Here is a 142158-nt window from a genome sequence, read left to right as displayed (position 1 = left end):
CTCATTCTGGGGCTCTGGGGAGGGCCACATTTATACCTAGAGAGCTGCCCACCTGTCTGTGCTCCCCAGCGCATGGGGCCTCTTTGCTAGACTTCCAGACCTGCCTCAAGGTGCACGGAGAAGCAATTTCCTTCTTGGGGATTTGGAGGCTTCCAAAGCAAATAAAACCGAGTGCTTCCAGCCACAACTTAGGGTGTGGGCTCAACCATCAGTCTGGCCTGGTAGAGAAATTCCAAAGGCAAACCCTCCCCCCTCCCACCCCGCCCCTTCTCTGGCCCCCCTTGCTGATGTGGCAGCTGGGGATGCTGGGGCTGCTCATTAAAGAGACCTTCCCGCTGCCTCTCTGGAGGGGCTGTGAACGTGGCAGGCGATGCTGCGTGGATTCCCAGTGACATCACCTGCACGTTTTGTTCCAGCCTCGTACAGGGAGAAGCAGAATGGGAGGCAAGATTCTGGGTGGACTGCCATGATTGTGGGGGATTGCAGGGCAGAGTTCTGGTGGGTGCCAGCACGGACCAAGGCCTGCCCCATGCTCCTACTGACGTGTTCCAAGTCACTCACTGAGACCTTGCTGACTGAATAATGGACGGACAAAAGCCCAATCAGAGGGTTCTTCCTCGCCCAGCCCCAGTAGGTGCAGCAGATGGATGCCCATTTTGTAAACGGCATCCATGGGGGTGGGGTGGTTCTTGTCCCTGCTTTTTTCCAGATGCAAAAGCAGAAAGTTTGTTCTGGTCAGAAATATTTCTTTGATACATCCCCCTCTGGAGTCTGGCAGCCCGGCAAACTTGCTCTGTTCAGTAGTAGAATAAAAGGTCCCCATCAAAAAAGATAGATGAACTGGGAGGGGTCAAGTGCCAGCCTGGTGCCCAGACTGGACACCGGTTACTCCTCATGACTTAAGGGACGTCTGCCCTAGCAGAGATCTGGTGGGATGGGTGGACTCCAGCCTTTATAGGTGGTTGGCGAGGAGGGATCCAGAGCATGGGCACATGCCAGGCAAGCTTACTTAATTATTTTTACAATTACATGTGCAATTTTTAAACATTAGCTTTTATTTTTAATTTTGAGTTCCAAATTCTCTTCCTCCCTCTCTCCCCCTCCTTGAGAAGACAGATAATTTAATATAGGTTATACATGTATAATCATGAAAAACATTTCCATGTTAATCAAGTTGGGAAAAAAACCACAGATAGGGGGAAGCTAGGGGGCACAGTAGATAGAGCACCAGCCCTGAAGTCAGAAGGAAGTCTGATCTCAGACACTTAACACTTCCTAGTTGTGTGACCCTGGGCAAGTCACTTAACCTCAGCCTCAGGAAAAAAAAAAGAAAACACAGATAACCACCCCCCTTCCCCTCAAATAAAGAAAGTAAAAAAATATATATATATTATATATATATATATATATGCTTCCATCTGCATTCAGACATTTGTTTCTCTGGAGATCCTTGGGAATTGTCTCGGAGCTCTGTATCACTGAGAATAGCCAAGTCATTCAGAGTTCTTCATAGAACCATGTTGCTGTTACTGAGCACAATGTCCTCCTGCTTCTGCTCATTTCACCATGCATCAATTCGTGTAATTCTTTCCAGATTCTTCTAAAAGCACGCTGCCGGTTCACTTCATACAGCACAATAGTATTATGTTTCAATCATATGCCGAAAGAACTTGTTCAGCCGTTCCCCAATCTTTGGACACCCCCTTGATTTCCCAATCTTTGCCATGATATAAAGAGCTGCTTTTCTGTACCTTTTCTGTAAATAAGTCCTTTTCCTTTTCAAAACTCATTTTGTCTATCTGTACTACATTTTGTAGTAAGGGTATTGCTGGGCCAAAGAGTATGCACAGTTTTATGCCCCTTTGAGCCTAATTCCTAGTTGTTCTCGAGAATGGCTGGAATAGTCCATAACTCCTCCAGAAGTGTATTATTGCCCCAATTTTCCCAGTCCTCTCCAATATCCACAATTTTCCTTTTCTGTCATATTAGCCAATCTGATAGGTGTGAGGTGGTACCTCAGAGTTATTTTTAATGTGAATTTCTCTGATCAATAGTTATTTAAAACACTTTTTCATAAGAGTATAGCTTTGTTTTCTTCACCTGAAAACTGCCTGTACATAGCCTTTGACCATTTATCATTTGGGCAATGACTGATGTAAATCCCCTCTTCCCTTCTTCCCCTTTCTGCTTTCCTTCTAATTTTGATTGTGTTGGTTTTGTTTGTGAAAAACTTACAATTGATGTAATGAAATTTAATAACTGTAATGCCCTGTGTCTCTTGTTTGGTCATGCATTCTTCCTGCATCCATAGATGTGACAGATAAACTATTCCATACTCTTCTAATTTGCTTATGGTATCATTCTTTTTTTTTTTTTTTGATGGTCAAAGATGGAGTTTGTTTATTTCAAGTCCCCTCAGCCCCTAAATACTTTAGTACAATTACATTACCATAGCACACTCAGCATGTGCAAACTATAGTTACAGTATCATTCTTTATGGCTAAATCATACACCCGTTTTGACCTTATCTTGGAATATGATATGAGATAATGGTCTATGGCTAGTTTCTGACAAATTACTTTCTAGTTTTTCCAGTAGTTTTTGTCAAATAGTGAGTTCTCCAAAAAGCTTGGATCTTGGAGTTCGTCAAACATTACATTATTAGGCCCTTTATTACTGTACATTGTATTTAATTAATTCCAATGATCCACCCTTTGTTTCTTTGCCAGTACCAGATTGTTTTGATGAGTATCACTCTGTAACAGTTTGTGATATGGAGCAGATAGGACACCATCATAAATATATTTTTAAATTTATTTATTTTATATTTTGGCCTTTTGTTATTTCAGATGAGTTCTGTTATTATTTTTTCTAGTTCCAGAAAATACTTTTTGATAGCTCGACATGTTCCTGAATAAGTAAACTAATTTCAGTAGAATTGTCATTTTATTATATTGGCTTGGCCCATCGATGAACAATTAATATTTTTCCAATTGTTTAGATCTGACTTTATTTATATGAAAAAAGTTTTGTGATTGTATTCATATAGTTCCTGGGTTTATCTTGGTAGATAGACTATGAAATAGTTTTTATTATCTACAGTTATTTTACATGGACTTTCTCTTTCTATCTCTTGTTGCTGGACTTTGTTGGTAATATGTAGAAATGTTGATGATTTGTTAGTTTTTAATATAACATATTAACATGTTAATTTTAGTTTATTTAATTTAATTATGTTAATTTTAATCATTTCAATTTGTTTTTTAGTTGATTCTCTAGGATTTTCCAAGTATATCAGCACATTATCTGCTTCATTGCTGATTTCCTTCAATTTCTCTTTCTTCTCATTGCTATAATTAACATTTCTAGTACAATATGAAGCTGAATTTGTGATAAAAGGCTTCCTTGCTCTTGTGACATTATTGGGAAGTATTCTAGTTTATTCCTATTACAGATAATGCTTGTTGATGAGTTTGATAGAAATGCCTATGTTTTCTAGTGCTTTTAATTGGAACGAGTATTGTATTTTACCAAACTCTTTCCTGCATCTGTTGAAACAATCATATGAATTTTGTTGTTTTTGTTATTGATATTATTATCTTCAATTATTGATATTATTATCTTCAATTATCTTCAGAACTTTCCTAATATTGAACCAAATGCCTATTACTGGCATGAATCTCATTTGGTCATAGTATAGGATCTTTGTAATATATTACTGTAATCTTCTTGCTAATATTTTATTTTAAAATTTTGCGTTCCTGTTTTGGGCATCAGTACCGTATTTATGCTGTAAAATGAATTTGGCAGTATTTTTCTTTACTATTTTCCCAACTAGTGTATATAGGATTGGACTTGATATATAAATGTTGGTATAATTCACTTGTGAATCCATCTGGTTCTGGTGATTTTTTTCCCCTAGGGAGCTTATTGATGGCTTATTCTATTTCTTTTTTAAAGATAGAGTCACTTAAATACTACATTTCCTCCCATTTCAGAAAAAGAAAAAGAAATAGAACAAGCTATTAATCAACTCCCCAGGAAAAAATCCCCAGGACCAGATGGATTTACATGTGAATTCTACCAAACATTTAAAGAACAATTAGCCCAATGCTATATAAACTATTTGAAAAAATAGGGGATGAAGGAGTCCTACCAAACTCCTTTTATGACACAGACATGGTACTGATACCTAAACCAGGTCGATCGAAAACTGAGAAAGAAAATTATAGGCCAATTTCCTTAATGAATATTGATGCTAAAATCTTAAATAAGATATTAGCAAAAAGACTTCAGAAAATCATCCCGAGGATAATACACTATCAAGTAGGATTCATACCAGGAATGCAGGGCTGGTTTAATATTAGGAAAACTATTAGTATAATTGACCATATTAATAATCAAATGAATAAAAACCATATGATCATCTCAATAGATGCAGAAAAAGCATTTGACAAAATCCAACATCCATTCCTACTAAAAACTCTTGAGAGTATAGGAATAAATGGACTATTCCTTAGAATAATCAGGACCATATATTTACGACCGTCAGTAAGCATAATATGCAATAGAAATAAACTGCAAACTTTTCCAGTAAGATCAGGATTGAAACAAGGTTGCCCACTATCACCACTACTATTCAATATAGTACTAAAAACGCTAGCCTCGGCAATAAGAGCCAAGAAAGAGATTCAAGGAATTAGAGTAGGAAATGAGGAAATCAAACTATCACTCTTTGCAGATGACATGATGGTATACTTAGAGAACCCCAAAGACTCTGCTAAAAAGCTATTAGAAATAATTCAGAATTTTAGCAAAGTGGCAGGATACAAAATAAATCCACATAAATCCTCAGCATTCTTATATATCACCAACAAAATGCAACAGCAAGAGATACAAAGAGAAATTCCATTCCAAACAAATGTTGAGAGTATAAAGTATTTGGGAATCCATCTACCAAAGAAAAGTCAGGAATTATATGAGAAAAATTACAAAACACTTGCCACAAAAATAAAGTCAGATTTAAATAATTGGAAAGACATTCAGTGCTCTTGGATAGGCCGAGCGAATATAATAAAGATGACAATACTCCCCAAACTAATCTATTTATTTAGTGCTATACCAATCAGACTCCCAAGAAACTATTTTAATGACCTAGAAAAAATAACAACAAAATTCATATGGAAGAATAAAAGGTCGAGAATTGCAAGGGAACTAATGAAAAAAAGTCAGAGGAAGGTGGTCTAAATGTACCTAATCTAAAGCTATATTATATAGCAGCAGTCACCAAAACCATTTGGTATTGGCTAAGAAATAGACCGGTAGATCAGTGGAACAGATTAGATACAAAGGACAAAAAAGGGTACATCTATAGCAATCTAATCTTTGACAAACCCAAAGATACCAACATTAGGGACAAAAATTCATTATTTGGAAAAAACTGTTGGGAAAACTGGAAATTAGTATGGCAGAAATTAGATATGGATCCACACTTAACACCATATACCAAGATAAGATCAAAATGGGTCCATGACTTAGGCATAAAGAATGAGATAATAAATAGATTAGTGGAACAGAGGATAATCTACCTCTCAGACCTGTGGAGGAGGAAGGAATTTATGACCAGAGGAGAACTAGAGATCATTATTGATCACAAAATAGAAGATTTTGATTACATCAAACTAAAAAGTTTCTGTACAAACAATACTAATGCAAACAAGATTAGAAGGGAAGTAACAAATAGGGAAAATATTTTTAAAAGTAAAGGTTCTGACAAAGGTCTCATTTCCAAAATATATAAAGAACTGACCCTGATTTATAGGAAACCGAACCATTCTCCAATTGATAAATGGTCAAAGGATATGAACAGACAATTCTCAGATGATGAAATTGAAACTATATCCACTCATATGAAAGAGTGTTCCAAATCACTACTGATCAGAGAAATGCAAATTAAGACAACTCTGAGATACCACTACACACCTGTCAGATTGGCTAAGATGACAGGAACAAAGAATGATGAATGTTGGAGGGGATGTGGGAAAACTGGGACACTGATACATTGCTGGTGGAGTTGTGAAAGAATCCAGCCATTCTGGAGAGCAATCTGGAACTATGCCCAAAAAGTTATCAAACTGTGCATACCCTTTGACCCAGCATTGCTGTTATTAGGATTATATCCCAAAGAAATACTAAAGAAGGGAAAGGGACCTGTATGTGCCAAAATGTTTGTGGCAGCTCTTTTTGTTGTAGCTAGAAACTGGAAGTTGAATGGATGCCCATCAATTGGAGAATGGTTGGGTAAATTATGGTATATGAAGATTATGAAATACTATTGCTCTGTAAGAAATGACCAGCAGGAGGAATACAGAGAGGCTTGGAGAGACTTACATCAACTGATGCTGAGTGAAATGAATAGAACCAGAAGATCGCTGTACACTTCAATGCTGTATGAAGATATATTCTGATGGAAGTGGAAATCTTCAACATAAAGAAGATCCAACTCACTTCCAGTTGATCAATGATGGACAGAAATAACTACACCCAGAGAAGGAACACTGGGAAGTGAATGTAAATTGTTAGCACTACTGTCTATCTACCCAGGTTACTTATACCTTCGGAAGCTAATACTTAATGTGCAACAAGAAAATGGTATTTACACACATATATTGTATCTAGGTTTTATTGTAACACATGTAAAATGTATGGGATTGCCTGTCATCAGGGGGAGGGAATGGAGGGAAGGGGGGGATAATTTGGAAAAATGAATACAAGGGATAATATTATAAAAAAATTACTCATGCATATATACTGTGAAAAAAAATTCTAAATAAAAAATACTGCATTTCCTCTTTTGTCAATCTAGGCAATTTATATTTTTGTAAATATCATCCATTTCACTTAGGTTTTTAGATTTTTTGGCATATACTTGGGCAAAGAGCGACTAACAATTTCTTTAATTTCATCTTCATTGTGGTGAATTCATCTTTTTCATTTTTTGAATTTGGTTTTGGTCATTTATTTTTCTTCCTTCTTTTTAAAAGAATCAAGCTAAAACTCCATGGTTTATCTATTTTGTGGTTGTATTTATTAGTTCAATGGTTTTCTTGCTTTCAATTTTATTAATTTCTCCTTTGATTTTCAGGATATTTAATTTTGGATTTTAAATTTTTACTCTTTTTTTTTTTTTAGTTGCAAAAAGCTATGGCACATCTGGATAGCATACTAAAAAGCAGACACGTTATCTTGCTGTTAAAGGTCCATATAATCAAGGTTATGGTTTTTCCAGTAGCAATGTATGGCTGTGAGAGGGGAACTATAAGGAAAGCTGAGCACCTCAGAGTCACCGCTTTTGAAATATGGTTCTGGAGAAGAGTCTCTTGGACAGAAAGGAAGTTAAATAAGTCATTACTTAAAGAAAGTAATTCAGATTATTCATTGGAAGGTCAAATACTGAAGCTAAAGCTAAAATACTTTGGCCACAAAATAAGAAGGTGGGACTCATTGGAATAGACCCTGAACATGGGAAATAAGGCAATAGGAAAAGGGGGTGGCAGAAATTTGGAAATATACCTAAAGAATTATAAAATTGTACATACCCTTTGTCCAAAAAGACCATTACTATGGACATCTATAAAAGGGGGGAAAGACCTATTTGTATAAAAATATTTATGGGGCTCCTTGTGTGGTGACTAAAAATTGGAAATCAGAGGGATGCCCAGCAATTGGAGAATGGCCAAACAAGCTCTGGTATATTATTTTTTTTTTGCTTTTAATAGTATTTTTTTCAAAAGATATAGAAAGATAATTTTCAACATTCACTTTTGCAAAACCTTGTGTTCCAAATTTTTCTCCCTCTCCCTTCTCCCTTCTCTCCCCTTTCCAAGGCATCAAGCAATACAATATAGGTTAAACATATTCTACTAAACATATTTCCATATTTGCTATGCTGCACAAAAAAAAATCAGATCAAAGGGAAAAAAATAAGAGAAAGAAAAAAAAAAGCAATGAAGCAAACAAACAATAACAACAACAAAAGGTGAAAATGCCATGCTTTGATCTATATTGGTCATCATAGTTCTCTCTCTGGATATAGATGGCACTTTCCGTCCCAAGTCTATTGGAATTGCTTTGAATCATCTCATTGTTCAAAAGAGCAAAGTCGATCACAATTAATTATCCCATAATCTTGTTGTTAATGTGGACAATGTTCTCTTGATTCTGCTCACCTCACTTATGATCAGTTCATATCTTTCCAGATTTTTCTGAAATCAGACCATTCATCCTTTCTTATAGAACAATAATATTCCATAAAATTCACATACCATAATTTATTCAGCCATTCCCCAACTGATGGGCATCCATTCAGTTTCCAATTTCTCATCACTATATAAAGGGCTGCCACAAATATTTTGTATATGTGGGTCTCTTTCCCTCTTTTTTGATCTCTTTGGGATACAGGCCCAGTAGAGGCATTTCTGGATCAAAGGGTATGCACAGTTTTATAGCCCTTTAGGCATAGTTTGTGGTATATGATTTTAATGGAATATTATTATGCTATAAAGTATGACAAGCAGGATGATTGGGAATGTTGCACAGAATAACAGCAATGTTGTTTGATGATCAACTGTGAATGACTTAGCTATTCTTGGCAATTTAACAATCTAAGACAGTCCCCAAGGACTGATGATGAAGCATACGCTCTGCCCACAGAGTAAGAACTGTTGTTGGTTAAATACATATTGAATTTTTGAAATTTTCATTTTCATTTTCATTTTTGTTTTTCTTTTGTTTGAATCTTCTTGTACAAAATGACTAATATAGAAATATTTTACATAATTGCATATGTATAACCTATATCTGATTGCTTACCATCTCAGGGAGGAGGGATTGGAGGGAGGCATGGAAAGAATTTTCCATGTTTCCATAAAAATGTTTAAATAAAATGAGAGAAAGGGATGGCAAAGGATCATATGGTTAGATAATATCATGAAAACAACAAACATGAGCTTGGACAGACTTTGGGAGATAGTGGAATGCCTGGCATACTGTGGTTCCTAGGATCATAAAGGGTCAGACATGACTGAACAACCAAACAACAAATCAATTCCTTGATCTATATTCATCCCTGAACATTGAGAAGTAAAGCATCCTCAAAGAACTTCTTTGGCTGCATCCCCCACATTTGGTATATTTTCTCATTGTTGTCATTCTCTTTCATGAAATTGTTGATTGTTTCTATGATTTGTTCTTTCCCACTCATTCTTTAGGATTAGATTTAAATTTTTTAGAATTAGAAATTAAAATTTTAGAATTTAGAAATTAGAAATTTAGAATTAATTCGAATTTTTATCTCTGTTTTTGTGGTCCTTTACTTAATGTAATTTTATTGCATTATGATCTCAGAAGTATACGTTCAATATTTTGATTTTCTGCATTGTTTGTGAAGTTTTTAAACTCCTAATACATAATCAGTTTTTATGTAGGTGTCACGTACCATTGAGAAAATGGTATATTCCTTTTCATTCCCCTTCAGTTTTCTCTAGGAAAACTTTTCTAAAACTATATTCATCTCTTTAACTTTTTGTTTGTGTTTTGGTTAGATTTATTTAGTTCTGAAAGGGTAAAGTAGAGGTCTTCCATTAATATACTTTTACTGTCTGTTTTCTTATGTAATTTATTTAGTTTTTCCTTTAAAAATTTGGGTATCATACAATTTGGCGCATACGTGTTTAGTTTTGATATTACTTCATTGTATGTAGTTCCTTTTAGGAAAATGTAGTTTCCTTGCTTGTCTTCTTAAATTAGTTTATTTTTGCCTTTTTTGGGGGGAGTCTGGAAATATGATTGCTACTCTTGCTTTAAAAAAAAATTCAGTGGGTGCATAATTGATTCTCCTCTAGCCCTTTATCTTTAGTTTCTGTGTCTCTTTTTCACATGTTTCTTGTAAACAATATATTGGTTTTTAATCCACTCTGTTATCTGCTTCTGTTTTATACCCATTCACACTCATCGTTATGATTACTAATTGTGTATTTCCTTCCCTCCATCCTGCTTTCCCAACCTCACCTCCACCTCGTTTAATTAGTGTGTTCCCTTTCTGTTTCTCTCTGTCTCTTCTCAAAATCAAAAAGTGATTTGCTTCTGAACATCACTTTCCCCAATTCACTCTCCTTTTTAGTAGTTTCCTCTTTTCCCACATCTCTTTTGCTTTCTTTTAGGGTGAGATAGATATCTATAACTGAGTGTGTGTGTGTTATATGCTTATTTCACCAGACGAATTTAGCGAGGACACAGTAATAAGTAGCACTGGTGGGCCTGATGGGAAGGACCAGCAGGTCGATGGGAAGGGATCTGTCAGCAGAGATCAGCTGCCAAACCCATTCTGAGCAGTCTTGTGTTTATGTCAGAGTTAGTGGGAGCAAAATATTACAGTGTCTTAGGCTTAGAGCCTCTAGAGCAACCTTTAGCTCCTGAGCTTGCTGTCCTTCCACATTATCCTGGACAAGCCTCTGCTTGGATTACCTCTTCAAGGAGACCCAGTGCTGAACCAAGGGAAAGGAACCATAGAGAAATCAATACAGTAGCAAATATACATCCTTCAAATGTCTTAGCATCCAAACTCATAAAGGAAGCTTTAACTGAGCTACAAGAAGATACAGACTGTAAAATGATGATTATAAAAAAATGTCAATACCCCTTTCTCAGTTCTGGATATGTGAGGAATCCTAGTAAGGAATCCCAGTGAGTCTCGGGCATGCCTTTGTGTAAATTTTTTGGTGACAACATTGGAACCTGCTCTCAGTTATCTGATAGAATCACAGGAAGCACACAAGAAGGGCCAGCCATCCTTCTGATCCCTTGCTTAACGAGTATCCTTTATTGCTCCTGGAAACCTGGCCAGTTCCTGGAGTAAACATAATTCTCCTAAAGAAATGAACAAATATTCTCCTTGGTGGATCTCTTGTGATAGAATATCCTATACCTGAGGAAGATCCTAAGTAATGAATGGATCTAAGAATAAATCATAGAAACAATAATTATGTGAAAGAAAATGATAATTAGTAAACACCATAGGTAGAGTTTATTTTATCTTGGATACCAAGCCCTTATCAGAGAAATTTGATATAAAACATTTTTCCCTTCTTATCCTAAAGGCATTGATGTTATCTGTGCAGAAGTTTTTCAGTTTCCAGTATTCAGCTGTTCATTTGATGTTCTGTAATTCGATTAAGGACACCTCTCTTTGGGAGAGGTAGATAACCTGTTTATCTTCTCCCTTTTTAAATGGTGAGGTTGCATATCCATCTAGAATCAATATTTTATGGACTGTAGTGTAAGGTGTTAAGCTAAGCCTAATTTCTTTCAGACTGCTTTCCAGTTTCCCAGGGGATTTAATCAAATAAGGAGTTTTTTCCCTGACATTTTTCACTTTTCCAAACACTATTGAATTGCATTGTTTTTCATTTTCCCTCATTTAATTCAACTGTTCCTTTGGTGTCCGGGATGGGCTAGACACCCATGAAGTCCCTTCCACATCTCAACTGCTGAGACTGCGCTAGCTTTCTCCCTCTCCTCTGGGTGCCCAGAGCCCCTGCTTGGCAACTCTTCCTTTGTTGGATGGCTGCATGGAATGGATCCCTCACGCATCTGTCCTTCTGAGCTCTCCTTGGGCAAGGACTTGGACAGGGCTGGGCAGAGGTCTGAGCCTGGAGACCCAGGAAGCCCCCAAGAACTCCATTCTTGTAGATGACCTGGGATTTGGGTGGTAGCAGGCTTGTGAAGGAGGGGCCCCTGACCAGGGCGCCTTGGGCCTCTCTCTCCCAAGGGCGTCAGCATTCTCAGCTGGGCTTTTTTCTTGCTGCTTCTCTGGGGCAGTTTGTGGAGGAGGCAGAAAAGCAGAGGTAGACATTTTTTCCTTCTAGCTCATCAAACACTTATATAACCCAAGTGAAATCTGGTTCTGGTTAGAGTGGAATTGAGGCCTAAAAAAATTCAAGTTGTCTGTAGATTCTACCAAAGCCAGGCTGGAAAAGAAGCAGCTGGAAATAATTAAGACAGCTGGCAGCTGCCACAGTGGGCAGGGCAGGAGAGAGCTGGGATTTACTTCTTCCCGCCCTCTGCTGGCTTCCCTCCTCTTCCTTGATCTGCTCTTCCTCACCTTTCCCTTTCTCTCCCTCTCTTCTCTCCCTCCATCTCTCTCTCCTCTTCTCTCCCTCTCTTTCCTTCTTCTCTCTGTTTGTCTGTCTCTCTCCTTCCCTTCTCTCCTTTCCCTTCCTCTTTTTCTCTCTGTTCTGTTTCTTCCTCCCCTCTCCCTTTTCTTCTTATTCTTCCTCCTTACCCTCTCTTTCCCTTCCCCCTCTTTCCCTCTTGCCCTTGCCTGCTCTCCCTCTCCCGGGGAGCTGTTTGGCCATTGAAATTAGCTTCATTCCTTGTGGAGGGACGGATCTCCCCCCTCCCCCTGGGGCGGGGCGCCGATCCTCGCCCTCCCCAGACCCTCCTCCCCATGCTGCTGTTACTTCAAAGCTGTTACTTCAAAGTGAGGAGGGGCCCCTGGCTGTCTGATTTCCCCCGGCTCCGTGGCATCGCTGTTAAGCAGCATGTGTTCGGGGGCCGCATCCAGGCGGAGACGGGGAGCCCCTTTTCCCTTCTGGAGGCCTGTCTTTCTGCCCTCTGGTGATCTCCCTCCATTAGGTTCTCCAGCCCTGTCTATTTGTGCTCTGAGGGAAGGAGCTTCCAGGCCGAGAAAGCAGCTTTATTCGCAGCAGATTAAATGGAACCGGAGTAGACGTTTTGAGTCTCTGACAAAAAAAGGAATGGGTTGGCTAGAAGCTTCTGTGTCCCCTCAGGGTCAGTGGGGACCTGTCTACACTAATCTGTACCTGATTCTCCTCAATGCGGGGCGGTGTGCATCCCCCCCTACTCGAGAAACGCCAGTGGTCTCCTTTGCCTCTGGGATTAAATGGAAGCTCTTTGGTTTGGGGCTTGAAACGTGCTCTAAGCAATTTCTCTAGATTCATTGTACCTGGAAGGGGCAGGGAGGAAAGGCTGAAAGTGCACACGCACAGCATGGAGTGGCTAAGGCTTCTGGGATCACTCCCGGTTGCAGGGGTTGACTAGACGATGAGCTGCTCCGAGATGTTTCGCTCTTTTGCTCCCCAACCACTCATCGGCATGGGACCCAACCCAGGAGTCTGGGAGGCATCTCTGGGCTGGGAATCAGATGGAATGGGGAGTCTCTTCCTGGGGGTACCGGGGCTGTTCTAGAGCAGGGGAGACTGCACTCCTCCTGCCTCCTGCCTGGGGGGGATAATTCTTTCGCAGCAGCTCTGGGGAGTGAGAGAAGACAGAAGCTTCTGCCAAACCCAGGCTAAAGCCAGCACAGGGGGTGTATTGTGTGAGGGTTACAGGAAAAAAATCACTTACAGAGTAAAAGCAGATGGATGATACAGTATCAGTGGGTCCAGATCATTGTTTGGGGTGTGTTAAAAGCTAGTTTTGTTTTTTTTTAAATGTTGCCTTTTGTTTCTCTTCTCACCATTTTTTAAATCCTCTTCAGGATTTCTACATTTTAAATCTGTGATTTTCTTTCATTTTGGGGAGAGGCTCCCTATCACGAATCTGAAATTTGAGGCTTTATAATGTGTTATGAACTCAAATTATTGACCTATATTTTGACCTATTTGACTTATTTATTGTTCATTTCCTCCTTTATGAATTTCATTTTTCTTCTGAAATCAGATGTTGTTCCATAATTCCTGGGGAGTCCACAGGATTTTTTTCCCCTTCAGACCCTTTTAGCTTACTTTCCTTTTAAAATTTTTGATAAATGACATGTATTGTTTTTGGAAGGAAAGAAAGAAATATGCGCTTATTAAGTACCTACTATGTGCCAGATACTGTCTTAAGCTGTGTTCCACATTCATTCCCCCCCCCTTTTTTAGACTAAAATTGTTACCTTGACCCTACCAAAATGATACAAGTGTCTAAGGCTGCAAGTAATTAAGAGCTGTATTTAGGCTAAGATGGTGTAGGTCATCTCCAAGGCCACAGTCACTTTGCTTTAGAGCTGCTTGTACTGGGTTGGGTTTTGAGCTTTCTTTGGGTCACATTCTGGATCTCATTTGATCTCCAGTCCTGGCAGATGTGTGCCTCATCACCCCCATTGTACAGATAAGGAAAGTGGATTTGTAGCTATTTAGTGTCTGAGCTCTTCCTGAGTCCAGTCAAGGGCTCTGGGGCCCTGTGGCGCCTGCTCCCTAGTCACCATTTCCCCCCTTTCTTTTCAGGGTATCATCCATTTGTCCGCTTGTCCACTGGGCTTTGATTGGTTCCCCTTCCCCTTCATAGCTCTAGGGGCCCAGCCTCTTTCTGGGGCATGGGGCTCGTGGAAGACATTGGTCCCTTCACAGCTTGTGTAGACCCAGGCCCCAAATGATGCTCCGGCACAAGAAGCACGCAGGTCAGCTTAGTTTTTAAGGAAAGCTCTGGCATTCCAGATGCCCTGATTTTCAAAGGCTAGGCCTGGATATTCCTGTACTGAGTCGAAATCACAGCACTGGCCAGTGTCTGGTGCAGAATAGGTGCTTGACTCGTGCTGCTTGACTAACTGGCTGACTAAAGCAGAGCTCCGCTAGGAGATAATCGAGCCCTGGCCGCTTATGGGTGGACAAGGATTCACGTGAAATGATAGGAGCAAGAGGAACAAAAATTCCCTTGGGGCTCTAATGCCTTCAGTGGCCAGAAAGCAGATGGAAGGCCTGCTGGACAATTATGGCTGGAGACACAAGTCCTTTCTTCTGTGTTAGAGACGGAGGCAGTGAGTGCTGTGCCACAGACATAGAAAACGCCATCCTGCTTCTTGGGGTTGCTGAGAGTATTAACTTTGAGGAAACAGAGGTATCTGAAGAGGCACAAAGTGCCTTCAGATCCAGAGTTTTTTCTGGTGTCTGAGAGGTAGACTGGCCTCTTGGTGAACGCAGGGAGGACAATGAATTGTCCAGATGCAGAAATCCGGCTCAAGAATGCTCAGAATGGAGCTCACCACTGGAATGCAGAGCGCTAAGCTCTCAGTTTTCCAGACCTTGAAACCGAGGAAGTTTCCTGCTTGAGGAAGGATTGGTGCAAGCAACTTGGAAGGTTCGGAGTTAAGCCTGCACGTTCCCAGCCACGTTTCCTCTTCTTTTAGATGGAGGGCGTCTCTTCTCTCCATTTTTACCTCAAGTCCCTCCCATCCTCCCCCATTCTCTCCAGCCCAGGAGAGAAGAGAGAATCCTTCTCCATCTGTACTTCTGATCCTATCTCCTCTAGTCTCTTCTAGGATTTGCCTGCTCAGTTCTTCCCTCCTGTTCCCTCATTTTCAATCTATCCTTAGTCATTTGGCTCCTGTCCTATTACTTACGAATATACCCACGTATCTTAAGATCTCCTGTCTTTAAGAACCATTCACCTGACCTCTATAATACAGGATATAGAAAGACTAAAGATCTAGGTAGTTCCCCAAGGTCTCTTTCCCCTTCTTGGCCAAGCACCTAGACAGGATGGTCTATATGAGTTCCAACCCTCCATTCCTTCCCCGACCACTCACTTGTCAAGCACTTTGCTTCCTTTGCTTACTGTGAGACTTCCAACAATCTATTTGAAGATATAACGAGTGGTGTTTCCTGGATTCTTCTTTCTCTCACCTCCACAGCCTTTGAGCTTCTTCCTTAACTTTCATGACATTCCTTTCCCCTGATTTCTCCCTCCTAGCCTCATTACTCTTTCCCAAGTTCTTCTGGTGGACTTTTTTTCCTTTTTAGTAAATATATAGAGATTTTCTCACCCTCTCTTCCTCAGTCTTTAATGAGCTCAGGCTCATTCCCATTCCATTTTATCTTCTGTGATCTTCGCTGTTCTTTGATCAGAGCTTTTCTCCTTTCCCAATGTGTCTGAGATATGACTTTTTATATCTAGATCATTCACTCATTTGGAGCAGTTCTTGCCTCAGTCCTCTGAATTTAATTTCTTCCACACTGCTCTCTAATTTCCCCTAGCATTTTAAACCTAGTAGCTAATATCTCTATGTTTATGAAATAGTAGGGCATCAGATCCATTTGCTTCTGCATGTTATTGTCACTCAATAGATTGTAAGCACCTTAAGGGCAGACCCTGGCTTTCTTTATCATATTTGCATCCTGGTGTCTGGCTCATTGACTCTGTTATAGTCTTAAAGGATGTTTACTATTTCTGTTTTTCATTATTTATCACTTCTCTGTGGCTTTAGATAGAATGATATCAAGAAAAAAGTACATTGATAGAAGATCCGAGATGGAGGGGATCTGGTCATGATGTTCACTGGAAGGGCTGTCACAAGGAAGAGGGACTAGGCTTGTGCTGGTTGGACCCAGGGAGCAGAACCAGGATTGATGGGAAATTCTGAAAAGATGTTTTTAGGCTGGACATCTGGAAGATTGTCCTCCTCATAAGTCAACCCAGGAGTCAAAGAATAAGGGTTCATAGGGAGACATCAAACCAAAATGCATGCTGGAGGGGATTCTTGATCCCACTCGGGTCACACCAGGTAAGCCCTGATTAACTGAAGTCTCAAAGCCTTGGACAAAAACATAATTATTAGGAAATCCCAGAATTCCTTTTCATTGTGAGTTTGGCTATCAAAAGATCCTCATCTAAGAAAATTAGTGTTATTTAGGAAGAGGATATAGAGAAAGGATTTTAAGGCGATTTGGTAACTGATGAGAGAAAAGACACTTGGCTTAGAAGCTAGCAATACCAAAGGCTATGATGAAACCAAAAAAGGAGCAGTAACAGTCTGGGCCCTGAACACTTGACCTCTGGCTTCCATTCAGGGGAGATCAATCAGCCCTTAATCTGTCATACAGGACTGGATAGTAACCAGACTCAGGTCAAATGAAGTCAACTAGCAAGTGCCTACTAGGAACCAGACATTGTTTTAAGTACTAGGTATACAAAGAAAGGTTGTGTTTTTTTTAAAGGTCAGCTTCTGTCCTCAAGGAATTTATAATCTAATGGGAAAGACCCTAGGTACACAATGAAATAAACAAGATGTATATCAGGAAGATTATCCCCAAAGGGAAACAATAAAATTAAGGGGGACTGAAAAAGATTCCCTGTAGGATATGGTATTTTAGCTGATTTTGGAGATTCGAGGGAAGAAAAGGAGTTGATAATACTTGAAGTAGGGAAATGGGTCATCTTATTCCAGAAAAGGCAAGGAGACCACTCTGAATTGAAGAATATGAGGAAAGGAGTAAGATGGAGGAAGCCTGGAAAGGGCTAGGTGATGAAGAGCTTTAAAAACCAAACAGTTGTTTTTCTATTTGATCTTGGAGTCATTAGAGAAACATTGGAGTTTATTGACATGGCCAAACTTGTACTTTAAGACAAATTTGGCAGTTGAGCAGGGAGAGACTTGGTGTAGGCAGACCCCTTGGCAGGGTATTGTAATAACCATACCGGAGGTGATAAGGGTCTATACCACAGTGAAGACTGTGTCAGAGGGAGAAAAGGGGGTTTATTGAAGAGACATTATAAAGGTAAAACCTACAGAATGTGACCACAAATTGGATGTTAGGAGTGAGAAAGAACAATGAGTTAAATTTGCGTTGAAAGTCTAGGTAACTGGGAGGATTCTAGTGTCCTTAACAGTAACAGAAGAATTAGAAAGAAGTAGGTGTGTGTGTTTGTGTCTGTTAAAGAAATGACATACTATATAAACTATATGAACACAATAACCAAATACTTCTCACACAAATAAAACCAAATGTAAACAAATGGAAATATATCAGTTGCTTATACCTAGCCTGAGCCAATATAATAAACATGACAATTCTACCTGATTTTATTCAATGACATACCAATCAAACTACCTAAAAGTATTTTATGATGCCAGAAAAAATAATAACAAAATTTATCCTGAAGAACAAAAGCTCAAGAATATCAAGGGAATCATTAAAAAAAAGTGTAAAAGAAGGTAGTCTAGCCATACTAGATTTCAAACTGTATTATAAAGTGGTAATCATCAGAACAATCTGGTACTGGCTAAGAAATAGAATGGTGAATTAGTGGAATATATTAGGCACACAACATATTGCAGCAAATGGCCATGGTAATCTAGAATTTCATAAATCTAAAGATCTAAGCTTTTGAGACAAAACCTCATTATTTGAGAAAAGCTGCTGAGAAAGTTGGAAAACAGTATGGCAGAAACTAGGTATAGACCACCATTTCACATCATTTATTAAGATAAAGAGTATTAAATGTTTATATATTTTATAGTATTATAAGCAATGTATTATAGTATTATAAGCATGAAAGATTTTATCCATCAGATCTATGGATAAGGGAATAATTTTAGGACCAAATAATTTAGAGTTTTAAAGGATATAAAATGGATAATTTTTATTATATAAAATTTAAAAATTTTGCACAATGAAAACAATGCAACCAAAACTAAAAGGAAAGCAGGAAACTGGGGGAAATTTTATAACAATTATCTCTGATACAGGCTTAATTTCTCAAATATATAGAGAACTGAATCAAATTTATAAGAAGACCAGTCATTCCTCAAAACGGTCAAAGGATATGAATAAATGGTTTTCAGACAAAGAAATCTAAGCTATCTATAGTCATATGAAAGAATGTTTTAATTACTTTGATTAGAGAAATAAAAATTAAAATAACTGAGGTATCCTCTCACACCCATCAGATTGGCTAATATGATAGAAAATGCAAATGATTAGTTGGAAGGAATATAAGAAAAATGAAACACTAACGCCTTGTGGGTGGAGTTATGAATTGATCCAACCATTCTGGAGAGCAATTTGGAACTATACTCAAAGAGCTATCAAACTGTAAATACCCTTTGATCCATCAACACCTTTGCTAGGTCTGTCTCCCAAAGAGATTTATTTTTTTTTTTTTTAAGCGAGGAACACCTAGGTGACGCAGTAAATAATGCATTGGCCCTGGAGAGGGGAGGACCTGAATTCAAATCTTGTCTCAGACACTTGAGACTTACTAAGTGTGTGACCCTGGACAAGTTATTTAGCCCTAATTGCCTACCCCACCCCAAAAAGGAAAAAGAACCTATTAGTCCACAAATATTTACAGCAGCTCTTTGTGGTGGCCAGGAATTAGAACTCAAAGGGATTGCCAAAATGTTTGTGGCAGCTCTTTTTGTAGTGGCTAGAAACTGGAAAATGAATGGATGTCCATCCATTGGAGAATGGTTGGGTAAATTATGGTATATGAATGTTCTGTAAGAAATGACCAGCAGGGTGGATACAGAGAGGCTTGGAGAGACTTACACGAACTGATGCTGAGTGAAATGAGCAGAACCAGAAGATCACTATACACTTCAACAATGATACTGTATGAAGATATATTCTGATGGAAGTGGATATCTTCAACATAAAGAAGATATAATTCAGTTCAGTTGATCAATGATGGACAGAAACAACTACACTCAGAGAAGGAACACTGGGAAGTGAATGTAAACTGTTTGCACTACTGTCTTTCTACTCAGGTTACTTATACCTTTGGAATCTAATTCTTAGCGTGCAACAAGAAAATTTGGTTTTACACACATATATTGTATCTGGGTTAAACACATTTAATATGTATGGGATTGCCTGTCATTTAGGGGAGGGAGTAGAGGGATGGAGGGGAAATTTGTAAAAACGAATACAAGGGATAATGTTGTAAAAAAAAATTACTCATGCATATGTACTGTCAAAAAAATTATAATTATAAAATTAATTAAAAAAAAAAAAGAAATCAAAGGGATGCCTATCGGGGAATGACTGAACACATTGTGGTATATGATTACAATGGAATACTATTATGTTATAAGGAATGACAAGCAGGATAATTATAGAAAAACCTGGAAAGACATAAACAGATGCAAGTTGAAGTGAGCAGAACCAGGAGAATGGTGCCCACAGTAACAGCAATGTTGTATGATGAACTGTGAATGACTTACCTATTCTCAGCAATATAAGATCGAAGACAATCCCAAAGGACTCTTGATGAAACACACTACCCACCTCCAGAGGAAGAGGTGATATTGATTGAATAGAAGCCGAAGCATACTATTTTTCACCTTTTTTGGTTTGAATTTTCTTTCACAAAATGAACTCATATGAAAATGTTTTACATGATTGTCCCTGTGTAACCTCTGGGAGATTGCTCATGGAGGTCTCATGGAGGTGTGAGGTGGTAGAATTTGGAACTCAAAACTTCAAAAAGCCAACGAATCTTTAAAAATTGTTTTTACATATGCTGAGGGAAAATAAAATACTATCTTACAGAAGATAATGAGTTACATTTTGGACAATTTAAGTTTAAGATGTCTGTAAAATATCTAGTTGGGGGTCAGGAGTGACGATAAATAGATTTGAGAAGAATTTGTATAGAGATGAGAGTTGAACTTTTGAGAGCTGATCTTATCTTAAATAAGAGTATAAAAGCAAGAGAAGAGAGCCCAGGACGAGGCTCTGTGGGACACCATAGTGAGACCTGTAGGAAATTCCAGAAAAAGAGAAGGAAAGAAAGAGAAAAGAAAAGGCATTCATTAAGCACCCACTATGTGCTTGGTGCTGTGCTAAGCTCTTTTGCAAATATTTCAGTGAAAGCTGAGAGAAAGCCCCAATCCTGTGTTTTCTGGCCCAATGGAAGGGTTGCCACTCTGACTGTCCCATGCTCAGGGCTGCAGAAAATGAGGAGAGTCCATGGGAAACACCTTGAGCCTTTTCTCCTCATCACAAAGGTCGGAGCTCCCCAATCCTAGAATAATGCTGTCTCTGTCAGAGCACCTGGACCTGATCTTTCTGGCAAACAGATTTTTTGGCTGTCTGGTTCACACAGGTTTGGCAGGGCTGATTCCAGCCTGGGCTGCCTTATCCTTTCCTGCCATTTATAAATCTATCATCCATTTTCAGCCTCCCTAAGGCCATTTAAGAGTCTGAGTGATCCCTTTAATTATACCTCAGAGTAGAGGCCCTGGAATCTCAAGAAGGCAACAATTATCCAGAGTGTATTATTAGAGAGTGAATTATGGCAGTTTGTACACTCAGTGCAATTCCCAGTATAGTAACGGATGTGGAAAGCCTTGGGGTAGTCTTGGTCAAGCCTGCTTGCAACAGTGACAGTGGAAATGTCCCTGACTTGTATCTGAGCACGGAGGCCTGCAGGGCTCTCTTGGGGGAGACCTCCATTTTCAGGCACTAAAGTGCTTTGCAAAATTCATGTTGTTCCTCTCCCTTGGGCTTGGAGCTCCTGGAAAAGTTCTAAAAAACGACCTTCTGGGAATGACTGGAATATTAAAACCATCAACCAACATTTGACACAAGTTTCTGATCATTATTTGCAAGGAAACACTTAAAAGAGTCATGTAGCTTGCTTCCCAAAGCCACCATTCAGCGGGTGTTCAACTCTCCCTCCCCCCTTCTCCAGCCACCAGTGAGACCTCTGGTTCCAGTACATATTTGTGCTCCAAAGAACAAATGGGATGTCAGTAGCCAAAGACGAGAAAATTTTCACTGCATATCTGCTGTCTGCATCTCTCATTTTCTTTGTCTGTCTCTGTCTCTGCTGTCTCTCCCTTCCTCTGTCTCTGTGTCTGTCTCTATCTCCTTCCCTTTTCTCTCTCTCTTCCTCCCTTCCTCCTTCTCTCTCTTCTTCCCTCCCTCCCCCTCTATCTAATTCTAATTTTTTTTTTGTCTCCATGTGAGTATCTGTCTCTCTGTTTCTCTCTTCCTATCTCCTTCCTTCTTTCCCTCTCTCTAATTCTAATTCTTTGTTTGTCTCTATCTCTCTATTTCTATTCCTGTCTCTCTGTCTCTGTAACTGTTTCTCTCTGTCTCTGTCCATGTCTCTCTCTCACAATGTGATTTATCTTTCCTATTTCTTGCCTATCTCGGTGTTAACTAAGTACTGACTTTGGAGGAATAAAATATGCCTAATCTCCACCTCTTATTCTCCAATTTCCATCTTCCTCAACTCTCTTCCCCACCAAAAAACACTACAGTTCTTCCTGACCCTTCCTCTGTGTTCTTGGGAATACACATTTCATAATATTTAAATTCTTCCTAAAGTCGGGAAGAAAGATCTGAGTTCAAATTTGTCCTCAGACACTTATTAGCTGTGAGCATGGGAAAGTCACTTAACTTTTTTTGATCTCAGTTTTCTCAACTGTAAAATGGGGATGATTTTTACACCTGCCTCCCAAGGTTGTTGTAAAGATCAAATGATATAATTTTTGTAAAGGACTTAGCCCAGTGCCTGGCACATAGCAGGTGCTATATAAATGTTAGCTGTTGTTATCCAATAGCCCTAATTGAGATCTAATGTTCCCTTGGTGACACTACAAATTGATGTTATCCAATTTTAAGTGGGCACTTACTTCGGGAAGGCACTCTACCTATAAGCAAAGCCTCAAAGAGAAATTCAGATTAAATACAAACCTAGCAAGAATTCCTAAAAGTTTTAAAGAAAAATATTTTTACAAAAAAAAAACACATGAATTTGAATATCATGGAAAAGCAATAGAGAAAAAATGGGGAAAAAAAGTGAAGCACTTGGTAAAGCTTGGTGAAAGAAGTACAAAATCTTCCTGAAGAAGGTAATTCCTTAAAAATTAAAATTGAGGGATGATTCTGGGAAGATGGTGAAGTAGTTTGGTAAATTCCTGATTTCTCCCATAAATAGAACAAATTTGTACTTCAGAATGAACATAGATTGATGAAAAGCCAAGAAGATTTGGGGAAGAACAGGGATCAACAGATACAACTCAGCAAGATCTGAAGAAAGACCTTGGGTTGGGATTAACCAGTTTGAAGTGCAAACACTTCCAGGTTAGCTCTGCAGAAACTTCAAGTGGGGATCTCTAGGGCTAGCTGGTTGTGGCTGGAGCCTCAGCAGGAACCACAGACACTTTCACCTCCAGACCTGTTTGTCTGGAACTGTTTGTTGAGTTCTGGAAGACAGAGTGAACCTAGGCTGATTGGAAATGCCAGGCCCAGCTGTGCTGCTGAGACAGGGCCCTGGGTGAGAAGGAATCAGCACCTGGTGGGTACAGAAGCAGCAGAGAAGGGCCACTTTCTGGCTGTGGGCACTTTCAGGAGGGTGGAGCTCTTGCTTTGGAGTTCCTGGTTGGAGTGGAGAGCTTAAGGGAAGCTCCAGGCATCATCCCCCCCCATCACACAAAGTGCTTACACTAATACCTCTTATTTTAAAAAATGAATGGGCAAAGAAGAAAGAACCCTACCATTGAAACATATTATGGAAGCAGGGAAGAGTGGGATTTATCTTCAGAAAAGGAAGCATTAGTTAAAAAAAAAAAAAAAAGCTTTCCTCCCAAGGAGTAATGTGAAATAACTCCCTACCCAGAAAAAATTTATAGAACTCAAAAAAAATAAATAAATCAAAAATCAAATGAGAAACATTGAGGAAAAACTAAAGAAAAAAAATTAAAACCATCCGAGGAAAACAAGAAGATTACAAAAAGAAGTTAAGCAATTAGAAAAGGATGTACAGAATCTCAAAGATGAATTAGAGTCAGTCAAGGGGAAACCAGTGAAACTATTAGAGATCAAGAAATAACAAAAGAGAAGCACCCTTCTACTAATATATATGCTTTCTTAAATTGATATTTGTTGTCATATATTTTGAATCCTCCTTGAAGTTTGGCTGGGCACATGATAATGTTCTCTTTCATGAGAATTGTGTATAGGACTCTGTTCTGCTCCTGGCATTTGTCCTGGAGTTTTGGGGTGATAAACGTCATGTCAATCATTCTTCAGCCCTTTCTGAAGACACACTAGCTTTCAGGTAGATGCTTATTTTCCAGGTGAAGGATGACTCTATTAAGGAATATTGGCAAGACTCTTACTGGCAATGATCAGGAGAGAGATCCTCTTGTGTTTGGCATAGGACAATTTATTTCCTTTTCCTTTATAGAGATAGACATTGGAAGTATCCTTGAAGACCTTGGGATATAACCAAGGGAATTTCAGTCAGTGTTTCTATGAGCAATAAATTTGCTCTGCTCTCCTCTCTCTCTTTTAAATCTCAATTGGAATAGAATCAGCAGAAGGCTCTTTGCTACACAAAAAGTCTAATGGTATTCAAAGCACTTCTTCAAGTGGAAGTTTGATAAGAAAAGGAATAACTTCAACCTCAGGTATATCGTCAATGGCTTCTGTTTTGGTTGGTGAGGGCCTGTGGAGAACATGATGGATATATCAGTTTATCTCTCCAGGATCATATTTTTATCAGGTATTAATGTGGCTCCATCAGCATTGAGTAGTTGAGGTACACCATAGGTCTTGGGACCATAAGTAATCTTTAGGGGATCGTGATGTTTAAAAAGTTTGAAAGATAATTTTGGGGTAATGTAATCATTTTATTAATAATGCCAGTATGTTTATTATTAAAAGTATGGTCATTTGGCCAGTTCTCTCTTAGACCAAAGACAATCATGGTTGTGTGTTAGGATTACTAGGTGAGAACTCAGGTTGGCTGGACAGTGACAAGGTGAGAATTCAGGTTGTCTGGACAATTACAAGGTGAGAACTCAGGTTGACTTGACAGTTCTCTGGCTCAGACCTTTGGCTTGGGCCTTTAAAGGGAATTTACACCTTAGGAATTCTAAGAGGAGCAAGCTCATTGGTTGGAGTACTTCTTCCCAGAAGCCCTTGCATTATCCCACACCCATTCTCTGGGAGGATAAAAGAGGACACCACTCCAGAGATAGGAGAAGACTCTGCACTACATCAGGCTTGACGGGGCTCTCTTCAGGAAGGGAAGTCACTTCTCTGGACAAGAGTTAACGGCAACTGCCTGGAGACAACGGTCCTCTACAGGAAGAAGAATCTGTCCGAGAGAGGCAGCTTCTGGAGACAACAGCACGCTACAATTGGCGTCCAACGTGGGGCCAGGACTTTTCCTTATCCTGACAAGGACTTATTCTGAGCCCTTCAGAGGAGCTAGACTGGACCATAGCACTTTGGCGCCCGAACAGGATTCAGGAATAAGAAGAGGCTGGCTGGAGGCTCCAGAAGCCTCCCAAGAAACCTGCTCATAGAGGAAAAGATTATACAGAAAAGAAACCTCCTCCCAAAGAAGGATCACAACTGAGAGACGATCAGAACTTTACAGTTGTGGGCTCATGACTTACATGTCCAGGGGAAGAAAAATGTTCCTGAAGATGGAAATCGATTCTTATTGGCTAGCAACTAATGAGAGAATGAATATTATAAGGGGCTAAACCTATTGAAATGAACTTTGATTATGTCATTTACTTCTAAGTTACTCCCAGTCTTGAGCAATCTTTTCAAAGAATTTATCCCCACCTAAACCTGAATAGAGCAAAATCATTTCTCTGAGTTGAATCTGGATAGAGAAGAAGGTTAACTCAATCTTCAGAGACTGAGCTCTTGAAATGGGAATAAAAGAAAAAGGGGGAAATTTAAATCTCCCCAAATCATTGGTTATAGCAATCATTTCTCTCAGTCTCATAATAGTACTTTGTGTTGTTATTATAAGTATAAAATTGGATTTCAGGTGGCTTCTTGCTCAATCAATCATCTTGTATCTCTCTAAGCTTCACTAACACTTTGCTAAATTTGATGGAGGACAGAGTTCTGCTAGAGTTCTCATTCTTTTGGTAGCAGGTTCTGAATTTCCCCATCATTTTTGTCAAATCAATATAGATGTTTGTGAGGGTTCTGGCCCAGATGAGTAAATGCAGTGTTGTACACCAAATCTTAGAAAACTACTAACTCCTTTTCTACTCCACTTTGCCATCGGTATATTGGCTCAGCTTTTCCTCCAAGTTAACCAGAAACTGTTCACAAGTGAAGTGCTCTAATCTGTTGTCATTAAGTCTTCTGATGGTCATCTTGCCTTGGGACCACCATCTTTGTTAAATGTGAATCTTAATGTGATAATGTGTTAATGTTAAATGTTATATGTGAAATGTGATGATAATTGTTAATGTTAAATGTGAATATTGGAGGTGATAAGTCATCATTCAGAAAAATTTTAACACTCCTTTCCTAAACTCCAGGTAAGATCTTTTAAAAATGGCAGCTCAGATACCCAGGGAGCTGCCAAATCCCACTGTGTTTTAATCCAGTGAGAAGACACCCCTATGGGGTTGGCCACCTATATGCAGGATTGTGACTACAGCTCCCAGTGTATCCTCACTTGCTGCTTTCTCACTTGCCCATCACCACAGGATGTCAAGCTAGGGAAAAATTATAAAACAGTCTGGGTAATATCTTTTGACTTGTGTATAAATTGGATTTAAGTGAGGCAGAGTTGCTCAAAGTCATCTGCCACACACTGTTTTGCAGATTTAAAAAAGGCACAGGTGGCTATCATAATCTCAGACAAAACAAAAGCAAAACCACATCTAGTTAAAATAAATAAATAGGAAAATGATATTTTATTAAAAGATACCATAAACAATGAACTAATCTCAATATTGAACATATTTGAGACAGATGGCATAAGTTTCCAAATTCTTAAAGGGAAACTTAAATGAATCAGAGGAGGAAATAGTAAAACTGAAATAAAGGAGAATCTCAATTTACCTCTCTGAAGCCTACATAAGTCTTTTTTTTTTTAAATAAAAATATTTTATTTATTTAATTATTTTAAATTACATGTAAAAATGTTTAATAACAGGGAAAAAAAACCAAGTTTCAATTTGCTTCCTTTTTTCCAACCCTCCCTTTAGTTGAGAAGGCACACATTCTGAAATCAATTATGTATATATATGAAATCATGCAAAATACATTTCTAGATGTCATGTTACACAAGAAAACAGACAAAAATGAAATGAGAAAAGCAATGTAAAAATTATGCTTTAGTTTTCATTTAAAGTTCATTACATCTCTCTGCTTAGATAGATAGTATTTTTCTTTATGGCTCATTTGGAATTGTCTTGAATCATTGTCTTGATCGGAGTAACTGAGTCTTTCACAGTTGATCATCCTTACAATATTGCTATAACTCTTTATAATGTTCCCCTGGCTCTGCTCACTTCACTTTGCATCAGTTCATATAAGTCCTAATAAGACCTAAATAAATCTAACTATAAGATGAACAGGAAAGAACTTAAGGAGATGAATAAATTTTAGAAAAGCTAAAAGACCTCTATAGGTCTTTAGGAATAGAAAAGAGTGTAACTATTCCCTAACTGTATATAGAACTAACAGAAACATTGGCCATGTATATTTAAATATAAAAATCTCATAAAGCAATCTAGAAAAGCAAAAATATTAAATGCTTTTTTTCTGAGCATAATGAAATAACCATTACATTTGCTAAAGAGACTTTTCAAAAATGGATTAAAAAATAATTGGAGGGCAGCTAGGTGGCGCCGTGGAGAGAACACCAGCCTTGAATTCAGGAGGACGCGAGTTCAAATTTGATCTCAGACATTTAACACTTCCTAGCTGTGTGACCCTGGGCAAGTCACTTAACCCCAGCCTGGGGGGGGGGGGGGGAATTAATTGGAAATTAAGTAACTTAGTTCTAAAGAATGGCCTATTCCAAGAACAAATTATAAAAACAAGCCACAGTTTCATTAAGGTTAATAACAATAAGATGACATGCCAAATGAAATACAGACAAAGCAATGTGTAGGGGGAAATTTATATCCTTAAATGCTTAAATCAGTGAAAGAAAGAGTAGATCAATGATTTGGATATGCAACTGAACAAATTAGAAAATTAATGAATTAAGACATTCCCCCAATTAAATACCAAGATAAAAAGTCTAAAAATTTAAGGAGAGATGAACAAAATTGAAAGGTTAAAAAAATCCCATAGAGCTGAAAAAATCATGCTAAAAGTTGGTTTCTTGAAGAAAAACAAGCAAACAACATTGGTTAATTTGATTTTTTAAAAAAAGAAAATAGAAAATGAAATTATTGGTATCATAAATTAAAAAAAGATAAATTCACAACTAATAAAGATCACATAAAAGCAATTATTAAGTACAAGATACATTGCCAAGATACATGTCAATATAACTGACAATCTTAATTAAATAGATGAATATTTATTAAATTATAAATTGCCCACATGAACAGAACAGGAAATAAGATATTAAAAAAAAAAAAAACTTGGTCTCAGAAAAAGAAATTGAACAAGCCATCAGTTAACTATAAGAAAAAAGCTCCAGGAACAGATTAATTTACAATGGATTCTACTAAATATTTAAAGAACAATTCATTCTAATACTTCATAAACTTTTGGGAAAAATAGGTAAAGAAGGAATTATACCAACTATCTTCCATAATACAAAAATGGTCTTGATACCTAAACCAGTGAGAATTAAAACAGGAAAACAAAAGGATAAACAATTTCCCTAATGAATATTGATGCAAAAAAATTTAAATAAAATACTAGCAAGTAGATTGTAGCAATATATCATAAAGATAACACACTATGCCTATCTGGGATTTATACCAGGAATTCAAGGTCTGGTTCAATATTAGGAAGCCTGTCAGCATAATTGATGTCAATAACAAAAGTAACAAGAATTGTTTGATTATCTCAGTAGATGAAGAAAAATCTATTGACAAAATACAATTGTCATTTCTATTAAAAACACTAGAAAACATTAGAATAAATAGAGATTTTCTTAATAAAATAAGTAGTACCTGTCTAAAACCATGAGCAAGCACGAGGCAGCTAGGTGGCGCAGTGGATAGAGCATCAGGAGGACCCAAGTTCAAATCTGGTCTCAGACACTTAACACTTCCTAGCTGTGTGACCCTGGGCCAGTCACTTAACCCCAGCCTCAAAAACAAAACAAAAAAAAAAAAAAAAAAAAAAAAAACATGAGCAAGCAAGCATTAGTTTCCAAGAGATCAAGGAAAGAGAAACAGTATAAAAATATAGGATTACAAAATATTTTTAGCAGCTCTTTTTATGATTCTAAAGAATGGAAGGGATGTTCATCCATTTGGGGAATGACTAGACAAGTAATGGTCTATTGTAATGTTCTTCTCTAAAATATAATGTTCTCTGGGAGAAGGTTTCTTGGAGAGCTTCTGGAGGCAGCCTTAGTTTCAGTTCAAAGTGATAATCACCTCAAATGCAGCCAGGAGTTAAAGTCCAAATCCTTTATTGTTTCCGTCAAAATCTTATCTCCTTCACTTGGGGCTTGGCTAGTTTTCTGGATGCCTCTAGTCCTTTGACTCTGCCAGCTTTCTGTCTCTAGGGAGACAAATGTCTCCAAATCCAAAGTTTTGTACTTCAGTCTCCAGCCAGCAAAAAGGTGGAAAATAGAATGAATCTGTCTCTACCTCTGAGAGTGGCTTGTGGGTTTCTGTGTCTGGCTGTGAGAGCTTCTTGGTTATATGCTGTGCACTACCAATCATTACAGCACTAGGAAATCATTATTTGTTGTTGTTAACTTAATGCTAAACTAGATTTAATCACTATCTTCTCAATTCCATTCAGTACCTTGTTTCAAGTTCTGGCCCAAAACATCTCCTTGTAGGATCAGATCAATCATACTGAACCATGCTAAATCAGATAATTATCGTCTCTATCAATTCCACTGTCTTAGCACCTTGTAAGAATCCTAACAGTCTATAAATGTGATGATGGAGTAAGAGACAATGAAAGGCATGAGTTTGGAAAAACTTAAGAAGATTTGTACGAACTAATGTAAAGTGAAATGAACAGAACCAGCAGAACAATTTATACAATAACAGTAATAGTGTAAAGATAATAAACTTTGAAAGACTTTGTAACTATGATCAACACAATGACCCTTCGTAATTCCAAAGGGCTCATGATGAAACTTGCTGTCAACCTCCAGACAGAGAGCTGATGAACTCAGATGCAAGCTGAACTGGGTTTTCTTCCATTTCTGTGTTTTTCTTGCTTTTTGAATAGAGTTAATTTGGGAGGTTATTTTTTATTTCTACATATATTTGTACTTTTTTTTTGCCTTTTCAGTGGGCAAGAGGGGGAGATTGTAAAGGGAGGAAGAGAATTTGCAACTGAAAATAAAGTAAAAATTGAGGAGCTTTTTTTTTTTTTCTTTTTAAAGAAAATGACTGAGCAGAGTTATTGGCTCGTATCTCTGGTTCTAGACCCAAGGCCTCTTCTTCCAAAACACGCTGCCTCAGCTTGAAGTTAAAATGATAGACTTCTGGCCAAGAAGGGCAGACACCTAACAAAATTAGGTGGGCATATGAAAAGGCAGGGAAATAGACTGCTGGGCACACAGGCATGCCAAACAGATGGAGAGGCAGGCCAGTGGAATGTTCAGTAGGCATATTAGTCAAGAAGGAAGACAGAAATATGGACCCACAGGCAGATGAGAAGTTTCATGGGTATATTGGTCAAGAAGGCAGATGGATATATAGACAGACAGACAAGTGAAAGATGATATGATTGAGGGAAAAATGTTTGATCTTCTGAGCATAACAACTTTTTCCCCCCTATGGCAATTGGGGTTAAGTGACTTCCCAGGGTCGTACAACTAGGAAGTATTAAGTATCTGAGGCCAAATTTGAACTCGGGTCCTCCTGACTTCAGGGCTGGTCCTCTATCCATTGAGCCACCTAGCTACCTCTGCATATTCATTTTCAAGCACTGCTGCTAATTCTTAGCTTCGGCTTGGAACCTGAATAAAGGGAGAGATGGACTTTTATACATTAAAAACAATCATATAAGGCCAATAATTAAAAGGAAACCACAACATTAAGCAATCTCATTTCTAATTGGATGAAAGATTGGGGAGGGGATTCCCAAGTTGGGAGGGGAAGAACAAACAGGTGAAATTCAGATGAGGAGGGGAGGGGTCCCACTCCCCATGGAAACAATAGCTGCCTGACCAGTGTAGGGCCACTTTTTAGACAAGTCATATCGGCTGCTTGACATGTACAACTGTGAAGAAACTCCTTTTCTCACCCTAAGGATCTGGCTGAGTTTCGGGTCAGGTCCTTGATTAAGGATATCAAGATGGCCCAGCTCCCCAGCTCCGCAGGGATAGGTGCAAACAAATGCAGTAAGGTTTCCTCCCAGTCCCCACAAGTGAATAAAGTGTTCTCACAATACAGAAATTGGACTAGATCCATAATTGGATAGAAAGTAAGCTAGCTCCAGAATGGAGTCACACGGTGGAGTTTGAGTGGTTCACTCTCTTCCCACAATCAACCACTTGCTGTCGCCTCAAATCTCTCTAGAGATGGGCAGATGGAAAGTTTCATTGGGGATATGGTCAAGAAGGCAGACAGACCTATGGACAGAGAGACAGACAGAGAGAGGCAGGTGGGAACCCTATGAAATCAGGCATCCTCAGTTTACTGAGTAGCCAGGCCTGAAAGAGCTAAGGTCATCAACACAAAGTCCTATCACCAGCTGTAACTCACCCTCACTGAGGAGAGGAAGAACTGAATGGGAATTGGGGACCAATCTTATAATCTCTTTCCTTCTTCTTAACTTTCCTAGTCTTCTTAGTGTTTCCTTCCGTGTCTTCTTTCATAGCCTCTTCATCCCACATTTCGGAGTCCATGGAATCCTATAAACTGGCTATATATGGAAGCAGACTCTTTAAAAAATGACTGTTTTTAAAATAATGAGCATTAATATATTATAAAAGAAATACAATCTATCCATTTCTGCTTATCAAATAGAATATTACACTTTCTGGGTTTCGTGTTAAATATGGGCAATTTGGTATTTTTAGAGTTTGCAGAGGAATGGTAGAATCAGGAGCAAGAATGAAAGGGGAGAAGTAGAAGAGAAGAGGGGAAGAGGGAGAAGGGGAAGGGGGCAACAGGAGAAGCCAATGCAGAGAGGAGTGGGGAGAAAAGAAGAGAAGCAGGAGCAAGCTAGAGGAAAGGGAGAAGGGAGGGAGGAGGAGCAGCACAAGATGAGGAGGAGAAAGGGGAGGAGGAGGTGGGGGACAAGGGGGAGCAGGAGAGGAGGAGGAGGAATGAGTCACAGGAGGAAAAGGAGAAGAGAAAGAGAAGGAAGGGAGGAGGGGCAACTCAGGAACGAGGAGCTGGAGCAAGGAGAAAAGCAGAGGAGGAGCCCCTTCACCCCTCCATCCCCCTCACTGGCCCCATTTCCATGCTGGCGAAGGGAGGAGGGGAAATCCTGATTTTTCATTGTTTCCCTCTAACCTGAGCTGCTCTACATTCTCTCTCTCTGGGTTTGTGTGTCTCTCTCTTTGTCTCTCTGTCTGTCTGTCTGTCTCTCTTTCTCTGTCTCTCTATGTGTCTCTGTGTCTCTCTGTCTCTGTGTCTGTGTCTCTGTGTCTGTGTCTCTCTGTCTGTCTCTCTTTCTCTGTCTCTCTATGTGTCTCTGTGTCTCTGTGTCTGTGTCTCTCTGTCAGTCTCTCTGTCTCTGTCTCTCTCTGTCTCTGTCTCTCTTTCTCTCTCTGTCTCTCTCTGTCTCTCTCTCCCCCCCTCCCTTTCCCCACCCCCTCTCTTTTCCTTTCTCCCCTCCCAACACTCCAGCTAAGTGGGAATGATAACAGACTCGGGGACCCTATTTGGCAACTGCCCCAGGCAAGGCGATCTTCTGGCCACCTTGCCATTCCCCACTCCCAGGACCATCTTGCCTCTAGGGCCCCCACCCGGGGCGGGGCATGGGAGGGGGAGGCTGGCCCTTTAAGGCCACCCAAGCTTCCAGGCTCCCCGAGGCTGAACTCTGGCTGGAGAGGGAGTGAGTCAGCCTTTGGAATTTCCTGGGCCAGGACCCCTCCTCCCCACCCCCCTTGACTTAGGACCCCTCCGTCCTCCACCCCGGGACGGTCGGTGGGCAGAGGAGGACCTGAGACAGCTCCCTCCCGTGGTGCCTATCCGAGGAGCCATCTCGCTGTCAGTCATCGGGCGTCAGGGCCCGCCCACTGCGGAGAGGGAACGGGCGGGGGTGGGAGGCGGGAGGGAGGCTTCCCTTCGCAGGATCTCTTCTTCCCGGGCCTCCTCCACTGACCCCCCTCCGCCCCTTCTGGCTTTGGGAAGAAGGGCGAAGGCGAAAGGGGGAAACGCGGACAAAGGCCCCGGGTCGGCCGGAGGGAGGCTGTGGGGGAGGCCCTCAGCCAGTCAGGGACCCTCTCGGGGTCAGGGGAGGGGGCGGGGCCGGCTGGACGCCCCTGCCAGCTTCCCGCCGCACGGGGGAGCGCCGGGCCCTGCCGGGCGCGGCCTCCAAGTCCGGCTCTGGGCTCCAGCTAGCCCCTTCCCCTGCGTCGGTGACGGCTCCGAGTGGAGCTGCCCTCCCGCTCTGGGGTTGTTCCAGGCCCACCGTGTTCCCCAGGTCGGCCCCGATCCGCCGTGGCCGCGGCCCCCCCAGCCCCGCAGCCCCCGCCCGCGGCTCGCCCAGCCTTTGCCTCCCCAGCGGTTCCACCTTCTGCCCCCTTCTCTCCCTCCCGAGGCCTTCATGGCAGGCCCCTCCCCGCAGCCCCTGGGCCTGAAACCTCATTCTGCCCCCCTCCCCCCCCCTAGGATCCAGTAAAGCCCTCTTTCGGCTTCTAAAGCCCTTTCCAGGCCGGCCCTGGCCAGCGCGCCGTCTCACCCACTGGCGCGAGGCCTGCCCCGCCCCCCCGCCGCCCCTGCCCGCCGCGGTTCTCCCCCACCCTGGGATTGAATCCCTTTCCAGGTCTCCCCTGCTTCGTTCGAGGCCCAGACGCCCCCCTCCCCCCCGGCCCCTTCTGCACAGCCTTTCCCCAGCCCCGGAATTCGGCAGTCTCGGGGACGTCGCGGTTTCCAGCTTCCCGGCCTGGGGCTGCTCGGTACTCGGCTCCTCCCCCATTCGGCCGCGAATTTCTGGGTCCTGGGTGCTTAGCACAGACTTGATGGATGGCTGTTCTTTCTCACAACCACCCAACAATGCAGCAAGACCCGACTCCTGGGAACGCTGCACCCTCCGGCTTTCCGCAGGGCACAGGGCACATGCCCCAGCCCAGCCATCTCCCCGCCACCCCTGGGAGACTCCCACAAGCCTCCGCGCTTTGACGGGACCTCCCTGAGGCTTGGGAGCGCCCGCCATAGATCCCACTGTCCTCACTCTATCCTCACTAGCCACAGATCCCAAAGGGGATTTCCTTCTGTTCTCCTTGAGTCTGTCCACAGTGTGACCCTAAATGTAGCTCAGCTTTCCTGTGACAGTGCTTGACGAAGCACGTGTGTTCGGATTTTCAGGGCTTTAGCCTAGGACCTGGCTGAATCTGCCCTTTCCTAACTCTCCCTACTCTCTCCACTGGCCAGCGATCTCCTTTCCAGACTGCCCTATTCTTCCCAATATTCTACATATGTCCTTTGTAGTATTTTCTTTCTTTTTTTTCATTATAGCTTTTTATTTACCATATTTTTCACCATTGATCCTTGCAAAACTTTTTGTTCCAACTTTTCCCCTCCTTCCCCCCACCCCTTCCCCCAGATGGCAGGTTGACCAATACATGTTAAATATGTTAAAGTATAAGTTAAATACAATATATGTCTACATGTCCAAACAATTGTTTTGCTGTACAAAAAGAACCGGACTTTGAAATAGTGTACAATTAGCCTGTGAAGGAAATCAAAACTGCAGGCGGACAAAAATAGAGGGATCGGGAATTCTATGTAGTGGTTCAGAGTCATCTCCCAGAGTTCTCTCACTGGGTGTAGCTGGTTCAGTTCATTTCTGCTCTGTTGGAACTGATTTGGTTCATCTCCTTAGTAGTATTTTCACTGGAACTATTTGTGACAGGAAATCTTTCTTTCTTTTCCTTCCTTCCTTCCTTCCTTCCTTCTATCCTTCCTTCCTTCCTTCCTTCCTTCTATCCTTCCTTCCTTCCTTCCTTCCTTCCTTCCTTCCTTCCTTCCTTCCTTCTATCCTTCCTTCCTTCCTTCCTTCTATCCTTCCTTCCTTCCTTCCTTCCTTCTATCCTTCCTTCCTTCTATCCTTCCTTCCTTCCTTCCTTCTATCCTTCCTTCCTTCTATCCTTCCTTCCTTCCTTCCTTCTATCCTTCCTTCCTTCCTTCCTTCCTTCCTTCCTTCCTTCCTTCCTTCCTTCCTTCCTTCCTTCCTTCCTTCCTTCCTTCCTTCCTTCCTTCCTTCCTTCCTTCCTTCTATCCTTCCTTCCTTCCTTCCTTCCTTCCTTCCTTCCTTCCTTCCTTCCTTCCTTCCTTCCTTCCTTCCTTCCTTCCTTCCTTCTATCCTTCCTTCCTTCCTTCCTTCCTTCCTTCCTTCCTTCCTTCCTTCCTTCCTTCCTTCCTTCCTTCCTTCCTTCCTTCCTTCTATCCTTCCTTCCTTCTATCCTTCCTTCTTTCCTCTTTGTTTTATTTCACAAAATGAACTAATGTGGAAATGTTTTACATGATGACCCACATATAGACTAGACTTAGCCTGATGCCTGGCACACAGTAGATACTTATTAATTCTGACTCTTTGTTCTGCATATGTCCATTGGGTTGGAACTTATTACCACATTTTACCTAATTATCATGTAAATTGGAGTATATGAATTGGAGTATATGGAGTGTAAATTGGAGTATATGAAGCAAGTGAAAAGTCAAAAGAGGAAGCTCTCCACTTAGGGGAAGGCTTTCCTGGCCTACTTTGTGCTCTGCCTCTCTCCTCAAATGGTCTCAAAGCACCTCTCTCTTTCCACTCAGCATCTGGCCCCCTCTCCTACTCTTTCCCTGCCCCCCAAGGAGAATAGAAGTTCGTCAAGGGCAGGGCCTGTTCTTTTGTTCTGCCCAGAGTCCTGCCCAGTGCTTGCTACAGGGAAGATGCTTGTTAAATTGACCTGGAAAAGAGTAAACAGGATTTCTGCAGCTCTTCCTAGAACACATTTGCAACCTCGTCCTCACTTGCAAATGATCCTGCTCCAGCTGAGAACCTTGTTATGTTTGGGCAGCATCCCGGTAGGCTGCTAAGTGGGCATTGGTTCCCTTGGAAAGATGCCAGGCCCTGCTGTGTGGGAAGGAGGCCATTATGAAGGTGACTCCCCCTTTTGCTTTAGGACCTAAAATCGAGCCTCTTTTAGCAAGAATTGGGAACAGCAAGCAGAGAAAATGGCAGGATTCTTTTGCCATAAGTCAATCTAACACACAAAATTACCCAAAATGCACATACTCAATGGAGTTTCTCCCAACTCCACCTATTTCTCTGAGAAGTACTAGGGAAAATAACAACCAAGCACGAGTCTCCACGAATACCCTCGGCCGGTAGCGTCCTGTCCAAAGCCTCTCTTACTTCTGTGTCTCAGCAGCACGCACACTCTCTGAGGGCAGGGCCACGCTTGTATGTGAGAAGGAGAGTGGTCAACAAGGTCAACACGGGGGATGAAGAGGGAGCTGAGGTGGCTGGTGAGCCTGTGAGGCGGGGAGCAATGGAAAGTGCTGGCAGAGGTTACTGGAATAACCTCATCAGTCTTCTAGAGCTCAGCAGCTTTCGAACTCTATAGCATCTGTACCTCCTGCCTCTCTGACTGGAGAATGGGGCCATGACCTCCAAACCTCCATGTAGGGAGACTGCTCAGCTCAGACTCTCATTTCTCACTGCCCTGCTTAGAGACTTCTCTGACTTCTGGCTTCTTTGGCACATCTCCACACTGGGCACCTCCGGAGCTGGCTGCCCACCCCCCTTTCTGCATTTGTATGTTAGTTTGCATGTTCCTTGACAGGAGAAGCTGTCTTTTTCTCAGATTTGTATTTCCAGCATTTAGCACAGCATCTGCCACATAGTAGGTGTTTTAACTGATGTTTATTAACTCGCGCATAACTCTGCTAACTCCAAGAGCTGAGGATCCATCAGCTTTGTCCACGTTATCTGCGTGACCGGAGCCGGCAGCTCCATGGTCTTCCTCTATTGTCTCCTTGACCTGAGCAGTCCCCAGGTCCAGAGACCGGGCTTGGACTCGCCTCTCGCCCCCCTCCTCCCTGGAGCTGACGTGGCTGGAGCTGGATTCTGGCTTGAGGTTTTGCGACTCTGCCGCTTTGGAAGGAGTATGGCACTCCAGGCTTTCCTCCAGCCACATCCACGTCGACTACAACAAAAAAAAGTAGAAATCCAGACTCCTAGGGCCAGACACATTGGCTGCTAGTCAAGACCCAGCCCTTTATGGAAGGCAAGAGGTAGAGATTTTCTCCAAGGAAGCCAAGGCTATTTTTTTACATCTCCCTCTCTGTGTCTCTATCTGACACTCTCTCCCTCTTTGTGTCTCTCCCTTTCTCTGTCTCTGTCAGATTCTCTCCCTCTCTTTCTCCCCCCCCCCCATGAACTCCTAACACTCCTGCTGTCTCTGTCTCTGTCTCTTGTCTGTTTTTCTCTGTCTCTGTCTGGATCTCTCTGTTTTTCTCTTCTTTTTGCAGAGCACAGGGAACTCCATAATTGGGCTGGAGTAGAGGGTGAGGAGGAAACGAGAGGAAATTTTCTGTTCTTTGTCAAAAAATAGGATTTAAAGTCTCTTTACGTAACCATTAGCTCGGAGAGATAGCAGTCTTCCCCACAGGCTCAGCCGGCAATGGGCCAAGGAGGCTATGACTGAGGCCATGACCTGCACGCTTGGGCCTGGCCTTCAAGCAGCTTTCCATTGAGAAGGACATGAGAAGAAGCAGATGGCAGCCCCTCGGGGATGTTGGGATCTTCTCCCTGGGGCTGAACCTTGTCACCTGGGCTCCTCTGCCTTCTGCAAGGTTGCCATGAGGATCCGCACACTGGGAGCCTCCCTCTGGGCCTCAGGATGTTCCCAGCCAGGACTCCCCACACACGTGATGGGCTCCTTGGTTATGGATCTCATATTTTCCTGGTAACATCTTTGTACCTGGATTAGTCATTGCTTGAAATATGTGTCCTGCTCGAGTCGACCGCAGCCTTTTCCATTTCCCTTTGAGTGAGCCAGGGCCACAGGTCTTGGAGAATCGCCCCACTGCATGCCCCCCCCAGCTCTGTAGCATTGTCTGGACATTGGTCCTGATGGGGCCTTCAGAGGAGAAAAAGGACCGAGTTGGACTCTCAGGGTTAGGGTTAGGGTTAGGGTTAGCAGGACATGTAAGGGAGGTGACAGAGAAGTGAGAGACTTGTCAGTGCTCTGGGTGGATCATGAGGGGACTGATTGTGTATCTGGAACAAGGGGAGGCCGCTGCTCAGATGGAAGAAGAGTTGGGGAGGGTGGGAGACAAATGCATAAAGGGCCTGGAGCTTCATGCAAGAGTCTGAAAGGGGCTGGAATGTCCAGTAACTTTGAAGAGAGTGGGCGGCAGGGCACAGTGAAGGGGCGGACTTGAAGACTCGGAAGAAAATGAGAAAGTAAAAAGCAACTGAGTCTACCAATTTCCGTGGGAGAGTCCGTGGGTCAGGGTCTTCCTGTAAACTCAGCAAACGAATCCTGATGAAGTTGCTCTTGAACCCAGACTGCTGTCGCTTTCTATTCCTCCCCACCCCCTGCTCCTCAAGGTGGAAAATCGGCTGTCTAACATCTAGGGATGACATTTCTCTACACTTACTGAGGGCCTGGCACTGATTCCACGCCTCTGGGCCCTGAGATTCTACCCGGGTGGAAGGCAGCTTTCTTAGCCCACACACTATGTGCCTCCATCCTAAAACACTTCCAGTGGACCTTGTCAATAAGTCAAGGTCGTCCCCACGGGCTCCAAGGGGAACACGACAGAGCCTTGGCCCCTGCCTCCAAGGGTTTTCAGGCGAGGAGCATAGACGCTGCCCGGGCTGCAGAGAAGGGTCACCTGGACTGTGACTTTGAGGCTACTCCTCCAAACTCACAGGGATCCTACGGGGCCCTCCACCATGGGCGGCAGTTCTAGAGAACCTCAGAAGGGCCCTGTCAATGCTGTGGCCAGTCTGGTGGCCACCAGGATTCGGGCCCCTCACAAACGTCCCGAAGAAATGCATTCGTCCGTCTGCTCCGTCCCTGGTCATTTCTCCGGGGGCCTCAAGCTGCAGCCCCTGAGGTGGAACACGAAGCCCTTCCCAACTTCCGCGACGCTTCTTCCCCAAGCCTAGCTGGGGGTCTGGTCACTTTCCTTGGAGCCAGTTTTCACCGGCCTCTGGCTTTGTCTGCCCTCGCCATGTTGCTTTTGAGTATCCTAAGGGTCGAGAAAGCCGAGTATGTGTTGTGTGGGTGTGTGAGAGTGTGTATGTGTGTCAGTGTGTGTGAGTGTGAGTGTGAGCGTGAGTGCGAGTGCTCGAGCTTGCCAGAGCAAGAACAGGATGCCCACCCTTAACTCGGCTTTCTGGTGCCATCTTTAGAAGGCAAATGATCTTGGCTTGAGCAAGAGCGCCATCTGGTGGGTAGAGCTAGCTTTGCTGGCGGGGCGGCAGCAGCAGCGAGAGCTCAGACTTGTGCTCTGGAGCAGCCTGGCCAGCTTTCCTCTCTGGGAACCATTAATGGACACCGTCTGTGTACCCTGTGTGCTGCCCCTGCCTTCCAGACGTCATTTTCTGGGAGTCTGTGCCCACCCTTGGGAGGGGAGCGACCACTTTCTACCAGTGACAGGACAGGTCAGAGGGATTGTCCGAGAGCCCCGGGCGGGGAATGGTGGCTTGGGGTGCAGGAAGAGCTTCCCAGCCATCACCCCCTCAAACTGGGCCGTAAGGGGGGAAACAGGTTCAGAAAATCCAAAAAATCCAGTCGAGGCACGGAGATGGCCCAGGTGTCTGGGCAGAAAGTTGCCCAGAAGCCTAAGGAAGTCTTCAAGGTAAAGAGGAGTCCAAGTTATTGGAAAGTGTCCAGACATGGGGGGGGGGGGGGATAGCAACGGTTTTAAGACGGTTCTTCCTGCCAATGAAAGGGTGAGAATGGGCAGGAAGTTTAGGGCCCCGAGTCTGTGGGTCCTGCCAGTTTGAGAAAAGGGAGATTTGTGTGGATCCCGACCGAGGACCCCCACAAACCTCGGTGGTTGTCAGGGAATGTTAACTCATGCTGGGTACTCCGGGGCTCCCCGGGACTCGGGCAAACAGCCCTGCCAGGGGCTGCCAGTTATGCCGGCTCCACCTCACGCCAGCTGCGGTTCTAAATGGAGAATCCCCTCATCCTAGTTTGGATGCACAGTTCCCAGGAAGCTCGGGCTTCCTTTCAAGAAAGGGGAACTGTGCTGCCTCGGCCTTCCCAAGTCACTGTTCCCAAGTGGCTCTGGTTCTTCCTGTCACCCTTATTCCTCGGGGGGAGCACCCTCTGCCCCTAGCTTTGGGGGGACCCGCATTCTCCTCCCTGGCACTTCATCGGAGGGGGGGGGACAGCACAAAGCTCTCCAGTGCCACCTTGGGAGCTGACCCCCTCTTTCATTTTCTCCAAAACCGTGGGACTCGGGAGTGGAAGGGCACTCTGGGGCTGGCCCCTGATCTCCTGGAGGGGGAAGCTGAGGCCCAAAGAGACAAAGGGCCTGCTCAGCGTCCTGGGTACATCCCGAAGAGGCAGGGAGGGGCTCGTAGCTGGAGGCTGGCACCCGGCCTCCTAACCCGTGGGAGGCCCCTTCATCTTGCTAGTAACTGAACCCCATGAGCCAGAAGGAAGAGCGGGAAGAAAAGCCCAGCAAAGTGGAAAGAGCGCCCGAGGTAAGGTCAGAGGATGTGGCTTTGGAGCGGCCGTTACCGATGTCTGTGTGACTGGAGTGTCTGAGGCCGGGGCAGGACTGCTCCACGTGGGGGTCGTGGCCTCCAGGCAGTCTGCTGAAACCCCGCACCCTTTCTCAAAATCAGGCTGTTTTTAAGCCATGAGGGAAGGAAATTTGGAGGAGAGATGGGTGGAAGTCAAAGCCTTTATTTCCTGTCCAAGTTCTCGGAAACCCAAACTCTATCCAGTGTGGGGATCCCAAACCATCAAGCTTTTGCTCCCGAAGCCCCTTCCCAGCTCAAACCCCTCAGCCTTGGAGACACCCACTTCGGAGGAGGGGACGAGTCAGCCAACGAGCCCCGGGGTGGGGTGGGGGGCGCAGACAGGAGCAGAATCAAAGCTCCCATCTGCCACACCAGTCACACCTGGACCGTTCAGGACTGGGAGCTCTCAACTGGGCTGGGAGGAGGGGAGCATTTATCTAGCACCTCTGTATGCCGGGACCACGCCCAGCTCTTTACAAACATCGGCTTATTGGATCTTCACACCAACTTCACCATGCAGACATGTGTTATTACAACTGGGGAAACTGAGGCAGTTAGATTAAGTGTCTTGCTTGGGATTGCCCAATTAGAGTCAGAAGCTGGATTTGAAATTTGGTCTTTTCCCGTCCAGGCTGTGCCCTGTGCCCTGGTGCCCCCTTGCCCAGGGAAAGGGTGTGAGGCCTTTGGCAGAAGGGACAGAGACTGGGCTTCGAGAGAGACTCAGAGCAGGGGCTGGCGACAGCTTGACCCTTCAGGATGAAGGAAAGAGGGGAAAGCTGCAGCCCCAGCAGCAGGAAGAAGAGTATCTGTGATGCCTCCTCCCCCTTCATCAGATGGATGAGGCTCCAGCCAAGGAAGTCCCAGGCTCTGCGCCAGAAACGTCGCCGGCCTTGCTGTCACCATGTCCACCTTTCCTTCACTTCCTCCTTCAGATTCCCACATGGTCTAGAGGGAAACACCTGGAGCGCTCCAGCCTCGACTCCCTCAGGCCTTTCATCGTGCTATGCAGGAGTGGGGAGGCTCCCCGATCCTCCTGCCTGTAAAAACAGCAGAAGTGCCCCAGACTCCGGGCTCTTGTCCCCTTTCCTGGTCCTGCCGCCTCGGGCATCCTGGGCAGAACTTACAGGGGCTGGTGCATCACGGCCATGAGCTCTGGGTACAGGGGCTCTGGGAAGGACGGCACGGGCAGGTCTGGTCAGGGTCTGCAGCCTGGCTCGGGCCAGCCCGTTCCCTCCTCTTGCCTTCCTCCTTACCCTCGTCCGGATGCAGCAGTCCATGTCTGAACAGGAAATCCACCACCACCAGAGCACAGTTGGGCTTAAAGCTGCCAGAACTCACAGCTTCCTTGACCTGGGCAAGAGAAGGGAACGGATTGTAAGCCTTGAACGCCTCCTGTCAGAGGAGAGAAGGGTCCCTGCTGTGCGCCCCCCTCCCCCAGCCAAGGCCAGCCCCGCAGCCCTGACCTTGTCCAGGGGCCAGAGGTAGAACTCCTGCACTTCTCCATCTCCCACTTGGGGGGTGAAAACTTCAGGCATTTCCAGGTCAAAGACAAACAGGCATTCTCGAACCAGAGCCCCCTGTTCTTCCCCATCCATCTCCTCAAAGGTGTAGCTGAGGACGCGAGACGGGAGAGGGCCCTGTCAGGCAGAGGGTGGGGGCTGACCCAGCACCCTCGGCCCAGCAGAAGCTCGTGCTGCTTTTACCTGAGGCAGCCCACTGGCTGGGCTCGAGCTGCCAGCTCTGGGGGCACCCGGGCCTCCTCCCAGCTCTCTTTCACCATGGTCTCCTTGACGCCCAGTCCAGCACTTATGCCCCCGCCTGCCTAATGGGGAGAGAGTGACAGGCCGAGTCAGGGCGTCCCGGGAGGCCCCCCTCGCCCCACTTCCTCCCTACTTAGAGCCAATGTTCCTTTTCTGGTGGCTTCACGCCCCTTTGTGGCCAGTTCTGTTATTGCTCCCAGCCCCAGAAGAGGAAATCAAGTGAGATATCAAGTGAGCTAGTCTCAACCCATTCTGACTCCAAGTCTGGCGTAAGCCCCACTGGCCTATGGGACTCTGGCTGCCCTCAGGGCCTGAGCTGGAGAGCACCCAAAGATAGGGGGCTCCGAGGGAATCAGGGAGCCTGAGGGGCTATACCAAGTTGTCAAGCAGGCCCGGATAGGTGGCCTTGTGAGGGGACCTCCTTGCCAGCCACATGAGCATCTGCTGGGACCCGGTCCCATCATCTTGACAGCGCACAAAAGCATTGAGATGCGCCCCGAACTGGAGGACTCCCAGCAAGGCTGTGGAGAGAGGGAGTAAGGTGGGAGCCCCAGGGGTCCTAAGTCCCGACCCCAGGACCAGCTCCAAAAACCCCAGGTCAGCAGCCTGTCCTTCCCCCCTGACCCATGCCCACTTTCATTGTCCTGGTACTCACGGGCCGCTGCTCGCTCCACATTTAATAAGGCCGGGGCTCCGAAACTGGGTCGCACCTCATATGCCTGGAAGGATGAGGCATTAGGGCGAGAGAGGCCCGATGTGGCACCCCAAGTGCCCTCAACCTTGGAACACTCACCTCATCTCGCCACTGCGCCAACCTCACCAGGCGGCCCTCAGCTCGCAGCTGAGCCAGGACCTTGGCCACCGCCTCTGTGCGCTCTTTGGGGCAACGACCCCCTCGAAGCTCTAGGCTCCCTGCCACCTCCACAAACACGTCGGGAAACGCTTGCAGTTCCCGGGCAACGGCAGGTCCCACCAATCCCACCTGCTGGCCCTCTACCACCAGGGGCAGGCCCTGAAAACTGGAGAAGCCTGTGGATAGAGGAGGGGCCAGTGAGAAGAGGAAGAGGGAGAGGATGAAAGGGGAGAGGGGGAGGAAGACAGACAGAAGTAGGGAAAGAGGAGGAAGAGGAGAAAGAAGAGGAAGAAGAAAAGAAGGGAAAGAGGAGGAGGAGGAGAGAAGGAGGAGGAAGAGAAGGGGGAAGAGAAGGGGGAAGAGAAGGGGGAAGAGAAGGGGGAAGAGAAGAGGAAGAGGAGGAAGGAAAGAGGAGGAGGAGGAAGAAGGCAGAAGGCTGCTTAAGGGCAGCTAGGACCCGGGATCCCGAGCTCAGAGCGAGTCCGGAGCTCAGGAGCAGCAGCTAGGCTCGGGAACCAAAGGGCAACTCATGGGGTCCGGCCCCCACCGGCCTCAGCTCAGGTAGTCCTGGGTTCCCCCGGAGCCCCCAGCCCTGTCCGGCTCGGGCCCAGACCTGGCCTCTGGGCGGAGCTGAACTGCTGCAGCAGCCGCCGGATCGCCGCGGTCCAGCCCGAGCTTCGGCCCAGGCAGCCCGCCGTGCCAGCCGCCGCCATGCCGCCGCGGCCCGGCCCAGCTCAGGTTCTGGTTCAGGTTCTGGTTCAGGTTCTGGCAAGTGTGTTCGCTATAATTCCTACAGGCTCCTCCTTTTGAACTTGTGACCTGCGCGCTCGCTTTTCGAGTCCGCCGGCTCGGCCAATCAGAGCTTCCCGAGCAACATCTCTCCCTTCTTTAGGGCGGGAATTCGCTTCTATTATGACTAATAGGAGAGCGAGTTTGGGAGCTTCTAGGAGAGTCCGCCCCTCCACCGATTTCGATTTTAAGCAGGGGTGGGATTGGGTGGGTGGACGGCCGAAGCCCCGCCTCTATGTCGGAAAAGGACCAATAGACGGGCCGAAAAAAGTCTAGCCCTTCTCCGGGTAGAGTGAGGATCTGGGAGAGGTCACCTGGCTGGGCCTCGGGGTCATAGGGGTGCTCTGGAAATGCTCCGAGCTTAGGGTCAGCGGCTGAGCTGGGGAGCCTCAGGTCCATGGACCCTTCCCCACGCTGCATTTCTTCAGCAGAAACAGTAACAGCAAGAGCAGAAACAGTAACATTGTAGCAACAACAGTAACAGTAGCAGCAAGAGCAGAAACAGTAACATTGTAGCAACAACAGTAACAGTAGCAGCAAGAGCAGAAACAGTAACATTGTAGCAAGAACAGTAACAGTAGCAGCAAGAGCAGAAACTAACATAGTAGCAAGAACAGTAAAAGTAGCAGCAAGAGAAGAAACAGTAACATTGTAGCAAGAACAGTAACAGTAGCAGCTAGAGCAGAAACAATAGCAGTAGCAAGAGCAGAAACAGTAACAGTAGCAGCAAGAGCAGAAACTAACATAGTAGCAAGAACAGTAACAGTAGCAGCAAGAGCAGAAACTAACATAGTAGCAAAAGCAGTAACAGTAGCAGCTAGAGCAGAAACAGTAACATTGTAGCAAGAACAGTAACAGTAGCAGCAAGAGCAGAAACTAACATAGTAGCAAAAGCAGTAACAGTAGCAGCTAGAGCAGAAACAGTAACATTGTAGCAAGAACAGTAACAGTAGCAGCAAGAGCAGAAACAGTTACATTGTAGCAAAAGCAGTAACAGTAGCAGCTAGAGCAGAAACAGTAACATTGTAGCAAAAGCAGTAACAGTAGCAGCGAGAGCAGAAACAGTAACATTGTAGCAACAACAGTAACAGTAGCAGCAAGAGCAGAAACAGTAACATTGTAGCAAGAACAGTAACAGTAGCAGCAAGAGCAGAAACTAGCATAGTAGCAAGAACAGTAACAGTAGCAGCAAGAGCAGAAACAGTAACATAGTAGCAAAAGCAGTAACAGTAGCAGCAAGAGCAGAAACAGTAACATAGTGGCAAAAGCAGTAACAGTAGCAGCAAGAGCAGAAACAGTAACATTGTAGCAACAACAGTAACAGTAGCAGCAAGAGCAGAAACAATAGCAGTAGCAAGAGCAGAAACAGTAACAGTAGCAGCAAGAGCAGAAACTAACATAGTACCAAGAACAGTAACAGTAGCAGCAAGAGCAGAAACTAACATAGTAGCAAGAACAGTAACAGTAGCAGCAAGAGCAGAAACTAACATAGTAGCAAAAGCAGTAACAGTAGCAGCTAGAGCAGAAACAGTAACATTGTAGCAAGAACAGTAAGAGTAGCAGCAAGAGCAGAAACAGTAACATAGTAAGTAGCAAGAACAGTAACAGTAGCAGCAAGAGCAGAAACTAACAATAGCAAAAGCAGTAACAGTAGCAGCTAGAGCAGAAACAGTAACATTGTAGCAAGAACAGTAACAGTAGCAGCAAGAGCAGAAACTAACATAGTAGCAAAAGCAGTAACAGTAGCAGCAAGAGCAGAAACAGTTACATTGTAGCAACAACAGTAACAGTAGCAGCAAGAGCAGAAACAGTTACATTGTAGCAACAACAGTAACAGTAGCAGCAAGAGCAGAAACAGTAACATTGTAGCAAGAACAGTAACAGTAGCAGCAAGAGCAGAAACTAACATAGTAGCAAGAACAATAAAAGTAGCAGCAAGAGCAGAAACAGTAACATTGTAGCAAGAACAGTAACAGTAGCAGCTAGAGCAGAAACAATAGCAGTAGCAAGAGCAGAAACAGTAACAGTAGCAGCAAGAGCAGAAACTAACATAGTAGCAAGAACAGTAACAGTAGCAGCAAGAGCAGAAACTAACATAGTAGCAAAAGCAGTAACAGTAGCAGCTAGAGCAGAAACAGTAACATTGTAGCAAGAACAGTAACAGTAGCAGCAAGAGCAGAAACAGTTACATTGTAGCAAAAGCAGTAACAGTAGCAGCTAGAGCAGAAACAGTAACATTGTAGCAAAAGCAGTAACAGTAGCAGCGAGAGCAGAAACAGTAACATTGTAGCAACAACAGTAACAGTAGCAGCAAGAGCAGAAACAGTAACATTGTAGCAAGAACAGTAACAGTAGCAGCAAGAGCAGAAACTAACATAGTAGCAAGAACAGTAAAAGTAGCAGCAAGAGAAGAAACAGTAACATTGTAGCAAGAACAGTAACAGTAGCAGCAAGAGCAGAAACAAACATAGTAGCAAGAACAGCAACAGTAGCAGCTAGAGCAGAAACAATAGCAGTAGCAAGAGCAGAAACAGTAACAGTAGCAGCAAGAGCAGAAACTAACATAGTAGCAAGAGCAGAAACAGTAACAGTAGCAGCAAGAGCAGAAACTAACATAGTAGCAAGAACAGTAACAGTAGCAGCAAGAGCAGAAACTAACATAGTAGCAAAAGCAGTAACAGTAGCAGCTAGAGCAGAAACAGTAACATTGTAGCAAGAACAGTAACAGTAGCAGCAAGAGCAGAAACTAACATAGTAGCAAAAGCAGTAACAGTAGCAGCTAGAGCAGAAACAGTAACATTGTAGCAAGAACAGTAACAGTAGCAGCAAGAGCAGAAACAGTTACATTGTAGCAAAAGCAGTAACAGTAGCAGCAAGAGCAGAAACTAGCATAGTAGCAAGAACAGTAACAGTAGCAGCAAGAGCAGAAACAGTAACATAGTAGCAAAAGCAGTAACAGTAGCAGCAAGAGCAGAAACAGTAACATAGTGGCAAAAGCAGTAACAGTAGCAGCAAGAGCAGAAACAGTAACATTGTAGCAACAACAGTAACAGTAGCAGCAAGAGCAGAAACAATAGCAGTAGCAAGAGCAGAAACAGTAACAGTAGCAGCAAGAGCAGAAACTAACATAGTACCAAGAACAGTAACAGTAGCAGCAAGAGCAGAAACTAACATAGTAGCAAGAACAGTAACAGTAGCAGCAAGAGCAGAAACTAACATAGTAGCAAAAGCAGTAACAGTAGCAGCTAGAGCAGAAACAGTAACATTGTAGCAAGAACAGTAAGAGTAGCAGCAAGAGCAGAAACAGTAACATAGTAAGTAGCAAGAACAGTAACAGTAGCAGCAAGAGCAGAAACTAACAATAGCAAAAGCAGTAACAGTAGCAGCTAGAGCAGAAACAGTAACATTGTAGCAAGAACAGTAACAGTAGCAGCAAGAGCAGAAACTAACATAGTAGCAAAAGCAGTAACAGTAGCAGCAAGAGCAGAAACAGTTACATTGTAGCAACAACAGTAACAGTAGCAGCAAGAGCAGAAACAGTTACATTGTAGCAACAACAGTAACAGTAGCAGCAAGAGCAGAAACAGTAACATTGTAGCAAGAACAGTAACAGTAGCAGCAAGAGCAGAAACTAACATAGTAGCAAGAACAATAAAAGTAGCAGCAAGAGCAGAAACAGTAACATTGTAGCAAGAACAGTAACAGTAGCAGCTAGAGCAGAAACAATAGCAGTAGCAAGAGCAGAAACAGTAACAGTAGCAGCAAGAGCAGAAACTAACATAGTAGCAAGAACAGTAACAGTAGCAGCAAGAGCAGAAACTAACATAGTAGCAAAAGCAGTAACAGTAGCAGCTAGAGCAGAAACAGTAACATTGTAGCAAGAACAGTAACAGTAGCAGCAAGAGCAGAAACAGTTACATTGTAGCAAAAGCAGTAACAGTAGCAGCTAGAGCAGAAACAGTAACATTGTAGCAAAAGCAGTAACAGTAGCAGCGAGAGCAGAAACAGTAACATTGTAGCAACAACAGTAACAGTAGCAGCAAGAGCAGAAACAGTAACATTGTAGCAACAACAGTAACAGTAGCAGCAAGAGCAGAAACAGTAACATTGTAGCAAGAACAGTAACAGTAGCAGGAAGAGCAGAAACTAACATAGTAGCAAGAACAGTAACAGTAGCAGCTAGAGCAGAAACAATAGCAGTAGCAAGAGCAGAAACAGTAACAGTAGCAGCAAGAGCAGAAACTAACATAGTAGCAAGAACAGTAACAGTAGCAGCAAGAGCAGAAACTAACATAGTAGCAAAAGCAGTAACAGTAGCAGCTAGAGCAGAAACAGTAACATTGTAGCAAGAACAGTAACAGTAGCAGCAAGAGCAGAAACAGTAACATAGTAAGTAGCAAGAACAGTAACAGTAGCAGCAAGAGCAGAAACAGTAACATTGTAGCAACAACAGTAACAGTAGCAGCAAGAGCAGAAACTAACAGTAGCAAAAGCAGTAACAGTAGCAGCTAGAGCAGAAACAGTAACATTGTAGCAAGAACAGTAACAGTAGCAGCAAGAGCAGAAACTAACATAGTAGCAAAAGCAGTAACAGTAGCAGCAAGAGCAGAAACAGTTACATTGTAGCAACAACAGTAACAGTAGCAGCAAGAGCAGAAACAGTTACATTGTAGCAAGAACAGTAACAGTAGCAGCAAGAGCAGAAACTAACATAGTAGCAAGAACAATAAAAGTAGCAGCAAGAGCAGAAACAGTAACATTGTAGCAAGAACAGTAACAGTAGCAGCTAGAGCAGAAACAATAGCAGTAGCAAGAGCAGAAACAGTAACAGTAGCAGCAAGAGCAGAAACTAACATAGTAGCAAGAACAGTAACAGTAGCAGCAAGAGCAGAAACTAACATAGTAGCAAAAGCAGTAACAGTAGCAGCTAGAGCAGAAACAGTAACATTGTAGCAAGAACAGTAACAGTAGCAGCAAGAGCAGAAACAGTAACATAGTAAGTAGCAAGAACAGTAACAGTAGCAGCAAGAGCAGAAACAGTAACATTGTAGCAACAACAGTAACAGTAGCAGCAAGAGCAGAAACTAACAGTAGCAAAAGCAGTAACAGTAGCAGCTAGAGCAGAAACAGTAACATTGTAGCAAGAACAGTAACAGTAGCAGCAAGAGCAGAAACTAACATAGTAGCAAAAGCAGTAACAGTAGCAGCAAGAGCAGAAACAGTTACATTGTAGCAACAACAGTAACAGTAGCAGCAAGAGCAGAAACAGTTACATTGTAGCAAGAACAGTAACAGTAGCAGCAAGAGCAGAAACTAACATAGTAGCAAGAACAATAAAAGTAGCAGCAAGAGCAGAAACAGTAACATTGTAGCAAGAACAGTAACAGTAGCAGCTAGAGCAGAAACAATAGCAGTAGCAAGAGCAGAAACAGTAACAGTAGCAGCAAGAGCAGAAACTAACATAGTACCAAGAACAGTAACAGTAGCAGCAAGAGCAGAAACTAACATAGTAGCAAGAACAGTAAAAGTAGCAGCAAGAGCAGAAACTAACATAGTAGCAAAAGCAGTAACAGTAGCAGCTAGAGCAGAAACAGTAACATTGTAGCAAGAACAGTAACAGTAGCAGCAAGAGCAGAAACAGTAACATTGTAGCAACAACAGTAACAGTAGCAGCAAGAGCAGAAACTAGCATAGTAGCAAGAACAGTAACAGTAGCAGCAAGAGCAGAAACAGTAACATAGTAGCAAAAGCAGTAACAGTAGCAGCAAGAGCAGAAACAGTAACATAGTGGCAAAAGCAGTAACAGTAGCAGCAAGAGCAGAAACAGTAACATTGTAGCAACAACAGTAACAGTAGCAGCAAGAGCAGAAACTAACATAGTAGCAAGAACAGTAAAAGTAGCAGCAGGAGCAGAAACAGTAACATAGTAGCAAGAATAGTAACAGTAATGGCAGAAACTAGGCATGGACCCACATTTAACACCACATACTAAGATCAAAATGGGTCCAAGATTTAGGCATAAAGAACGAGGTCATAAATAAATTAGAGGAACATAGGATAGTTTACCTCTCAGACTTGTGGAGGAGGAAGTAATTTGTGTCCAAAGGAGAACTAGAGACCATTATTGATCACAAAATAGAAAATTTTGATTACACCAAATTAAAAAGTTTCTGCACAAACAAAACTAATGCAAACAAGATTAGAAGGGAAGTAACAAATTGGGAAAACATTTTTATAGTGAAAGGTTCTGATAAAGGCCTCATCTCCAAAATATACAGAGAATTGACTCTAATTTATAAGAAATCAAGCCATTCTCCAACTGATAAATGGTCAAAGGATATGAACAGACAATTTTCAGATGATGAAATCAAAACTATTTCCACTCATATGAAAGTGTTCCAAATCACTACTGATCAGAGAAATGCAAATTAAGACAACTCTGAGATACCACTACACACCTGTCAGATTGGCTAAGATGACAGGAACAAACAATGATGAATGTTGGAGGGGCTGTGGGAAAACTGGGACACTGATACATTGTTGGTGGAGTTGTGAAAGAATCCAACCATTCTGGAGAGCAATCTGAAATTATGCCCAAAAAGTTATCAAACTGTGCATACCCTTTGACCCAGCAGTGCTACTACTGGGCTTATATCCCAAGGAAATAGTAAAGAAGGGAAAGGGACCTGTATGTGCCAAAATGTTTGTGGCAGCCCTTTTTGTAGTGGCCAGAAACTGGAAGATGAACGGATGTCCATCAATTGGAGAATGGTTGGGTAAACTATGGTATGTGAATGTTATGGAATATTATTGTTCTGTAAGAAATGGCCAGCAGGATGAATACAGAGAGGCCTGGAGAGACTCACATGAACTGATGCTGAGTGAAATGAGCAGAACTAGGGGATCATTATACACTTCAACAATGATACTGTATGAGGATGTATTCTGATGGAAGTGGATATCTTCAACATGGAGAAGAGCTAATCCAATTCCAATTGATCAATGATGGACAGAATCAGCTACATCCAGAAAAGGAACACTGGGAAATGAGTGTAAACTGTGAGCATTTTTTTTTTGTTTTTCTTCCCAAATTATTTTTACCTTCCAAATACAATTCTTCCTATGCAACAACAACAACAAAATTTGGTTCTGCACATATATATTGTACCTAGGATATACTATAAGATATTTAATATGTATGGGAATGCCTGCCATCTAGGGGAGGGGGTGGAGGGAAGGAGGGGAAAATTCAGAACAGAAGGGAATACAAGGGATAATGTTGTAAAAAAAAATTTACCTATGCATATGTACTGTCAAAAATGTTATAATTATAAAAATTAATTTTAAAAATAAATAAAAGAAAAAGAAAAAATAGTAACAGTAGCAGCAAGAGCAGAAACAGTAGCAGTAGCAAGAGCAGAAACAATAACAGTAGCAAGAACAGTAATAGTAGCAGCAAGAGCAGAAACAGTACAAGTAGCAGCAGCAGGTTCAGAAACAATGTCTGATCCAATAAACATTTAGTAAGCGCTTTCTGTGGTAAGCTCAGGGAGTGTAAGTGATCAAAAGAAAAATTGCTTCTGCCCTGCAGCTACCACAATCCAGGGAGAGGGATTCAGCTCAGAGGCTGGGGGGACGAGATAAGAGTGAGCCAGGAAGGCCGGCAAACCTGCTCTGCCTCCCATCAAGGAGCCAATAAAAGATAGGGAGCTGATGACCAGGCAGAGCATTTGATGCAGTGGCCCTTCACCCCCAGTCATTGGGTGGCCCTCGCCTGGGCTCTTGAAAGACAAAGACAAATAAAAGAGAAGTGCAGCCCCTTGCCTCCAGGAAGCTCTTGTTCTCTCTGAGGAGAGAGAGAGAGAGAGAGAGAGAGAGAGAGAGAGAGAGAGAGAGAGAGAGAGAGAGAGAGAGACAGAGAGACAGAGAGAGACAGAGACAGAGAGAAGGACCTGGAAGTAGGATGATCAGAATTCAAACCCAGATTCAACTCCATCCTAGCTAACTGTGTCAGCCTCTGGCTTCCTCAGTTTCTTCAACTGTAAAAAGAGTAGGAGCACCTCCTTCCCTGGGTTGGTAGGGTCAAAGGAGATAATATTGTAAGAAACTTGGAAAATTTAAAAGCCCCTTATTGCTAGCTGATGTGGCTTTTGTTTCTACCCCCTTCCTGATCCTCCTCCAGTTTCTTCTGCCACTGTTACCACCAAGGAAACATAATGGGGCAGAGGAAGGAAGGAGGTCACTTGGTTTTTGTTTCCTTACTTCCCCTCCCCTTTGACCTTTGGATTGGAAGAAAAATTAACATAGGTAGGTAGAAACATCCCACATTTTGGAGAAAATCCAAAAAAGGAGCCCCAGATTCCCAATTGTGCGCAACAAGCATGATGGAGATAGTCTAGGAGGCAAGCCTGACTTCAGCTCTGGCCAGGACAGGGTGCACTGGGCCCAAGACCTGGAAATTGGTTCCAGGAGGGGGGCCCAGCATGCTTGAACAGCTCACTGTGCTCCAGCCTCAGTTGAGGCATCTGGACTAGACAATTTCTGGTATGTTCCCATCTCCAGTATCCTCTCAAATGAGGGAGAGCATGTGAATGTCTTTGCAAGCTGTCAGTAACTCCATCCCAGAGGGGTGACAGATGGTAGGGCTTCAAAGGACCCCAGAAGTCATCTGGCCAGAAAGAGGTCCCAGCAGGATATGTGACATGACCAGGGACACACAAAGACCATGTGCCTGAGGCAGGATTTGAATTCAGGACCTCTTGCTCCAGATATCATGCTCTTTCCACTTCAGTTCGCCATTCTCCTTGAGGATAATTGTGAGTGCCTCTGACATAATAAAAAGAGTGAACTTTACCCCGGAAAGGCAGGGGATAGTGTCTGTGGATCAGACAGCGGGGTTAGCAGCCGAGACTATACAGACCGGCCAGAGCACATGATGAGGTGGAGGTTTGGTCCCAGCATCCATGTTTTATGTGTTTGTGCAGTTTTTAACCTAATTTTCCTTGCTCCTAATTGTGCTCTCTATGGCCAGGGAGAAACATTCTGCCTTGTACCTTAGCTCTTGAACTTCCCTTGATTTATCTGAAGCTCGAGTCTTGTTTCCGCTTCCTGCTTCATTGAGTAAAATTGTGAGGAAAGTATTCTTCAACCTTAAAAGTGCTACAAGATATGATTCCCACTGAGACCTAGTGCGCTGGATCTCCTGGTGTGTGGGGATATGTGTGTGTGAATTTTGCTAATGACATCACCGTTCTCCCAACTTTGAAGCCACAAGTTTATTTCTGAGTCTCCTTTCTTTCTATTCTAATGCCAAATACTGTTGATTTTCCCTGCACAGTGCTCTCTCATCAGCAGGCAATATTTTCTGAACCAATTGTTTTCTCTTTAAAACAAACTTTTCTGAATCTCTTGTCTTTGGTGGAGAACAGTGATTAAAAACAATATACCCACAATTATGGGTTGTCAGTTGCTTATCAAGACTTTGTTTCTGGCAATGCTTTCTAGCTTCCTTCAGATATTATCCTATTCAGGGAACCCATTCTTCATGTTTGTGGAAATTTGAGACTGAACTGTATTCAGAGACTTCCAAAGGCAAACTTTATGTGAGGGCTTAATGAGACAAATTGAAAAAGATAACCATCATCTTACGATATCCTCCCCCCTCTCTCCCCCTTAGGAAAAGCTCCTTCTGGGAAGGTTCTTCTTGTGAGCCCCACCAAGTCCAAGCTAATGGCAGAGGAGAAGAGATGCCTTTCCCCCCTGTATGCTCCTTCCCATCTTTTTTTAAGGCTCTGTTGACTAGTGCCTAATTCCATTTAATCAGTTAAAATCAATTCATTTTCATAAATAGTATATTTCGTCATTTTAATGCAGGGGAGGGAAAAACGCAACCATTTCTGTCACCAACATACAACTTGTGGCATACTCTTGTCTCAGTCTCTACGTAGCATCGGCCCCACAAAAACTCCCATGATTGAACCAAGGACTGAGGCTACATGACCTCTGAGGACAGAAGGATCTTAAGCTCCCCATCCCCTTTTTACAACACAATCTCTCTCTCGACATTATGAATAAAGGACTCCAATTATGCAGAGAACAGCTGAGAAGGCCAGAGAAGCATAACAGAAGCAGCTTGAGGACTCTCTGGTCAGTCACAGAGTCTTCCATTCACCACAAGGTTATTAGACGGCAGTCCACAGACTCTCAAAAGTACTTTTATTCCATGACCTTAATACTATCCACTAATTACCTACTATGTGTCCCATTCTGTGCTAAGCACTTTATAAATATTATCTCCTTTGGTCTTCACAATTTCCCTGGGAGGTATTTTTATTATTATCCATTTTTTGAGGAGTTGAGAAAACTGAGGTGGAAAAAGTTCATCAGTCAGAGGCTGAGCCTTGAAATGAAGACTTTAAAAAGCGGGGGGGGGGGGAAGGGGGGGGACTTTAAGACTTCCCAAATCATTGGTTATTAAAAGCATTTCTCTCTGTGGCACATCCTCCAAGACTTTTGAATCATGAAGAAAGTTAAAGGCTGAGCTTGTGGAGGAAATTTTGGAATAGTTCTTCTGAGAATTACTCATTGGAGTATCATTAAGATAGGACAATAAATGAATAGCTGCTCTTTTTCTTTCTCTTCAAGAAAGAGAGAAACAGAGACAGAGACAGAGACACAAAGAGATAGAGAGACACAGTTATAAAGGCAGAGAACTCAAGTTATCTAGCTTTGAATAACTGAAGGTCCACACTACTGTGTTTGGGACCTGTTTCCTGAATTCTAAATATTCCTCCCCTTCTGGCTGGGTCTTCAGTAGTGTACTCCAAAAACAATATTATCTTGTCAATTTATTTTTGCTTCCTACGATGTTGGATTCATATGCTCACTACCATGTGTCAACTCTTTGGTTCCTGCATTTCCTCTGATAAAGATCTCTTGTTGTGTAATGTTTGTGAAAACTCAGTCATCCCTTTATTGATCTCTTGGGAATAATGTGTATCCCTCCAGAGCCATTGTCTAGTTATGGGTCTAATTTCACCAGGGCTCAGTGATACTTATCAGGTAAAATTTGTTCTTTTGCATTAAGATTTACAGTTGTCCTTACGTATTTAATTCAATGGAATTTGAAAACATTTATTACATGCTTATATAGAAACTGGAAATGGGAAGATAAAAATCAAAACAGTCCTTTCCTCCAAGGAGCTCATATCTTATAGTATGTATAAAATTAAATAAAATGGAATGACTTAAGGATGCAAAATGCCCTGGTGATTGGGGAGACCAGGGGTTCATCATTCTCCTTAACTAGATGGTGGAATCATTTGTGGCTCTCTGAGGGCAGGAATTTTACTGTTGCTTATCCTTTGTGATTTTGTGTTCTTTGAACTTCTGAGCACCTCAACTGCTATTCAATTCCCTTAGCTACTTGCTATGGTATTTAAATTGCTGGGGATATACGACCACTCTTCTTAGTCTCCTCCTTTTTTCATTTTAAAGCTATTTTCATTTAATATGCAGTACCATAATCAAAAAGGGTTAGGGTTAGGGTTAGGGTTAGGACTTTCTTACGAACACTGAAAGAGCCTTCTTTTCTGTATTTTAATACTTATCCAGAAATTCAAAGCCTGTTCTCTTATAGCACCTTCATAGTTCTTTGCCCACATTTACTTTTCTCTTTTGATGCTTTTACTTGCAGCAGGCAGTATGGCTGAGAACACCAGTGATATCCCTAATGTGTCCAAGTTTTTCCAGAAGACACCCCAATTCCTGTGGTGAGGATCAGGACAATCATTTGTGCCCTGGTGATATATGAGTCACAGTTGACAACTTTGATTCAAAGTTTTTGAGCTCTCATTTCCTAAAACCTATGCTGGAAAGAGAGCTGCTCTTTCTCTTTTCAATATCAGGAAAACAAAGTGCTGCCTCACCTCCCACTACTCATTTTTACTTGACATTTCCTGGATGGATGACTTCTATCAGCACCTCCTTTGGAGGACATCCTTGGAGGAGCTGCTTCCTTCCCCAGGATCCAATGCTACCCGCCACTTACCTCCTAAAGAAGACATGTAGCAATTGCTATATTTTCACTTTCCAGGCCAAGCCTGGCTACATATCCTGCTATTCCCACCCCCCTTTTTAGAATCTAGGACTAGGGTTAGGGTTCTAGCATCTTTCTTTGCTTCTATCAGTTTGAACCCTCATTCTTATGTCTTTTTGCCTCCCCCTACCCCATTGTTAGCCACGGTGACTAGTGTCCCAGTGCCATTGAACCGATTAATATTAATAACCTTTTATTTCATTCAAAGATATAGCGAGAACTGAAATGCCATTCCTTCCAGTACCTGAGGGGGGGCACCCAACACAAATCACTGGGAAAAGGCTGAATTTGCTGGACACCTGTTGACTTTTTATGGGGATGGAGAAATTTCTTCCCCCTCACTGCACGCTCTTTTTTTTATTTCACCAGACCACCTAAAGCTATCCCCCTCGGATCTGCTACTCTGGTGGTGTCAGAGAAGAAGAGACAGGTGAGAGGCAGGGAGCAATTGATGTGCAAGGATGTCAGGACCTTCAATAGTATAAGGGCAATTAGAATGAGAGAAAGAAAATGAACTCAGCTTTGGACATGTTGAGTTGAAGATATCATCGGGATGACCAATTCAATATTATCTAAAGGGAGAAGAGAGAAAGATGAGGAATGGAGGAGGAAATCTGAGTCATCTGCACAGGAACAGTGATCGAAACTAGGATGCCGACGAGATCACCAAGGAAATAGTCTTGAAAGAGCAGAAAACAGGGCTCAGGACAAAGCCTTGGTGCACTCCCCCTGTTAGCGATCAGAAGTAGGTGAAAATGTGGCAAAGGAGACAAAAAAGGAAGAGTCAGAGCGGTGAGAGAGGAACCATAAGACATCAGGGTCCCAAAAACACGCAGAGAATCAAGTGTCCGGGAGAAGAAGGTGATTGACAAGTATCAAAGGCTGTAGAGGGGTCAAGAAGAATGAGGGTTAATCAAAGGCTTGATTTGGTGATTGAGATCATCAGTGGGATTGGAGAGAGGAGTTTTGTTGGAATGAACTGCCGGGAATTAAAAAGAGGAAGCAGAGAGCACAGTATGGAGATTTTTATCAAGCTGAAGGACCTAGGAGATGTAGTGTGGATGGATAGACCAAAGGAGGGATTTCCAAAGATGAGGAAGACTTGGGCATGTAGACTTGGGTGGTAGAGATGAGCCAATGGGCGGGGAGAGATTCAAGATTCATGAGAGAATGGGGGTAATCTGTTGGGGAAGACAGGAGGACTTGTGCAGGAGGAGGAGCTAGCCTTGGTAAAGAGGACTGCATCTTCTGAGAGAGAAGCGAAGGAGGAGGTCATTGCCGAGAGCATCTGTGGGATCTGAGGTGAGAAAGAGGGAACATGAAGTCACTCTCAGAAAATGACTTTTTTTTCCAGTGAGGGGAAGGGAAAAGTGCGGGAGGTTTGAGAAGGATGAAAAGATTTGGAAAAGCAGTGGGATAAGTCGACTTTGATTGCCTTGCTGCAGGGGAACCCAGTTGAGATCAGATAACATAAATCCGTCATGGAGTCAGCAGAATTTCCTGATGGAAGTTTCGGGCCCGATTTGAATAGGACATTTACAGTAAAGGCAGTTGCCTAAAGCGTCCTAATGTTGAACTGAAATGGCGCACGTGAAAAAGCGGATCTTTTAATGAAATGTGTCAAAAATATTAGAGAACTTGATGGAGGCCCTGAAGTAGCAAGTTTTTTTTTAATAATTATAAAATTTTTTTGACAGAATATATGCATGAGTAATTTTTTTTTACAACATTATCCCTTGTATTCACTTTTCCAAATTTTCCCCTCCCTCCCCTAGATGACAGGTAATCCATACATTTTACATGTGTTACAGTATAACCTAGATACAATATATGTGTGTAAAACCCATTTTCTTGTTGCACATTAAGTATTGGATTCCGAAGGTATAACTAACCTGGGTAGATAGACAGCAGTGCTAACAATTTACATTCACTTCCCAGTGTTCCTTCTCTGGGTGTAGTTGTTTCTGACCATCATTGATCAACTGGAAGTGAGTTGGATCTTCTTCATGTTAAAGATATCTGAAGTAGCAAGTTCTTATGGGCCCCCTGAGCAATGGAAGTCCTGGCGTGGGGATGGCGATGCTCAAGAAAACGTCCCGCCTGCCCCCATTGGGCTGAACCCAAGAGCTCCTGGTGAACCAGGACATCCTTTATACCCTTTAAAATAGGAATAAAACCAAACCAAACCCAAACCAAGTCCCTAACGGAGCGCTGGGCACCTTCTCTGAACCTTGGAGTCACAGAGAGTTGCTCCGAATCCTGTCCAGGGTCACACAGCCAACCCTGCGTCAGACGTGCTACGACCTCAGATCCTGGCTGCTATGGTCTCTATTCATTTTGTTTGTTTGCTCTGAGAGGCAATTGGGGGTAAGTGACTTGGCCAAGGTCACAGCTTGTAAGCATGAAGTGTCTGAGGTTGGATTTGAACTCTGGTCCACCTGACTCCAGGGCTGGTGCTCTATCCACTGCACCATCCAGCTGCCCAAGCTCTCTATTCATGATGCCAGGAGGCAACACCTGTTCTGAGTCTGGAAGGGAGGGGGGACTTCAGTGAAAGATGTGAGGGGAGGTTTGCTCCAGGTTTCCAGGCTGGGGTGAGCCAGAGATAGGCAAGGGAAAGCTGACCAGGCAGGATAAGAAGTTTGTAGCTGGGGTAAGCAGTACGGTCATGTTAGGGGTTACAGGCCAGGGCCTGATGGATCTGGAGGCGGAGAACCCGGCTACCAGTCAGTCTCCTGCCGTGGTCCAGGCCAGAGGCAATGCTGGTCTCAGCCATGGGGCAGAAGCCTTGGGTCTTGGGCACTCTACTACTCTGCTGCGAGTCTGTTCCGTCCAAGTCAGTCAATGACCACGTATTCATTAATAACTCTCATTAGCTCCTATTATACACCAGGCAGTGTGCTAAGCACTCTTCTTGTCCCAAATCTCGAGTTTAAGGGCGAGGATGGAGGTATTGCTGCTCTCCCTTATTAGCTACACCTGGCCTGTGCTACTTGGGGCAAAAAGCTTCCCTTCCCTGAATCTCGGAGAGATTCACCTGGAAACAAAGGGCCCAGAATGGTTGGGCCCAGGATTTCTTCCTGCTCTGCATCCTGTGAAGTCCACGAACTTTATGGCCTAGCTGACCTTGGAAAGGGCTAAAAATGTTCCCTTTTGGAGTCTCAGTTTCCTCATCTGTCTGTTTTGTTTTGTTTTGTTGAAAATCTTAAGGCCTCCAGCTCCAGCTTAAATTTCTATGAATCATGGTAGTTTCCCAGGGGAAGTTCAGAATCAGCTGGAAGCTGGATTGACTAAAAGGGGGTAGAGAGCTTCTTCTTGGTTTATCTGACACTCTGGGGTTTCCCGGGCCCTGACACAGCCCCTGATGGGGCTGCCCCAAGAGACTAGGATAAGAGGAGAGGACCAATTGTCAAATCCCCAAGCCTCTGAGCCACTTGTGTCTGCTGCAGTAGCACCCCAGGGCCCCTGCCCTACAAGTCAGCATCCCAGAAGTACAGCCAGGGGAGAGCCTGGGAGTTCAGCTGGCTCCCTAGGGTTTGGGACCAGGAACTTTTAATGACTGCCATTCCCTTGTATGAAATCCCAGAGGCTTCTGGGGAGCAGACCAGGAGGAGACATAAGGACCTTGCCTGTCCAATGAGGCCAACAATGTCACTACCCCTGAGCCCTGGGCTACTGCTCCTACTTCTGTCCCTGCCCTCCACCAACGCCAGTCTCTTCATGAGCCATGGCTTTGGCAGAGGGGAGCCTGACTTCCAGAGATTGGGGGATCTTATCCTGGGAGGTGTCTTTGCTGTTTGTAGACATCCTCGCCAATTCCTGCCCCAAGGGATTCTGGGTGCCCAGTCAAAGCCAGAGAGGTAAGCCAAGAGCAAACTGGGAGGCGGGGGACAAAGTGAGAGGACAGGCTAAGTGCTGGTGGAGGGTGAAATTCTTGTAACTGGTGGCTTCATTTCGAGGTGTCTCTTGATTCAGTCAGAACTCTCTCCCTGTTGCGTTGGTAAGGATCATGGAGATCACTGAAATTCAAGAGAATTGTTTTAAAAAGGGCTCAGCTAAAGTCCAGGAAAGAGCAAAGAGCTGACTGAGGACACACAGAAACAGCAGTCAGGATTTGAACCCATGGCCAAATAACCCAAATGTCAGTCCTGGGCTATTGTGCAGTTATCCCTCTATTTTAAAATCCCAATTCCCCATTCCTGGAAGTGAGCCATTAACTCTCTTAGCCATGTGCTTGTACACGTGACCCCGTTTATTCATCCTCTGGTCAAATCCTAACACAGATCTCTATCTTCCTATGGCCAGTGAGATTGCTTCTAACGCCAACGGCATGAACCTAATTCTTATATATTTGTACTCCAAGCTGAACCCCCATTGTGTCCAGGGCTATTGCTAGGAATTTGGGAGCCTGGGGCTGGGGATCGTGTGAAATCGAGTCAGCAGACGTTCAGTCAAGAGGGAGGGAGGGAGAAAGGGTTGGGAGAACCAACGCCGGTCATGAAGGTGTTAATGTCCATCAGCGTCCTGCTCATGGCTTTAGACAAAGGAAAGCTGGCCCTGGCCACCCCGTAGCATCTCTGGGGAGTGAGCAAGGAGAATGAATAGTGAAAATGTCCTGTCTCTGCTCAAAATGGCATGTCCCTTTCTCCTGCACACTCGCTCCTGTCTCGTCCATACTTAGATGTCACCCCAACAGGTTTAAGTATCCATTTTCCCTGTCTTTGTTTGCTTTATGACTCAGTGGCACCGGGCTCGCCACATTGCACCACGCTTCCAATTTCCCATTGAGTCCCACTGTCTCGGTCTCGTCATCTGGGGGTGACCCGATATGAGGCTGCCCAAGGCCTTCAAGGTCCCGTGATCCTCAGCGAGCGGGCAGTCCTTTCCAGATAATATGAAAGAACTCCCTCCTCCCTCCCTCCAAGCCATCCTTGGGAAATCCTCCCTTGCCTTTCTATTCTCTCCTCTCAGTCCTTTTCGCAGCCAGATTCCTCCGAATCTGAGGAGGACGGAGTCCTTCCTTTTGCTCTCCTCCCGTTCCTAACTCCCTCCGTTTCCGGTACCTGACTGCGTCTCTCAGATGCACTTGCTCTCCCCAGAGCTGCTCACTTCATGACTAAAGCTCGTCTCAGCCGTTAGCCTGCTGGGCCTCCGCAGCATTTGTTCTGACCGTCTCCTTTTAGACTCTGTCTCTGGGATGATGTAACCCCAGCTCACTGTCCTTCTTTCATCTCTGCCTACTTTTTCTCAGTCTTATTTGCTGGACCATCATCGGTGACATGACCAAAATGGGGTGAGCCCCAAGGCTCTCTCCGGGGTCCTCTTTCCTTCTCTCTCTGCCCTTCCTCTGAGGGCTCTCTTTACTCCCATGGGTTCGATCATTATCTCTGTGAAGATGACTCTCGGATCTATTTCTGTCAGTGAATTGCTCCCCTGAGCTCCAGGCCTGCACTGCCAGTTGCCTTTGGGAAATCTCAAACTGGGTGTCTCATAGGCATCGCCAATTCAATTTGCTCAAAGCCACGCTTAACTTCTTTCTGCCAAACGCACCCCATCTTCTCTGAACTTGCCTCTTTCTGGGATGGCCCTGATATCCTTTCAGCTTGCCAGTTTTGGAGTCCTGTGAGACTCTTTCCTCTCTCCCGGCCATGTTCCAGGCAATCGTACAGGTCTTCAAGGGAAGACAGTATGGTACAGTTGGAAGGGCCCTGGTTCTAGTTCAAATCCCAATCAGAAACTTGGCATATTGCAAGCCTCCAGGGGCTCCATTTCCTTGTTGGAAAAATAAATGGCAGGGAAAGGGGTGGGAAGTGAGGGGTTTAAAGGTAGGTATATACTTCTAACCCTAAATTTATGACCCTGTGGTCTTCTAGATTCTATCCCCACAATACCACTGTGGAATATCTAGAACACTCCACATCACATCATCCTCCCTTCCCCCCATCCAAGCCCATACCCAATCTTATTTTTGGTCTTCACTAGTTCCTGCTGGCATTGTTTCAATGGCTTCTTAACTGCTCTTTCTGACTCTTCTCCTCCCCGGTCTAAAATGCCAAAGTGATTTTCCTCAAGCACAAGTGTGACCAGCCACTCCCTTGTTCTAAGGGCTTCCTGTTGTCTCTGGGAACAGACGCAGAGTCCTTGGCTAGCCCTCTGGCTCAAGCCCTTCCCCACCCTCCTTAGTTTTTCTGGGTCCAGCTCAACCACACTTAGTCCATGAGAGAGAGCCCTGCTGACTGTGTCTCTCAGCAGTCATTCTCTTGTGTTTACTTTGTATATTTTTGGTCTGCTTACAGTTGTCCTTGTTGTTTCATCAAATAGAATAAAAAGTGGTATAGGGATGGAAAGAACCATTTTATTTATCTCTGTATCCCCAGCATGTAACACAGAACCTGGCAAGTGGGAAGTACTTAATAAACGCATATGAATTGGTTGACCCCAAAGAGCAGAACTAGAACTTTAGAAGCAGAGTGAGCTAGCACATGGGCAAGTTTAGGCTTGGATGCAAGGACAAGTTTCTTAATTTTGAGAACTGTCCAACAGGCTGCCTCCACAGGAGGCAGTGGGCAGATGACCTGGGTCCAAGTGGCTTTCCCCACCTCCAACTGGGTTGGATGAGGTGCTTAATAAGGCCTTTTCCATTTGGGGGTTTATGTGATAATGGAGAGCTTACCTTGTACATGTGATTGGGCTCTGTCTAATCTAGGTTTTCCTCTGCTCATTATCGAATGGTCCAGAGTTTTGTCTTCACCATTGAGGAAATCAACAAGAACCCTCAGCTTCTTCCTAATTTTACTCTGGGCTTCACCATCTGGGACTCTGGGAGCTCCGAGTTGGGAGCTCTGTGGGGGACGATGGCCCTGTTGACAGGCCAGGGGTATCCTGTCCCTAACTATGGTTGTGCTCCCCCTGAGACCCCCCTGGCTGCAATCCTTGGAGAGGATCGGTCTGCACTGTCCATCCCCATGGCCACGTGGCTGGGCCTTTACAGGATTCCCCAGGTAAGTGTCCACCCCATGCCCTGACTGTCCAGCACCGAGTCCTTCCTCACATCTCCCCTTCTCTTAGGCATTCTCCTAGAAACATGAGACACATTTAGAAACGGATGATGCACATTTCTATAATTTCCAGCTTTTTTCAGAATTCACAGCTACTTCCTTTCTTTCCTCCCGTGAAGCCAAAAAAAGCTGCTGACAAATGAGGTATCTAAGACTCGGAGGTGTCTGGCCAAAGAATATCTAACCCAGTTTGCCCCAGACTCCCAACTGAGCAAGAAAGTCACCTCAGAGGAAGAGCTGAAGTGAACTAGCATCTGAAATGTCTAGACTTCAGTTGTTTTTATCTGATAAAATCTGTAAAACAACAACAAATGACCAGAAAAAACCCTTTAAACTCTTTCCAGCTTAATTAGATGATTTCTAGGGGTCCTTCCTGCTTGAACCCCTCTGAATCTCCACAAGGAAAGAAAGGGAACAGAATACCAGCCGAGATTCTAAGTGATCTTGACAGGCTGGAACCCCGGGCCGTATCTGATTTGGGGATGTTTACTCGTAGACGAGAATGTAAGGTGCCTGGCACAAATTGGACATTTAATCAGTGTGTGCTGACTGACTGATGTGGGTTAAAGGAAAACGATGTACTTTGCACATGCAAGAAGGTGGAAGGCTGGGCTTGAGAGGAGTCCATCAGAAAAACCATCCAAGTCACCCTTGAGGTTGTGATTGACTGAGAGGAAAGTAGGTCAGCAGGTGGATGTGGGAGCGGGAGAAGCTAGTGTGAAGGCTCCTGGGCTACTTGAGGAGAGGCAGAGCACATTATATGTGAGCTCCTGCAGGCCAAGGACTAGGATTTTGTCCTTTTCTGGATCCCTAGCAATTTGAGCACATAGCCTGGCACATAGTGCTTGTTAATAAGTGCTCGTTGCCTGATTGAACTGGAGGGTTGAAAGGGAGCACGGTGACCATCAGTTACAATCACACACAAAAATCATGCATGCCCCTGAGTGGTCCAACCTGTGCTCAGATACCACCAAGAAAGTGAAAACCTCATAGCGTCTCCTGAAAATGTTTTCAATAATATTGTTTTATTTCCCCAAATGCATGCAAAGAAACTTGAAAATAAGTTGCCTTCCCAAAACCTGGTGCTCCAATTTTTCTCCTCTCTACTTCCCCACCCCCAAGGCAGCAAAAATCTGATATAGGTTAAACATGTGCAATTCTTCTAAATATATTTCCATCCTGCTGGGCAAGAGAAATCAGATCAATGGGAAAACCCCCCCAAATCCCCCCCCACACAACAACAACAAACCAACCCCCCAAAACAAGCAAACAACAAACAAAAGGTGAAAATATTATGCTTTGATCCGTTCAGTCTCTATAGTTCTCTCTCAGGACCTGAAGGGGGATGTGAAGGGGGATCTCAGAGGGATCTGAAGGGAGATCTCAGAGGGACGGCTTCCTATTGAGTGGGCATGCTGTCCGATAACTTGGTGGTTAACATTCAGAGGCTGCCTTGAAAAACCCCACTGTTGAAAAGAGTCACGTGCATCACAGTGGACCGTCACGATCTTGTTGCCGTGACCAACATTCTCCTGGTGCTGCTCACATCCCTCGGCATCAGTTCATCTCGGTCTCTCCAGGCTTTTCTGAAACCAGCCCGCTCATCATTCCTTACAGGACAACGATATTCCAAAACATCCATATCCCATAACATATTCAGCCATTCCCCAGCTGAGGGACGCCCCCTCAATTTCCAGCTCATTGTCACCACAAAAAGGGCCGCCACAAACACTTCTGCACTGGCCTCCCCCATTTTTGATCACACCTCAGAAGCAGGGTTAGAAGTAAGGTGCTATTATGGGTCTTTGGGTTGATGCCTTAAGTTCCCAGCAGACTGTAAGTACCCCCAAAAAAGTCTCCCTTCAATTGTGCATCCACCGTAGTCCAGAACAGATAAAGGCAGCAAGTGTAGAATGGCCTCATGCAGGCTCGTTGGGATTGTTCAGTCTTTTCGGACTCTGTGACCCCATCTGGGATTTTCTTGGCAGAGATACCAGATTGGTGTGTCAGCTCATTTTTACAGATGAGGAAACTGAGGCAAAGAAGAGTTGAGTGATTTGCTCAGGGCTACGAAGCTAGTAAATGTCTGAGTTTTGAACTCAGAAAGATGAGTCTTCCTGACTCTGGCCCTGGACCACTTAGCTGCCCCTAAGAGGTGGGAAATAGAATGACCTCAGTGGACCCTTACCTCCAAGTAACGCTCAATTTTACATGGGGGAGGGGGTCCTGGAGAGGGGAGTCTTTAAATCATCCCCCCCAGGCAGCATCCAAGAACAGAGCCTAATGTCCTCTCTGGACTTGTGGAGGAGGTGTAGGGCCTAACGAAATGGGGAAGGCCCGGGCATCTGTATTCCATGGGGGAGGACGGATCGTGGATGAGTTTTTGATGTTTCTGGTCCTCAGTGTCCACATCTATTAAAAAAGGAAGAGGCTGGAGCTGGGGAGCCCGAGACCCTGGGCTCCCCTCGACCTCCCTTCAGTATCACTGAGCCGTCTTTTGGGAGACAGATTACTTGGAGGCCAGAGGGTGGCCCCGGGGTCCGGTCCGGGGTGCCGGCCTTGACCGGGGGCCTTTCTCTCGTTCCCAGGTGAGCTACGGCTCCACCGTCTCGCTCCTCAGCGACAAGCGGCGCTTCCCCTCCTTCCTCCGCACTCTGCCCCCGGACGAGGCCCGCGCCCGGGGGATGGCGCGCCTGGCGGCCCACTTGGCCTGGTATGCCGTGGGGCTCGTGGCCCAGGACGACGAGTACGGGCGGCGCGGGGCGCGGGCTCTGCGGCTCGAGCTGGAGGCGGCCGGCCTGTGCGTGCATGTGGCCGCCGAGCTGCCCCCCTCCCGGATGCCGGAGAAGCTGAGGCGGGCGGCGCGCACCCTGGCCGCGGCCCAGCCCCGCGTCCTCTTAGTCTTCGCCGCTGCCCGGGAGCTGCTTGTGCTGGCCGCGGAGCTGCGGCGTCAGGGCGCCGGCCCAGGCCGCCTGTGGATCAGCAGCGAGGTCTGGGAGCCGGAGCTGCCCGCCGCCCTGGCCCTGAGCGGGGCCCTGAGCGGGACGCTGTCCTTCTCAGGCCATCGAGGCCGCCTCCCCGGCTTCGCCGAGTTCCTAGGGCGGCTGCACCCGGGCGGCAGCCCGGAGGACAAGTTCCTGGAGCCCTTCTGGGAGGAGACCTTCCACTGCCAGTGGTCCCCCAACTCTTCGGCGGGAGGAGCCGCCGCACCCCGAGGCTGGCTGGGGGGAGAGGAAGGAGGAGGAGGGGGGCGAGGAGCGGAGGCTGCCGGGGGAGCCCGCAGATGCACCGGGGAAGAGACCCTTCGGGGCCAGGTGCTCCCCTTTTTGGACATGAGTGATCTGAGCGTGACCTACGCCGTGGCCAATGCCGTGGCCAGCGTGGCCCACGCGCTGCACGACATGGCCACCTGCGAGGCCGGAGCCGGGCCCTTTGAGGGCCGCAGCTGTGCGGACGTGCCCCATTTCCGGCCCTGGCAGGTAAGGGGCCGGCACTTTGGGCTCATCTTCCCCAGACCCCTTTGGCCACCGGCAGCCTTTTCTAGCTTCTTCCGGGCTCTTCTCCCTTTCCCTCCACCCTCTCCGGGCTCCTGTCACTGGGCGCCCCATTCTCAAAGTCTGAGTGGACAAAGAGCTCCAAGCGGGACTGCCATCGGCAGTTCGTAGGCCAAAGCGCCTGTGCGTTAGCCCAAGGGTTAGGATCAGGTCACCAGCACTGCCCCGCTGTGACATTATTTATGCCTTCTACGGGGCACTGTGGTCCGGCGGAGAGCCAGTCTGTAGAGTGGGGAAGCTGGGGTCCAGATGCAGCTTCCCCTTTGACGAGCACTAGCTGGCAGAAAGAGTCCCAGCTTCTCCACAGCTCAGGTCAATGGCGGTGTGGGGGACGAGCTGGCTAATTGGATGGTTTCCCAGATCTACCTGAGAGGGTAAAGTGGGAGGGATCTGAAGGGGGATCTGTGGGGGGGGGGACCTGAAGGGGGATGTGAAGGGGCATCTCAGAGGGATCTGAAGGGAGATCTCAGAGGGACGGCTTCCTCTTGAGTGGGCATGCTGTCTGATAACTTGGTGGTTAACATTCAGAGGCTGGCACTGGTACAAAGAGACTGGGCTCGGGAGGGCTGCCCCTCGCTGCATGACGTATAAACCATGAGAACTGCCTGCTCTGACCTTCCTTCTTTATTCTCTCCCTGTCACTTTTTCCTCTCCTCCTCCCTTTCCTCTTTTTTCCCCTTCTTTTCCCTACCCCACTTCTATTCTTGCCTCTGTCTATCTGTCGTCTCTCCCTCAAAGATGAATGCACCGGAGAAGGGAGCCGAGGGGAACCTGAGCCCACCCACTCTTTTAAGTTTCTGAGAGGGGACTTTCTCCCGGAGCTGCCTAGACATTGACAGGGTTTGGCAAAAGCCCCAGGTGCACTCCGTCCCTGGCTAGGAAGCTGCCCTCCTATATTTGAAGTTGTCAGCCTTACTCCCCAGCTTCAGAGCCAAGTCCCAGGCAACACATTTTAGTGGGTAGAGAGCCGGCCTCTGGGTCATTGAGACCTCAGGCCAGGTTCCAGCTCAGCCACATTCTGGCTTCACATGGGGACAGTTCCGTGGCTTTGCAGCTCCCCGAGTCCCCAAGTCCCAGAAAAAGCTGCCGACTTGTCTTGGTCATTGGCCTTTCCTCACAGTGTCCCTGACCAAGGACTTCCTCTCCTCCCTCCCCTTACAGAAAAAGAAATCCTATTCTGTAATGATTGTCTCTCTCCTGACTCCTTCCCCTTTTTATGAGCAGCAGGGAGAAAACCAAGACCCGAGCTTTGAGATTCCCCTAGATCTGGAGCAATGCCTTTGGTTTCCTGGGCTCCATGTATTCCTAGTTCTGATCCGCATGGACTGCTCACCAATCTGGAAAGTCCTTGGCCACTGTCTGGCTTGTGCCAGATGGAGCAACCCAGGAAGACAAAGTTCTCTGTAGTTGGGCCAACACCTGCCTCCCTTGGCAGTTTGTAGCAGAGAATCTCTAGCCTCGGCTGTGTTTGCTGTGAAAAGCTGGGCAAAAGTCGCTTGGCTCTGGGGAAAAGGCATAAACATCAGGCACTGGCGAAGGAGCAGGTGCGGGAAGCAAACCTTGGTCCAGGACAAGGCAGGCACCTTCTGAATTTAGAGCTAGAGGAGGCAGGTTGAAAAGCTGCCCCTGCTAACCTTCTGCTCCTCATTCCCTTTGGAACCTCTCCCAAGTTCTCACCCGGTCCCTCTACTTCTCCCTTGTAAAGGAGGGAGTTGGGCTCCCTCATAAATTCAGATGAACTCTAACCCTTCTCTTCACAGACCTGCCTTTGATGTTGCCCAAATATTACCAGGTCTTGGGATATGATACAGCCACCAAGGGGGTCCCTTGGAAATAAAGTATTTGGAGCTTCAGGATACCCCACTAACTAAGGCTCCTTTCCATCCTCACAACAACTCTGTGAGGTGGATAAGAAATACAGCCTGAGGAAGCTGACACTTGGGGAGGAGAAGGAGTGTGAATCCCTGGCCACCTCTTCGGTCTCCGCCCTCAGCTCAGACCTCTTCCCCCGCAGCTTTAACTGCCTCTTCCCTGGCCTCCTGAATGGATTGTGCATGTAGTGCATGGGGATGGGTGTTTCTCTCTGCGTCTCAGGGGAGTCCTAGAATATTCTGCAGCTGCAGAGAGTTGGGACTGTGCTCCTTATGTCATGACAACAGCACCACTTCCCCCCCCCATCTTTGCCCCCAGCTCCTTCATTACCTGAGGAGGGTGAGATTCCGAAATAGTTATGGGGAAGAGGTGCTCTTTGATGCTCACGGAGATCCTCCTGCTCTTTATGATGTCATGAGATGGCAGCCTGGCCCCGAGGGCTACCCTCCCTTCCAAGAAGTCGCCCGCTTTAATGGTACGGCAGCCCTGGAAAACCAGCTGCAGATGAATGCCAGTGGACTCACTTTGGAAGGGATGGAAAAGCAGGTAGAGAAACAAGTCACTTCTTAATTTGCTTACCCATCTAAGGCATTTAGGGAGCTTAGTCTCATTTCTATAAAGCCCTGTCTACTCCAAGGCTGAGAAATAAACTTGGCCCGCACGTCCCCGGAGTGCTGTGGCTGGACAGAGAGATTTAGGGGGCTTACTGGACGCCAGTCCCAAGATCAGTCTAACTATGGCCTAGAGTAAGAAGACCGTCGTGACATCAGGGAGGTGATGGCGTGACATGCAAGCGAATTGGCTTGAAGTGAGGGAGGGCTGGGCAAAGTCACCTGCCTCGCTTTCCCTCCGATGCCACCTGGGTCCAGATAGAGATCGGGACCACTGGAGATGGCCTTGGATGCCATGGGAGACCTTGGCCTTTTTAAGCTAAGGTCTTCAACAGCTCTTGGTTTGACTGAGGCTGCACCCATTCAGTAACTGAGACTAGGGAGCAATTAAGGCAAAGAATCTCCTCTTCAGCCTAGATCCCCAAAATCTAATAAATAAATGAACAGGAGCACTCCTGGATGAAGAGAAGAAAGTGGCTGGTCAAGGGCTTGGAGATCATGGAGTTTGGCTTGTGGCCACCAGGGGGCACTGCAATCTCCATCAGACCTTACTGCATAGTGAGATCCAGGTTTTGCCAATTCTCCCCTAACGGCTCTTCTCCCATTGCCAGAGGAGGCTCTGGGGGCTGTGAACCTTGCCCCTTTCTCTGTCACTGGGTTTCATTGGTTTTCAAACTGTATGTGTGACTTAACCAATCAGATTAAACAGCAGACCTAGTCCTTAAAGGACAGCAGAAAAGCCCTCTAACCCATTGTACAGATGAAGAAACCGAGCTCTTAAAGAGAAGGAATTGGCCACAGGTCCCACAGCCAGCAAGTAGCACAGCCAGGATTCTGAGAGCCCCAGACCCGGGGTGCAACATGTGACTTTCCATTCTTCACACACGGAATCACGGATGGGGACAGATCAGTGTTAGGAAGGTGCCGAGCACTATGGACAAAGGGGGCCAGAGGCTGCTCTGAGTGAGATGCTGTGGGAGGGGGTGGGGTGGAATGGAGGGCTGGAGTCCGGAGCCTCCTGCATTAATGATATTCCCATGCACACTCTCAGGGCCCCTCTCTCTGCCAGAAGACCTGCCCTCCTGGCACGTGGAGGACCTCCCAGATTGGCCAGGCAAGCTGCTGTTTTGCTTGTCTCCAGTGCCCCGTGGGACAGGTGTCTGAACACAAAGGTGAGGGTCTTTCCAAGCCAGAAGCCGCTCTTCCTGGGAGCGCTGTCATCAGGTCCTAGACTTAAAATGGGAAGGAGCTTGTCTGGCCGGATCCCTTCATCTTGCCTTGGGGCAGTGGGACTGGAGGGGTGAGAAGGAAGATGTACTCCTTTCTGTCCCTCCCTCCACAGCTCCCACGCAAGGTGTCCCTTGGTGCAGGGACCAGCAGTGACTCATTCTTTCTCTCCTAGCTGGCCCCTGTCTGTCCTCGGCTCATTTCTCGTGGTCCTGAAGGCAGAGCCTGCAGATCATTAGGAGTGCACAAGCCCCGGGTTTCTGAATGCCCTAGCTGGGGGACCAAAGCCTGGCCTCTGTGCTGGTTCTCATATCAGGAAAGCGGGACTCTTGGTCTGTTCACCGCAGGCTTGCTAGTGAACAAAGTGTGCTGTCAGTGGGAACAGAACGGAGACGCTAAGAGACGGTCCTCGTGACTGGCCAGCTGTAAAGTCATTTCTGTCCATGTATGAGTATGTGTGTGTGTGTGGGGGGGGTCTCTGGGGTCTTCTCACAAAGAACTGGACTTCTCTGTGGTTGGCTGGGCAGAGCTCTTGCTCCTGCCAACTTTGTCTCGGAGTCCACGCAATCCTAGGATCTCCTAGCTAGACCTCTGAGGCTCAGGAGAGCTTCATTGTATTTCCATGTCTGCACAAGATTTGAAGGAAGTTCTCCTGGCTCTTGTTGGCCAATCCCCTAGAGAAGTCACTATTGCCTTCTTTACTCTGGGGCAGCTTGGCCAGGAAGGGCCTGGGTACCTCCAAAGCGTCAGTGAGCTTTAGGAGCAACCCTGGCTTTCATGTCTGTCTGGGTGGGAACCCTGTGAAGGAGGGGAGCAAGGAAGAGGAGGAGTAGCAAGAGTCGGCTCTGAAACCAGAGAGCCTGGTTTCAAATACCAGCTCTCACTCCGTACGTGGTGTTGGGCACATCTCTGCCATCTCTAAGGGCTTTGGGTTCTTCAGCTGCGGTGGGCAAATGAGAGTAGATCTAGGCCATCCCTTATAAATAACATTGTTACAAATTCAAAATTAGATTAAAATTTATATTATATATTTATTTTCAATTAAAGATCCGATTTCTCTTCCTCCCCTCTCCTCTGCTACCATCATGAGAAGGCAAGGGGAAAAACAAATGTTTTTACAAAAATATGTAGTCTAATGAAACCTTGCCCGTGCCCTGTAGACTTTGAGTCATCTCTATGGGAGCTGGGCGGCACCTTTCAGCATGTGTCTTCTGGAATTGTGGTCGGTTAGCGTGTTGGCTCCCAAGTCCTTCAGAGGGTTTGCTTGTTGTCCCTATATTGCTATCCTATCCATAGTCCTCCTGATTTCGGGCCCTCTGCAAGATTTCCCACAAGCCTTCCTGGATTCCTAGAAACCACGCCCTCCACCTTGTAGCCCAATGGGATTTCGTCGCCGGCAGAGATCATGATGCATTTGGCAGGGTTTTAATTCCAAATTTCCAATTCTTTGCCACCAAACAAGCTTCTGCTACAAATAGGTTTGGACAAAGGGTCCTTTTGTTCTTTCTTTGATCTCTCTGGGAGTATTGACCCGAACCGGCTATCCATGGGTCAAAAGGCAAACACAATGTAAGAGCTTTCCAGACCTACTTCCCAATTGCTTTCTAGAACCACTGGCCTGAGTCACGGCCCCACCAAGAGCCCATTCATGCGCCACTTTTCCCACTGCCCCTTCAACATTTGTCACTTTTCATTCCTGCCCACCTCGCTGATCAATGGAATGAGGCAGAAGCTCGGTTTTTGAAAATCTGCATTTAGTGAATTCCAAATGATTTAGAATTACCCCTCCCTGTGCCCAACACGGCTACGGGAGGCACGGAATTCCTCTGCAAACTGCCTAGTCCCAGGCTCTGACTGTCAGTCAGGGATTGGCTCTTAATCATGTGATTGCAGTAAGTCCCCTCTAAATCTTAAAAAGGAAACATTAAAAGAAATGAAACCATTTAGCTGAGGAATTTGCCCCAGTCCCTTTTTCCTTTGGGACATCTTTCAATCTAATGTAACCTGGGTTTCGAGCCGGAGGCATTTGGGGAGCTTGGCTTGGATACTTTGAAGGAGAGAGACGTTATTCCGTCCGTCTTTGAGACTGTCCCCGTGTCTAGGGGACCCACTCTACACACATGGAGAGAGACAGCCTAGAAGGGCAGAAGGGAAGGGAAAACTGGCTTCCTGGATTACAGCTTGCTTCCCTAGAACCAAGAAACTTGCCCTTGTGCAAGGTTGGGGCCCCTCCTTTGTGCCTCTGGGGGGCCCTTCTGCTCTGTAGAAATGCTCTGATTTCTCTCAGATCTCGACGTAAGTAAGTAGGTTTACTGGCCATTGGCTTTTGCGGGGTGGGAGTAAGGCAGTGGGTGAAAGACTGGTCCGGTTAAGGGGCCGCTTCAGGGAGGCGGCTCGGGACAAGCAGTCCTGCCCCGACCTGGGCAAAGCAGGCAGAATGGGCGTGCGGGTCAGAGCTTCTGGGTCCCTTCTGCGGCTCTCCTCCAGACAGGGACCGGAGCCTCCTCGGGCAAGACGTGGGCCCCGTTCTAGGGCTCCATCCTCGCCTCCTGATGGACAGGTACAGAGAGCACACCCTCCCCACTCCGGCAGCCTCTGAAGCCTTTCTCCTGGGCGGCTGCCCCGACCATTACTCCAGGCGGAGTGGCCCCACCCTCCAACATGGCCCTTCCTTTCCATCAGATGCTCCAGCGTGCAAGGAGTGCCCTGATGACACCACGTGGCCCAGCCCATCCAGGGATCGCTGTGAGCTGCAGCCCGACGTCTTCCTGCGGTTTGGGGATCCCCTCGGAGCCGTCCTGGCCTCCTTGGGGGTCTGTGTGTCTCTGGCCACGGGACTGGTGCTGGGCGTCTTCGTTTACCACCGGCACACGCCCCTGGTGCGGGCCAGCAGCCCGGGGCTCAGCGCCCTCCTGCTCAGCTCTCTGCTCCTCTGCAGCCTCAGCTCCCTTCTCTTCCTTGGCCCCCGGGGGCCCTTCGATTGCCGGCTCCGCCAGGTGGCCCTCAGCCTCACGTTCACCACGGCGGTGTCCTGCGTGCTGGCCAGAACGGCTGCTGTCCTCGTGGCCTTCCGGGCAGTGCGGCCAGGCGGTCCCCTTCAGGTGTGTCTGGGGCCTGGCCTGCCCCGAGCCATGGTCGCAGGGCCCCTCGTGGCCCAGGTTTGTATCTGTATCGCGTGGCTGGGGATTGCCCCCAAAAGCCAGAGCAGAAGCCCATCGTTGGCCCCCAACACGGTATCCCCTGAGTGTCGGGAGGCCTTGCCTCCGGGCTTCTGGGGCCTCCTGGGCCTCCTGGCCTTGGCTGGCTTTGTGCTGGCCCTTTGGACGCGCCAGCTCCCCGGGGGCTTTTGTGAAGCCCACCTCCTCTCGCTCAGCATGGCGGTGTGCGTGAGCGTGTGGCTGGCCTCCCTGCCCGCCCAGCTGCACAGCCAGGGCCGGGCAGTGGCGGCGGCCGTCCAGACCTTCAGCATCCTGGCCTCCAATGCCGCTCTGCTGGGCTTCATCTTCCTGCCCAGATGTGTCATCATCCTGTTCCGGCCCCACAGGAACAATAGGGCGTGGCTCATGGGGAGGCTGCCTGCCAGAGGCCCCCCTCCCAACTCCCGCTGAGGGGTCTCTGCTGGGAATGGTTGTCTGCATGGCCGCTCGGGCCTTAGACTTTTTGGGGAGGTCCTTTTTCTTGCTGGTCCTCATCTGTGAAATGGGCTTGAGAACTCTTGCATAGGGTAGAGGTGGGCAGAGCATTCACCCCCTACTGAACTATGTTTAAGGTGGGTGATGAAGGGAGGGAGACACAAGATTGCGTCCTGGGTAGTAGCTGCCCTCCTAGGCCAGGACACCATGGTGCTGGTGGGGCCAGTGCCCAGCCTCCCTCACGGCTGTTTGGGAGCTGCCTGTAACTCTGTTTCCACTGCTTGGAGGAGCAATCTTTGTCTCTCCGCCCTGTGCCCGAGGTCCCTATGTTCTTACTCAGAATGGCAAAAGCCATAAGTACAAAATGCTGAGAGAAGCCTGGCCCCGGGACCCCTCAGCTCGGGGCGACCTCCCCTGGCCGGCGAGCGCAGGGACCCTGGGCCGTCCCAGGCCCAACTTAGCTAACCGACGCTTTTAGGCTGCTAAATCCCTTTGCTATGTAGCCTGCCAGCCAAGGGCACACGCCAACCTCCCGGACTGGTCCCTTCGTCCGGCTAACTGTGAGTTCTGAGAGGGAACTTGTCCTTTCCCTCGGGAACGGGCAAAAGCCCTTTCCTTGCTGGCTCTATTACCTTTTGCCAAAGACAGTGGCCATTGTCAATTCTTCATGAGGGAGATCAAATCAAGTTTTCTCAAAGAGTTTAGGAGATGGAGGAGGTCAGACTAGGCCTGAGTCACGTGATCCCTATTCCCAGAGCTCTGTGGATGATCTGGTCTAGGGCCCAGGTTACAGGAAGTCACATGATCTTTAGGCCTGGAGGTCTCTAAAGGTGAGACCCTAAGTCTGCTACAGGAAGCAGACAACGTTGGTGACCATTGGTCAATGATGGCTGCTTCCTTCGGGTCTATCCGATGAAAACGCTTGGGTCTTTTGCCATCTAACCAGCTGTCCTGTTCCTGGCATGTCAGGTCAGACATATGGGGGGAGCTGAGGGCGGGTGTGCTGGACCTTTCCCTGCAGGGACTGAATAAATGCTTTCTCTTTGCACCTGAAGATGTCTCTGGTTAGTTAATTTGGGGAGGAGGGTCTAACAGCCGTCCCACACATTCAAATGACCAAACCCCAACATGGATCTCATGGTTTGGCGCTGAACCCCAAACACGGCGCTTTTGGTGATTGAGTTGGTTCCGCACTCCCAATGGACGCTGTTCCAACCCTCTTTCCTTAACCCCCCCATATCCGAGTTTCATTCCAATTAAGGAAAAAGCTCAGCGTGGCCATCCCATCTCTCACCTGGCTTCCTTTCTTCGAGATCTGGTGGATTTACTTCTCCAGTAGGCGTCTGAATTGGGTACTTTCCCCCCACTTCCCTTTCTAGCTTCCTTTTGCATGTCATATTCCTTTGTTAGATAGTCGGTACCTTCAGGGTAGGGATTGTTTGTCCTTTTTCCCCTTTGCATCCCAGTCCCTTAGTCCAGAGTATGTGCTGGGAGTGATGAAAAAATAATGACTCTGTTCTGCTCTGCCCAACACTCCCAAAAGGAACAAAAGGATACCATTCATGTACATGCTTTAACCTAGAAGAGGAAGTTGTTTGTGGTCCTATCATTCTGCCCAGGGTCTCTCTCTCTTTATTTATTGGAGGCAATTTCAATCAGCTCTCCTTTCCCTACTGATTTTGTTTCCAACACCTCAAACTGGATAGCTAGTAGTTACGTCCGAAAATTCCCTCATTTTCTCCCACCTTCCCTATTCCTGTCGAGAGCAATAGCATGCTCCCAGGTTCACAACTTAGATGTCCTCCCCAACTCCTATTTCTCAGTTTCTCTCTCCCCCGCCCTTATCCAATCTGGGCAACATCTCCCAAACACACTCCTTTCTCTCTGTTATTCTACAGGCCCTCATCGCCTCACCTTTGTGTTATTGCAATCATCTCCTGGTGGGTTCTCTCCGCTCTGCTCCAATGCATCCCCCATTTGGCAAAGTGATTTCCCCAGGGTGCTGGTCTGCCCACGTCTCTTCTTTCCCCAATAAGTTCAAGTGTTCTCTATCACTTCCAGGATCAAATACAAAATCCCCAATTTGCCCTCAGAAACTTACCACTTCCTAGCTATGTGGCCCTGGACAATCCCCCTTCTTTCCAAACTCTTAGACATCACCTACATTTCCAGTCTTCTCATGTCTTCCTTTCTGCCCTCTCCCCATTGATCCCATGACATTCTTGCACATGTGGCTACTGCAGTAAAAAGCCTACTTAGGATAAAAAGATGCAACCATAATCCTATCCTTGCGCCTTCCTGCTTGCCTTCGGGAGTAGATTGGCTTCCAGATTGTTTCCAGTAATTCAGGCTCTCTCTAACAATGTTCACCTGGCTAGTAAGGATCCCCTCACTACCACTCCTGAGCCAGTGGCTCCCAAGACTTTCTCCCAGTTTGCTGAGGCTGGGGCTAAGCTGGAGTGGGGCTCCACCCTGACCCTGCTGTGACAGACCTTTCCTGTTGACCTTCTAAGTTGTCTTGGGCTGGAAAATTATTTGGCTTCTCCTCTTGCGAGTTCTGCTGCTCTACAGACTGTCTTGTGGCATTAAAGGTGCCGGGAGGAGTTTCAGTGAGGGTTCAGGTGAGTCGTTGTTTTTTCTTTCCCATCTTGGCTCCTCTCTGTTCAACTCTGCTTGACCCCATTTGGGTTTAATTGCCAAAGATACTGGCAGAGTTTGCCATTTCCTTCTCTGGCTCATTTTATAGATGAGGAAACTGAGGCAAACGGAGGGAAATGATTTGCCTGGAGCACTCAGCTAGTAAGCGCCTGAGGCCCGATTTAAACTCCTGGCTTCCTGACTCTAGACCCGATGTTTTATTCCCTGTCCGTCACCTGGCTGCCCCAGCAATGCTACATATTCTTTTACTTTGATCTTGGGGAGGGAATGTAATAGAATTCCAGCTGAGTTTTAAAATTCTAAAAGATGATATTGTTTAAGTGCTGCACTTACTGTGTCGGCAATTCAGAAAACCAGAGTGTGGCCCCTGGATTTGAAAAGATCAGTTTATGTCGCGATCGTAAAGAAGGGCAAACAACCAAAGAATGTTTGATTACTAACCCACAACCGATTTTACCTGCCGCCACGATCTGCTTAAGAGTCTACCAGTGTGACTGCAGCAATATGTGAACTGAGAATTACCAGAAGTGCAGGCTGATTTTGGAAGAGGAGAGCAACTGGAGATAAATTGACAAAATTCACTGGATTAGGAAGAAAGCAAAAGTAAAACCAAACCAAACATCAAAATCTTTGGCTATAATGTGTCAAGTCCTCAAAAAGATAGGGGTGTCAGCTCAGTACCTGTCTCCTAAGGAACCTGCATACAGGTCAAGAAGCAACAGTCAGAACCAAACACGGAACCAATAATAGGTTTAGGATTGAACAAAGAGTACATCAAGGCTCTGTATTGTGACCTTATTTGTTTAACTTGTGTTCAGAGTACATTCCACAAAGTGTCAGAATGGTAGCATCAAAAACCCAAAGGAAGGTTCCCAGAAGTATTTACAACCTTAGATATGGAGATGATACCAATCTAATGCCAGAAAATGAAGAGGAATTAAGAAGCCTCTTGATGAGGGTGAAAGAAAAAAGTATAAAAGCTGGCTTGAAGTTTTACATTTTAAAAAAACCCTAAAATTTAGGCAACTGGTCCCATCACTTCCTGGAAAGTAGATGGACAAAGCATGAAAGCAGTTTGAGGTTTTATATTCTTGGGCTCAAAGATCACTGCAGCAACTCTGAAATGACTTGATCCTTGGAAGGAAATGTGAGAGGTGATTCATTTGGACTCCTGCGCTATGCCAATCGGTATTAATCAATTTAATAGCATCATATCAAAGTTCTGTATATAAGCATATAAGATCTATGTGCTGCGAATTCTAAGTTCAGGTGCTTAATTACAGATAGTTAACTAAAGGCCCTCCACTTTCACTTTGCCTTGTCATGGTGACCAAGCCTGGCATGGCAGAGATGACAAGTACATGGAAAGTCCCCCCCAATAATATTGGATTTCCAGACCAATCCCTTATCCAATAGGAGCAGGCGACCATTTTATGACTGCTGAGGTCACTGCCTGTGATAGCTTGTTGTAGAGGGCCAGTACTGAATAAGTCCATGTACAAGAAGAGCCCAGTCCAAGTATTACTTGAGACCCGGTCTCTGCAAGGTTGAACAGTTCAAAGCATTGGCTCACCACCTCCCTTAAGAATAAATGAAAGACATACCTGAGATAAATTCAGGATAATCTTAATGGAGAACGAATGTGACAAAAACAAGGCATCACAACTATGCTATTTACAGCTGTTTTGACAAATACCTTGTTACTGATAGTTTCTGCTATTTACGACTGTTTTGACAAATACTTTGTTATTAATAGTTGCTGTTATTTATGACCCTGTTACGATAGACAGCCTGTTATTGCCAGTTAAGATGGAACTGAAATGTCCAAGTCTGGTCTATACATTAACCCTGGAATGGACATAGTGCCACCCGGAGGTAGCTGGTGTTAATGCAATACTAGCTTAAAGAGTATAGCAACTCTGGCACTTAAGATTCATAAAGGAAAAATTGCATATTTCTCCACCTGGTTTATGGAATATTCCGTATAGATTTACACTCTCAGGATTTACTGGAGCTGGACTCCAACAGCTTGTACCATTTCCTTGCGCAAACTAAGGAGAAGCCTGTCAATCTTGTGTGGAGATATTTCTTACTTTACTCAATTTGTGACCTTGTTGATACATTATTTCACTTATTTTAGCTTATGCATCACATATCAATCAATGGAAGCCTTCCAGAATGACTGGACATCTAGCCTTATAAAAATAGGGCCGTGGAAGGAGGAAGCATCTTAGATAACGAGGAAGATCTGAGGTCTGCTTCATCAAAGGGAATCGTGGACCCTTTAATAAAGTGCTATTGGCTCAGACCTCCATCTTGGTCTCTCTTATTGTAGGTGGGATAATTTGAATCCCCACAGAAATGGGATTCAAATGGACAATCCTGGACAGCACACTAAAAAACAGAGACATCAGCTTCCTGGCAAAAGTCCATGTAGTCAAAACTATAGTTTTTTCCAGTACCAATATATGTCTCTAAGAGTTGAATTGAAAGGAAAGTTGAGTATCACAGAATCGGTGCCTTTGAATTGTGATACTGGAGAAGATTTTTAAGATTGGACAGCAAGAAGATCAAATTAGTCAGTATTTTAAAATTTTAATTCAATTTAATTTACTACCATTTGGAAGGCCAAATACTGAAATATTGTGGCTACATAATGAGAAGACAGGATTCAAAATGAAAAGAGAAAAGCAGAGGATGAGATGGATAATGTCATAGAAACAATGAACATGTTCAGGGATAGACTTTGAGAGAGAGTGGAGGATAGAAGGTCCAGGAATGCTATGGGCCATGAGGTCATGAAAATTTGGATGGACTTGAACAACAACAAATATCTTATTAAACAAGCTTGACATTGGAGCTAATTTAGGGGAAAGCTCTTGCTAGTGCTATGTGTCTGAAAATTAAGGTAAGCTGAGAGACAAGGCTTTCAGTATGATCAATTTATTAGTTAGACTAGCAGTAACCAATGAATTGGGTCAGTGGCCTGTCTCAATGACCAAAAACTTCAAGGGAGGGCTTACTAGCCTTCACATTATTCCTATAGAACAAAGAACAGAGCTCAGTAGATGGGGAGAACAATGTGGTTGGTTATAAGGTAGACAGCATCATGAGGGTGGATACAATATGACTGCTTACATCAAGGAAAGTGGGCTAGCAGCCACTTGGGCCTAGCAACCATCCTTCTATGTCGTTAAAGAATACTTGATTAATTTATGGGACCCATCTCCCTCTTGAGGACATTGTTAGTGAACCAGAGATAGCAGACTCTTTGGCTCCCAGGAGCACTTTTTAGGGAAATAAGACTTTCATTGATTGCACAAAGACAGGCAAGAATGGACAAGATAGCCTGTTGAAATATACCAGATCTGTTATTCTTTAATGGATAACAAACCGATGTCCTGGAATTTTCCCAGAAGCCGGAAGTATGGCAGATGGCAGTTTTCCCGGAAATCTTCAACATAAAGAAGATCCAACTCACTTCCAGTTGATCAATGATGGACAGAGGTAGCTACACCCAGAGAAGAAACACTGGGAAGTGAATGTAAATTGTTAGCACTAATATCTGTCTGCCCAGGTTACATGTACCTTCGGAATCTAAAGTTTATTGTGCAACAAGAAAATGATATTCACACACATGTATTGTATCTAGACTATATTGTAACACAAGTAAAATGTATGGGATTGCCTGTCATCGGGGGGAGGGAATAGAGGGAGGGGGGGATAATTTGGAAAAATGAAAACAAGGGATAATATTATAAAATATATATATATATATAATAAAAAAATGTTCCAAATCAATATTGATTAGAGAAATGCAGATATAAACAACTCTGAGGTACTACCTCACATCTATCAAATTGGGCAAGATGATGGGAAAAGGTCATAATAAATATTGGAGATGTGGGAAAACTGGAACACTGATGCCTTGTTGGTGAAGTTGTGAACCAACCCTACCATTCTGGAGAGCAATCTGGAACTATGCTCTAAGGGCTATAAAACTATTCATACTCTTTGATCCAGCAATGTCACTACTGGGTCTGTATCCCATAGAGATCATAAAAGAGGGGGAAGGACCCACATATGCAAAAAAGTTTATAACAGCTCTTTTTGTAGTGACAAGGAACTGGAAACTGAGTAGATGCCCATCAGTTGGGACAATGGCTTAATCAACTCTAGTATATGAATGTAATGGAATATTGCTGTTCTGTAAGCAATGATGATCAAGCTGATTTTAGAGGGGCCTGGAAAGACATATTTAAGTTGATGCTGAGAGTGAAATGAGTAAAACTGAAATACTGTATACAGTAATAACAAGACTGAGTGATTATTCACACAACTGGCTCTTCTCAGAATTATGAGTGATTCCAGACAATTCCAGTAGATCTGGGATAGAAAATGCCATCTGTACCAGAGAGTGAAGATGAAGACTGAGTTTGGTCCGAAGCATACCATTTTCACCTTTTTTGTTTGTTTCCTTTTTTTCCGGTCCTGCCCTTGTGTTTGATTTTTCTTTCTGGGAAGGGAGAAGGTAAAGGAGGAAGAAAAATATTGTAACTGAAATCTTACAAAAATGAATGTTGAAGACTATCTTTAAATGTAATTGGAAAAACAAAATACAGGAAGGGAGGGAGGGAAGGAAGGAAGGAAGGAAGGAAGGAAGGAAGGAAGGAAGGAAGGAAGGAAGGAAGGAAGGAAGGAAGGAAGGAAGGAAGGAAGGAAGGAAGGAAGGAAGGAAGGAAGGAAGGAAGGAAGGAAGGAAGGAAGGAAGAAAGAAAGGAAGGAAGAAAGGAAGGAAGGAAGGAAGGAAGGAAAGAAGAGGAAAGAAGAGGGAGAGAGTGACTCTATGATCCTGGAACCTGTTCTTACCAACCAGTTTAACTTCAGTCTTGCCAACCAGCTTAAGCTGGATCTCCCCATCAAATACAATTATTTTTGGTGGCCAGACCACCTCCAATGGCATGGCACATGGTAAATGCTCCGGGTGACACAGGAGCACAAGAATCCAACTTCTCTTGGGAAGTTTGCTGACTTTATCAGGAAGGAATTTAGCTGCCCTGATATGGACTCTAAGGGACTGAAAGGACACAGAATATTTCTGCCTAAACCAAAAGAGGGGGTGGCTTCAGGCTGGAGGAGTTTGGGGGGGAGATTGTAAGAGCTGTTGAGTTGTTAGGATGGCCTGATCTGATTCCTGAAATCAGGGAATTTGTTAAGTGTCTCTGAAGAGAAGTTGTAACCCAGGACCTTCTTGTGAAGGGGTCATTGGGTGGGGAGTGTGGCCAGCAGGTCATTTAAGTAGGGAGCTAAAGCTTAATATGGGATGAGGGAGTTGGGCTTAATCAATGTTTATTGACTAAACCACCCAGTCATTCTCCTTCAGTCCTTTCAGTCCTGTTAGTCCCACTGGATGTTTTCTTGGCAGATACTCAAGGGATTTGCCATTTTTCAGATGAGGAAACTGAGGCAGACAGGGTGAACAGACTTTCCATGGTTACACAGCTAGGAAGTTTCTGAAGCCAGATTCCAGCTCAGGTAGATGAATCTTCCTGACTGCAGGCCAGGTACTTGTGGCATTCCCCCAGTTGCCCCCTCCTCCATTTATTTTAAGAGCTCCTCTGCTTTCAGATACCTTGATTTGGATGTCCAGCTGGGGTGCTCTGCCTCAATACTCCCCTCACTCCTCCATGTGGACAACAAAGTGATTTCCCCCAGGCGCTGGTCTGCCCCATCACTCCCCTACTCAGCACATTCCAGTGGTTCCCCAAATCCCTCCAGGATCAAATTCAAAATCTTCCTTTATTCAAAGCCCAGCATGGCTTAGACATGGCTACTTGTCCAGCCCTCTCCCTTCCTTCTTGCCCCCCACCCACGGATTTGAGGATGTAGGCAGTCACCTGTCAGCTCAGATCATGCTCTCTGGCTGTACCGGGGACTAGAATCCTCTCTTTTCTCGGTCCATGTCCCAGTCAAAAACCTCATCTGTTATAGGAAGCCTTTCCCAACCAATGCTGGGCAATTGGGGTGCCTCCCTACCTTTTACCATCTTAGTTATCCCACAGAGCTTGTTTACACATATTTGTTTGCTTGTTGTGTGGCTCTCTTCCCTCCCTCACCCATTTAGGCCAGGAGCTTCTTAAGGGCAGGAATTGTCCTCTGCCCCTTTCTACTAGCCTAAGTCCTATACCTAATATATAGTAGGCACTGAATAAAAGTTTACTGTTCCCACTTGATTCATCTCAAAAACAATTCCTGTTTCCTCCACTCTCATAAACTCCCTCTGTTGACAAGTTCGATTCCACTCCTGCCAGCTTCACATTTGGCACCTCAATCACTCCATTCCCTATCTCCACCCCCCTCAAGTTTCCCCACTTACAGGTTCCTTTGCAACTTCCTCCTTGAAGACACTTTATTGGACCCTAAATGTGCACTTTTGAGCTGCCACTCATTCTCAACAACATGGGATGATTGAGCTCTTCTCAGCCTGACAATGAACTAAGGCAATTTCGAAGGACTCATGGTGGAACATGTTATCTACCTGCAGGAAAAGAATTGAGAGGGGGCAGCTAGGTGGCGCAATGGATAGAGCACCAGCCTTGAAGTCAGGAGGACCTAAGTTCAAATCTGGTCTCAGACACTTAACACTTTTCCTGGCTGTGTGACCCTGGGCAAGTCACTTAACCCCAATTGCCTCAGCAAAAAAAAAAAAAAAAAAAAGAATTGAGGGACTCCAGAGCAAGCTATTTTCACTTTATTTTGTGTGTTTTTCCTTTGGTCTGCTTCTTCTTTCACAACATATATGGAAATGTTTCACATGATTGTATATATGTAGCCAAATCAAAATTTTGTTAAAAGTGAATATTAAAAATTGTCTCTACATATAATTGGAAAAAATAAAATACTATTTAAAAAAAGATTTCTATCACGTGTGAATCCCTTAAGGGGGAATAAGGGCTGGCTTTTTCCTGAAGCTTGGCTACATTGATTACATTCCCAAAGTTTCTCTGTAGTGTGGATTCTCTGGGACAAAGCCATTTTATATTGATTACATCCATAAGACTTCTCTCCTGTGGGGATTCTTCAATGTATAGGAAGACTGGGGCTGCATTTGAAAGTCTTTTCACATTGATTACATTCCTAATATTTCTTTCCAGTGTGAATTCTCTGGTGTACTCAAGACCAGCCCTCTGAGACACAGCCATTCTACACTGGTTACATTTATAAGATTTCTCTCCAGTGTGAATTCTCCAAAGTACAGGAAAATTGGAGGTGTATTTGAAAAAATTTCCACACTGATTATATTCTTAAATTTTCTCTCCAGTGTGGGTTCTCTAATGTTCATCAAGATTCTGTCTTTAGGAAAATTTTTCTATATGATTGTACTCTTAAGGTTTCTTGCCAGAGTGAATTCTCTGATGTACAGTAAGACCAGCCCTCTGGGTGAAAGTCTTTCTACATTGCTTGCATTCATAAGGTTTCTCTCCATTGTGGATTCTTTGATGTATAGGAAGACTGGAACGGCATCTAAAAGTCTTTCCACATTGATTACACTTATAAGGTTTCTCTCCAGTGTGGATTCTCTGATGTACAGTAAGACTGGAGCGGCAAGTGAAAGTCTTTCCACACTGATTGCATTCATAAGGTTTTTCTCCAGTGTGGATTCTCCGATGATGATCAAGACTGGCCCTCTGTGGATAAGCCTTTCCACACTGATTACATTTGTAAGGTTTTTCCCCAGTGTGGTTTCTCTGATGTACAGCAAGACCAGATCTGGTTCTGAATGTCTTCCCGCACTGATTACATGCAAAAGGTTTCTCTCCAGTGTGAGTTCTCTGATGTGCAATAAAACTGCTCCTCTCTGTAAAGGTTTTCCCACATTGGTTACATTCATAACGTTTTTCTCCAGTGTGGATTCTCTGGTGTACAATAAGACTAGAGCTATATCTGAAAATCTTTTCACATTGATTGCATTCATAAGGTTTCTCTCCAGTGTGGATTCTCTGATGATGATCAAGGCTGGCCCTTTGTGTGAAAGCCTTTCCACACTGATCACATTTATAAGGTTTCTCTTTAGTGTGGGTTCTCTGATGTACAGTAAAACTGCTCCTCTCTGTAAATGTCTTTCCACATTGATTACATTGATACGGTTTCTCTCCCGTGTGGATTCTCTGATGGACAGCAAGATTGGTGCTGGATCTGAAACCCTTGCCACAGTAATAACATTTATAAGGTTTCTCTCCTGTGTGAATTCTCTCATGTAAAGCAAGACTGGCTCTTTGTGAAAAAGCCTTTCCACATTGGTTACATTCATAAGGCTTCTCACCAGTGTGGATTCTCTGATGTAGAACTAGCCTAGTACTGCATCCAAAAGTCTTTCCGCATTGATTACATTCATAAGGTTTCTCTCCAGTGTGGACTCTGCCATGTAAAGTAAGACTGGCCCTTTTTATGAAAGCCTTTCCACACTGATTGCATTCATAAGGTTTCTCCCCAGTATGGATTCGCCAATGTTGAGTAAGGCTGGAGCTGGATCTGAAACCCTTTCCACATCGATTACATTCATAGGGTTTCTCCCCAGTGTGGACTCTCTGATGTACAGGAAGACTGGAGCTGTATCTGAAAGTCTTTCCACATTGATTGCATTTATAACGTTTCTCTCCAGTGTGGGTTCTCTGATGTACAGTGAGACCACCCTTCTGTGTAAACGCCTTTCCACATTGGTTACATTCATAAAGTTTCTCTCCAGTGTGAATTCTCTGATGTACAGGAAGACTGGAGCTACATCTGAAAGTCTTTCCACATTGATTGCACTCATAACGTTTCTCTCCAGTGTGGGTTCTCTGATGTAGAGTGAGACCACCCTTCTGTGTAAAAGTCTTTCCACATTGGTCACATTTGTAAGGTTTCTCTCCAGTGTGGATTCTCTGATGTACAGCAATATCATTCCTAAATCTGAAAGTCTTTCCACATTGATCACATTCATAAGATTTCTTTCCAGTGTGGCTTCTCTGGTGTATTATCAGGGATGAGTGTTCACTAAAAGCTTTGCCACATTCATGACATTCATGTGGCTTTTCTCCAGTATGAATTTTCTGATGATAAATGAGGCATGACTGTTGACTGAAGGTTTTAACATAATGATTACATTCATAAGGTTTCTCCCCAACATGGATATTCTGATCATAGATTTCTCTCCAAGTGAAGTCATAAGAACCATCACTAATGAATTTATGCTTGTGAGTTTCTTCCAGAGAAAGGCATAGTTCTGCAGTAGCTTCTTTCATTTCAAGTTTGATCTCTGTTTCTGAAAAAACAAAACAAAAAACATACATACACAGTCACATATACACACATATGTAAGTATATCCCTTTCCTTCCATTAGCAAAATGTAAACTGGTTTACCTTCTATTCCCCTGAACTAAGAGAATCTTTGAATTTTAATAAGCAAATCAATCATTTGAAAATTCAATTCACATCTAAAGGATGATTTTATTTACAAAGAGTTTCACCTGGGATCCTCCTAACACACCAGCATTTGTCATCACATTCACACAGAATGGCTGAGTGTCTTTGACCAAAATCCAATGGCTAAAACCAGAAATGAAACCCAGTGACTGGGCATGCTCTTTCCACAGTACAAGATAAATTGTATCCACTTTTTTTTTTTGACACTGGAAATATCTTCCTTTATTATAATATATCAAAAATATGAGCTTTAGTAAACAAGGTTATATACTTTCTAGTACAACTGTACAACACTACATTACATAGGATATTTTGCATGTAGGCAGATTCTCAAAAGGGAATCCTTAACCCCTTGTGGACAGTGCCGGATCGTATCTGCTTTCAATCTTGCTTCTTCATTTTCATAGTCTGTACCCACAATCCATTCTTCACAAACATTATGCCAGCTGATATACATATACTAAATATTCTTATTATTTTTTGTTCTATTATGGTTCTAAGCATAATGTAGTTTCTCTGGTGATTGCTTTCATTTGTTTTGCTATAGTATGAGATCACATGATGAATGCTGACACTCTTTTTTTTGTATTTACCTGAGGCAAAAAAGTCAATGCTTTTTTGAGATAGGCATTGCATTATTTCTTTTGAAAAAAAAAAATCTTTAAATGCCTCTGCAAACTAAAATAAAAAGACATTTTTTTTGTAATAAACTTAAAAATGCATTTTCCATGTTTGAAAATGTCTCATATGGGAATTTGAGTCCACTGTCCTCTACTAGGAAAGTGAACAGCAAGCTTTAGTTTTAGTCCTCTTGCAGCCCTTCCCATTTAGGGGTTCACAAAGGCCTTTGAGGTTCTAAACAGAGGACCAAGGGACTTGGCATTTTAAGCAGGAAATAATGGCCCAGTTTTGCCACAAAGATATTTTCCCCTGGGAAAATATTTCAACCATCATAGGCTTCTTTCTGCAGAGATTCTGAACTGTTGATCAGGAATTCACTGCTTTGGGGGATCAAGCAGTCACTATATCAAACTTTGGCTGCTTCATTTCCTCACCATGACATCAAATGGTTTCCAAACTTCCAGAAGGATTGAACATTCATGCAAAGACTCTCCCTGGCTGTGTGTCTCTAACCAGAGAAGCCCTCTGGGTCCTGGGTTACCTTCTGATTGCATCTCATTAAGACCATAACCATCAGGGAAGATCTAATTGGGTTTCCATTCTCAGAAGAGAGACGGAAGATTCTAGGACGCTGGAGATGTCCAGTAGAGGCCCCAATGCAACCCTCATGGACCTTCCTACCAAAACGGCTCTTAAAGTAGCATTCCTTGCAGTGCTAGGCATTTTCTGATTGGAGCCCATCCTCCACTATTGTTGCTATTGGTCTCCTCGGCAGCTTCTTAAAGGAATGGACTGGCAACACAGATTCATCAATCAGTAGAATGTAAAGTGACTTGCTTGAAATCTTGGACGTCAGGAAATGAACCTCCATGAAGGAATGTACCAAAGCCGTGGAACCAGCTCGTCGGCTGCTGACACTCATGACCATTACTTTGGGCCCAGTTTACCCGCGCTGAGCCGTGAATCCCCAGGGCAGACTTGAACTGCTTATCGTCAGTTTGCTCAAAGTGCATATCAGAAGTTCTGACACTCGTGGGGTGGAACCCAGGTGGCGAGAGCAGACACGGTGGCCCGAGCTCTTCCTGGCTTCCGTCAGAAATCAGCACTAGATCAAGCTCTAAACAGACTTTGGAGTGTGATCCTTTTCCAGCATAAGCTACCTTGCCAGGACTTCAGGAAAGGTCTGTCCCCAGTGGCCAAGGGAGGTTAGGGTCCAGGGCAGAGAGGCCAGGTGCAGGGAATGGAAATACATAAAGCAGCTTGGCTGCTCTGTCCTGATTCAGAAGGCCAGAGGATTAGCACCCTGGCTTGAGACCTCCAGGACTACAGAAGGCCATAAGGACCAGAATGCCCACCCAGCGCAGTGGGAGAAGCTCACAGCACTAGCCCCAGTGCCATCAGTGAGAAACCAGTTTTACCCACTAGAGGAAGCTCGGGACGATCTTCCCTGTGCCCCAGGAGCAGACCCCGGCTTTTAAAAATGAGTGAAACAGCAAAAAGAGCTCTGACCACAGAGAGCCACTATGGAGACAGGAAGGAAGCCAGAAGAGAACAGTAAAGAAAAGCCTGCATGGGAAGCATCAAAGAGGAACACGAATTCCAGCTCCAAAGGCTCTTTGGGAAGAATCTAAAAGATCGTGAAAGAGTTCGAAGAAATATGGAGGAAAGAAATGTGTTCCCAGCATCTGTGAAAGTGGAGAGGCAGCTGATGGCCCAGAGGACCCCGGGTCAGGAAGGATGAAGTTAATGTCCAGGGTTAGGGGCCAGAACTCTGAACTTGAAACAAAGGATGCTTACAAGGTACTAAGTGGAATTGAGGAGACAATGGTTAAATCTAGTTTAGCAGTGATTTAATCCTACAACGAATAATGGTTTCCTAGTGATATGATATAATGATTGGTTTTTACTCAGTGTGGGGCATATAAGCTAGGAGCCTTAGCCAGGATTTATTCAGAAAGATTCAGAGGGCAGAAGGAGGCAAGAGCTCAAGTTCTTGGAACCAAGGAGAGAGAGAGGCCTCTAAGAAAGCTAAGCGGGCCCCAGGAAGGAGACAAGACTTTGAAGGAAAAAATAAACGATCTGGATTTTAACACCTGGCTGCACTCATGTGGTGATGACTGAACTGAAACAAAGGCTGCTCCCAGAGACCCCAAGAAAACCAAAACAGAGAACATTACAGTCCAGCCTCAAACCCTTCTTCCTAGCAGGGAGGTCTGGAGCGAGTCACTTAACTTTTGCCTTTTTTAGATTTCTGAACTGCAAAGTGGACACACTAATAGCACTGACCTTCCATACTATTGTGAGACTCGGAGGAGATCTGGCTCTTTAAAGCACTTTACAAGTTGCCTGGCAGAGTCAGACTCTTATCTAAGTCCTTTTTCTGCCTTCTACTTAAACTACACTCTCGATCTGCAGCCCCTCCAACTATGGGGGCTAATTAAATGACAGGAAAACGCTCTTCAGCTCCACCCTTTGGAGGTGTTCAGGAGGGTCTGTGGTACTCCTGCCCTGTTCTTCTGGAAATGCTCTCCTTGAACCACAGCCAAACTGTTGCAGCTGCTCTTGGGGTCAGGAAAGGAGCCCGAAGTCTCTCATCGAGAGTTCCAGTCTCCTGTTAATATTGCCACAATGTTGGTTCTATGTTGCTTTAATTCTTAGACATTATTATTAGCTAAGGCTATGAGATGAGTCTCCAAAAGCCTTTTGGAACTTTCCAACTGCTTCCTGTTACCCTGGTCACGAGACTTGTAGAAACCTTTGAGAACAGTCACACAGTCACGTATCATTGCCTAAAGCTCTCCAGGTTTTGCTTATGAGGTAGCTGGCAATGCTGCTCAGGATTAGGGTTCATAACTAATGGGTTCTTTCCATCTGGAAACCAGATTAAAGTGACTGAAATGCACACATCTGCTGTCATTCCAGGCCCCCCCGATGGCCTGAGCCAAACAGGGGACCCTCTGGTTTAAATGAGCTAACCCAAGCATTTTCTTTTAGGGTAATCACACTTTGGTTTTCAGGGCCAAGGTCCCCCATTGGTTCTTCGGTTGTGCTGACCTCTATCTGGCCCCTGGATCTGGATGGTTTCAGAGGAGAGGGGATCTTACCCAGCCCTCCCTCGCTTCGATCCAGCTCACTTCCATGTCATAGCATGGTACTCTCCCAAAACAAAGGACAACAATCACAAAATCCAATTTGCTGCAGGTAGGAAAAAAGGCAGCAATCATGTCTGAAGAAGTTCTCTCCCCACAAAGACGGTTTTCAATATAAACATTGTCAAAACCAAACCGAACCCCAAACAAACCAAAGTAATATGTGGACTTGACCGTCAAGTATTTATCATTTCACTTGCTACTTGTCATGAGCCTGTAGAAAAACAAGTCTTTTCTACGGCCACAGCAATTCATTTTATGGACTAGACTAGGGAGCTAAGAAGCAAAAAATGAATCGCCGTGGGAGCCTTTTCTCAATATTCTGGTTAGACCAGTCATGAGGGAGTTCGTGCTTTTTTCTGTTAGGATTACCAGGTGAGTTCTCACCTTGTCACTGTCCAGACAACCTGAGTTGGTCTGGGCTAGCTCCTCTGAAGGGCTCAGAATAAGTCCTTGTCAGGATAAGCAAAAGTCCTTGCCCCACGCTGTGGACGCCAATATGTAATGTTCTTGAATTGTGAGGGTCTGGTAGTCTGCTCAATTATAACCCTTCTCTGGGAGGAGGTCTGTAAAATCTTTTCCTCTGTGTGCAGGTTTCTTGGGAGCTCTGAATCTCCTCCAGCTCTTGTCCTTTCTCAAATCAGACTGGTCTCCTTTCAGCCTGCCTGGTGTCACAACTGTATCCCAGAGTCGATTCTCCCAGACCCAATGCTGCCCTTCTTTTATCCTCCCAGAGAATGGGCGTGTAAGGACTCAATGGGGCATGGAGAAATACTTCCACCAATGAACTTGCTCCTCCTAAGGTGTAAGAATTCCTAAGGTGTAAATTCCCTTTAAAGGCCTGAACCAAAGGTCTGAGCCAGAGAGCTGTCAAGTCAACCTGAGTTCTCACCTTATAATTGTCCAGACAACCTGAGTTCTCACCTGGTAATCCTAACATTTTTTCAAACCATCTCCATGTTCGTACACTAGATTGGGAGCTCCTTTTACCTTTCTCTGCATGTTCAGGGCTTCACGTAAGTTTCCTTCGAGGACCCTGCATGTTCCCCTACTCTGGGACGCCTGAGAGTTTCACTCATCCATCTGCCTCCACTGAGGGGGCCGGCACCTACATGTCTATGAAAGGGCCTTGGATTGATGATTTGTGCAAAGCTTAGCCTTGAATCACCTCCAAGTATAAGAGCACCCTTCACTCCTATTCATGTGCTGCTGAATGAGAGAGAAAAGCATAAAAACAGGTTGCCTGGGTCCCGTACAGACTCAGGTTCATGATCTCAGCTGGGTCCTCTCCGTGACAAAGCAATCCTTTGCTATCTCCCTTGGCCATTCAACATAGCAGCTTTCCAATCCTCCTCAATCCCATCATTCCTATGTTCTCACCTGAGAATTTGGCCTCCTGTTTCACAGAAAAAGCTGGACGTTAACCAAAAACCCTCTCCTTCTCTCACCCCACATAGATCAGATGCCTTCTTTCTCTATTTTTCTCTCGGTATTAGACGAAAAAGTCATCGTTCTGCTTGCTAACGCAAAGCCTTTTATGCATGTAAATCCTCCCCTTCTCTCTCTTCATTTACCTCAGCATATTCTTCCCTCTAGTATTCCCATTTTCCCCCCATTTTTACCCTCTCCCACATTTGTGACTCTTCCCATTACTACAAATAAGATACTTCCTTTCTAATCCTCCAAACATCCTCAGTCGATCCATTCATCCCCATGAGATATTGTACAATGTCTTGCTTCCATTTCAAAGCTGTTTAGCTTGTCCCTAGAAGGGGGCTGAAAGGCCACACCGTCCAACTACCTCATTTTACAGACGGAGGAAATGGGACTCCATGGTTCAGGCAGTGGCTCGGCAAGCCACTGATAAAAATGCCTGAAAAGGGATTCCAAGGCAGCGCTTCCTGTCCCTGAATCTGGTACTTGCTTCATCCAGCAGGACACTCAGGAGCCCCCGGAAGCACACTCTAAATACCCCTGCTTTCACGTCACTCACCTGCACAGCGGGTCCTCAGGTCTTCTTGCTCCAGCATCCAGGGTGCTTCCCTTTGCTCCAAATAAGAGATCACCTCTTCTCTGGGGACTGGAAGCCCTGGAAAGGGAAATCAGTTAGGGATGAGGATGGAGAGAAACTTGTAAGCTAGTTCTCCTCAGGGAAAGGGAGGGGGTCCAGAGCTGCTCCATGCTGACAATCCCTCGAGTACCTTCGCACCTTGGAGTCTGTGCTTATCCACTAGTGTTTGTCAGACAAGTAACCCGAAGCTGTACAACCTGTTCTGAGGAACAGCCCAAATTCCTTCCCCCCACCCCGCCATGCTCCATTCCGGCACCAATTCCCAACCCCAAAGCGGGCTAAAAGGGTCACTGTGCCCACCTTAAGCAGCAGAGACCCTGAGGGATCTCCCGTTGGGGTGTCCCCTGTCCTGCTCCTCACCCCCAACAGCCGCACGAACCCACGTCCTGCTCATCCAGAGGGTTTTTGCCTTTTGGGGGAGAGCCTTCCGCTGGAGGACTCGGCAACCCCCCGCTGCTCCAGGGGGCTCTTGGCCAGCCTGTGAGTGCTGACCCCCCCAGGGGCTTCCTAGCCGGGGAGGTTGCTGGTTAAGGTTGTTCCCCAACCAGGCTGGGGCCCAGGAGCCTGGAGCCTAACCCTAAAATTCAGCCCCCTGCTCAAGCCAACCTCTGGCTGCTTCACTTCTCTCAGCCGCCAGGTGGGGATGAGGACGTCGCCTCTCTCGGAGGCTCATTTGGGGCACGAGGTGACATCTCACCATAAGGAAAGCGCCTGGCGTGGGAGCTGCCAAACAGCAGCCAATGGGAGTGCTTATTCCCTTCCCTGCCTTTCCCGCCCTCTGTGCTGGGATTGTAGGGCAACGAGAAGGGACACAAAGGTCAGGCTGACCCCACTGGACATGTCTAAGAGGCGAGACACACACTGATGCTAGTCAGAAAGAAAATTCCCCAAATTGAGCCCTCCCAGGGGCAGGGGCTGCAGGGAAAGGTGCTTCAGCAATCTGCAGCATTCTGGTAGCAAAGCCAGACTCAAGAGCCCCCAGCTCGCTCTACCTCGGAGATGCTTCCGGACCTAATGGATCTTAGACCTGAAGCCACCAGGAACCTGCAGAAGGCAGCTTCAACAGCCACAAAGGAAATCACAGGCAAGGCAGGAGGCAGGGGGATGGTTCGCTTGGACCCAGAAGCCCTTCTTACAATTGATAAGTGCTCCAAACCCTGAACACCAGGAAGGAAGCTAGGCCTTTGAAAACACAGAGTTACTGGGGGAAGTGTACTTACCCACGGACAGCAGGTTCTGGACATTCTCTAGCATGACCTCCTTGTACAACTCCTTCTGAGATGGGTCCAAGAGGTCCCACTCCTCCCGGGTGAAGTTCACAGCCACGTCCCTGAATGTCACCGACTCCTGAAGCACCAAAAGTCACAGGACATGGAGCTGAGGGACATTTCAGTCTTACAAAGCTCTACCTGCACCAGAGGCTTCTGAGACAGCAAGGGTTCGCCCAAAGGCCAGACCCTGGTGAGTGTCAGAGTGCTCTCCTGAAACCAGTTACCACCAGAAGAACAGAAGTAAGAAGTTTAGAAATGTACAATGTTTGTATAGTATTCTATAACTTCAACAGAGTTTGTCTTTTCATACCATAATAATTCAGATACCTGTTTTGGTTGAAAGGAGGACAAAAAATTTTGTGTGGATTTTCCAGATTTCAAGTGTACCAAGTGATATGGAAATGATTATTGTAATTGAAAGTATCTATTTTACACTTCAACAATGCTCTAACTAAGCTTATGATACAGTTTAAGGGCAGGTACTGTTAAATCTTCCTTTACATCTTTTTCCTTAGCTCCTTTGACCTTCTTGAGCTCCCAAATGACTCTTATCATCATTTTTTCTCACTCAGTAAAACAATTTTTTAAAGTTTAAATGGCACTGAATATATAGATTAGGAAAAAATGGACCATTTTATTATATTAGTTTTACTTACCCATTATTAAATAACAATATCATTAATGAATGTTGCCTCAAAAACTTTAAATTGAAATCCTATCAAAATGATTATAGGTAATTCACTGAGAAATCATTCATTATGATCAAGTGTGATTTATACCACTATAATATTAGAAAAACAAAGAAGATAAGTGAAACATATTCAAAACAACACCACATGACTTTCCAGGATGGAGGCAAAAGAAGACCCTGAAAAAGTACAACTCGTTTATACTAATAATGTAATAAAAAGTACAAGCATAGTTGGACCTTTTTCAGTATCGTAAAAACACCCATCTAAAAACCAAAAGCAATTATTGTATTAAATGGGGCTACATTAGAACCTGTTCCAATGAATACAGAAGTGAAGCCAGGATGCCTACTCACCCCACTGGACTAGCAATAAGATAAGAGAAAGTAATTTAAAGAAGAAAAATGGGTAAAGGAGATCTCAAACTATCTCTGATTGCCAATGATGTCATGGTTTACTTGGAAAATCCCAGGGAATCAGTGGAGATATCAATGAGCTAATTCATAGCTTAAGCAAAGTTGCGTGTTGCAAAATGAATCTACAAAAGTCAAAACAGCATTTCTGTATAATAATAAGAAAATACAAAAAGCATAATTGAAAGAGAAATCCCATTCCAAATAAGTAAAAGCATGTGTTATCTGGGGATCCACCTTCTAAGCCACACAACAGAGATTCATTTACAAAGCAACCCTAAAGAAATGAAGACAACCTAAATAGCTGGAAGAATGTTCAGTGCTTATGGTTAGGTTGTGTCAATATAGTAAAAATGACAATACTATCCAAAATGATTTACTTTTAACGTTATACTGTCAGGAAGGAAATTTTACAAAAGGGTAAACAGAAACAGTTCTAGGGAGGTATCATTTCCTAACAGAGGCAGGCAGCCTGATAATAAATGGCCCCTGATTGAAGATGCAACTCCTTTTATAAGCACAGAAGAACAGAAATTCTAGCACTGATCCCACAGGGATGAGGAATCATCACTGGTGTGCGTCAAGGAAAACAGCCCCCGCGTCCCAGGAGGATGGATCCTCATGTCTGAAGATCTTTTGGTAAACTGATGGGTCAGAGATGCACCGTGAGGTGGCTGACTGTGAGAGATTTATGGCCAAAGAGAGTTAGACGTCCAAATTGCTAAAGATGGGACAAGGTCTTCTCAAGGGTCCAAACCGTGAAGGAAATGCTGAGAAATATTTTCTGAGAATATTGAGAAGAGAGATTTTCTTTTGTTAATGAACTGAAACCTTGAGAATATGAGAAAGGATTCAATTAAGGAGTCCTACTCCATTCCAATTAGTATTAGTCAGTTCGGTGTGATTCCATAAAGGGGGGATAATTAATAATTAATATAATTAATTATATTATAATATTAGCTAATATAATTAATAGTAATTACTAAGGGATGTACTCATTCAGTACTATTCATTTAGTCACTTACTAACCAAGAATAACATAGACTAATGCTCATTTTACAGAAAACCACACAGCGATAACTGGATGTGATGGGTTTTTATAACAGGCCTCATAAAACTTTAAAGTTCATCACTTCTTCACCAGTTATTACGATGCTCACTTGTGCAGCTACGAGAATGCTGACAAAGACGGTTCTGTCCCGTTTTGCTCGAGTTCCATGTCCAAGGCTAGTGTGGGTGGTATGGTTCAGAAGCCTCTTGCCTAACACGAGGAGGAACTTACCCATCTTATTCTCAATTAATCATTGGAGATATCCCGTGCTTCGCCCAACTTGGGACCCCCGCAAACTGGCCGTTTCTTATTTGAGCTGATGCATCATTGTTGGCCCTCAAGAACAAGGCTATCAACCAATGGGATTCTGTATTTGACTTTGCCTTTCTAGAAGCATCTACATACCAGATCTCATAAAAACAAGATTCTGGTGATCAGAAGCATCTCAGACAATTTCTGAGGAACCCCCTAAGAGAGAGAGACACTGAGCTTTTGCCCAAATGAGCTTCTTTTCTCAAAAACCTCATTCTTTTCAGTTTATCACAGAGAATCCAGAATATGGTTCCTGAATAAAGCACTGAGTAAAATCAAATATGAAATATGAATTAAGAATTAATTTCCTCATCAAGCAAATTACAAGCATATTTTATAGAGTGAAATAAAATCACATCAAAATTCATTTGGAAAAAAACAAGATTACCCATAGCAAGAGAAATGATGAAAAGAAGTGAAGACACAGGGAGTAGCACCTGCAAACTCAGACTACATTATCAAGCTCCAGTCACCTAAACCATCTGGTATTGGTAAATAGGGAGATAAATCAAGGGGAAGGGAAGTTAATAAACTGAAACACCCCCCCCTAAATCATAGAAACGATAAAGCTAACAGCTGATTCTTGGATAAGACTACTAAAATTGATAGTCTTTAACTAATTCAGTTACAAAGAAGAGAACAGAAAATAATCAATAAAATAGCAAAAGAGAAAGGGAAAAACCAGAAGAAACAATAAAAAGGACAATCAGAAGATTGTGCAAAAGAAACTGAGAACATAGAAGAAATAGAGGAATTCCTCCAAAAACAAAAAATGCTTCAACATCAGCGGCCAGACAGAGATGGTGACAAAGTTAATCTTAGAAAAGGAAGTGACTTAGATGCAAAAGAAGCAAAGGAAAAACCTCCACTACAACACACACACACACACACACACACACACACACACACACACACACACACACACACACTCATAAATGTCCCTCTTTGGGACTGATTCCTCCAGCACCAGCTCCCACAGCATGGCAGGAGCAAGGCCCCACCTGAAGGCACATCAGCAGCAAAAAGACTCCTCCAGGGATTGCTGGTTTCCATAGCAACTCAACAGCAAGGCCCCACCCCTGGGCAGACCAGCAACAAGATCCCTCCTCAGGGCCAGCCACTAGAAAGACTCTTACCATAGCAACACAGCAGCAAAGCCCCATCCTGATACCAAGCCCCAGTACAAACTAGAAGGGAAGCCTGCCCTTCTGGGGAAACAGCTGCTAAATTCTGAAGCTCAGTGGAAGCCAGCAGGGAGTCATGCAGGACCAACATGCAACTCTCACATAAAAACACCAAATCACCAAAAAGGCAGAAAAAACTAGCAAAAAAACAAAGAACAAAAAAAGAACCTGAATATACAAAGTTACTCCGATGGCAAGAAGCCATAAGACAAACTTAGAAGATGACCCCGTCAAAATGGTTACATATGTAGCTTCAGAGAAAACTGTAATTTGGCCTCAGACCCCCCCAAAAATTTTTTTTTCTAAAGAGCTTAAAAAGGATTTTAAAAGGAAAATTAGAGAAGCAAAAAAAAAAAAAAAAAAAAAAAAAAAAAAAAAAAAAAAAAAAGGAAAAATTAGAAACAGAAATGAGAGTAATGCAAAAGAATCATGAAAAAAGAGTCAACAGAATGCGAGTGGTGAAGAGAGCCATCTCTACCCAGAAAGAGTTCCCATGGGAACCGTGTGGAACACAACATAGCATTCTCACTCTCTCTATTATTTGCTTGCATTTTTGTTTTCTTTCTCAGTTTTTCTTTTTCTTACTTCTTGATCTGTTTTTTCTTGCACAACAAGCTGGTTGTATAAATATGTATACACATATATTGGATCTAACATGTATTTCAATGTATTTAACATATATTGGACTACCTGCCAGTCTTTCAAAAAATTATCAAAGAAAACTATCCTGATAATCAATTAGAAAAAAAATGCAAAATAGAAATTGAAAGAATCCCATTGATCACCCCCTGAAAGAGACACCCACATGAAAACTAACAGGAACATCACAGCCAAATTCCAGAGTTTAAGATCAAAGAAAAGGTGGTGTAAGCAGTCAAAAGGAAACAATTCAAATATTGTGCTGCAACAGTGAAGGTGACACATGATTTTACAGCTAAGAATATGAAATACTGGAAGGTTAAAAAAAAAAAGTTATAATCCCTATGCAGGGAAAGTGAATATAAACTTTTGGGAGATAATGGATATTTAATGAAATAGAAGACTTTCAAGTATCCCTAATTAGAAGATTACAGCTGAGAAAAAATTTTGCCCTCCAAAGTAAAGACTCAAGTAAAATATAAAAAGGGAAAAAAAGAAATAAGGAAAACATAAAAAATTCAAAAAGATTAAACTATTTTGGTAGATCGCAAGATATTTATAAAGCTTAAGAACTCAATTATAAGAACAATTAGGAGTCTATGTAAACACAGGATGTGGATATAAGACAACTTTGGTAGAGTGATACCAAATAACAAAATAAAGGGATGAATAAGAAAGTTGCACTGGAAGAAGGAGGGGGGAGATTGAATGGGGGTAACCTATCCCACAGAAAAGGCATGAAAAAGCTGTTATTGTGGAGGGGAAGATGGGAAGGTGGCTGGAAAAGCTTAAACTTTACTCTCATCAAAACTGGCTCAGAGGAAATCATATACACATTAATTTGGATATAGAAATCTGTGTTATCCTACAAGAAAGTAAAAAAGGACAGGAATAATAGGAGGAGGGAGGACTGATAAAAGGGGGGAGAAGGTGCATTGCATAAAGTAGCAATAAGCAGTAAAACACTTGTGAGAAGAGAATTGGGAAGGAGGTAAGGAGGGGACAAATAAATGGAAATAGCATACAGGAAAACACAGTTATCACAACTATGAATGTGAATGGAATGAATTCATTCAGAAATCCAGAAGCAGATATAAATTGGATCAAACCAGAATCCTGCAATCTGTCATTTACAAGAGATACACTGAAAGCAGACAGATCCACACAGTAAAGGGAAGAGGCTGGAGCAGAATCCATTATGCTTCAGCTGACCTAAAAAAAGCAGGGGCAGCCATCATGACCTCAGACAAAGGAAAGACAAAAGCAGAGTTAACTGAGAATTAAGGAAGGAGACTAACTGAAAGGTATCAAACACGATGCAATCACATCAATACTAGATATAGATGCACCTACGGCATCTAAAGTTGGAAGAAGTTGAATGAGTTACAGAGGAAATGAAAAATCGAACTATTCTAGCGGGGAACCTCCAATATCCCCTCTCAGAACAAGACAAATCAAAGTGTAATAACAGGGGAAGTGGGCAGCTCTCGGAGTCAGCTGTAACGAGGGCAACTTATACAGGAAAGGGGAGCAGTCCCAGAGTGCCAACAAAGCACTTTAAGGAGCAGAAGCAGAGAGCAGAGCCTGTGGTCCCGGCCAGTTCCATCCTCTATCTATCTGGATAAGGAAATGACCCATGGGGAGGGCGGTGCCAGCTTCACCCAAGGAAATGGCCCGGATGGCTGGCGCTGCTCCCACGGTGGCCGGACTGCACTCACCTGGGGTCCGGGTCTCTGGTTCTCAGGGGCCATTCCCTGTGGCTGCAGGCTCCCTGCTTGGGTCGGTCTTCTGCAGAATGAGCTGGGGAGGGAGGAGGATCCCAGAGGGACAGGGCTTTCCCCTCCCCACCTCCGCAGGTCCCACAGGAGTGGCAAAGCCTGTCCCGGTCCTCAGGGTAGAGACTCCAACCTACAGAGGGAGGGTCTGAGGGTCAGAGCAAGAAAAGGACTTCCCGGCTTCATTCCTTCCCTTACTCCTTCTCCCCTCCTCTGCTCCACATCCTCCTCCAGAGGCTCAGGCGGCAGAGGGCGCGGGGGCTCCCGCATGGGTGGCCCCTGGCTTAGAGTTCTCCCTCCAGCGGGTCCTCTGCCCCGCCCCCCATCTAGATAACAGATGGACTTCCCGATCTAGGAGGGAAGGGAAAGAAAGCCTGGGCAGGAGGAGGATTGGCCTGTCGGGGAAATGGGTCTGGAGGGCAAATCCAGTCTGGGCGGCGGTCCCTCGCGGGACCTGAGGACTCCGGGAAGCAGGAGGCCGGGCTGGGGGAAGGTCTGAGAGCTAAGTACTGCCCCAGCGCCCACGGCCGGGGGGCAGGGACAGCAGAGCGCTCCAGGGCTCAGCCAGCCTGCGTCCTGGGGCAAAGGAAAGCGGAGACGGGCGCCACGTGCCCGGGATCCGTGAGGCGGCGGGCCCCGGGCCCAGTAAGGGGGGCAGGCAGAGCTGGGCCTCCTGCAGCCAAGCAGGGGTCTTGGGGGGGGTCCTTACGGGGATCGGCTCAGAAGGCAGCAGAGGGGGGCAGGGAGGCGGGTCTGCGAGCGGGACTCGTGGGTCGTTGTGGGCGAAGTTTGGGAAAGAGGGGCCCCGCACGTGGGGGCAAAGCGGGCGGGGCAGGGAGTTCGGCCGGGAGCCGGCCGGGGGCGGGGAGGCTCCCGGCGGAGCTCAGCAAGCTGCCCGCGGGGTCAAGGAGCGGGCGGAGAAACGATGGCTCGGGCGGCCAACAGAAGGTACTAGGGGCTCGGGGGTTGCAGGGGGGCCGGGAGACTGGCTCCGACTTACCGAGGAGCTGCTCCCGCGGAGAGGGGCTCCAGACCTCGGCTCCAGAGGCGCCCAGAGACCTCGCTACGGGGAGAGAAGACACTGAGATCTCCGTTCCCAGAGTTCCTGCTTTGGGCCAGCCCACTCTGGGAGGATCCTCCTCGCCTCCCGAGCGCCACCATGCCCAGCCCCCGAGGCCCCCAGCGTGGGCCCTTTCCTCCAATCACAGCGCAGACAGGACCTCCGGACCCGCCTCCCTCTGCCCGCAAGTCCCGCCCTCCTTCCCAGGGAACGCCTTGGCCCCAGGAACGACGCCCCCTTCCGCCCAAGACTCCTCCCAGCGACCCGGCTCCGCCCCGAGGCCGCCATCCACTGGGCCTCCCCCCACCAGGCTGGGCACCTCTCGGAGCGCCTCCCCCCACGTCCCGCCCCTGGCACGCGCACTCAGCCCCGCCCCTCGGGAGCGGAAAACCTCGGGCCCCGAGCCGCTTTCCGGGGCTGCGCCGGGTCCCACCCGGAGCTCGCGGGGCGGGGACCTCCGCTCCGGGGTGAGTGCCGAGGCAGACCCGAGCGACCCGACTCTCCTCGTTGGAATCCCTTCGAAAGGCAGTTGGGGGCTCCCGCGCCTGGTGTGGTCTCGGACCCTGACCTGGGACCTCGGTGCTCCTTAGGGAGAGGCTCGGGCTGCCGGAGGAGGCGGGAACCTATCGGCCCCCATGAGCTCCGGGACGGCGGAGGAAGGGTTTTCCGGTGAGAGGGCCCGAAATGCGCTCCGCCCAACTGCGCTCCGCGCCAGTTGTAACCCGGGCCCTCGCTTAGGTCGCCTCCGGCCTCGGATTGTTCTCAGCTTGGGAGTCGGAAAGCCGGCGGCCCAGAGACAAGGGCTTTGTAGCTGACGGGCCGCGGATGATGACGAAAAGCGGAACAGCCCCGCTGGCTGCCCCGGAGGGAAGCAGCGGCCCTTCGGCCAGCCGAGTCTCCACAGAGCCCGGCTGTCCCCGCTGCGGCTCCTCGCTGCACTAGAGCTGCTTCCGCCCCGCGGAAAAGAAGAACGTGCCCCGTCTTGTCTGGCGGCAGGGATTCAATCCCAATGGAACAGGATCAGTCAGTAAACCTTTATTAAGCACCCACTGTGTACCAGTCAGTAGGCTAAGCGCCCAGGATACGAGGAAAGAGCCCCCCCCCCCCCGGAGGGGCGGTCTGGCCAGCAGAGAGAATCCGGGAGATCCATCCTGAGGAGTTCCGATCTGGTGTCGGATGTTTTCCAGCTCTGGACGCATTGGCCTCAGTTTTCCTCACCGGTCACAGGAGGCCGGGGTAAGGCCGCCCGAAATGACTCAGCGGCCCCTCAGGGAGCCGACCTTCCCGCGGCTTAAGTCAACAAGGATCTATTAAGCATCGGGTACACTAGGGCGCTGGAGGCAGGCTCTGCCAGTGCCCAGAGTGGACCAAGGAAACCGGAGACAACTTGCAATCCACATGGAACTCAGTATGGCCTGTTCCATTTCTTGTCTGCCCAGGGGTGGGGCCTTGCTGTTGAGTTGCTATGGAAACCAGCAATCCCTGGAGGAGTCTTTTTGCTGCTGATGTGCCTTCAGGTGGGGCCTTGCTCCTGCCATGCTGTGGGAGCTGGTGCTGGAGGAATCAGTCCCAAAGAGGGACATTTATGAGTGTGTGTGTGTGTGTGTGTGTGTGTGTGTGTGTGTGTGTGTGTGTGTGTGTGTGTGTGTGTGTGTGTGTGTGTGTTGTAGTGGAGGTTTTTCCTTTGCTTCTTTTGCATCTAAGTCACTTCCTTTTCTAAGATTAACTTTGTCACCATCTCTGTCTGGCCGCTGATGTTGAAGCATTTTTTGTTTTTGGAGGAATTCCTCTATTTCTTCTATGTTCTCAGTTTCTTTTGCACAATCTTCTGATTGTCCTTTTTATTGTTTCTTCTGGTTTTTCCCTTTCTCTTTTGCTATTTTATTGATTATTTTCTGTTCTCTTCTTTGTAACTGAATTAGTTAAAGACTATCAATTTTAGTAGTCTTATCCAAGAATCAGCTGTTAGCTTTATCGTTTCTATGATTTAGGGGGGGGTGTTTCAGTTTATTAACTTCCCTTCCCCTTGATTTATCTCCCTATTTACCAATACCAGATGGTTTAGGTGACTGGAGCTTGATAATGTAGTCTGAGTTTGCAGGTGCTACTCCCTGTGTCTTCACTTCTTTTCATCATTTCTCTTGCTATGGGTAATCTTGTTTTTTTCCAAATGAATTTTGATGTGATTTTATTTCACTCTATAAAATATGCTTGTAATTTGCTTGATGAGGAAATTAATTCTTAATTCATATTTCATATTTGATTTTACTCAGTGCTTTATTCAGGAACCATATTCTGGATTCTCTGTGATAAACTGAAAAGAATGAGGTTTTTGAGAAAAGAAGCTCATTTGGGCAAAAGCTCAGTGTCTCTCTCTCTTAGGGGGTTCCTCAGAAATTGTCTGAGATGCTTCTGATCACCAGAATCTTGTTTTTATGAGATCTGGTATGTAGATGCTTCTAGAAAGGCAAAGTCAAATACAGAATCCCATTGGTTGATAGCCTTGTTCTTGAGGGCCAACAATGATGCATCAGCTCAAATAAGAAACGGCCAGTTTGCGGGGGTCCCAAGTTGGGCGAAGCACGGGATATCTCCAATGATTAATTGAGAATAAGATGGGTAAGTTCCTCCTCGTGTTAGGCAAGAGGCTTCTGAACCATACCACCCACACTAGCCTTGGACATGGAACTCGAGCAAAACGGGACAGAACCGTCTTTGTCAGCATTCTCGTAGCTGCACAAGTGAGCATCGTAATAACTGGTGAAGAAGTGATGAACTTTAAAGTTTTATGAGGCCTGTTATAAAAACCCATCACATCCAGTTATCGCTGTGTGGTTTTCTGTAAAATGAGCATTAGTCTATGTTATTCTTGGTTAGTAAGTGACTAAATGAATAGTACTGAATGAGTACATCCCTTAGTAATTACTATTAATTATATTAGCTAATATTATAATATAATTAATTATATTAATTATTAATTATCCCCCCTTTATGGAATCACACCGAACTGACTAATACTAATTGGAATGGAGTAGGACTCCTTAATTGAATCCTTTCTCATATTCTCAAGGTTTCAGTTCATTAACAAAAGAAAATCTCTCTTCTCAATATTCTCAGAAAATATTTCTCAGCATTTCCTTCACGGTTTGGACCCTTGAGAAGACCTTGTCCCATCTTTAGCAATTTGGACGTCTAACTCTCTTTGGCCATAAATCTCTCACAGTCAGCCACCTCACGGTGCATCTCTGACCCATCAGTTTACCAAAAGATCTTCAGACATGAGGATCCATCCTCCTGGGACGCGGGGGCTGTTTTCCTTGACGCACACCAGTGATGATTCCTCATCCCTGTGGGATCAGTGCTAGAATTTCTGTTCTTCTGTGCTTATAAAAGGAGTTGCATCTTCAATCAGGGGCCATTTATTATCAGGCTGCCTGCCTCTGTTAGGAAATGATACCTCCCTAGAACTGTTTCTGTTTACCCTTTTGTAAAATTTCCTTCCTGACAGTATAACGTTAAAAGTAAATCATTTTGGATAGTATTGTCATTTTTACTATATTGACACAACCTAACCATAAGCACTGAACATTCTTCCAGCTATTTAGGTTGTCTTCATTTCTTTAGGGTTGCTTTGTAAATGAATCTCTGTTGTGTGGCTTAGAAGGTGGATCCCCAGATAACACATGCTTTTACTTATTTGGAATGGGATTTCTCTTTCAATTATGCTTTTTGTATTTTCTTATTATTATACAGAAATGCTGTTTTGACTTTTGTAGATTCATTTTGCAACACGCAACTTTGCTTAAGCTATGAATTAGCTCATTGATATCTCCACTGATTCCCTGGGATTTTCCAAGTAAACCATGACATCATTGGCAATCAGAGATAGTTTGAGATCTCCTTTACCCATTTTTCTTCTTTAAATTACTTTCTCTTATCTTATTGCTAGTCCAGTGGGGTGAGTAGGCATCCTGGCTTCACTTCTGTATTCATTGGAACAGGTTCTAATGTAGCCCCATTTAATACAATAATTGCTTTTGGTTTTTAGATGGGTGTTTTTACGATACTGAAAAAGGTCCAACTATGCTTGTACTTTTTATTACATTATTAGTATAAACGAGTTGTACTTTTTCAGGGTCTTCTTTTGCCTCCATCCTGGAAAGTCATGTGGTGTTGTTTTGAATATGTTTCACTTATCTTCTTTGTTTTTCTAATATTATAGTGGTATAAATCACACTTGATCATAATGAATGATTTCTCAGTGAATTACCTATAATCATTTTGATAGGATTTCAATTTAAAGTTTTTGAGGCAACATTCATTAATGATATTGTTATTTAATAATGGGTAAGTAAAACTAATATAATAAAATGGTCCATTTTTTCCTAATCTATATATTCAGTGCCATTTAAACTTTAAAAAATTGTTTTACTGAGTGAGAAAAAATGATGATAAGAGTCATTTGGGAGCTCAAGAAGGTCAAAGGAGCTAAGGAAAAAGATGTAAAGGAAGATTTAACAGTACCTGCCCTTAAACTGTATCATAAGCTTAGTTAGAGCATTGTTGAAGTGTAAAATAGATACTTTCAATTACAATAATCATTTCCATATCACTTGGTACACTTGAAATCTGGAAAATCCACACAAAATTTTTTGTCCTCCTTTCAACCAAAACAGGTATCTGAATTATTATGGTATGAAAAGACAAACTCTGTTGAAGTTATAGAATACTATACAAACATTGTACATTTCTAAACTTCTTACTTCTGTTCTTCTGGTGGCTTTTGTATATCATTTTCAGCTTCCACACATTTCCTACAAAATTACCATTTGGTTTCTTATAGTGACCCATGATATATTGAAACCTAAATGAAACAAGTTGCAGTGTGGAAGGGATAGCTGTCTTTTAAATTTCTTGTGTATACAAAAACATTGTAGCCAAGAGTAGAAGTAGAAAAGGGAGGGGTGAGGAGAAACTTTCATAGACAATCTCTTAGATAGAGTATGGTTGGGATGGAATACTGCTGTGATTTCAGAAATGACTGATTTAGAAAAACATGAAAAACTTAGACCTCTAAAGGTACATGCTATTCACTTTCAGAGGAAGAAATGACAAATAGAAATTCGCATAGTGTGGTCTTACCTGCATCTGGGTGTGTATTTTTGCTTATGAATATGTGTGTGTGCATTCACATTTCATTGTGCCTTCTCTAGGGCTAGAGCAGGAAAGAGGGAAGGAGAAAAAAAATTAGGATTACTCATAAAAGAACAAAAAACTGAAAAGGAAGCACAGGAAAGTTGGGTTGCTTTGAAAACACTGTGAGGGATTTATGACATAGCTTTTGGGAAATAGATAGGTATGGGTTTTGGTTTTGGTTTTGCTGAGGCAATTGGGTTAAGTGACTTGCCCGGGGTCACACAGCCAGGAAGTGTTAAGTGTCTGAGGCCAGATTTGAACTCTGGCCCTCCTGACTTCAGAGCTGGTGCTCTATCCATTGTGCCACCCAGCTGCTCCACAATATATATGGTTTTATATTGAATCATCTCATGCTGTACTGTGTACCTGGAAATTGTTACTACAGGAAATGTTCTTTTTTTCCCCCTCTTTCCGCATTTTGCATTTAAGTTTGAGGCGAACTTAATATTTTATTATTATTTTTTTTTTTACATCTTACCATAACCTCTGATAAAGGGAATCCTATATTTATTATGATGGAAATGGAAGAAAATTAAATAGGCCATCAGATCCCAAGTCCAAGCCCCTCTTGTAGCTGCAGCAGGATGACCCGTCCCAAGTGTCAGGCTATTCTCAGATCTGGCCGGCCTCTCCTACGGATGGCCCATCACTTAGCTTCTCAACTCATTCTCTTGGCTCTTGTCATCACAAGTTTCTACACGTCTGGGGGTATGTTTAGATCATTGGGTTTCTCATAGAAATGACTTAGCTCAAACAAAACCCGAGTGAATGAAATACTGCTTTTTTCAATCAAGGCAGGAATAGAGGGAGGCAGGGAAGGAGGAAGAGAAGGAAGGAAAATTCGGAGGAAGGAAGGGAGGAGAAAAAGGAAGGCTCTACTCCTCATCCGAGTTGCTTTTTGTTTCTGTGTAACTCAATATTACAATTAAGGAATATCTTCCAAAGACAAATGAAAGCAATCATAAAGCAAAGGCATGGGCTGCTTTGGCTAGCATCCTCAGAGTGACCTCAGGCTCTCAATGTGACAGCAGCTAAGGCTTCTTCACTTGGCAGGAGACCGTCTCATCACCCGGACAGTCCAGATCCTGATGAATATCGAATTCTGTGCACACTGGCATTCAGGAAGCCTTTCTTTCAGCCTCCCGGGAAACAAACAGGATCTGTTCTTTAACTTTGTTCTCTTTTTTTTAAGTGATCACATAAAACTCCTCTCCCCCACCCCACGCCCAAATCCCCTGTGCTTGCTGGCTTAACTCTTCCCAGAATTTGCTTTCTAATGGATCACACACATCAGTTCTGAGAAGGAAGGAACTGCACACCCCCCTCTCTCTCCTACACAGATTCACCTAGCTGACAGCTACTCTGTAACTTTCCCTCACCTTAACCAGGAGGAGAAACTTTTTGTAGTAAGGCATTTCTCGGCTTTATTCCGATGGATCACAGAAAGTGCTTTTTCTCAAAATCCGGTGGGTAACTGGTTTCAGGAGAGCACTCTGACACTCACCAGGTCTGGCCTTTGGGTGAACCCTTGCTGTCTCAGAAGCCTCTGGTGCAGGTAGAGCTTTGTAAGACTGAAATGTCCCTCAGCTCCATGTCCTGTGACTTTTGGTGCTTTGGAGAGGATAAGGGAAAGACCCTTGGTGGAGGTGGGGGTGGGGTTGGGGGTAGGTTAAGTAATAGGCAAGGTAGTGGTTGGAAGTAAAGCAGAAGACTCAGGAGGGAAAGGAAATATACAAACATACCAATGATCAGGAGAAGAACTTAATTTTTAAAATCAGGGTTTACTAGTAATTATTGATCTCAGATAAAGTTAAGGCTAAAATAGATGTAAAACAAAAAGTAAGGAAATTACTCCTTATGTTAGACTTATTAATCAATATCGATTTTGGTTATTTAAAACTACTAGCTACTGTAATGTTGGAATATTGCTGTGGAGTAGAAAATGATGAGTTCTGGCTTTAGAAAAACATGGAAAGACTTGGACTTATGAAGGATGATCCTATCCACTTTCAGAGAAACAGGACAAACAATCTAGTATGGCCTTATGTAGATGTATATGAATGTACATGTGTATGTTAGTTGGTATAGCTAATCTGTATGTATCTGTGTGTGTTTATGGGTCTGTGTGTGTATAAGTACATAAAAATATGTCCTTGCTTAATTATAGACATTTTGTGAGAGCTTTGGAGGAGAAAAGGGGAAAAATAAAATAAAGTAAAAAGTGCACAGCAGACAACAAAAGAAAACCTAAAAGGAAGAAAAGATAGACAGCTCTAAACACAATGTGTAGTATTAAGAAAGCCGATAGGCTTTCTTTCTTGAAGTGGAAATTTATTTTCTCATATTCTGAATCCTCTTACGTTCTGCTGTGCATATGGCCAAATTGTTTTAAATAAATGGGAAAAATGACAGTGTCAAAGTCTACAGAGCAGACAATAAGAGTGAAGATCAAGAAATGGCCATCAAATTTAGCAATAGAATTTGCAGCTGAACAATGGAATTGGGATCTGAACTACAAGGTTTCTGTTTTTTTTTTTTTTTTTTTTTTTTTTTTTTTAATATTTTCCCCAGTGATTTTGAAAACTTTTTTTTTACATTAAAAAAAAAATTTGACACACATTGAAATTCCACTCAGTGATTCATCTGTGTTGTCAACCAATTCCTCTTGAGAAGCTGCCGGTAAGACATATAGCAACATCAGGAGAGGATAGGTTCAAATCAGACAATGCCTTTGCATTGCAATGAATGGCACTTTATGGTCTATTTTTGAAGAAAGCTAGTTGTGGTCCATGATGATTTCATTGGGGGCTCTACTGGACATGCCCAGAGTCCATGGTTTTCAAAGAGTCTTCCATCTCTACTCTGAGAATTAAAGCCAAGTAAGATATTCAGTTGGTGATTACAGCTTGAAGGAGATACAATTAGAAGAACCCAGGAACCAGACAGTCAGCTAGGGAGAGTTCTGCATATTTGTATATAGATGTTCTATTTTTCTGAAACTTTGGAAACAATTTGATGTCATAATGAGAAAACGAAAGATTAGGCTACCCTCGGAAGCAGTCAGTTTGACATTATAATTGCTTGATTTCCAAAAGCATTATGCACCTGATCATGATAATTTAGAATCACTGCACAAAGAATTCTTTTGTGGCTGAAACATGCAGCCCCAGAGAAAAATATCTTTGTAACAAAATTTGGCGATTATTTCCTGCTTTAGATGCTAAATCTCTGGACCGCTCTCTCAAATCTCCAAGGGCTTTGAGAACCCCTAAGTGTACATGTACAAAAAAAGAATAAAAAGTGCATAGCAGAGAACAAAAGAAAACCTAAAAGGAAGAAAAGATGGACAGCTCTAAACACAATGTGTAGTATTAATTATGTAGGTTGCAAGAGGACTAATACTGAAGCTTATTGTTCATTTCCTTAGAAAAAGAGACTGAACTTGAGTTCCCATAAAAGACATTTTCAGACATGGGAAATGCACTTTTCCAATTGTGTTCATTACAAAAGATTTATTTTTATTCTGGTGAGCAGAGGTATTTAAAGATTTTTTCCCCCCAAAAGAAATAATGTAATGTCTATCCCCAAAAAAGCATTAAGCCAGAACAAAATCCCCCATGCTTCAGGTAAATAAATACACAAAAACAGTGTTGACATTCATCATGTGATTTTATAATGTAGCAGAAAGAAAAAAAAAGTGAAAATGATCACCAGATTATAGTCATGATAGATCATAAAATAATGTGAATACCAGCGTACGTACATGAGAGAGCATAATTAAATTTTTTTTTTAAAGTACAGACAAGGAAAGGGAAGAGACAAGATTGAAAATGGAGGCAGTGTGTCTTGTACTTGCCCAGTCACATGGCTTCAGTTCTAGTCTCAGCTACTGAATTTTGGTCTAAGTCACTGGGCCCTCCAGAGTTCACGGTCTGAGGTGTGAATATGATGAGAGTGCTGGCCCTGCCTATGTCTCAGGTTTGTTGTGAGGATCCAAATGATGGTGAATGCAGCTTTTTATAAATGAAAGCATCCATCAGGTGTGAGCCAGTGGCTTTTTCAAAGAGCTAATTCTGGCCATTTAAGTTTGCAGATTTTCTTTGTCCAGGGAATTAGAGCATAAGTCAGCTTACATTCTGCCAACGGAGGGAAAAGGACATAATTATATGTGTGTATGTGACTTTGTATGTATGTTTTATTGATTTATTTCAGAAAAAGAGATCAGACTTCAAGTGAAAGAGACTATTGCAGAGCTAAACCTTTTATGGAAGAAGCTCACAAGCACAAATTCATGAGTGATGGGCCTTGTGACTCCAGTTGGAGAGAAACCTGTGCTGTAAATCAGAGAATCCATATTGAGGAGGAACCTTATGAATATAGTCAATGTAGAAAAGCTTTTACACAGAAGGGGAGTCCTACTTTGTACCAGAGAACCCATACTGGAGAGAAACTTGATGAGTACAATCAATGCGTAAAGGCTTTCAGATACAGCTCCAGTCTTCCTGTACCTCAGACAGTCCACATTGGAGAGAAAGGTTATGAATATGATCAATGCGGAAAGACTATTGAGAATCCACACTGGAGAAATATGTTATGAATGTAACCAGTGTGGACAGCGATGAGCACTTTTATTGCACATCAGAGAACCCACACTGGAGAGAAACCTTTTGCATGTAATCAGTGCGGGAAGACATTCAGAACCAGATCTGGGCTTGCTGTACATCAGAGAAACCACACATTGTAAGAGCTGCTGAGTTGCTAGGACGGCCTGACCTCATTCCTGAAATCAGGGAATCTGTGGAGTCTCTGAAGAGAAGTTGTAACCCAGGACCTTCTTGGGAAGGGGTCATTGGGTGGGGAGTGTGGCCAGCAGGTCATTTAAGTGGGGAGCTAAAGCTTAATATGGGATGAGGGAGTTGGGCTTAATCAATGTTTATTGACTAAACCACCCAGTCATTCTCCTTCAGTCCTTTCAGTCCTGTTAGTGACCCCACTGGATGTTTTCTTGGCAGATACTCGAGGGATTTGCCATTTTTCAGATGAGGAAACTGAGGCAGACAGGGTGAACAGACTTTCCATGGTTACACAGCTAGGAAGTTTCTGAAGCCAGATTCCAGCTCAGGTAGATGAATCTTCCTGACTGCAGGCCAGGTGCTTGTGGTGCTCCCCAGCTGCCCCCACCTCCATTTATTTTAAGAGCTCTCCCACCCTGGTTTCAGATACCTTGATTTGGATGTCCAGCTGGGTTGCTCTGCCTAGATACTCCCCTTGCTCCAATGCATCCTCCACGTGGCCAACAAAGTGATTTCCCCAAGGCGCTGGTCTGACCCAGTTGGGGTTTTCTTGGCAAAGATTCTGGAGTAGCCATTTCCTTCCTGGCTCATTTCACAGAGGAGGAAACAGGTGATTAAGTAACTTACCCAAAGTAACCCAGTGAGTGAGTGTCTGAGGTCAGATTTGGACCGATGAACACAAGTCTTCCCTGTTCCAAAACTAAAGCTCAGTCCTCCCTATATCCACAGTACTCTATTTGCTGCTCCACCTAACTGTCCAATAACAACAAGAGCTAACATCAAATCTTGTGCTAAGAGCTTTACAATTATCTCATTTGATCCTCACAACTATCCTGGCAGGTAGATGCTGTGGTTAACCCCATTTTACAACTGAGGAAACTGAGGCAAAGGGGTCAAGTGACTTGTCCAGCTTCACCCAGATAGGTCCGAGGCTGGGTTTGAACTCTCTTTGCCATCCCTTTGGACCCTAGTTGCTTCTGGTGGTCACTGTACAGCCTGAGGTGTGAGACCTTGGGTTTCCACAGAAACATGCAAATGAGAGAAATATCCTGTGAAGAGAGCAGCCTTTTGTAGATCTTCTAACTGGAATTTAGAATTAAAACCAGGCTTACCTGGCTGGGGGTTGTGAAAGCAGAAAAGTAGGCTAAAGTTTGTAGCTTAGCCTTCCGTCACATGCTTAATTTCTTTAGGAACATTAACTTCTCCTTCCTGGAGGAGCTTAGGCTCATCTTAATGATCACGTGATATATATATATATATATATATATGGTGGGAGGGGGAACATATGTAGGGATAAGTATATGTGAGATGAAGGGGGAAGTTGTATGTCCTGGAGCATCCAGCAAATGGGGAAGTGGGAAGGACCTTGTGTCCAGGAAGAAGGAGAGAGTGCTTGATCTTCCTCTCTCCTGGTGTGTGCCTATTCTATAATGGACACATGGGCTTTTGCGGGTGTGTAATAAGACAGCCTTTTAACATCCTCCCTTTCTGAGTCCAGAAGGTTTATTGCCTCCAGAAGGTAATCTTTACAGAAGAAATCCCTGGGTGGAAGTGGCACTCACCAAGCATTTGAACCCCTCAAGATGATGATTCCTGCTGCAAAAGCATTGCAGATAATCTATGAAGAATGTATCACTCAATGCCATGTCAAGGTTCAAAGAGTTGAGATTAGGCCTTGTTGCATAGCTCTGCTGACACAGAAGGGACCGGGTAGAATATTACACATAGTCCTGTCCAGAGAATCAGCTTCCCATACAAAACTAGAGGTAAACAGAACTGTAACCTTCGAGCCTGGAAATGTCCAATTCAGGAGGAATCGAGGTCAGGCGAGATGAGTGCAGAGGGCCCAGATTGGTCACTGCCCTACATAATTGGCCCCCAAATGGGAATCTACTCATTGACATTGACTATTACAGTCAAGAGTCCTGAGTTCTGGTCCAAACTCAGCTGTTAGATAGTAGCGAGACTTTCTTCTAGTCTGTCCCCTTACAGGGCATTGTTTCCTCATGGATTAATGGAAGCAGTTAACTTTCTAGAAATTGCTGAATTGGATCATTTTAGGTTCCAGTTATACCATCATAGTGTGTGGAATGGGGAGATAAAATGAAGACCTTACAGGAATGTTTAAATTCTTTTTCTGTATCTTTCTATTATTTCTATGTCTGTGACCTACATAATAAGTACGGTGTGTGCAAGCCAATAATGCCAATAATTACTTAACCAGAAATGATGACATTTATCCTTGTTCAATGTTATCAATATTTAGACTATTAGTTTAAATGATGTCAGCTCCGCAATCTGAAGTTTGAAAGTCTGACTGATGATTCCTCTCAGAATCAGGGAAACAAAGCATTCCATTTGAATCTGCCTTTGGCACCAATGTCTAACATTCAATTAAGAGGAGAGGGTACCTATTTCTCAATGCTTCCCAATTTATGATGTAATCCTTTGTAACAGAAACCTTCCATTCCAATCTCTCCGAATAGCAACAACCAATGAGATGCCTCCCCTTCCCCTTGTGATGTAATCTCATATAAAAGCTGTGTATCTTTACAATTTCTTTAGGCCTCCTACCATGAGCTTTCTCTTTCTTATCTCCAAATGGGACAGCTCATCCTCCAGAAGTTTTCAGTAAACAAACTTTTCTGACTTCTACTGAGTGATCTCTGAGTAGTCATTTTGGGTAAGGGTCTTCTACATCCCTCATGATAGGATCATGGAATTGTAGAGGATTATAGATTTTACAGATGAGGAAACTGAGTCCTGTAGTGAGAAGTGACTTATCCAAGGTCACATATAACAAGTAGTAGCCCCAGGATTTGAAATTCCACTTCCCCATTTACATTCTTTCACCTTTAGCTCCCGTTGCTCAACCTCAACAGGGTCAACTAGCGTCTTACCTTCACCAGGGTTTCAGAGCTCATGGCTTCCATTATCTGAATCGAAGAACGACCTCAAGAGGTCCCCCATAGAACACCGGATACACATGAATATGCAGCAACAATATTCTATTATTTCACTACATTGAGTTCCCACAATCCTAATGCTCTCATCCTTTGATCCTCCCCTTTCTGCAACCCCTTTTTCTATAGTCCCCAGGTCATGTGTCCGAGAGTGTCAGAGCCACATGCATAATCAAGATTGAGGAGGGTTTCCATCTCCTTGGATGAGGCTTACTCAATGCCATCAATACCCTGTTGGGCTCAGGCAGAGTAAGCCTCCGAGTGCCTCAAACTCTGCTCTTGAGATTTGCCCTTGACCCTAACATTTCACATTGTACCTCCCTGTAATTCTCAAAGAGAAGTCTCGAAGGGAAGGATCTTTGTTTATCAATTCATGATCTCCAGAAGGAAGTGGGACAGAAAATATCTTTAATTGTGGATCTGGAAAGACCTATGTCCTAAGCCCACCTCAGGAATTTATTTTTGGAATGTATTCAATTCCTCAACTAATTTGGCTTCCTCATCTGTAAAATGGGTGCCAACTACCTCATAGGGTGGTTGTAGAGATCGGATGAAATAGCATATGTGAAATTTTGCAAACCTTCCAATGCTCCATCAGTGCTAGCTCTCCTTTATTTTCCTAAACAGTTAGTTTATACCTAAAAGAACTCTATAATTCTTACTTTTAAAGGAAAGTAGACCAGAAAATGAGGTTCATTACCATACATAGCAAGTTAAAAAGAGGTTCTAAAGTACCAGAGATTTTTAACTTTCATTTTTCTCCCCCTGGCTTAGTTCAAAGTTATAATTAAATAAAAACCACATTTATGAAGAAATACTCTGGAGTCCTCCTCCTAACTTTCAAATACAAGTTGTACTGGAGGGGTGGATGAATGTGGGATGCAGTGGGGGTGGGGGATGTATTTCCTTCCCCCAGAATGCGTGCAAGCTATGAAGGCAGGGATTCCTACATAAGTACAGTTTAAGGACACCTCCTGTTTGTACCTTCCTTCAGTCAGTCCATAAGCAGAAAGAGTTTGGGAAGGAAAAAAGTCACTTGGTATGGATCATTGTGCCCATTAGCAGTGAAATGGTAAATTCATGTTGTAAAGATCCCAGGGGGTTAAAGCATCAGCCCATCCACTGGTGGTGCCATTAGGGAAATGTTAGCACTGGATTCCGTAGTAATCAGCCTGTAATTCTTTATCGTTTAGCCAAACAAGGTTTCTTGTGGCATTGCTCCATATCTGGAAGGGAAAAACAACTTATTTTCTGACCCTCCTTCTCCCTCCCTCCTTACTTCCCTTCCCTAAGGACATGGATGATGTGGGATTTTTTCCCCAATGCTACCTATGTCCAATCCATTTTATTTCTTTCTGCTCCTCTCAGTGGTTTTGGGTGGGGAGGGTTGTCTGGAAGCAATTGATGAAGAGAGAGGATTTGTTAAATTGAAAAGAGAAATAGGCTGAAGAGAAAGTAAAAAGAAAAATGTTTTGTTCTCTACATCAGATGTGGGCAGTGGGAAAATGCAGAGGGTTTACCCAAGTTCTTTGGGGGGTTGACAGCAGCAAAGCTTGGGTTTTTCTCTCTTGCTTCTCAGGGAAACTAGGACCAAACCAGTGGGTAGATCACTTGTTCCCTGACCATTGCCCTTCCCTGCTCCTTTAAGATGTGGACACTTGGGAGTATCTCTAACAAATCATCTCAGGTACAGTCAGCATCTTCTCCATTTCTTGTGGTCTCAGTATAGGCGCTGGGAGTGGGCAGCGTAAGTATTGGAGTCAAAGAGAGATTTTTTCCAATTAAAAATCTAAAAAGAAAGAGGAAGGGCATCATGCTTAGTCTCAAATCTGGCTCTCTGTGGGCAGGGCTGGGGTGAGTGCGCAGCTGCTGCAGTGGCAAAGGTGGAGGAGTGGAGGCCAGCCTCCCCAAGTTCCCTAAGTGGCTGATACAGCCATTTACAGGGGGGGCAGGGAAGGGTGGTGATTATCTTTCAGGAAGCCCCAGGTGTTGCCCCTAAGAGACTTTGGAGAGAGGAGGAGTCACTGAACATGGGCAGGTCCAACCCACCTCGACCTCACTGCCCAAGGCTTCCCTGCTTGTGGGTGCTGTCCTTGTAGGAACTGAAGGGCCGAGAGGGACGGCGAGCTTACAGCCTTCTCGGGGGCTTCGACTCCTCCCCAGGTGAGCGCACACAGAGCGTGGGAAGAATCAGTCAGGGCGGTTCGTGCTGTGTAAGGAATACAGTCTCTCATTGACTTTCTAGAAGGCCAGAGCAAGACTCAGTAAAGCTGGCTTACTTTATTTTCTGGCTGTGGCTCCCGTGTTTTCTTGTACTGAGCTACTGATGTCTGGAAACTTTCTGGAGTCTGTGGTGACAGGGAGAGAGGGCCTCTGACACCCAGGGAAAATCCAGAAAGGTCTTGATGTAGGTGGTTCTTGAGCTGACCCTTCCAGGAGCTTAGTGGTTTTCATGATGAATTCATTTAAAAATGAGTTCTCGAAGCTGTAACTTCTTTGTCCTAAAGCATGAACAATAAGGAGCCTTGGGTGGGCGCAGTGTGGGGGATGATGCTTAGTTATTTCACCTTTCAGTTTGTCTGTCAGGTCTGCATACAGACCAGAGGTCTAACTCAGGTGCTTTCATGTGATGTTTAGAAACTCATTCAGAGTGGAAGATACTCTGCAATCTGGGAGTGAAAAGGGCAGAAATCATTTCTGGAATCAAATGTCTTTGTGAATGATATAAGATGATACCTCACTTGTTTGGGAGCAGTTTCACACTTTGAGTAGGCAGGGAAAGAGCTTTCATTTATTAAAAACTAGATAAATGAATGTATAGGAGCACAGTGTTGAGGTACTAAACTGATGCATGCTCGTGGGGAAGCTTGCTAGCAGGCCAGTACGATCCATCTTTCAGTTCAATTGTAAGTAACTCTTTAACTTGGAATAAAACTTCCAAAGAAAAGAAATCATATAAACATTTTGGAACTGAGGTATGTTGTTTAAAGGACTATTGATTGAATAGGAAACACTTGGGAAGTTGTGAATATGTGCAGGAAACATGATTCCATTAATATTTGGAGTCTCTCCTGTAATGTATGAGAATTTGGAAGAAGAAATGATAGATTAAAAAACCTGATGCCGGAGCTTGAGGAGAATTGAAGGCAGCTCTGGAGGGCTTCAAGTAGCTCAGGTTCTAGCAATTAGAAGTCCTCAATTCCCAGTAGGAGTCAGCTGAGGGAGTCTTGACCTTGGGGAGAGAAGCCATTGCTTTGGCCAAGTGGTTCAGTGACAACTCTTACCCTTCCATGTCACCTCCTCTCTTCTCATTCTAATGATGAAGGAACTATGTCCACAACATCAGGTGACTCATTCATCACCACACAGAAACTTAAGGGCCAGTCTGGGAAACTCTTTCTAAAGATTAGAGACATGCTAAGGTGGAACTTGGAGAAATCCTCGGATCCCCTGCCTAGAGATTTTTTAATCAGAACAGAGATGCTAAGCATATAATGTCGATGGGATTATTATTCGGTCACTGTTATCCTGGATTAGATACTTGAAGTGATCTAACCTCTGATTCTGAGAGTTCCTGATCAGACTTCTTGCAGAAGATGGACATTAGCTGACTTGGATCATTGCATTGATTAGAATAAGTCTTTCTGTCTCCCAATTGATTATGCTGCAGGATTGCTGCTTTTGTATACCATATTCTGCTTCTGGCCACGTGTAAGTCTCCCCAGGTATTTCTGAAGCCTTTCCCCTTGTCATTTCTTATTTTTTAGTTCTTTTTGTTTTTGTTTTATTTTGTTGTTGAGGCAATTGGGATTAAGTGACTTGCCCAGGGTCACAGAGCTAGGAAGTGTTAAGTGTCTGAGGCCAGATTGGAACTCAGGTCCTCCTGACTTCAGGGCTGGTGCTCTATCCACTGTGCCACCTAGCTGCCCCCTTGTCATTTCTTATAGAAGGGGAGTTTTCCATGCAATTTAAGTAATAGTAGTTGTTATCTCATTCCCGGTGAGGTGGTTATTACAGGTTATTCCCAGCTTATAGTTAGGAAACTGAGGATGAGAGCCATCAACTTCCACACTGAGGAATTAAGTGCCACTACTGAAGAAATAGAAGGGGCAGGATTTCATTCCAGGCTATTCTGACTCTAGGACTACTGGGCTATCTGCTACTCTTCTATGCCTTTACACAGTATTAGAGACAATAGGATTCAGTAAAGAGCTTTGCATTTGGAGATTTCCACTTTTGTGACTAGAGGCAAAGGGCCTAATCTTGGAATGGAGCCCATGCTCTGGAGCTCCATTCCATACTTAATTCCAGTGATAAACCTGCTTTCAACTACAAGATGCCCTCAGGGTTGTAAGGATGCACTTGAGATTTCAGGGAAACATTTTTGGTGCTGTTCTCCATGTTTACAATTTATCATCCAGTAGAGTAGGTCAGTACATTTCCAGGACTACGGAAAACACCTGGGAAGTGCCAGTTGCATCTTGAAAATTGGCAAACCACAAACACACACACACATTTTTTTTTTTTTTTCCCAATTTGGAGAGCCATTTACGAGCATACCACAGATAACCTAGTCTGTAGCACTGTGCTGGGCACCAAGTGAATGCTTAGGACAAGGATGGTGTTTACAGACCTGGATGGGCTCAAAAGGATAAACAGAACATATTTTGGAAATAAATTCATAATTTCCTGTATTTTTGTAGCTGAATATCTATAATCTTAAAGTGACTGAATTTTTGCTCTTTCTCTAAATGTCTCAGAGGTACAAGCAAACTTGCAAACCTAGAACCCCACCCTACACTCTTTTGGATTTCCTGGGATCCATTTTTGCTAGATAAATTACTTTTTTTAAAATTCAGTCTCAATAAGATTATTCTTCAAAGTGGAAAACTATTTCTGTCTTGATCAGTCTTCACAAGTGCCTGAATTTCCCTTATCAGCAATGGATTCTAGCCTTTAAGCCCCTTCAGCCATCAAGTTTTTTATTAAAATAATACAGATTTCCTAGGTGAAAATGTGTCAGGAGCCTTTAAACTATCATTTCCCTAGAAATAAATTTCCGAGTTCTTTCTCATTTCCCTACCTACAGTAACAACAGTCTGAGAGCTAGTCTGCTAAAAAGGAACATAACCTAAGAGCTCTGCAAGAAGAGGAAGGAGCTTTCCAAAGGCAAACTCGGTTTCTTTTCCATTTACAAAGGACCTTCCCCTGCTGGTAATTCAATGATAACTTGTAAAGGAGGGCAATGATTTGACATATGTGTATAAGATTATAGCTTCCAGTTTGCTATTGTTTCCAGAAATGATTCATTGAAACGAGAGCAGTTTGACTAGTTTGGTGCATAGTAGAGTACTGCAACCATCGGAATTTGCTTATGGCTTTCTACCACCTTATGGTTCCCTTCTTTTGTACTATTTTGCTATCTCTCTCTGCTTCTAAGGCCATAACCCGTTACTTTTTATTAGCTTAATGATGGCTCCTATTCTGGTTCTACACTTATAGCTAGTATTTCTAAGGCTATTTAAGTTTTGCAAAGTACTTTAAAGAGGTTAATTCCTTTGATCCTCACAAACAAATCTGGAAGATAGGTATGATATACAAGTGTTTGATTTCCTCTCTGTTACAGTAAAAACAATTTTTGACATTCACCTTTTAAAAACTTTGAAGTACAAATTCTCTATTTCCTTCCCTCCCTGTCCTTTCCATCCTTTGAAAAGGCAAGCAATTTAATATAAATTATACATTTGCAGTCATGCAAAACATAGTTGCTGAAGATTAAATAAATGTAGGAGAAATAAAGTAAAATGTATGCTTCTACCTTCATCCATCATTTGATGATTCCAGCTGATTCTATCAGTTCTTTTTCTGGAGGTGCAGAGCATTTCTCACCATGAGTCCTTCAGAACTGTCAGACTAGCTCATCATTCCCAGTTCACTGTACAATCTTGCTGTTACTGAGTGTAATATTTCCTCGTTCTGCTGACTTTGTGTTTTTCCAAATTTTTCTGACAATATCATTTCTTATTGAAATTATCATTTCTTATTACATAACAGTGCTCTCCCAACACTGTCATTTGAGTATCAATAACTATAAGCGGACTTGCCAACCCCCCGCCAGCCTCGGACATCGCACAGGGCACGGCTCAGGTCAGCTGAGCGTAGCCTGGTAAGGGTGAACAAGATGGCGTTGGGAGGAAGGGGGTCTGGATTAGATCAATTCATTGTAGTAAAGATATGATTGCATGATCCTCTAGAGATGATTTTTTGGCGTGCTGCACCTTGGAGGAGACTCCAATGACCATGTGCACTATGAGGAAAGGAATGCTCACTCTGTGTCTGCCTGCAGTTTCCTGTAGAGAATCAAGTATCTGCTATAGGTTAGGATGTGCTTCCCTTAAGACATAGGAACTGGAGACATGCACTGAGGAGATCAAAGGACTTGCTGTCTGTAATAAAGGGAGTCTCACACCACCCTGGCTCTCACCCCTCATTGCTCACACTCTTCGTTCCCCAGGAGAACAGGCAATGCTGGTCACATAAGGCCTGTTTCTTTCTTTTCTTTCTCTCTTTTTTTAAAATGAGGCAATTGGGGTTAAGTGACTTGCCCAGGGTCACATAGCTGGGAAGTGTCTGCAGCTAGACTTGAACTCAGGTCCTTCCCACTTCAGGGCTGGTGCTCTATCCACTTCGCCACCTAGCTGCCCCCATAAGGCCTGTTTCACTCGGGAGTTGGCGCCGAACCCCAACAAATAGCTGTTTCATATCACGAACCCATAATCTCATTTATTACATTCTCATTTGTCTAGTCTGGAAGTGTGAGGAAACCCTTGTGTAGGAGGTGCTGCTAATGAAAAAATCGTCTCTAGAGGATCATGCAATCATATCCTTACTACAATGAATTGAGCTAATCCAAAGTGGGCTTACAGTGCTTAACAACTTGAGTTTTAATTGGGGAAGCTTTGTTTAGAAACAATAATAACTCACTGATTGGCAAAAGTGAAGAAGTCCTTGGAAACTCTCCTATCCCTTTTGGGGACTTAATAGATGACTTGGGACCTTCTTTTAGGAAAAAGTCAAAAAACCTTATGAACTCTGAGGAAGACATTGATAAAAGGTTTTCTGGCACTGAATACCTAACTAAGCTCTCTCAGTATCCCAGGGCATCTTTATTTAGAAGTTCATGTCTAACATGGAAATGATTTTAATATGACCACTACTGGGGGTGAAAATTATGGAACAGAATCTGCAAGGGCATATAGGGAAGTTTACCATTGAGCCAGGTTAGTCTCAGGAGACCCTAACCTTGATTTGAAATGGGACTCCTTCCTTGAGCAGAACTAACTAGTCTGATTAACTGGCAGTTGACAGGATCACACAACTGCACCCATCCTCAAAAGATACTATTGGCAGAACTTTTCCCTGAATATGTTTTATAAATAGGGAAAATCATGAGACCATAGAGATGTGACCTCAATGACCACACTTAAGAATATGCTTGTGGAAGTGATGAATAAACTCAAGGAATGGATCTAGTAGATAAGAGTACCTGAAGAAATGAGCAGTAGCAGCAGCAACTGGAACAAACTTTCCAAAGGAAAAAAAGAAGAGCAAGAAAAGAAGATGACTGTCTAATAAGGCTCTACAAATAGCTGAGGAAAGAAGGAAAGGGAAAGGAAAAAGACCAAGATATAACCCACTGAACTCAGAATCCAGGGAATATTATGGAGAAATAAGGATTCCTTAAACCAGACATCCAGAGACAGAAGAAAACAATACAGTGGGAAAGTCAAGAGATCTCTCCAAGAAAATCAGAGATACCATCACATACCAGTAAACCTATGCTTAAGATTCTTCAGGTTAGGGTTCAACAATGTGTGAATTGAGAATTAGCAGAAGAGCCAGAGGGTATTCAGAGGCCATGAGCAACTAGAGAATAGATTAAAGAGAAACAAGGGAGTTTTCAAGGGGAAAAGATAGATACTTCTGGTGCACTGATTAGGCAAAAGCCTTTGACAGTATGGATCACAACAAACAGTCCTCAAACAGATGGGAGAATCAGATCATCTTGTCTCCTGAGGAATCCTCAAGAGGGCCAAGAGGCAACAGCTAGAATTGAATGTGGAACAACCGATTGATTTAAGATTGGGAAAGGAGCCTTGCAAGGTTGCACACAGTCACCTTATTTATTTCACTTGTATGCAAAGTATTTTACGTGAAATTCCAGGATCTAGGACTCCAAAGCTGAAATTAAAGTTGCCAGGAGAAATATCAACAAAGCCAGTCTCAGATATGCAGATGGAACCATTCTGATGGCAGAGAGTGAAAAGAGATGGAGAAGGCTCTTGAGAGCTTGAAAAAGGGGAGTTTGAAAGCTGGCTTCCTGCTGGGGTATGAGAAGAGATACAGGGAAAGTATTAGACTTTTTAAGATTAAATTGTTTGCTTATGGTATATGCAAATGTTATTAATCATTACTGGTTGTTACTGGTAGTATTTTTCAAACTGTTATCATTACTAAGGTAGTTCGAAAGATTGTGACTGCCTTGTGCATGGTGGGGTGATTCTAAAGAACCAAACTGGGGAGTAGCAGGTAAAAAAGAGCAATTACCTCACAAAAATGGGACATGGAAGGAAGAACTAATAGAAAGGCTGGAGGTGAGGGTGGAAGGCTGGCAATGTTGGTGTTAATATCATCTGGCCTGAACAGGAAACAACATCCACATGTGGAGAGGTCTAGAAGTCTTCTGAACTTGGGACAGATGGATGGTACAGTGGATAGAGCAGCAGCCCTGGAGTCAGGAGGACCCAGCTTCAAATCCAGCCTAAGACACTTGACACATACTACCTGTGTGACCCTGAACATATCACTTAACACCAGTTGCTCGACCAAGGTTTAAAAAAAAAAAAACACCCAAAAAACACCTGAGGGGTAGGATGAGATTGGGGCTTTTTCAAGGGTATATGGAATAAAATCAGGAAAGTAGGGAGAAGAAAAGCAAAGTAAATTTAAAGGTTTGACTTAAAGAATAAGAGGGTAAGAAGCAAAGAGAAAGTAGAAGGGATAGGGCAAAAAGGAGACTTCAAAGAAAAACAGGGAATAATGAAAAGAGGGAGATTCAACTGGTAAACAGAACTTTGTCAAATCTATGAGAACACAAGTCATTTCCCCAATTGATAAATGAAATGAATGGGCAGTTTTTCAAGGAAAAAAAATCAAAAGAATTTAGAGTCATATGTTAAAAAAAAAGTCTCTAGATCGCCATGGATTACATATGTAGACTAAAGTTACCTTGAAGTGCCATTTTACACCTACCATATTGGCTAAAATGATCTAGGGGCAGAAGGGACATACTAACGTCTTCCCTAGCTTGACTGTTACTAATAAGGGCAGCTACATGGACTGGGACATGGATGCATTATTGGCAGAACTGTGAATGGATCCAACAGTTCTGGAGAACAGTTTGAAACTATCCTCAAAAAATTTTCAAACCTTGCATACCCTTTGATCCAACAATGTTTGTACTGGGATTATATCCCACAGATCTTAAATGAGGATAAGGGACCCACATGTGCCAAAATGTTTGTGGCACCTCTTTTTATAATGGCACAAAAGTGGGAACTGAGTGTCTGCCCATCAGTTGGGGAATGGCTGAATAAATTGTGGTATATGAATATTATGGAACATTATTGTTCTGTAAGAAATGGCCAACAGGATGATTTCAGAAAGCTCTGGAGAGACATCAACTGATGCTGAGTGAAATGAACAGAACGAGAAATAAGAAGACTAGAAAATGATCAATTCTGATGAATGTGGTTTTCTTCAACAATGAGATGATTTAAACCTGTTTGAATTTTTCAGTGATGAAGAGAGTCTTCTAAACCCAGAAAGAGAACCCTGGGAACTGAGTGTGGACCACAACATAACTTTCTCATTCTCTCTGTTGATATTCGCTTGCATTTTGTTTTCTTCTCAGTTTTTCTTTTTCTTCTTGATCTGATTTTTCTTGTGTAGCAAGAAACATAAAAATATGTATACACATATTGGATTTAACATGTATTAGACTACCTGCCACCTAGGGGAGGGAATGAGAGGAAGGAGTGGAAATTTTGGAACAAAAGGTTTAGGAAGGGCAATGTTGAAAAAAAATACCCATGTATATGTTTTGTAAATGAAAAGCTTTATTAAAAAATTAATAAAAAAAACAATGAAAATAATAACCCAACAACACAAAGCATTATTTGCAATTGTTCTTTCTGTACAAGTGTCATTTAATCCAATGGATGTCATGAATAATAGAAACATAAATCTATTTAATATTAATTAGCTTTAATTAGTTAAGAGTTGAAAAGAATGAATTTCTATCTCTAAGTGGGAGTTTGTCCAATTTTTCTTCTATTTTTTGACCTCATATATGTGGGAAAATTTCTTATAATATTCTGTTACAAAATCAGATTACAGGTGATGTTGCAGTAGATAGACTGGTAGGCGTTAAGACATGAAGACCTGAGTTTTAATCTCAACTCGGAAACTTGATAGTCAATCCAAGGGTTCTCTTTTTATCTCAGTTTCTTTCTCTGTCTCTGTAAAATGGGTTCTTACAAGGAGAAAGCAAGGCAATATTGATTCAGTGAGGCACTATCGGGTCCAAGGTGGGTTTCCACCTAGTGGTTTGTGTTGTCAGTGCCACCAGTCTGTGATCTCCACAGGAGCAGGGGACACCCTTTGCAACTCTCTTTTGGTTCCTACATACCAAGGCCTGGCATGTGTCAGGCTCATAAATGCTTCTTCACTTGAAGGAAGATCGGTGCTATAATATCAGCTCAAGTCTTCTGAGTCCAAATGTAGGGAATCTTCCCATTATACCATGCTGCCATGCAAGTAAGTGACTGGATGGAAAAGGAGGATCCGATATGGCTAAGAAGCTGTCTGCCATCCCTGTTCATCTTTTATTTTTCCTTCCTCACCCTCCATGTAATATAGCTAAAGAAGGCTAAGTATGGAAGGCATTAGCACTAGCACCTCTTGTCCCAATATTCTCTAAGTAATTTTCCTCCTTATTTTAATGCTTTTACTTTTCTTCATAGATCTGGCAAGAACCAATCCTCTTTTTTACATAAAACCCTTTCTATATTGCTTACATTCATAAGGTTTCTCTCCAGTGTGGATTCTCTGATGTACAGTAAGAGATGTCTTATGTATAAAAGCCTTTCCACACTGATTACATTCATATGGTTTCTCTCCAGTGTGGATTCTCTGATGTACAATGAGAGCTTCTTTTTGTCTAAAAGCCTTTCCACACTGGTTACATTCATATGGTTTCTCTCCAGTGTGGATTCTCTGATGTACAATGAGAGTATACTTTTCTGTAAAAGCTTTTCCACACTGATTACATTCATAAGGTTTCTCTCCAGTGTGGATTCTCTGATGTACAATGAGAGCATACTTTTCTGTAAAAGCTTTTCCACACTGATTACATTCATAAGGTTTCTCTCCAGTGTGGATTCTTTGATGTACAGTAAGAGATGCCTTATGTATAAAAGCCTTTCCACACTGATTACATTCATAAGATTTCTCTCCAATATGGATTCTCTGATGTCTAGTAAGACTTATCTTTTTTATGAAAGCTTTTCCACATTGGTTACATTTATGAGGCTTCTCTCCAGTGTGGATTCTCTGATGTACAGTAAGAGCTCCCTTGTCTCTAAAAGCCTTTTCACATAGGTTACATTTATAAGGTTTCTCTCCAGTGTGGATTCTCTGATGTACAGTAAAAGATGCCTTATGTATAAAAGCCTTTCCACACTGATTACATTCATAAGGTTTCTCTCCAGTGTGGATTCTTTGATGTACAGTAAGAGATGCCTTATGTATAAAAGCCTTTCCACACTGATTACATTCATAAGATTTCTCTCCAATGTGGATTCTCTGATGTCTAGTAAGACTTGTCTTTTTTATGAAAGCTTTTCCACATTGGTTACATTTATGAGGCTTCTCTCCAGTGTGGATTCTCTGATGTACAGTAAGAGCTCTCTTGTCTCTAAAAGCCTTTTCACATTGGTTACATTTATAAGGTTTCTCTCCAGTGTGGATTCTCTGATGTACAGTAAGACATTTTTTACGACTAAAAATCTTTCCACATTGGTAACATTTGTAAGGTTTCTCTCCACTGTGGATTCTCTGATGTACAATGAGAGCATACTTTTCTGTAAAAGCTTTTCCACACTGATTACATTCATAAGGTTTCTCTCCAGTGTGGATTCTCTGATGTACAGTAAGAGCTCTCTTGTCTCTAAAAGCCTTTTCACATTGGTTACATTTATAAGGTTTCTCTCCAGTGTGGATTCTCTGATGTACAGTAAGACATTTTTTACGACTAAAAATCTTTCCACATTGGTAACATTTATAAGGTTTCTCTCCACTGTGGATTCTCTGATGTACAATGAGAGCATACTTTTCTGTAAAAGCTTTTCCACACTGATTACATTCATAAGGTTTCTCTCCAGTGTGGATTCTCTGATGTACAGTAAGAGCTCTCTTGTCTCTAAAAGCCTTTTCACATTGGTTACATTTATAAGGTTTCTCTCCAGTGTGGATTCTCTGATGTATAATAAGAGGTGCCTTATGTATAAAAGCCTTTCCACATTGGTTACATTTATAAGGTTTCTCTCCAGTGTGGATTCTCTGATGTACAGTAAGAGCTCCCTTGTCTCTAAAAGCCTTTTCACATTGGTTACATTTATAAGGTTTCTCTCCAGTGTGGATTCTCTGATGTATAATAAGAGGTGCCTTATGTATAAAAGCCTTTCCACATTGGTTACATTTATAAGGTTTCTGTGCTGTATGAATTCTCTGATGTCTATTAAGAGCTCCACTTTCTGTAAAAGCCTTTCCGCATTGGTTACATTTATAAGGTTTCTCTCTAGTGTGAATTCTCTGATGTACAGTAAGAGATACCTGATGTTTAAAAGCCTTTCCACATTGGTTACATTCATAAGGTTTCTCTCCAATGTGGAACCTCTGATGTGCAGTAACAGATACTTTATGTATAAAAGCTTTTCCACATTGGTTACATTCATAAGATTTCTTTCCAGTGTGGATTCTCTGATGTACAGTAAGATATTCTTTACGACTAAAAATCTTTCCGCATTGGTTACATTTATAAGGCTTCTCTGCTGTATGGATTAACTGATGTCTATTAAGAGCTCCACTTTCTGTAAAAGCCTTTCCACATTGGTTACATTCAAAAGGTTTCTCTCCAGTGTGGATTCTCTGATGTACAGTAAGGTATCCTTTACGCCTAAAAACCTTTCCACACTGGTTACATCCATAAGGTTTCTCTGCTGTATGGATTTTATGATGAAGAGGAAAACTATTTTTATATTTGAAAATATTTCCAGATTGGTTACATTGAATAGGTTTCCCTGTAATGTGGATTCTCTTATGTCCAGGAAGAGCCCACCTTTCTGTGAAAACTTTTCCACTTTGATTATACTCATAAGATTTCTCTCCACTGTGGATTTTCTCAAGTGTATGACATACATCTTTCCAAGAGAAGTGACCACGACCATCACTGATGAATCTTGGCTTGTGACTTTCAGCTACAGGAAGACTTAGCTCTGGAATTGTTTCCTTCATTTCAAATCTGATTTCTCTTTCTGGAAAAAAAAAAGGAAGACAACAATAAAACAAATAGAGATACTCCCACACATCTCTAGTCATTTCCTCTTCCCTCCATCACTAGAATAGAAACTTAGTAATTTTCTATTTCCCAAAATAGCCAGTAAATGTCCATAATCAGTCACTTAAAATTTATATTAGTTCACATCCCAAGGATGATTTAATTTCTAATGAGCTTTGTGCTTAAATACATTAGATTCTTACAGTAAGCCTGTGACAATACAGAAAGTACCTTCATTCTAACTGTATGCCCAACTCAGGCCAACATCTCAGAATGGTTGAGTGAGTTGAACCAAATCCCAGCAGCTGAGACTGGAATTCACATTCTGTGGATGGGTATGTTCTCATTACAACATTTGATAAATTATCTCCACTCTCAATTTTCCCCTTTCCCTTTCATTGTCTGTATGTTCTGGTGATCACTTTTAATTTTATGTATTTATTTTTTCTACATTATCTGAGATCACACTCACAATATTAACACTCTTGCTTTTCATAGTTTTTTGTTTTTTTTTCTTCTTTTATCTAAGGCATAAGTGATTTAGTTCTGATCCATTCCTTTTTTTTTTTTTAAGATAGCCATTACTTATTTCTTTTTAAAAAGTATCATTCCCTTTCTCTCTAAAACACAGCATTGACTTCAGGGTAACCCCATGAAGCCTCAGTCACCACAACTTTCATACTCCTGGTGGCACCCACTCACCTGGAGAGCAGCTCCTCAGGCCTTTCTGGTCCAGCATCCATTGTGATTTTCTTTGCTTAAAATAAGAGATCACATATTCATTGGGAACTAGAAGCCCTGGAGAAGGAAACCAGTTAGGGAAGAAGATGAAGAGAAATTTGTCAGTTTTCCTGAGGGAATGGGTGAAGATCCAGAGCTGCCTCAATTTTGAGATTTGCCCCTTTAGGTTCACGTATATCAGTCTATACTCATCCATTAGTGCTGTGAAGGAAGGAACTCCCAATAGGATGTGCCCCATTCTGCTCTTGTACCACTTGTTCTGAGAAAGAACCAAATGCTTCCCTATCATACCCCTTCCTCTCTTTTAGGCTCCATTCTGGCAGAAACTTTTAACCTGGGTAAAAAGAGTTATAGGGCCTGAGAAGCCTTGAACCTGATCAACAGCGCCCTTAGTCTTGCCACATCTTCTTCACAGAAGGGCAGACAAATCCTATAGTTTCCTTTATTCATTATCTAGAAATTATCTAAAAATTTAAGGGAGCTGGTAATACAGTGGAGATAGACATAGTGTACCTGAGTCTAAATTAAGCCTGAGACAGTTACTAACTGTATACTCTTGTGTAAGTAAATTAAATCTGTTTGCCTTAGTTTCCTCATCTCTTAAATGGGGATAACAGTATACCTAACTTGAAAGGTTAATATGACATAAATGGACAGATTCTGCTTTATCTTTCATTTACAAACAAGCAATTCTGTAACATAGTATAATAAAAAAGATGAACATGAAACTACAAATCTATAATGTATGACTTGCTATTTCTTTCAAACAGACAATCAAATTGTCAATAGATTTTTTTTCCTTGACTTTGCCTGTCCCCATCTGGATGCAAATAGAATCTGTATTTCCTTATTTGTCTACAATTTTGGAACTTAAGAATAGTCAAAATTGTTCATTTCCTGGAAGTTGTTCTTATATAATATTGTTGGGAATATATTGTAAATAAAGCAGATGGCACAACACTTGGCGATAGGAGTTAAAAAGAAATGCTTATTCCCTTCCATCCCTTTCCCACTATTCATGATGGAATTTGAAGGCAATGGGAAGGCAGATCAAGGACAAACTTCCTTTCTTGGAACAACTAGGATTTTGGGATATAAATAGATGCTCTTAAAAAAGATATTCCAAATACTCAAACTATGCTAAAGAAGAATGGTTTGTAAGGAAAACCTGTTAGAGCAATTTTCAGAGATTTGGTAGTAAATTTGTGTCCAAGCAGATGTTAGATAATATAACCTCTGAGATTAGTTCCATGTCTGAGATGCTTCTACACTGATTTGATCTCTGACTTGAACCTGCCTAAAATTCGTAGGAGATACTTCAGGAGCAACAAAGGACACCCTCTGTTTCCTATCATACAATGCAAACTACAGGAGGATCCTGTGTCTTAGACACAGGAGACCAGTAGTTTTCCCATTCTGAGAACCCCCTTTCCCCTCACTAGACCCTGGACCCAAGGATATTCCCTTTGATTGCATCTTCAGAGTTACCCAGGGAGAGCAGGTTCCAGGCATTCTCCAACATGACCTCCTTGTACAACTCCTTCTGAGGATCATCCAAGAGGCCCCACTCCTCCTGGGTAAAGTCCACAGCCACATCCCTGAATGTCACCAACTCCTAAACCAACAAAAATCATGAGATGTAGAGCTGGAAGTTCCTTCAGAATTCAAGAATCCAACACCCTTCAATTGGAAATTGAAGCACAGAGAAAGGATTTATTTGCTCAAAGGTCACACCATTTTGGAGGGTCAGAGTCAGCTCCTGGAACCGTGGTCAATAAGAGTCTCATTGCATTTTGAGAAAAGCATTTTATAGGATCAGTTGGAAAAAAGCTGAGAAATGTTTTATGTGGAATCAGGAAGAAAGTTTGTGTTTTATCTGGGAGGTAGATGGACCTGGAGAGAACTAGAGGGTGATGGGAAATTTCTTCCTCAGCAGAACTGATTCTAGTGATATATTGTAAAGAAAATTCTGTGAAGAGTTTGTGAGAAGCTGCCAAGTACAGCATACTCTGGGAGAAAAAAGATTTATGTGATCATTTAAAAGAGAACAGAATTAAAGAAAAGTTTTTTTGTTTTTGTTTTTTCTGAGAAGCTGGAATAAAGTCTTATCTAATGAAAAATGAGGATTCTGAAGATATATTGATGAGGCTCTGGATAGCATTATGTGGTAGGAGACAAATTTCCAGAGGAATCAAGTAGAATTACCTGCTGTTATATTGAAAGCCTGAGGTCCCTCTGGATATGAAGTTGTCATGGGCAAAACAGCCCGCATTTTTAATTGAATTTATTTATTTGAGTTAAAAAGCCAACAGATTGACGAGATATTGGGAAGGACGGAGAGATCTGAGAACAGCCTTCTGATTGGCCAGTGTGTGAAAGAGAAAGATAAGGTAAAGAACTTACAGGAGTATATGAATCCTTTTTATGTATTTTATTTTTTATAATTTCTATGTCTGTGACCTACATAAGTACGGTGTGTGCAAGCTGATGTTTACTTAAAATATTAAATGTGATAGTTAAAAGTGTATAGAAAGTTGCAGATACACAATGAATCCTCCTAAGTTAAGGGAAATTCTAGGAAATAGTAACAAAGTACATGTATAACTGAGAGAAATCCCATCCAAATATGTAAAATATGCATACAGTATCTAGGAATTAAAAGAGTTGTATAAATTCAATTGCAAAGCAAACCTTAAATAAATGCCAGAAAACTTAAAAGGTAGAGGAATCGTCAGTGCTCATGACTAGGTTGTGTCAACATAAAATAACAAATACTACCAAATATAATTTTTTAAAATTTTTATTTTCTGAAGCAATTAGAGTTAAGTGACTTGCCCAGGGTCACACAGCTAGGCAGTGTTAAGCATCTGGGGCCAGATTTGTTCTCCTGACTTCAGGGCTGGTCCTCTCATCATTGCACCACCTAGCTGCCCCCACCCCCTAATATAATTTAAATCTTTACTATTATACTAATATTTGCATTCAAATTTTACAAGGAAGGTGATCTTGGGGAAGACCTTAGTTTCCAAGGAGCCTCAAGACACTTAATGGTTGTGTGACCCTGGGCAAACTCCTGGACACCTGTCTCCGTTTTTTCATCTATGTAAAATGAAGAACATGAGAACAACGCTTTTGGGGTAGCTAAGCCAGGATGGCAGAGGGAGAAGGGAGAGCAATGTAGTGAAGTCCTCTCCAAAGCCTCCTAAAGAGATCTGGACAGTGCCACTGAGTAATTGGGTTTTGATGAGGAAACTTAGAAAAATCAAAGTCCTTCATCTGGTTTGGCTCAGGGCAGGGGAGGCAATGGAGAGAAGAGAAGCTTGTAAACTCAGGGAAAAGTCTGGTGAGGAAGACACTTTACAGGGAGTATTCCTGCAGCCTGTATAACAGGACAGCAAGACTCAGATCCACATTAGGAAGCTGCAACAGGAGGTTTTGTCACCCTTGATCGAGGGTCTGTCACATAAGCAGGGTCAAGGGAATCTGTCCTGGGGAGGGAGGCCCTGGGGCAGGAAGCCAGGAAGTTAGGGTCAGCAGAAGCAGGGTCTTGTGTCAGGCTTGGGATGCTAGGAAGGGTCTTCACTCCAGCCCAGCCAGAAAGGGAGTAACTAGGGAGGGAATCTCAGAATAAAGGGGGACCACAATTCTGCCCCAGAGCCAGCACAGCTGACTAGGAGGCCAGCAGGGACAGAGTCCAGCAGTAATCTGCTCTACTCACACCCAGGTCCCACAGACCTCAGAGCAGGAGGAATGAACAGACCACTTTGGGTATAGGCCTCCTTGCTGCCCATGGGGGAGAGGCTGTAATAAAACAACAGTCAGCACCCCAAGAAAGCAGCAACAAAAGCAGTCCAGACCTTCCCTCCAGGACTGCTGCAGAGCCCAGCTCCACCTTCAAGTCTGATCTGAAGTCATGGGCCAGAATGGGCGAACAAAAAAGCAGACACCCTCCTCATGGCAGCCCTATTGTTATCAGAGACACTGAGGCAGAAATGCAGAGGAGGGACTCCTGTCTCCAAGCCCTGCCCCTTTGTTTAGCTATAAACCCAAGTAGATTCTTAGAAAAGGAAGAGCAGGAGGAGACATGGGGATGACCCAATGGAAGAAAGAATCCGGGTGTTCCTAGGACCTTGCCCACACATCAAACTCTCTACAGATTTGTGGGGGCCAAAGGGCACCCACGAGGCCGGGACAAACACTGTGGCAAATTCAGGAGACTTAACAGGGAAGACAATAAAGGAAAAACAAGTCAGCCAGAAGAGACCAAGATCAGACTTGCCTACCACCAGACTCTCAGAACGCCATTAAAAAGCAGCCGAGACACAAGAGTGCAATTGAGCTTTAGTCCCCACATGCCTTATTATTATTTGTTTTTGATGAGGCAGCTGGGGTTAAGTGACACAGCTAGTAAGTGTTAAGTGTCAAAATTGAACTCCTCCAAGAAAACACAGATCACCTTCCTGAAAGAGAGCCTGGAACGAACTCCCAGAAACAGGGGGCAGCTAGGTGGCGAAGTGGATAGAGCACCAGCCTTGAATTCAGGAGGATTCCAGCTCAAATCTGGTCTCAGACACATAACACTTCCTAGCTGTGTGACCCTGGGTAAGTCACTTAACACCAGCCTTAAAAAAAAAAAAAAAAAAAAAAAAAAAAAAAAAAACTCCCAGAAACATAACAGTCAGAATGCAGAGCTTCCAGGTCAGGGAGAAAAACCCTGCAAGGTGCCCGAAAGAAAGTCCAGTGCGATTCAAGTACAAGGAGCTACCCTTTAGGACCACACAAAATTTGACAACAACATTGTTAAGAAGCTCAGAACTGGGAAGAGGACATGCCAGAAAGCAAAGGACATGCTCTCAGAGCCAAAAAGAATCTCTGAAACAAAACTTCATATCATGCAATGGGGTGGAAGGACCTTTAGTGAAATTCCTTACAAGTATTTTTGATAAAGAAAAACAAAACAAAACAAAAAGAAAAGATTGTAAATGGAGAAAAACTTAGAAGTTGAAGCACAAGGGAAAAGAAATATCAAAAAAGTCATCCAGGATGAGGTAACCCCAGGGACTCAAAATAAAAGGACAAATTATATTCAAGGGGATCAAAGTGGAGTAAAGGTGGGAGGGGCTCTGTTAAGTCTTGAGGATCTTCAGGAGAAACTAGAAAGCAGGAAAGAGGAATAAGCTCAGGTGATGGAGAGAAAGGGGGGCTGGGAAATGTAATCTTAGGTCCACAATTAGACATTTCTGCAAAGGAGGAGGAAGGAAAAATACACACAACATAGAGAGGAAGAGAGAAATACATTTTACTCACCAGTGAAGGGGGGAAGAAGAAAACAGGGAGGGCAACTAGAGGGAGGATGGACTAAGGGAGGGATTAGTCCTAAAACCACAAACTCAAAGGATGTAAAGGAATATGCTCCGATCTTCTGGAGGTGGCCGGGATCTGGGGGATTCGAGTGAATGAGGAGATTCCATAAAGGGCCTGGAAAACTACTGCCCTGAACCCAGATGAGAAAAAGCCAGGCCAAGGTTCCAGAGGAACGGGGAGGAGAAACACGCTGCCTGCCACTTAAGGTGGAGCACTGGTCGGCCGGGGAGCGTTCTGGAGGGTTTAGTCGCTGCGTTCCGTTGCATTTCTCAGATTCGTGGTATGTTGCATGTAACGGAGCTTGTTTGGCTTGTGTTCTCAATGCCGGGGAGCAGCCAGTAAGGAAACGGGGATACAAAGGTGCGTGTGCGGGTGCGGGTGTAGCCACAGCACGTGCCCACTTGTATGTATGAAAATTCTGATCAGTGCCATGGCCGGGAGTTCCCGAGAGCTCAGACTCCCGCTGCCTTCCTCCTGCCGGAGCTGATGGTGCAGATGTAGCTCACGCTCCCGAGGAGCCCATGGGCCAGTCTGAAACAGAGCAGAGGAGGGCCGTTCGCCCAGGATAACACTTACTTCCTCCTTTGTAAAGAAGGGATCCACAGGGAAAGCGCCGCCAGCTTCCCACTCCATCCTCGGTGTCCCTGGAAGGGGTGGTGCGTGCTGCTGGTGCTCCCGTCATGGAGGGCCGGCACTCAGCGGAGGGAGGCGTCCGAGGCCCCCAGGCACACTCCCTCTGGCTCCAGGCTCCCTAGGGAGGTAGCAGAGTCCAAAGTGACTCCATTTTGTAGGTTCCTCATCTGGTCCCGGGCCTTGACCTCAGACACCGCTCCCCCCTCTCCCCCCTCTCCCTGCCCTCCTCAGAAAGCCCAGAGGTACAAGGGGCTTGGGATCATCGGGAGCCAGCCCAGGAGCCCGGGCCCGGGGACGGGGGCGCCCGAGAGAGCGCGGGTCGCGGTGCGCACGGAGGGGCCCGCGGGGAGGAAGCCGGGGCTCACGGATCCCTACGGAGGGTCGGCTCTGAAGGAGGACGGCGAACCTGGAAGCCAGAGGCGGGGGCGGGGACGCGGGACGCCGGGCCTGAGACCGCCGTCCGCCCTCCTCCCGGATTCCTGCGGACACAGCGGGAAGTCCTGGCGGGAGACCCGGGCAGGGCGGGCCCGGAGCGGTGCAGGGGAGGGGAGCCCGGAAGAGGGGGAGCGGGAGGGGGAGGAGCTCATCCAGAGGACGCTCCGGAGAGAGGGATGCTCCCGCAGGACGCTCACCACGTGGTCAGGAGGAGGAGAGCCAGCGGCCCGGGCAGAGAACAGGAGCCGGGAAACCCGGGGGCGCGGGCTCGGACCCACCTGGGAGCTGCGCGCGCGGGGCCCGCTCCGGATCGGAGCTGAAGGGGACGCGGGAGACGGAGCGCAGCCCGGACACTTCCCGCTTCCTCCAACCCGGTCCGGGAGGGGCTGGCTAGTCCCGGAAGCTCCTCCCTGCCCATCCCCCAGGAGACCCTTTCATCCAATCACATCCAGGGGCAGGGTTTAAGGCTTCGCGCCGCGTCTCCCACGTGATCCCTGCCCCGCCCCTCTCCGCCTTCACCCTCCTCCCTCCCAACGGGCACGGAAACTCCTCCCAGGCCTCCAAACCCCGCCCCAGGCTCACGCTGCACCGGGGTCGTCACTTCCCAGGCTGGTCCTCCTGGAGAGCTCCTCCTTCCCTCCCAGACTCGGCCCCTCCTCCTGAGCAGCAAGGCTGACCTGCTAACAGAAGGGGGCGCGAGAAGAGCGTTGTCCCATTCTGAGTGAGAGAGACCCCTCAGTCCCCTCGTGCTGGGGACCGACGGGTGTTTTAAAGAATAATTATATGTAAAATGTCGGTAATAATATACATTATCTGATAGACTGTCCCCTGAATGAGGAAAAGTTGGAGTGGCAGCTCTGCCCTGGCGCCCCTTTAGTCTCAGCAGGGCCTGGCCGGGATTCCCGAGCGGGGGGAGGGGATGCAGCCTCCGGGCCGGTGACCCGAGGACAGGAGAAGTCAGGTGACTCGCGGAGCTCCCTCCCGAGACTAGGAGGTTTAATTTTCTTTCCCAGCCCTGCTGAGGGCCGCACGGGAGTGAAGGACTCCACAATAGCAACGACAAATGCCCTGGGAGCTCCCAGCCTGCTTCAGGCGAGACTCGGCCCTGCGGGGGGCGCCACAGGGCCCGGAGCCCCCTCTGCAGTCAGAACTTCAGAGGTTTGACCCCTGCCTCGGACACTCAGCCCGCTGTCAGCCTGGCCAAGTCCCTCGGGCCGGGTGCCTGTTTCCTCTCCTGTAAAAGGAGCTGCAGAAGGAGCCGCACACCAGGCTTTGTCCCCCAGAAAGGCGCGGACCACAGAGCCCACGAAGCTGCTGCGACGGCCTGAAGCCCCCGGTGGGCGTGGACGCCGATGGCTGTCACGCCGTCCCACGGGGTCACGGCCCCGCTCCGTGAGACATCCTTCCCCTGAGGAGCCTCGTTCTGCGTCTTCCGCATCTGCCTCTCGCTCAGTTCCGGGAGTTTAGGCATCGCACCGGGCTCTACATCTGATCCCCCTTTAGGAAAGCCTCTTCAGAAAAGGGGGGCCAAGCCAGAGCTGCGCACGCGCCAGCCCGGACGGTAGTTCTTCTTTTAGGGTGACCGCTGTCCGCCTCGGGGATGTCCGCTGTAGCCTCAGAGTCGAGATGTTTCACCATGGAAAGCAGCTAATAAAACGTTTTCTGCGTGAATAAATTCGGCCAGGAACCTGCTGCATTAGTTGCACAGAAAGAGCTGCTTATTTAGGAAGGACGCGCAAGTTTGCTAATTCAGCAAAGACCTAGGTTCACAGGCCCCATATGCTGCTGCCTCTCCCAAGCGCCAGTCACCTCGGGAAGGCTAAGGGCGCTCATCTGAACTGTGAGCCCAATGGGAAGCTGAGCACCCGGCAGCAAGTGGCTTTCAGGGTTACCTTCAGGCTCCTCTTTGGCGTCTCAGGTCCACAGGATCAAAGGATTTAGAACCGGAGCACACCTTCGTGCCCACCCAAATGCAATGAGAGCCACTTAGTTGCACTTACTCCCCCCAAGCCAGAGAGCCACAGAGCCAGGATTTCTGCCCATGTCCTCTGACTCAAAATCTAGCGACCTTTCCATGCTGTTGGTTGGAATAGAGAGAGAAGGTAGGAACTTACTGGAATATGTGAATTCTTTTTCTGTATTTTATTTTCATTATTTCTGTCTCCCCTATGACCTGCATAATATGTGCAGGCCTATATTTACTTGAGCCTTGGACAGCTATAAATGTATTTCTTTTTTTTCCTTTTTAAGAGTTTTTATTTACCAGATATATGCATGGGTAATTTTACAGCATTGACAATTGCCAAACCTTTTGTTCTAATTTTCCCCTCCCCCCCAGATAGCTAGTTGACCAATACATGTTAAATATGTTAAAGTATAAATTAAAAATAATATATACAAACATATTTACTTAACCTGAGCTGATGACATTTATCAGTATTTAACATTTATTGATATTTAACCTATTAGCTTTGACCTCTGTTTAATTATCTAAAAGTCTGAAGGTCTAATTTTCTGTTTCCTAGAAATCAGGTGATTTCAGGGAAACAAAAACCTTCCATTCCAATCCCTCCAGATACCAGCAACTAATTAGATGCCTCCCCTTCCCCTTCTTGATGCTCTCTTAATTGTGATGTAAACTTGTATAAAACCTGAGTATCTTTACTACTTCTTTAGCCCTCTTACCAGGTGCTTTCTCATCTAGTGATGGGATGGCTCATCCTTTGGAGGTTTCAATGAACAACTTTTCTGCTTTTTACTGAGTGAACTTTTAGTAGTTATTTTGGGTACAGGTCTTTTACATCCCTCACACTGGCTTTCCTATAGGCCTCTACGTAGAAAAGAAGGATCCCACATACCTAAGAAGCTATCTGCTATCTCTAGTCATCTTGTCTTTTCCCTCCTTCTTGCTCCCATTAAGGTTGTGACTAGACTAAGTTAAATATAGAGGGCAGCAGTAATACCCAATGTTCTCTGTCTAATTAATTTTCCTCCTCATTTTAATGACTTTAACTTTTCTTTTTATTAAAGCTTTTTGCTTTTCAAGTCCTATGCTTGGACAATTCTTGCAAAACCTTGTGTTTCAACTTCCCTCCCTTTCCCTCATGCCCTCCCTTACATGGCCAGTAGTTCAATATATGTTAAACATGGTAAAAATATGTTAAATCCAATACAGGCATATATATTTATACAATTTTCATGCCACACAAGAAAAATCAAATCGATTCAGTAAAAAACAAAAAAGAGAGAGAAGCAAAAGAAAATACAAGCAAAGAACAACAAAAAAGCGTAAAAATGCTATGTTGTGACCCACAGTCCATTCCCAGTCTTCTCTCCTGGTGTAGATGGATCTCTTCATCAATGAACAATTGGAACCAGGTTGAATCATGTCATGTTGAAAAGAGCCTTGTTAGATCAATTAGAATTGATCACTGTATAGTCCTTTTGTTGCTGTGTAGGGTGATCTCTTGGCTCTGCTCATTTCACTCAGCATCAGCCAATGTAAGTCTCCCCAGGCCTCTCTGACATCGTCCTGTTGGTCATTTCTTACAGAACAGTAATAACTTACAACATTCATATGCCATAACTTACTCAGCCATTCTCCCCCTGAAGGGCATCCATTCAGTTTCCAGTTTCTTGCCACTACAAATGGGGCTGTCACCAACATTTTTGCACATGTAGGTCTCTTTCCCTCCTTTAAGATCACTTTGGGATATAAGCCCAGTAAGGTACACTCATTTCTAAAATATACAGAGAATTGACTCACATTTATAAGAATTCAAGCCATTCTCCATTTGATAAATGGTCAAATGATACCAACAGACAATTTTCAGACGAAGAAATTGGAACTATTTTTAATCATTTGAAAAGGTGTTCCAAATCACTATTGATCAGAGAAATGCAAATTTAGACAACTCTGAGATACTGTTACACAGCTCTCAGATTGGCCAAGGGAAAGGAAAAGATAATGACAAATGTTGGAGGAAATGTGGGGAAATTGGGACACTGATACGTTGTTGCTGGACCTGTAAATGAATCCAAAGATTCTGGAGAGCAATTTGGAACTATGATCAAAAAGTTATCAAGCTGTGCATACCCTCTGACCCAGCAGTGCTACTACTGGGCTTTCATCTCAGAGAAATCTTAAAGGAGGGAAAGGGACCCACATGGGCAGTTTTTTATTTTCAAGACATATGCAAGGATAATTTTTCAGAATTAACCCTTGCAGATCCTTGTGTTGCAAATTGTCCCTTCCTTCCCTCACCCCCTCCCCTGGATGGCAAGTAATCCAATATATGGTAAACATGTTAAAATATGCATTAAATCAAATATAGGTATACATATTTATACAATGACTGTGCTGCAGAAGAAAAACCAGCTCAAAATGGAAAAAAAAAGAATGAGAAAGAAAACAAAATGCAAGCAAAAAACAGTAAAAAAGAGTGAAAATGCTATGCTGTGCTCCACACTGAGTTCTTACAGTCCTCTCTCTGGGTGTAGATGGTTTTCTTCATCACAAGATCATTGGAACTGGCCTCAATCATCTTCTTGTTGAAAAGAGACACTTCCATCAGAATTGATCATCACATAGTCTTGTTGTTGCCATGTATAATGATCTGGAGGTTCTGCTCATTTAACTCAGCATCAGTTCCTGAAAGTCTCTCCAGGCCTATCTAAAATCATCGTGCTGTTTTTTCTTACAGAATAATATTCCAGCATATTCATATACCATAACTTATTCAGCCATTCCGCAACTGATGGGCAGCCACTCAGTTTCCAGTTTCTTGCCAGTATGAAAAGGGCTGCCACAAACGCAAACCAGTTCCACTTGTTCAGTGAGGAAGAGAGTCATCTAAATCCAGAGAGAGAATCGTGGGAACTGAGTGTGGACCAAACATAGCATTGTCACTGTGTTATTTGCTTGTACTTTATTTTCTTCTGTTTTACTTTTTTCTTCCTTCTTGATCTGATTTTTCTTGTGCAGCAAGATAACTGTATAAATATGTATATACATAAGGGATTTAACATGTATTTTAACATTTAATATATATTGGACTACCTGCCAGCTAAGAGAGGGCGTGGGAGGAAGGAGTGAAAATTTGGAACAAAAGCTTTAGCAAGGGTCAATGTTGAAAAAAATTACCCATGCATATGCTTTGTAAATAAAAAAGCTTTATTAAAAATTAATTAAAAAAACAATGAATAAAATAATCCAACAACACAAAGCATTATTTGCAATTGCCCTTTGTTTAAACCTGTCATTTAATCCAATGCATGATACGAATCAATAGAAACATAATAGTAATTAGCTTTTAATTAGAATAGAAAAGAATGAATTTCTATTTCTAAGTGGGAGTTCCATTCTTCTTCTATTTTCTGACCTCATAGATGTGGGGAAATTTTTTATAATATTCTATTACAAAATCAGATTACAGATGATGTTGCAGTAGATAGACTGGTAGGCCTTAAGACATGAAGATCTAAGTTTTAATCTCAACTCAGAAACTTGATAGTCAAGCCAAGAGGTCTCTGTTTATCTCAGTTTCTTTCTCTGTAAAATTTGTTCTCACAAGGATAAAGCAAGACAATAATTAATTCAGTAATTTAGTGAGGTGAGGCACTATCTGGTGGGTTTCCACCTAGTGGTTTGTGCTGTCAGTCACCAGTTTGTGATATTCATAGGAGCAGGGGACACCCTTTGCAACTCTCAACTTTGCCAAGTGCTGGCATGTGTCAAGCTCATAAATGCTTCTTAACTTGAAGAAGTTCTAAGGAAGATCGGTGCTAGAATATTAACTCATGTCTTCTGAGTCCAAATGTAGGGAATGTTTCCATTATACCATGCTGCCATGCAAGTAGGTGACTGGGTGGAAAAGAAGGATCCAATATGGCTAAGAAGCTGTCTGCCATCGAATCATCTTTTATTTTTCTTTCCTCACCCTCCATGTAGTGTTATGGCTAAGGAAGGCTAAGTATGGAAGGCATCAGCACTAGCATATCTTGTCCCAATATTCTCTACCTAAGTCATTTTCCTCCTTATTTTAATGCTCTTACATTTCTTCATAGATTTGGCAAGAATCAATCCTCTTTTTTACATAAAACCCTTTCCGTATTGGGTACATTCATAAGGTTCCTCTCCAGTGTGGATTCTCTGATGTACAGTAAGATATTCTTTACAATTAAAAATCTTTTCACATTGGTTACCTTTATAAGGTTTCTCTGCTGTATGGATTCTCTGATGTCCATTAAAAGCTCTACTTTCTGCAAAAGACTTTCCATATTGGTTACATTCATAAGGTTTCTCTCTAGTGTGGGTTCTCTGATGTCTAGTAAGAACCACCTTGTCTCTAAAAGCCTTTCCACATTGGTTACATTTATAAGGTTTCTCTCCAAAATGGATTCTCTGATGTACAATAAGAGATGCGTTACGTATAAAAGCCTTTCCACACTGATTACATTCATAAGGCTTCTCTCCAGTGTGGATGCGCTGATGTACAGTAAGTGTTCCCTTGTCTCTAAAAGCCTTTCCACACTGATTACATTCATAAGGCTTCTCTCCAGTGTGGATTCTCTGATGTACAATAAAAGATGCCTTACGTATAAAAGCCTTTCCACACTGATTACATTCATAAGGCTTCTCTCCAGTGTGGATTCTCTGATGTACAATAAGAGATGCCTTATGTATAAAAGCCTTTCCACATTGGTTACATTTATAAGGTTCCTCTCCAGTGTGGATTCTCTGATGTTCTGTAAGAGAGACCTTACCTATAAAAGCCTTTCCACATTGGTTACATTTATAAGGTTTCTTTCCTGTATGGATTCTCTGATGTCTCTTAAGAGCTCTACTTTCTATAAAAGCCTTTTCACATTGGTTACATTTATAAGGTTTCTCTCCAGTGTGGATTCTCTGATGTGCATTAAGAGATACCTTCTGTTTAAAAGCCTTTCCACACTGATTACATTTATAAGGTTTCTCTCCAGTGTGGATTCTCTGATGTACAGTAAGAGATCCCTTATCTCTAACAGCCTTTCCACACTGGTTACATTTATAAGGTTCCTCTCCAGTGTGGATTCTCTGATGTAAAGTAAGATGTACCTTTTTTATGAAAGCTTTTCCACATTGGTTACATTTATAAGGTTTCTCTCCAGTGTGGATTCTCTGATGTACAGTAAGACATTTTTTACGACTAAAAATCTTTTCACATTGGTTACATTTATAAGGTTTCTCTACTGTATGAATTATCTGATGTGCAGTAAGATATCCTTTACAACTAAAAGCCTTTCCACACTGGTTACATTTATAAGGTTTCTCTGCTGTATGGATTATCTGATGTCTATTAAGAGTTCCACATTCTGTAAAAGCCTTTCCACATTGGTTACATTTATAAGGTTTCTCTGCAATATGGATTATCTGATGTCTATTCAGAGCTCCACTTCCTGTAAAAGCCTTTCCACAGTGGTTACATTTATAAGGTTCATTTCCAGTGTGGATTCTCTGATGTACAGTAAGAGCTCCCTTGTCTCTAAAAGCCTTTCCACATCGGTTACATTTATAAGGTTCCTCTCCAGAGTGGATTCTTTGATGTACAGTAAGAGATACCTGATGTTTAAAAGCCTTTCCACATTGGTTACATTCATAAGGTTTCTCTCCAATGTGGAACCTCTGATGTGCAGTAACAGATATCTTATGTATAAAAGCTTTTCCACATTGGTTACATTCATATGGTTTCTTTCCAGAGTGGATTCTCTGATGTACAGTAAGAGTTCCCTTCTCTCTAAAAGCCTTTTCACATTGGTTACATTTATAAGGTTTCTCTCCAGTGTGTATTCTCTGATGTGCAGTCAGATATTCTTTACGACTAAAAATCTTTTCACATTGATTACATTTATAAGGTTTCTCTGCTGTATGGATTATCTGATGTCTATTAAGAGCTCCACTTTCTGT

The 142158-nt window shown here is 44.1% G+C and overlaps 4 protein-coding genes and 1 long non-coding RNA gene across 9 annotated transcripts; 2 read left to right on the top strand and 3 right to left on the bottom strand.

Annotated features, from left to right (window-relative positions):
- Positions 1 to 40741: 40741 nt before the first annotated feature.
- LOC141543143 (uncharacterized) lies at positions 40742 to 44026 on the bottom strand. The gene is made up of 8 exons (XM_074268047.1): positions 43825 to 44026; positions 43152 to 43387; positions 43014 to 43077; positions 42734 to 42879; positions 42302 to 42420; positions 42062 to 42209; positions 41852 to 41948; positions 40742 to 41765 (listed from the first exon to the last, which is right to left on the bottom strand). Exons 1-8 carry the CDS (start codon positions 43922 to 43924, stop codon positions 41719 to 41721), a joined length of 957 nt encoding a protein of 318 aa, XP_074124148.1. The 5' UTR covers positions 43925 to 44026; the 3' UTR covers positions 40742 to 41718.
- A 23834-nt stretch (positions 44027 to 67860) lies between these two features.
- Positions 67861 to 75105, top strand: LOC141543142 (vomeronasal type-2 receptor 26-like). Of its 2 annotated transcripts, XM_074268046.1 has the most exons (3): positions 67861 to 69127; positions 70244 to 70364; positions 73102 to 75105. In XM_074268046.1, the coding sequence occupies exons 1-3, from the start codon at positions 68753 to 68755 to the stop codon at positions 74025 to 74027; spliced, it is 1422 nt and encodes a 473-aa protein (XP_074124147.1). In that variant the 5' UTR covers positions 67861 to 68752; the 3' UTR covers positions 74028 to 75105. The 2 variants fall into 2 exon arrangements, 1 of the variants encoding a protein (XP_074124147.1); XR_012482348.1 differs by lacking the exons at positions 67861 to 69127; positions 70244 to 70364 and adding an exon at positions 72056 to 72718 and having other exon boundaries at positions 73102 to 73223.
- Positions 75106 to 83444: 8339 nt separating this feature from the next.
- On the bottom strand, positions 83445 to 100617 carry LOC141544496 (uncharacterized). Its single transcript, XM_074270758.1, has 5 exons — positions 100351 to 100617; positions 99294 to 99483; positions 93237 to 93363; positions 91939 to 92034; positions 83445 to 86013 (listed from the first exon to the last, which is right to left on the bottom strand). Exons 2-5 carry the CDS (start codon positions 99324 to 99326, stop codon positions 84095 to 84097), a joined length of 2175 nt encoding a protein of 724 aa, XP_074126859.1. The 5' UTR covers positions 99327 to 99483; positions 100351 to 100617; the 3' UTR covers positions 83445 to 84094.
- Positions 100618 to 100681: 64 nt separating this feature from the next.
- On the top strand, positions 100682 to 113054 carry LOC141544501 (uncharacterized). Its single transcript, XR_012482620.1, has 2 exons — positions 100682 to 101927; positions 109819 to 113054. It is a non-coding gene; the product is annotated as an uncharacterized LOC141544501 (long non-coding RNA).
- A 10468-nt stretch (positions 113055 to 123522) lies between these two features.
- Positions 123523 to 134697, bottom strand: LOC141544493 (zinc finger protein 583-like). Of its 4 annotated transcripts, XM_074270744.1 has the most exons (6): positions 134411 to 134697; positions 133722 to 133896; positions 129270 to 129396; positions 127743 to 127838; positions 126822 to 127017; positions 123523 to 124248 (listed from the first exon to the last, which is right to left on the bottom strand). In XM_074270744.1, exons 2-6 carry the CDS (start codon positions 133776 to 133778, stop codon positions 124170 to 124172), a joined length of 555 nt encoding a protein of 184 aa, XP_074126845.1. In that variant the 5' UTR covers positions 133779 to 133896; positions 134411 to 134697; the 3' UTR covers positions 123523 to 124169. The 4 variants fall into 4 exon arrangements, with proteins under 4 accessions (XP_074126845.1, XP_074126842.1, XP_074126843.1 ...); XM_074270741.1 differs by having other exon boundaries at positions 123523 to 127017; positions 134411 to 134682; XM_074270742.1 differs by having other exon boundaries at positions 123523 to 127017; positions 134492 to 134682.
- Positions 134698 to 142158: the final 7461 nt, after the last annotated feature.

The sequence above is a fragment of the Sminthopsis crassicaudata genome, chromosome 5 (assembly GCF_048593235.1).
Source record: "Sminthopsis crassicaudata isolate SCR6 chromosome 5, ASM4859323v1, whole genome shotgun sequence".
Classification (NCBI taxonomy): Eukaryota; Metazoa; Chordata; class Mammalia; order Dasyuromorphia; family Dasyuridae; genus Sminthopsis; species Sminthopsis crassicaudata.
The sequence above is the reverse complement of the archived record's forward strand: the minus strand, read 5'-3'. Positions and strand labels throughout refer to the sequence as shown.

What these genes read in the sequence shown, in the direction of transcription:
- LOC141543143 (XM_074268047.1), bottom strand. Translation starts at nt 43,924, where the DNA reads ATGGCGGCGGCTGGCACGGCGGGCTGCCTGGGCCGAAGCTCGGGCTGG. An exon ending in CAGCCAGTGGGCTGCCTCAG is followed by an intron (nt 42,210 to 42,301) that starts GTAAAAGCAGCA and finishes TCGCGTCCTCAG; the next exon opens with CTACACCTTTGAGGAGATGG. An exon ending in ACCTCTGGCCCCTGGACAAG is followed by an intron (nt 41,949 to 42,061) that starts GTCAGGGCTGCG and finishes TCTCTTGCCCAG; the next exon opens with GTCAAGGAAGCTGTGAGTTC.
- LOC141543142 (XM_074268046.1), top strand. Translation starts at nt 68,753, where the DNA reads ATGGATTGTGCATGTAGTGCATGGGGATGGGTGTTTCTCTCTGCGTCT. An exon ending in TGGAAGGGATGGAAAAGCAG is followed by an intron (nt 69,128 to 70,243) that starts GTAGAGAAACAA and finishes GCACACTCTCAG; the next exon opens with GGCCCCTCTCTCTGCCAGAA. An exon ending in ACAGGTGTCTGAACACAAAG is followed by an intron (nt 70,365 to 73,101) that starts GTGAGGGTCTTT and finishes CCTTTCCATCAG; the next exon opens with ATGCTCCAGCGTGCAAGGAG.
- LOC141544496 (XM_074270758.1), bottom strand. Translation starts at nt 99,326, where the DNA reads ATGGCCCCTGAGAACCAGAGACCCGGACCCCAG. An exon ending in ACCAGAGACCCGGACCCCAG is followed by an intron (nt 93,364 to 99,293) that starts GTGAGTGCAGTC and finishes TTGGTGCTTCAG; the next exon opens with GAGTCGGTGACATTCAGGGA. An exon ending in CCTGAGGACCCGCTGTGCAG is followed by an intron (nt 86,014 to 91,938) that starts GTGAGTGACGTG and finishes TTGTTTTTTCAG; the next exon opens with AAACAGAGATCAAACTTGAA.
- LOC141544493 (XM_074270741.1), bottom strand. Translation starts at nt 133,778, where the DNA reads ATGGAGTGGGAAGCTGGCGGCGCTTTCCCTGTGGATCCCTTCTTTACA. An exon ending in CCTTCTTTACAAAGGAGGAA is followed by an intron (nt 129,397 to 133,721) that starts GTAAGTGTTATC and finishes TTGTTGGTTTAG; the next exon opens with GAGTTGGTGACATTCAGGGA. An exon ending in CTGGAACCTGCTCTCCCTGG is followed by an intron (nt 127,839 to 129,269) that starts GTAACTCTGAAG and finishes TTCCTTCTCCAG; the next exon opens with GGCTTCTAGTTCCCAATGAA.